Here is a 131,058-nt window from a genome sequence, read left to right as displayed (position 1 = left end):
TGGTCTGAGCATTTCCAGTGAAGCAAAGCGCAATGTCCCTTGAGTGAAACTACTCCCAGGAACAAGGAAGAAATATTAAGTTATATCTTTGTCCCTCTAACATGTTTTTAAATTACCGACAGTGGACAGAATGTAGACAGAAAATGTTTTTTGGTGAAACTGCAACAAATCATAAACAGTTATTTCTGACCACTGCTTTCTAATAAAGAGTAGTACCCTTGAGATACCCCTTCCCCGGTATTTTTCAGAAAACCACATAAAAACAAAAATCTGTATTTGGAAAATTCAAATAAATATAGTTTCTGTTCTGGGGCTTGAGGGGTAGGGATTGCATCAATGGGAATTATTAAAGCGTTGTGGGAGTCATGGAAAAATCATGGGGAAAACCCTAACAAAAATAAATTGGCTTATGTTTCAGACAAAATATGTCTTTTTGGAATTTGCCAAAGTAATCGATGAGCAGTGGAGGATTTAAAATAAGTCCAAACATGGTTTTGTTTATGGTTGAAGTCATTTTCTGTTGAAAGTCCCTCAAGAGAATTCAAGGTGCTTGACCTGTAAAACTGACGTTAGTAAGAGTGTTTTCAGTACTGCTTTCTCCCATAACTGGTGCTGACAGCCTTTAGGTGGAGCAACTGAGAATTTTCTCTGAATTATCAGATCCAAGTCCAAGCACTTTAAGGGAAACCACTCTTGCACATACATTTGCCAAGTTTATATTCTCTAAAGCTGTCTTAGCTCAAATTGCTCTGGTCAGGGGAAATGGAGATTCTAAACAAAGGCTGATAATAGAGCCTAGGAAAACTAGCAGTTCTTGAGGCATCAGCTGATGAGAATTTTTCTTACTAATAAATAATGTCTAGTAGCTGGGTTTATTACTCTACTGCTGTATTAGACTATTATTCTATTATTTTATTAGTAAATTCTAGCTAAAATGTGATGAAAAAAATTATTGTTTGTGCCTTGTACCCTAGCCAAATATGACCTACCTTGTATACAGACATACATAAAGTAGAACAGGATCTTCCATCTGTTTTATTCATTGTGATTTACAATCTCTCTTTGCAATATATGATGCATTCAAACATGCATCAAAAAATTAGAAAGGACTCAATGTCTGGAAGTGCAGTGTGATTCCTAGCAGCGAGGTTTATTGTCTTAACAACCCTCCTCCCTTATGTTTCTCTAGTGCAGACAACAATGATCAAAGTTTTGCATGTGGTCGACTAGTTACTTCACTTCCTCTTGGCTCGTCTCCATTGTCTCCAGTTGGGTAACAGCTCCCGTTTATTTCAGGGTTTGCTTCAGTTCCTGTTACTGAGTGGCTCAAAGTCAGATAGTGAGGACAATGCAGTGCGATGAAGGATAGTGTCTTCTGCAACTGACAAGTGCGATTTTTATCTATTTGTCCTCCCACAGCTGGATACATGAGGGCTGTAAATGTGTAATAAGAGTGTTTCCTTTAAACTCTAGCAATACGATAAAAGAAATGTATCCTTTTTTTGTCCTATATCTTATGGTTATGATCGGCTTCATGTGTAATGGTAAGTAAACCTTTTTTAATCATAAATTTCTTACTTAGTCAAAGGATAGTGTTCATTTGCAGAGGTGCTCAGATCAGTTCTGGTAAATGCTTGTTTTGTTTTGGTTTCATAATCTTAGTTCCACTGTCGTTATAGCCATGTGGTAATACACACGGACCATTGATATACATTTCTTGAATTACAGGACCTAATCCAATTTGACAATTTTGACAACTCTTTAATGCTCTTCTTAATTTAAATTATTGTTAGCTTATTAATTATATGTGTGCATTGGTCCACCACTAAAACCCAACTGAAGTTTTTAGTTTTGTGAAAACTGTTTAAAATTAAAGTATTAAAACCTTTTTAAGACCTTTAGTTGGCTTATAGGGTTTAGTAAAACATTTGAGCTTTACGAGTTGGTTTTAAGGAATCAACTGCTTACGAACCACAAACATAAAAGCTCACAGACGTTTTGATTTGACTTTTGCTTTTGCATGAGGTATTGTTCTCAATTTTTGTTAGACATTTTAAAAGTCTAACAACTGCCTATTTTTCACTGCCTACTGTAAGTTCATGATGCATCAGTAGAGTTTTAGGAACTTCAATTTCCAACTAACTGGTCCGGTCCTGCCAAAGAGACAGACATTCCTTTAATATTTGAGGTTTTTGTGTAAGAAATATTAAGTTATCTCTTTGTCCCTCAAACATGTTTTTAAATTACATTCTTTAGGTGGAGCATTGTTATAGTTTCTTCTAAGGGCATTAGGAGCAACACGGCAGGCTTATTGTCTGTGGTTCTGCAGGGGAAAAGCAAGAAAGCACCATTTGAAAATGCTCATTATATTCAGCTTTCAGATATGGAATGTAATGAGCCCTCTTTATCTGTATCACCAGTCTGTGGCCCTCTTCTATTATAAAGTTTAAGTCACCGGGGTAAGGATTCTAAAAAACTAACACCCACAAATACTCAGAAAAGAGTAAACAACACCCACAACTAATATTTCCAGAAAATGAGAAAATTAACAGAAAGATAACACTTGTGTTACAGAATGTTTCATAAGAGCATAGAGTGCATAACTTTTTTGGAGATGAAATGCAAAGACGGTGACACAGGAGAAATGACTCAGAGACGTCAAGTCAATGGCACCACAGCTTTTGGGTTGAGGTCTTTGGTCTGGTATTTAAATAAAAATAAATCAGTTCACATGAGGATTAAGGTTGGTTTCTCTGGATGACAGGTTATTCTAAGGGAGTTTTGTTGATGGACTTTATACACGTGGTTGCTTGCAGACATCAAGAGTCTGGCGTTTTGGTTCGGTTCCTGATGTGTTTCCCAAGTATCAATGACAATATATTAACTTTATAATGGTGGCTTAGCTCTGTGGCTGAGATTAAAATGAAACGCTACACGCTGTACTGTGGATCTCCTGTGAGGACAGTGGCTGTTTGCAGCCTATATTCCCGCTCTGATGGAAGCCTTCAAGTTCTCTAATGGGCTCTATTTGACTCTCTAATTTAGTCTCTTGTGGTGCTAATGTATAGTTAACAAAACTGTAGACTTCCTGCAGCTGGTCTAATGGAAAGCTTTCAGTTGTTGAGCCACTGAAGTAGCAATGTTGTTTATTTGGGCTCTTTTTATTTATTTATTTATTTATTTTGCTACTTTTCAATTAGTTTCAGGGAGTTATTTCATTTATCTGGCAACACACGGAAAAAAAATCATAAAATATGCACCATGCTCTGTGGATGCCTTTCTTTTACTGACCCACAGACGCTGCAGCTGACAGACCTCTGTCATGTCTACACAGTAAATATCAGGCTACATTCAGTAGTGCTGTGGCATGGCTTTACATAACAGCTGTAAACAGGACTGGAAAATGGCACATTCTGTAGTTAAATCTGCACAAAAGCCAAAGTGTAAAAATGTCAAATGTAATGCAACTTTTAAGCCATTGTCCTTAGGAGTCGCTTGACGGCACGTGTTGGCAAGAAAGTGAAAAAACAAATGTTAAATTATCCCTTCAATATAATGGTCGGTGACATCATCAGGAGAAACTGTTGACGAAACATTTGATTTTTAAAAACTGTTAAATAACATAATTATTTCCTACAGGCCAGCACGAAGTCCCCTGCGACGTTTTCCCTAAAGATCAATACATTGAAGTGGGATCCAGTGCAGAGGTAGTGTGCCAGACCACATGTATCCGTGGCAAAGTCTCCTGGACGCTGAACAACCTCCCGGTCAATGAAAGCCTGTCACAAACAATCAACTCCTCACACACAGTCCTGACACTGAGGAACTTCATTCACCCAAGTGCTACGCTGCAGTGCCACAGTGCAGCTACTCACCAAATCCTTGGAGGCACCACCATCAGAACATACTGTAGGAAGTACCTCTGACAGTTATTATGACTATTGATGTCTGCAAGATAAGATGACATTACTAATGTGCTTTTTTTTTAAACAGCAAAGCCCGGCAAAATATCATGTATAATGCAAGAAAATCCGTATGGAGGTGGTGTACCAGATCTGGTAACATGCAGCTGGGAGCATCAGATGATCTCTCCACTGAAGATAAACTACACTTTAGTATAGTGGGTTTCTCTTTTTTTTCACATTGTAAAAAATTAAAAAGAGTTAAAAAAAAAAATATATATATATATATACTTGCAATTTTGTTGTATTTCAATGTTTATTTTATGTACCTAATAGAAAACATTATGTTTCATCCAGTGAATATTCACCCACAGTCGCTAAGGCTGAACTCTGTGTCTCACAAGAAACACACTGCACAGCCAAAAACACAGTGATGCAATGGACAAATGCCATTTTTACCGTGAGAGCTAAAACCACTGCTTGGGAAGCTACATCTGACCGCTATGAAGTTGATCCATATAGATTATGTAAGTATCACAAATTAACCTGTTAAAATGTGGTAACATATATAAATATATGTATATGTATATATATATATATATATATATATATATATATATATATATATATATATATATATATATATATATATATATATATATATATATATATATATATATACATATACATATACATATACATATATATATATATATATATATATATATATATATATATATATATATATATATATATATATATTTAACAGTGTACTTACATGTGTGCAATAAAATTATGTTCCTTTAGTGAAACTGAACCAGCCAACAGTAAAAGTAACTGCCTTCCCTGATTATCTGTTTGTGGAGTGGAGTAAGGAAAGTTACAATCAAAGATGTCACTGTGAAGTCAAGTACAGCAAGGTACAGTGTGTCCACATTTCATCACCTGAAAAAAGCATTTGCCTTTGAGATATTTTACAGGAAGAAATTCTAAAACGGTGAAAACAACAGACGAACATTTCACAAGCAATAAATACAATTGTCTAAACAACAGTTAGCCACAAAGTTATTGTACCAATTGAAATTTTCATTTAGAAGAATAAAATAACTTTCAGGTTGTACTGACTTGTGAATAGTTCAGAAGTCAGGATTTGGATTGGATAGTGTCCAAAACACACTATGACTAACTGTAATATCCAGTAATATAACTTCACAAATATTCACAGTTATGAGTTTAAGGCTCTTTTGCTTTTCATTCCAGATGTTAATAGTGGTTCTGTTCTTTCCTTTTTGTGTTTAGATTTAATTAAAAAAACAAACAACAAAACAAAACAATTCACATTACTGGTAACGTTATCACATATAATACACCATCACAGCTCTGCTAGCTCGATGTCTATGTGTTGAATGTTTCTGCGTTGTCACGTTTCAATGCAAACACCGCTCATTTTTGGTTGTGTTTCTAGGTTGTCAGTGATGGAGCTCCAGAGGTAAGAGATGAATAAGGGATGTGTTTTCCCCTGCTAGTTGTGAAGAAATACACATTTGTTTGGTATTTATATTAATCCAAGCATTATAAAACCATTGACTTGACATGATAAATCACACATTGACCTCAAATAGCCAGTGTCACTGGAATAACTGTTTCTAACAGATCCATTTCCTTTTTCTAGGTGGTGCTCAGAAAGACTCTAGATAATAATAACTGTCCAGGAAACGCACCCATTGAAAATGTGGAATCCTGCACTAACTACAAAGTTGTAGTCCGCTGTGCACTAGACAAGGCCCCGTGGAGCGACTGGAGCCAGGAGGAGATAGTTCTTACCAAATTAAATAGTAAGAACATTTGCTCAAAACTGCTTGCATTCCTCCTGTGTATTAATAAATATTTAAAAGCATTCAAAATCATAAAGTGAAGTTAATCATAACATCATAAAAAGTAGAATGTGTTAGACCTCCATCAGATCTATGTTTCCTTGAGGCTAGTTAAATGCAAATTGCAGGATTGTGTTAAGACTTCTCTACAGCTCTTTTAATCTCTGACGTCACAAGATTAAAAAAGTGCACATTTAGAACAGATTATTCACTTTGAAGCTCTTTGATTCATTAAAGCACCATGATTGTCTGTAGGCCTTAGGGCTAATCAGCCACAAAGTTTCAGTGTGATTCACTGATATCTTTAAATGTCTCTCATAAAGCCCTTGAGTAAAGCTGGAGTCACGCAATCTACCTCTTGGGTTTTGGGATCCGCTTGTACATCAGTTCTGAGCTAGCTGGGAAACGTCGCGTGATTCCTACTGCCAGTGCAATAAACCAATCTGAACAAGACTTAGTTAAAAATAGCAAGGTAGCTGTAGCATGAGATTTGAAATTCATTTACTCAGAGCCAGCAAACGCTGCTGCTGTGTCAAAGTTTGTGGCATCTCATAGATAGACGCAAGGTACCTTTTCAGCTCAGCACTTGACAAACAAGGTTTTACCTTCTCTGAAAAGCTTCACTCAAATACCTTTTAGAAGGAAATATCTAAGCACTGATGCCAGTTATCTGTGAGTTTATTTCGCAGGAGGCTTCCACCACTTTTCTTCAGGTGTTTAACTTTAAAAAAAAAAAGTATACATATTTTGCACACTGTAACTTTAAGTGAAGTTATGGAGCCTGCATATTAACAAAAAGGACATGTGCTGCAAATTAACTTTTGCAGTATGTCCTACATACACGGCATTGGTTGCATAATTGTAAATATGTTTAGTTGTATTGTACCTGTGCAAAATAAATAAAACAAAAAACAAAAAAAAAACATTGACTTTACATAAATAAATCAAACATCGCCGAACAAATAATTGTGTGATATATTGCTGACTCTGAGCTTGACTATGAGCTTTAGTTTGGACTAAAAACTGTTTGGTTAACTCTTACCCTTCGCTATGTGATTGTTCTGAACATGTTTTTGCAGATAGGCATGTCAAACTGCGCCTGTGGAGAAAAATAGCTGAACCAGAGGAAAGTGAAATGAGAAAAGTGCACGCCATGTGGAATGTAAGATTACTCATTGCTACCTCAAACTCACTGACACCTTACACACAGACATTCTTCTAAACTTTCGCATTACATGTTGATTATAAATCCTTCAAAATGTCTACCCAGGAGGTTCCTTCAACGTGTCAAGACACATTGATCTACACTATTAAAAAGAATCTCTACAAGGGTGATGTGACTGGAGTTAATTATACAGATATCTTATATGGTAATTCAACTTGTGATCTTGCTGTGAGTCACGATTCTCACAGAATAAATCTCCAAGCCTTTAAAAATGGAACCCTGCTCGCAGAAGACTCTGTTTATGTTCCAGCAACTGGAGAGAGTGAGTTCTTTGTAATGATTTTGCATTTCTAATGAGCAAACACAATTTATGAGTCATATTGCTCCAGTTTAATGGAACGCTGCTCTGACTTGATGCACGTTAGTGGTTTGGTATCAAGCACTTTGCGCCTTTTTAACTTGATTTTACTTGGCAGGCCTCCCGGAAGTTACTGACATACAGGCCTCGACTCTTGAAGGTGTTATTGTGGTCAGCTGGAAGGCTCCAGTTCAGCCTGTCAGCGGTTACATGATTGACTGGACACACAATGGATATAAGTATTACTGGAAGGAGAGCGCATACACCAACATAACACTGTCTGGTAAGTTGGACATCATCATCAAACCCATCGCTGACACATAGGCGATGACTTTGTTGATCAATTTGTGTCTTGTACTTCTTTATCTGGGTGGGGCAAATAATGGATCCACTGGAAATTGATTATTAAAAGATGCTTTCTAACGGATTAGCTAGAAAGATTTCATTAATTAAATATTTGGATTTTTTTGAGAAAGACGCAACCCTCCCCGCTGGGAACGGGGATAGGGGTGGGCAGTTTGGGGTTCAGTTACCTGGCCAGGGACACTTCGACATGTGGTTGGGGAGAGCGGTACACGAACCTCCAACCCTATGGTCGGTGGGCAGCCACCGTACTAATGGAGCCACTGCTGCCCCTGTTTACGGAGTTTACTTACAGCCGAAAATATTGGCCCTTCCTGGAGGGAAGGGGTTTGAATGAACATAATGCATTTTGCTTCTCTTGTTTGGTTGACTTTGGTGATGTATATCCCCACTTCAGAGGGTTTAAACTGCTGAGGCATAGTGGTTACAGTTACACACGTATGTCATAAGTCTCTGTCTGTTGTTGCACAGACAGCCAAAAGAAAGCTATCGAATTAGTTAATGGATGAGTCAAAAGGGGATTTGTTTCACCACAGCCTAAAGGCTTCATGTTCTGGATCTATGACTTGAATGTGTTCAAACCACTTTGCTGTTTTTCTTATAGGCCTCCTGGATAAGAAGGAATACAATATCACAGTAACCCCCCTCTTTAAAGACAAGACCGGTCATGGCACACAAGCCCTTCATATCTGTTCCAGAGTCGGAGGTACATCATATCTTTCTTATGATTTTCAGTTTTTTTTTTTATGTTTAATCAGGCTAATTTTCAACTCTTGTCTTTAAACTCTTGTCTCTACAGATCCAGGTAATGTCACTATCATCACTGTTAATCCTAACGACAAGAGCGCATTTGTGAGCTGGAATACAAAGTCTCAGGAGGAATGCAGTGGTGTAGTCATCAACTACACAGTCTTCTATGGTACACAGACAGAAACAATGCTCAGTAAGTTTCCGGATACATTTTCGTATAATATAACACAGTTATTTCTTTTAATAATTCATTTATTTTAGTTCTGTGATGGCTTTCTTCTAGATGTTACTGTAGATGGCACAAGGCAGGACACCAATTTGAAAGATCTGAATCCAGACACTCAGTACAGCGTCTACATCGAAGCCACATCTCCTACTGGGACAAGCAAGAGCAGCGAGAGACTCTTTAAAACCAAAAGATTTGGTAAGTATTTTGTAAGTGCTACTCGTGTACACAAGACAGTTTTCATTTTGAAATTTGTGGTTTTGAAATATCACAATACATATTACACATAGAACACAAATAACAGAAGTGCACACAAATATGGTTGTATATTTTCGAAGACCACGGCCAGGTTTTCATCCAAATACCTATTAATATGTTTCAATCCTAGACTGTTATGTGAATATTAGAAACTGCTCCTATGAGATAAACAGCTTCTGATGATAAGAGAGCACAACAAGATGATGTGTTCAAAATAGTGGCAGGTAAACCTTAATGTAGAAAACCTAATGGAAAACATAGCATCTTGCTTTGTTTTGTATATGGCGCACGCTGTCCCCTCTGCACAGATCTGATGACTTTGCTTGCTGCTATTGTTGTCTCTTTATGAGAAACACAAAGTGTAGGCTTAAGTCAGTGTTTGAGCTGCAGTGGAAGTGCTACACTCTGTGGGGCCCAGGCAAAAAAGCACACCGAGTTCCCTTAAACCAACCTCGTGTTCCTGACAGTACGCCCTGGTTGCATGCTTCAGACACGTCATAGCATTTTGCTTTTAATGATACACACACTGTTCTGCATTGTAAAAGTGCATTGTAGTCCTTGTATACATATACTGCATATGCAACAAATAAAACTGATTGTGTCTTTGAATCATGTATGGTGGGGAAAATGCACCAAGTAAATATGACCAGGAAATGTGCTAATGTGGTCAACTTATGTAGTGGATTATTGTGGTAACTCAGTGAGACTAAGAGCAATTTAAAGCCTTATGTTTGTCTTGGCTTTCCTGATACTTCTTTATTCGCTTGACATCAGCAGTATAAACTTTTCCACAACCCTGTCAGATGGTGAATTCCGATAACACAGACTGGTGTCTTGTTTTGCATGCATGCTTGGACATGTCAACTAGACAGGCTCACAGCAACTTGCCATCCTCTAAAGTTAGACTATGCTATTAGACAAAATGGCTCATTCTCCTTATTACAAGGAACCATTCATCATCCATTCCTGCTATGAATAGTTTGGAGGGAAGGCGAAAAAACAATTGTTGCTGTTTCCTTTCCCTAGGAGACCAAACAAACAAAATCCTATCGATAGGAGGTCTGGGAACAATAAAAGACACAATTACCAGCAGAGGAACATTGGTTTTTTGATGTAAACAAATAATAATATACAAATGTTCCAAAGAATAATGTGTGTGAGAGGAAATATGACAAGATTCCTGTTTCTGTAGAAATGATCCCCTAAACACTAATCTAACCACATTAATATTTATGCCAATAACTACTCAATATCTTAGGTAACCCACATAAAAAGTGTTGTGATCTAAAGTGTTATTAAGTTATATAGGTAAAAAAAAAACATACGTTAATTTGTGCATGCAAGAACAAACCAGTGCATCATAATTTATTCTTTCTTTGATAGATCCGAGGCTCCTCTTAGCGCTCATTCTCTGCGGAAGCATCATTATAATTCTTGTCTTATCTCTTGGATTATTCTGTGCTATTCAGTAAGTTTCAATGGTTTACTTTCAATTATGATCTCATATACTGTAGCTAGATTTGTCGGTTAACAGTGAAAACGCATCAAGACATTTCCTTGTCAGCAGTAATAAAGGGCACAGTGTATTTGATGTTGTCGCAGTATGAATTGTTACTACAATTGTGAACACAAAAAGATGTTTCCTAATGATGCTAATAATCTGCTTTTAAGGTGGAGAAAGTTCAGAGAGAAACCGGTACCGAACCCAGGCCTCAGCTCTGTGGCACTGTGGTCATCACCAAGTCATCAAAAGGTGAACTCAGGAAAGAGGAAATTAAGAGGAATAAAATACATCCAAATTAAGCTGGCAGAAAAAATGAAATCTTTCAATTCTGTGCCTTAGTCAAGGAAAGAGATTATTTATTACAATAATTAATTGTATTTACAAGCATGAAAAAAAAACAGTTTTAAATAATAATAATAATAATAATAATAATAATAATAATAATAATAATATTTTTTTTAATAGCACTTTTGAATATACTCAGAAAACCAGTTTAAAATATAACACAATAAAATACAATAAAGGCAGGTAATACTTTAAAAGTAACGCATTTAAATCCCCCCCCAAAAAGGACTAAAATATACTCATGCTCATTATTCTACCATGTTATTACCAATCAGTTTGTTACGTAAATCTGATCAAACATATTTTAGTATTGTTTTAGTACAAGCATGAATTCAGTTAAACTCATGCGCCTTCGCTATATTCATATATAGCTTTGCCTCTGTACCTGAAAAACTCCAAATGATTTAATTTGGGGGGAACATTTTCTGGGGGGACCAAGTCCACAACCTCTGTAATATGAGCACCCTGTATGAACATCATCTGAAAAGAAACATTCCCCCTGATGACATCATTGGGAGACGTAATCAACTACATACTTAGAGTTATTTTAACAAAGGTCCATTCATATACTGCACATGTACTCTCCAAACGAGAACCATCAGCAGCCAGCTGAAAAGGAAGTGAAGTTTCCCTTTAAAAAATTAACACTTTGCTTTCTTCTTTCCTTTTGTGTGCCTGTGCATGGATGTGTGAATATGTCCACAGGGGGAGACCTCCATCAAGCCACTCAATAATCCATCCGAGAGCCTCTTTGACCGGATTTACACAGAGGAAACTCAGAAAACAACCACCTCTCCAATAGCTACAAGCTGTACTGTTCACACAGCCAAAGTGCAAACAGAGGAATACACCGATCCAGCCACAGTTCTTTTACCAGAGGAGCAGAATGAAAAGTCGGTTAAACAGCACTTGAATTCTCCTGGAGAATCCAAACCACTACTGTCCTCAGAGAACAGCAATTTCAGCCCATATCGAAGTCAGAGTTCTGTGGAATCCCCTACCTTGATGGCCAATAAGCTATGTAAGCGTGTTCCAGTAAATCAGCTAGAAAACACAGCACCTGTGACCATTTATGTCACGTTAGACATGTTGGAACAAGGTCAGAACAGGTGAGAGAAACACAACATTCTAGGAAACAAGACTAAACAACCAGCTCTGAGTGAAGTAGGCGTGTGTTTGTTTTTCCAAAGATGTCCATGGTAGGATGTTACATTGCTTCCAATACGAAATCAAAGTGCTGAAGAATATTGTAATCTCACAGTACATCAGGTTGCATCATGGAGAGATAAAAACACTTTGTAAATACAAGTACACTTTGCTACTATAGAGCTATTTGTAGCATTTCCCAGTGTGTAGTTACCAGCTTACCAAGTCAATTTAGGCATGTAAACACTTCACTCTTTAAGATACTTTCAGTTTTCCGTTTGTAAGCAGTTCACTGTGCCAACATGGTGCAGCAGATGCTGGAGGAATGTAGCAAATATGTACATATGCAGTCTGTTTTATGGTATTTTATGTTGTAAACCCAATTTGTGTCATCATAGCAGGGCACTGTAAAGAGACATCTGATATGTTTTGCTCTGGTAATACTAGCTATGTATTATAATAAGAGTTTGTATTGTTTTGTTTTGAGCTCTCTTAATACAACGTGTTAAAACTATAATAAACTTTATCTTGAAACTACAAAGCTCATTGCAGTTTTTTTTTCTTTTAACAAATACAGCTGTGCCTTTGTGGCTGTTAACAAATATCCACCCCCTTACAAATGTTTAACATCTGACATGAATTAAAAATAAATATTTGAAACACGAGAGCACAATGAACAAGTATTTGTAAAGTAGAACGTAATGTAATCTGTTTTAAAGAAAACTATGATATGGCTGGTTAAACCAGTATGCTCAGATTAGTAATATGGTGCTCATTTACTTACACAGAAAACAGTTTCACGCTTGAAACAGTAAGCACAAGGAAAATATGAGTCAGTCCAATAACTGATAAATAAACAGCTTATTAAATCCCGTGGCTTTGGGGACCCACCCAAAATAAATAAATCATCACTGGCCAGCTCACACACACAATAGCAACATACACAAATGCTCTTTTTAATGTTTTTCCCAAAAGTGAGTTTAAAGCTCTAGCTTTTTAACAAACTAAAATACAAAAACTGCCAGTTATTGCCTCAAATTCAGTCTAGGTGGATCAGTGGTAAAGCATCGAGTTGGGATGAAGAAGGCAGTGGGTTCGATTCCTGCGACTCTGGTGCCAGTCCTGAAAGGGACAAGACGAAAGCAGTTGATCTATTCTTATTCAATTTTTATATGAATAGGACACAAAAATCCTAAAATACTACCTACTACTATGGGCAATACACATAGTTTATGTCTTTTCGCATGTATACCCACATGTGGCATCTGGATGCGAGAAATCTAATAGCCAAAAATTTAGGCGGGTTCATAACAGTCAAAATGTGGACACAGGAACACAATTTAGCACTCATTAACAATTATTATCCAGGTAAGAGGCTTCCGATACAATGAAAACTGTTGGTGGACAGATGCAAGAAATAGTGGTAACGTTTTGATGTTGGGACTTCAATGCATATAATACACTTTGGGGGAGCAATCATACGAGTATAGGAATTTATAGGTGAGAAAATGACAAAATGTTAGTAAGCACTGATGATGAGTGGAGGGGGAACGAGGGTGTTATTATACTGGCCAAGCAAATACCTAAAAAACAAACAGTTGAGATGCATTTGAGTTTGGCGAGAAGAATGGTACGTGAAGGTGGACATGTTTATCAGATCCAAATGTATGTTGGTAATTGAATACGGTTGGGGAGGAACTAGCAGGAACTAAAAGTTATTACCTGCTTGTCAAACATCCAACTGGAGAGAGTATACATTGCTATAAGCAAGAATCTTTTTTAATAAACATTATTGACATATAGTTTTGGCATGTATACAGTCACATCACAAGAGACAGGCTGACTGTGGTGCAGGAGATAGAGCGGTCATCCACCAATCCACAGTTGTTAGTTCAATCTCTCAGCTCCACTGAACCCCAACTTAGTTGCTCTTTTTGTGAGTGTTCATCTGCTGCATAGCAGCTCCCCCATCAGTTTGTGATCGTCGGTGCAAATGGTTGATTGAGAAGCAGTGTAACGTGCTTAGAGTATAGGTAAAAAAAATCGCTATATAAGTGCAGACCATTTATCATTTCAGAAAAATAAAAGCGTTTTTTCTTTTCCTCTGCTAATCGCTTGTTACACACGCCAATCCAGAAGGTGGCGGTAATAAGCCTTTAAGCTGGTCTGTCAACCGCCAACAAACCTTAAAGAAAAAGAAGAAGAGGAGGAAGAAGAAGAAGAAGAAGCACAACCGGGGATCATTGAGCTGTGAGAGAGGGAACATAAACCAACAGGCTAACTAGCTATTAATACGAGGGGTTCTTACCAGCGATTCACTGCACCAAAAGATCTCCCGAATATGTCACAAACCGGGCCTCCTCCGCGATGGCGGAATTGCCCCAGGAGAGGACAACCTGTGGCAGGTGAGCTAAGAATCAGTGCCCCAGCGTCACATTAACCAGCTTAAATGTACCTAGTGCTATTGCTAACTGGTATTTACGTGCTGTATTGCAGTTTATGTGTTTGTCGCACAGTAACGTTACCTCACGTGGGTAAAACACGGCAAGGTTTTCTGTCCCCCTGTTTAACTGGCCAGATGTCTTAATATAGTAGGTAGCACGTAGCTATTCTAGCTAATTCTTCGTCCTAATACAAACACTGCTGAGTTAGCATAACAGCATGGCAATATAAGACAACAACAACCTGATTTCAATTATTATTGTATTTAAAAGAAGCAACGTTTGGTGTAAGTCGGTTTGCAGACTTTACTGAATGACACCCACGAAGTTAACAGCTATCTGGTTCCGATAATTCTAAGCAGCATGTGTGTTTATCATGAGGCCAAACTTTAATTTGCCGTATTTTCAAATGGAGTTTGGCACGACACTGTACTCAGGGTCGTGCACTTTGTAGCGTTGGCTAACGTACTCGACTCTTAGGCAACCGCGTGGAATTTAGTTAGCTAGCCGATAGTTTATTGAATCTTGAACAAAGTATGATCTTCGAGCTAGTTCAAGCCATTTATTTGCTGTTACGACTGAGTTTGCTAGCTTAATGCTAGCTGACCGTCGAAGGATCACGTGTCAAAACAAACCGGTGATGGTGGAGAAGCCATGTAGCTGTGACATGTTTACACAGATGCCAGACCCACTTTACGTTTGCGTTTTAACACCTACACCAGCGTAGACATTTATTACACTGTATGGACCATGATAAAGTTAATGGGATCACAGCTTGTAGGTGTTTGATCCTCTTTGATTTGGACTTGAGTATACTCAAGGCTGGATTACCAGCCCAGCAGCCACAGACCCTCGGGCTCCACAGAGGACTTTATTAATAGCAATTTGTTGACGAGAGGGATGTTGCAAATCTGTGACCTTAGTCTTAAAGAGGGACTGTCTTTGAAATTATAATTATAGGACCTAAATTGTTTACACCGCATCTTCTGCGAGAAGAAATGTGTGTTATAAAATTGCATCATTTTCTTCTTGTGTGGTTAGTGTTGTTCAATGTAGTGTTCTTACTTTACAGGAGACCTGTGAGGCTGCAACCATCAGTTATTTATATACAATTCTGTAGTTGTTTTGTTTATAAGCTGCAAACTTTGGAAATGATAAAAAGGACAATATTTATTCCCCAAACTACAAGTTAGCACCAGGTATTCTAATGCCTTATTTTGGTTGACCTGGTGCTGTCTCTGGTCTTTGCTGACTTGCTCTATTGACAATAAAATTAACTATACAAAACACCATTATGTAAAGGAAACTTGAACTGTGGCAACTGACAAATTGCTTGTGCTCTCCTTGACAGGTAAATTCCTGCCAATGAAAACTATGCTGGGTCCCAGGTACGATGACCAAGTTGCCGAGGAGAACAGATTTCACCCGAGCATGCTGTCCAACTACCTAAAAAGTCTCAAAGTAAGTATCTAAATGATCACTCAGGTTTGGACTAACAGTTCAAACCTATAACACGTTGTACTTTTTTGTCTCTTTAGGTTAAAATGGGTTTGCTTGTGGATTTGACAAACACTACTCGTTTTTATGATCGCAATGATATTGAAAAAGAAGGCATAAACTATGTGAAGCTACAATGTAAAGGGTAAGAGCAAATTCACTTTCACAATTTAGAGCAATTGGCCTCACAGTCTATGTTGCTTCTCTGTTGTAACAATGTCTTTCTCTTTGCTTTAGCCACGGAGAATGTCCTTCAAAAGAGACGACTTCGATGTTCATCAGGCTGTGTGAAAACTTCATCGAGAAGAATCCCACAGAGTTAATAGGTAAGAAAATGGTTAGAGCAAATGAATTACATTTTATTGGAACAGTTTCTTTTGATATCAAATCTAGGGGCTATTTCATGCTCGCAAAGAAGCAGCAAAGATAGTAGTAGCATAGTGTTACTATATTTACTGTGTTTTATGTACAATCATTTATAATTTTTTAAAATTTTGATTGCAGTTTTTTCGGACGGTTTATAAAAGATAACTTTTAATCTGACTTCAGAAACATTTTTTAGTTTTTACAAAGAGTTCTCCAGTGTCAATAAAGCCTACAACATACACTCACTGGCCACTTTATCATCTACACCCGTACAATCTAATTCCATCCAATTCAGCAGCTCTGCTGCTCAGTAATTATAATTTTACACAAGTTACATTGTGCTCCCTGAGAAGAGGTTTTTGTCCAACAGGGGGCATTATTACTCTAAAAATAAAGATGTACAATTTGACTCGTGGCCACAAAGATGTTGACACTCTTAAACATCAGATAGCTTTCCAATACAGCCAGTACTCTGCTGATGCCTGATGCAGTTGGAGGTCAGGGGCTTAATGATTTACATAATTTTCATTGTTGCAGATGGAGCTTATGTCCATGTTTCCAAATGTACATGGCTCTCAAACCAATATCCTAACAGTCATGTGCAGTTCACTGAGTTTTTGGTTTTCTAAGAATGTAGGAGTTTGATACGAGAAGCAGCAGTCTCCCACTGACTGTGTAGGTGATTTCTAGGTGAAAGGGCATGATTTGGCACCTAGGCTAAAACCTGGCTCCATAAGTTTGTTTTTTAAAGTGGAAATATGTGTAGATGTTCAAATGTGGGCAGGTTTTTGCACAGTTGCTTCCAGTGTATATTCAAATACAAAGAAATACTGTAGTTATATGTGCACTTGAGTTATTTAAGAGTTTGTAATTCAGAATCTATAAATCTGACCTAAGTAGCTTATAAAGTATGCTATGCTGTTTCACCTATAATACATCTGAAAATGGTAAAAATGACATGCTTTGCTTTGACTGTCCAATTGTCCAAAACCAAATCACCTCAGTTTATCATCTTGTACGACAAATAAAAGCCTCATATTTACACATTTGCGGTACTCTGCTAGTTGTTAGTGTATATGCTATTGTAAAAATAATGGATTTACTGCACAGACATGGAGCAAGGTGTGAAGTAATTTAGAAACAGTGCCACCTCTTTGTAATCTTTTTCACAATTTTTTATTTTTTTTTTACACAATAAAATGTTTTGTTTAGAATCTGTCTACTATGGGTCACAATACAGTTACAGCATATGGACCAAGGTTTTTTCTTAAGCTGTGTGTTGTGAGCTGCTACATTATATCTCTGTTGGATTCTATTAAATCTAAATCGGAGTCAAGTATACGTGGGTATTGAAGTTGCACTTTCACACTGCTGACAGCAGGGTGCTCTCTTATACCTCACCCTGGCATTTTAACGCCCTGTCCAGCTCTGTCTTAGCTACTGCTATAACTGCTGCCTGCTCCAACATCAGAGCAGAATGTGTGAATGTCATCATAGCGATGTCCTCTCTTTAGCCAGCTGGTGATTAGGCTTTGTCGTCTCCGTGGTTAACATGTCCACATTAGACAGCTGGGCTGGTAAATGTGATCCCCATTCTCTAAAGTTGGTTCATTTCATCTTCATGAGCGTTGGTTTTACCAGGCAAACTTCCTCAGCGTGTGTGTGTGTGTGTGTGGCCTCGATGTGTACCTGTTGAAGAATGTTTGTTTCTGCACAGCACTTTGTTGACAATTGAAGGTTATTTTGTCTTTTTGACCAGGCTCCCAGATTCTGCTTTACAGTTTTTTATGTCCCCTTTTCATTCACTCTTTACCTTCCTGAATGTTTCATCAGTCTGTCTGTGTGCACAACAGCTAGTGTCAGATTGATATTTGTTTTATTTTTTGATGTCGATATAATGTCAAGACCACCTTCATGGGGGATGGGGAGGGAGATCTGCCTGTGAGTTTTCGAAACGGGTGACCTTATGCCCTTGCTCAAAACATGCATTCAGCCTTAGTATATCTCAGAGGACTGATGAAATTGCTGTGAATGACAAACACAATGAATATGATTTAAACAAACTATTGAATAATGATGCCTCGCTCTCTTCCTGCTACATGAAATTGGTCACATGAAGGTGTTGAAAACGGATGCAGGAAAAGATGAAGTAAATTTAAGAGGATTTCATTATTTTTGACCTATGTACTGCTTCTTTTCTCTCTCCTGAAGGTGTTCACTGTACACATGGCTTCAACCGCACTGGTTTTCTGATATGTGCATTCTTGGTCGAGAAGATGGACTGGAGGTAAGGGTTGAGGCTCACAGTCTTAACAATCTTTATGGTCACCTTCCGTTTTAACATGAATCATCCAACATGGAGCAGCAGTACATTGCATCATTACTCTGCTTTTGATTGCTGAATCCCTGTACCTTCTGTTTTGTGCGTTCATGTGGAGAGGTAGGAGTGTCCCAGTTGACTTTTGGATGGAGAGCTAGAGTAAATTGGTGAATGTGGGTTTTCAAAGGCAAACACGAAATCAAGGAAAAGACACAACTTTTTTATTTTATTTTGCCATTAAACTTATTTCAACCATCAAACATCATTTTAAACTTGTTTTTTGATCTACTAAAAAATAGAGGAAAGTGATTGGGCCTAAATCTCCCAGCCGTTTTTTTTTTATTAATCTAATTCCCTTTTATCCTTTTCCCTATGATTTTTTCGTGTTGTCCCACATATAAAAACTACGTGTACACTACACATAGTTTCTCAGTCCATGACAGACATGTTAAATAATTTACAACAGTTAGTTGGAGGTGAGTCTGTGTTTTTTGCCAGAGGTGGAGCAGCAGTCTGAAAAAACCGAAACCCCTGAAAGCTGTTGGCTTTGACATGTAGACTGGATAAAATGCTCCCACCACCCACAGCTTCCTGTGTAATGAACTTTCTGAGAGCATTTACAGTCCACTGTTATGTGCAAAATAATTAAAATGAATATAAAGGTAGATTTGTTGTTTTTAGTTTTTAACAATAAAAGTGTGTGTGTGTGTGTGTGTGTGTGTGTGTGTATATATATATATATATATATATATATATATATATATATATATATATATATATATATATATATATATATATATATATATATATATATATATATATATATATATATATATATATATATATATATATATATATATATATATATATATATATATATATATATATATATATATATATATGATTTATCAGAAGTGTATTCTGAGTGTTTTGGGGGATTTCCATACAGAAAAGTGGAAAACCACCATCATTTGCTAGAGAATTTATTTACTTTTTAGTTTATTTTTTTTAGTGTGATCATTGTTGCTGGTCCTGACCCAGTGAATAATAAACATTATTGAAATGCTTTTTCTTAATTAATTAAGATTTTTATTTGTTTATTTTTTTTGTCCTTTCGGCTTGTCCCGTGAGGTCAGGGTAGCCACAGCGGCTCATTTGTCAGTATGTTGATTTGGCACAGTTCTTACACCGGATGCCCATCCTGAAGCAACCCTTCCCGGCTCTGCGCGGCTGGGGATGGGGATGGGCTGTTAGGCCTTCAGTGTCTTGCCCAGGGACACTTCGGCATGTGGTGGGGAAGAGCGTTGGCCACTCTACCCACTGTACCACTGCTGCCCTTTCTTAATGAATCAAGATGATTTACATAAATATGAAAACTTAGTGGACTAAACATTTATTCCTGAGGACCTCCAATTGAAAGGTCTTCTTAGACAAAGATACCACTTTTCCAAATAGTTTTAAATTTGGTATAAAACTCTCTCTGCTGTCTTAAGTTTCTTAAATGTTTGAAATTCCTGCCTCAGGAGTGAGCGGTTTTGAAACTGTTTCCATTGCATCACACTCAGCAGTCAAATAAATATGAGGATGAGCATTACGTAAGTGCTCAGTGCTCAGTGCTTTAAGCACTATCTACACTTTTTTTGGAAAAGGGTTTAAAATGCGCACAGCTAAAAACTACCCCCAGCGTACCTTGTTGAGAAACGTAGACATGATCCTACCGAATTCTTGTCTGAAATTGTGCACCAGCAGGTTCTTCACTTTCCAGCCTCAGGCTTTGGTTTATGGTTATATAACTACTGTGTTATTCAGTATACATCTCCATTTGCACCTTAACCTGAGGTAGAGGTATCAGCAACGTAAGAGAATTTGCAGTATTTCTTTAAGTTGTATTCTGATTGGCTCAGAGTGATTGTGGGGATTTCACCTCCAGCCAATGGAATTGGATGCTTATGAATAATTCAACTTTTATGTAAATGGTCAGCTTAAGCACAGAGGGGGATCTGCACTTTAAGGAAAGAGAGATTTAGAGAATTGTGAGGTACATTTGGTGAACAACATGTCACAGGGATGTTAAAATACACTCACTTTGTTTAAAATTGAGTCAAAAAAGACCCTAATGCCGGTGATTTTAATCATTTTTAATCTATTTTATTTTAATGTCTGTGATGTTTCTTAGTCATCGAGGTTTGGTTATTCGAAGATTGAATCATGTCAATTAGACTTCTTTCTTCTTGGTCACGCTCTCCCCAATCTCTAACAAAGAGAAAGAAAGTACAGTCTTTCCTTAAATTCTATTAAATTCATAAAATTGTTAGTGGCTGCCCTAAAAATATTTGGCCCCTTTTTATGTAGTTCATAAATTATTCTGAAAGTATTGTCACCAATAAAATGAAATAAATCTTAGTTTTAAAGCTGTCTTTTTTTCATGACTCCTATCAGTGTTGAGGCAACTGTGGCTGCTTTTGCCCAGGCCCGGGCCCCAGGGATCTACAAGGGAGACTACCTCAAAGAGCTTTTCCGTCGCTATGGTGATGAGGATGACACACCCCCCGCCCCCGCACTGCCTGAGTGGTGCTTCGACGACGATGATGGGGATGTGGACGATGACGGTAATGCTGTCGGTCAGGAGTCGGGCCCGAGTTCTTCCGGGTCAGCACCTGGCAAGCGAAAGAAAGAAAAACTAAAACTGGTAAGACTTCTGGAGGCTCCAGACACTTTGCCCCCCCGCACAATATGGATGCCAGGCAGGGTGAAGGTCTGTGGAGGGGCTTCACTTCTAATTGATGAGACACTTATCTTTAACTGTGGATAATAATCCAATGAAGTGCATCTTCAGATGCAGAGGAAATTATGCTTTACATCTCCTCATCTGCTGGCAAAGGTATAATTTTGATGAGATAAAAGCTGTCTCCCTTTCTTTATGTTAACCTTTCATCAGTGCATTTGGTGAAATTAGGAGTACTTAATCATCTTCACTAGGCTATAATTAAGCTTACTTCTGTTTGAATTCAGTTGATGTTCTCATCGGAGTTATTTTGAGTGGTTTACAAGATGCTTACACTTCTACAGCAGTCAGAGTAGAAGCATTGGCAACAGCTGCGGTGTTTAAAAAGTAGGAATTTGTACGAATTGAAATGGCATTCAAATAGAATAAGTGGAGTATTTATTTGGCTTTAAAGAAAACCCGAATCAAGGTCTCGAGGGAGGAAGCCAGAGGACACAGAGCAGCAGCAGTACCTTACCGTGTTTTTGTTGAGGGACTATTGTCATTTTGCTGCTACGAGGAGAAAAGTCATGAAATTTATTTGAATGAAACCCTTTTGACTTTTGATCTGGAAATAAAAAACATTACTTTGTACATTTTTGACAGTATTATCTCAGTTTAACAAATTATTAATAAAGAGGTGGATTTTGTGATAGGACTGGTTCCTCATGCTGCTGGGTTTCAGAAATAGGATCTGGATTGACAGTCAAAGGTATCACATTTTTGTTCTCATATGTTTGAACTATTTATAAAGATGAATATGTAGCTCAATGCAAATCGCACAATACCTTCACTTTACAGCTTTCAGGGATTTATCTATTTAATAATTTCATTTTTTTGTCTTCCCTCACTTTTCTGTTGTTGAAAATAGGGTTGCACCTAATCATTATTTTCATTATTGATTAGTGTGCTAATGATGTTGTTGCCAAAATCAATGATCAGCGGCTTTCGGCTTCCTCCAGGGGTCGCCACAGCCTAATGTGTTCTGCACGTTGATTTTAAAACAAAATTTATTATTATTTTTTTAATTATTCTTTATTTCACCACCGAAAGAAATGTATTCAAAGTAGGAAAATGTTAGCAGCTGCAAAAATAAAGTAATTAGGAAACTATATGTTCATCGTAAATTTTGATGACTCGTGATATTTTAGTAGTATCTGCTGTAGCTATTAATACATATATATATTATGGGAAACATTGTTAAGATTTTTTTTTCTTTTTCCTGTTTCTGTCAGCACCATCAGGCAAAAATGAAAAACTAGCTCACCCCTTTTTATTGGTTAATCTGTCAATTCAAATGCTTATCGGGGTGCAAGATACATAGAAAGTGATTAAATTAAACAAGAAAAATGAAAGGCATATTGTCACTATTTGTTTACCATTAGGCTTTAATTAATTGTTATTTCCTGCAGTATTAGATTACTTAAATTAAACCTAGTGAAACCATTGGGAACCCTGTATCCAAGTTAAAACTGCCCTGTGTGCCTGATCGGGCAAAGAAGGCAACCTGGTGTGACTATGCTTTGAGTAAGGGTGTATGAATGTCATTAAGCAGGAGCACCATTGTTTAAAGCACAGAATTCTCTCTAGATCAAAAGGTGGGCAATGAGATTTTTGTGATCATGAATGGTGCTTGGTGTGACATATACTGTGTCTGTCTCTGTCCTAATTGGCATATTATTATATTACACCGGTTAGCAAGGTTCATTTGGGCAGATTGAGGAGGAAAAAGGTCACGTCAAAAGGGAAAAAAGTGAGATTAGGAAATGAGGTGAATAAGTACCACAGATGTCGCTATGTCGCTAATGCTTCTATCAAAGTAGGTGAGTGGATTTCTGTATAAATGGGATCATGGTGTAAAAAAGCATGGAGAGAGGAGACAGTAGAGTCCAATTTCTTGGGAGTTGAAGGGCATGAGCAGATTATAGGAAATGGAAGCATAAAATCATTTGAGCATTGTATTAATATTGAAAAGGTCAAAAGGAAAGATTGATGTATAATATTTCAACCTGTTAGCTGCATACAGGAATTCATAAAGCAAAGAAGCAGCTGGTTGGAAAATAATAGTGATGTTCAAAATGTCTTTTTTTTTTTTTTTTAAGTGTGTAGGAGGACATGAGTGTTTATTTAAATGCAATACAAGTTCTGTTTTTCTCTTCTTTTTTTTTTTCTTTCCTCCCCAGGGTGCAGTATTCCTTGAAGGCATCACGGTGAAGGGCGTCACACAGGTCACTACACAACCTAAGCTTGGGGAGATCCAAAGGATGTGTCAGGCGATGGCTGAGTGGGACAAGTAAGAGCATACCTTTGTCCTGCTGGTGCCCCTCAGGGGAATTCTGTGTGTCTGTGTGTACACGTGGGTGAACTGTACGGTGTTGTGAATGACTCATTTGTCTTAAGTCACCTATTGTTTTTTTTTTGGTTTGTTTTTTTTTTTGCTAAGATCTTTACATTTTCAGACAGGCAGCAGAGTCAGGAATAGAAATATGCAGAAACATGCTGCTGCAGCTTTTTAAATGAAATTGCAGAGTCAGAAAAGTCACCACAGTCCATGTTGTTTTTCTTCGCTACTTTTTCCATCTACTTTTGCCCTGTGTGTGTCTCTGCCTACGGTGTTCTGATAATTAGTTGTGAATGTGGGTATTATCGGATTAAAAATTACCATTTAGTGTCTAAAATCAAAATGTGCTGTTTTAGCTTTTGCACAGTGTTAAAGCTCAAGCCACCCGAATTCTCCCACACTTGTCTTCTTCCCACCTTATAACAAACATATTGTTGAAGAGGTGTGTTAAAGAGGCCCACTTCTGCAGAGGCAAGGTTTTGTTTTTTTTGGTCCAAAATGTATTAAACTCTTTTAAAATAATGGTCAGGCAAACATCTTTGTAGGGCTCCACAGTACTTGGAGCCAAACGGTGTTGGTGCTGAATCTAAAAGCAGGATTCAGACAAATATGACTTATTGATAGGAGTCTTGTCAGTTTAATTCCAAAGTATTGACTCCTAATTGGTACTTTTACGCATACAGATGCAAAAAGCTGGTGTAGTGACAATTGGTATGTGAACAAGATGTGACTTTCCAGCCCTGCACCCCCCTGAGCTTGACAGATTGTAAAAGCACAGAGCCACACTAAGGGAGAATGTGGAGAAAGCCTCAACTTTATACTAAGATTATCTGATGCAGTGTGGGTGACAGCCAAGGGAGAGCCAGTCGCAATCATTTTGACTCCAGCAGAAACTGAAGAACAACGTTGTTTACTACAGCACTGTGTGAAGGATGTTTTAAATGTATTTTATCTTTCTTTCTAGTGAAGCTAAGGACGATCATCATGGTCTCTGGCTTTCAAGTTTTCTACAGCTTTAATGAGTTATGGGGTATAAAAAGGATGATGCGTCGAACTGAATTGCTGACTTATTGTGTTTGGTAATGGCAGGTAAATCAGAAAAACAACGATCCAGTTGGAACAGTGTAGGCGCAATAGGTATAATCAGATTACTCATAATTCTGTTTAATGATAATTCATATTGGTCTCGTAAATGATTAACCCAAAATTGCAATGTGAGTAATGCTGCTGCTCCTAGGTTTTGTATTCTCAAAATTGTGATGCTCTTTGGATCAGAATTGTACTTCATATCACTCTAATGTCAGCCGTTTTCACTAATTGTAAACTCAGTTTTATTTCAGGGTTATGAATTACTTGATTGCGATTGTTTTTTTTTTTTCATTGTTGTTGCAGGTCTGGTTTTCCTGGGGCTCAGCCTGTGTCCATGGATAGACAAAACATTCGTTACCTGGAACAGAAACCTTACAAAGTGAGCTGGAAAGCTGATGGCACACGGTGGGTCTGTTTTTCTTAAGATCTCTATACTGTAAATGACTCCTTGTCCACACTTATCAAAAAAAGTATCACATTTGTGTCACTGACTGGACCAATTGGTAGGAATACTGAGAGTTTGTGTCCGGAGGAATTGCATCTGGAGTAGTGGAGTTTAGTATTCCAGTATTTGGGAGAGATCACAGTGTGCTGCAGCCAATTTCAGATTTTTACATATCAGGGATTTTTCAGTTGGTAAGGCAGTGGTTCACAGACCACAGGGTCAGTGGTTCGATCCCCGGTCACGGCTATATGTCGAAGTGTCTCTGGGCATGACACTGAACCCCTAACAGCCCATTCCCATCCGCAGCTGTGCAGTGCTGGTCCCCAAGCCCAGTAGAAATTGGGGAGGGTTGTGTCATCTGGTGTAAACACGGTGCCAAATCAACATGCGGACAATGATCCACTGTGGCGACTCTGAACTCCTAGGATAAGCCGAAAGGACAAAAAAATAAAGTGCTTTCATATCCTGTATGAGAAAAACTAGCAGATTTTGGCCACGACCAATATTCTGCTAATGTGTGTAATCAACTGCTATCACCTGCAAATTCTTCACAATTTTGCTCTCAATTTTAAGTAGAGAATACTACTCCTGTCTTTTGCTGCCTCCAGCTCCTGCTCTTATTTACTCAAGTCCTAAAGAGCAGTGATACCTACATTTTCAGTCATGAAAAGCAGAGACACAGAGAAGCACCAAAAAATAAATTAAAAAAATCCAATGCTTCCCTCTGAATTCGGAGGAGGCAAAAGCAACCTAAAATACCAAACTGTACAAATGTTCTACCACTGATTTACAGTTACTTAGAGATTGACTAACCTACAATTACCTTGACTGTCTGCTGACTTCAATTAATTTACCTCACCAGCATGGTTCCATGCTGCTAATAATGTTACACATATTACTACTTTTAAAGAGCAAAAATAAAAACTTTTATATCTAAGGCTCAACAAACAGAATCTCTCCAGAGAGAGAAATGGGCACATCCTGAACACATCCACTTGGTTTCACTCTACAAACAGGATTTTTGTGCAACAGTTCAGCTGTTTGCCATGCAGAAATGTATTTCGCTTCATAGGGCTAGAGTAAAATTACAATGTCTCAAAACAAATGTATGAAGTACTGCTGCTGTGCATAAAAAGTGCACTCTCCTGTCAGTGTGGAGACATGCATTACTTTAATACGTTTGCAGTTTGACAGTCACAGCAACTTAATGAAGTCAAAGAAACTGAGATCCAGTCCACAATTGTTCGATCAGAGTGAGACAGTGTCTGAAAGGCACAATGTTCAAATCAAGTGTAACTGAGACAAAGTGAAATTCTCGCTGGGTGGCAATTGGTGTAGATCAGCTCTGCTTTAAAGTTATTTTATTTTCTAAATTGTTTTATTTATAGTTATCTTGAGATAACTTTAGCTAAACTAGGACTATCATAATTATCAACCCTATTGTCTGGCGTTGTTCTGCTCTGAATTTCTTTCTGCTGAGATGCTGAAAGCTTTTACGTTGTAATCCTGTGTTTGGGTAATTGGGCTTTACGTTTAAAAGATGCAAAAGTAACACATACACACACACACATTCTAAGACAAACACAGAAACTTAAGATTGTGTTTTAGGGAAATTATAGCAAACAGTTTTGTCAGTTTCCAGGACAAAACACTTAATCAGACAGATCTACCGTGAATGGAAAATGACAAATCCCTTAATTTTTTTCTTGAAGATTTAAGTGAACAATCAATATAAAATGATGATGCACCATAATGAAAGAACTGAACACTGTAAATTGTTATGAGATTTGTAAAGATCTTGTCATAAATTAAGAAACACTTGCGTTTTTACTTTGATTAAATGATCATAGTTTTTATCCAAAATCTATTTCAGTGAAGAATCTAATTTGTGATGCAGTTTATCATTTCCTCCTTATTTTAATTATATTTGTAACTAAGCATTCACGCACATAATGTGATTGTTTTTTTGCATGTTAAATGGACACACATTTGGAGAAAAAAGGGAGGAGGTGACAGTATGTGGTTGTGCCTTCATCCTGCACTTACGTTGTGTTTTTTGGATCACATTGGTTTTACACATGACCTGGAGTTAGTGAATGATAATGGCCTCTGTCTATAGAGCTAATATGAATCTCAGTCCAACCCACCAGCATAATTCAGAGATAAGTGTCACCAGAACATATTGTGCTCGAGTCTAATTGAGCAAGACTAATCTATTTATACTTAGTGTAATTTGATCAATGGTAATTTGTGTTTTATTAGAGAAGCGAGTGATGTTTCTACCTGATACACTCAGGTTTTTTGTACAGCCTCCTTTTTTACACTTGAGTTTCTTACTAAGTAAAAGCTTTACACACTGTTTCTAACTATCATACATAGCGCTAGTGCTGCCCAAATAAATGCAGCGTCTTCTGCCAGTCACTATTTTCAACACTCAAACTACTTTCCAAACAAGCAAAGCACCGTGTAATTAACAGGAAATTTAGAGATGTGCTGTTGCTAAACCTTAACTAATCATGTTCGCAGCAAGGGAAGTAAAACGGTATAAAAGGTGTTTTCACTTTTTTCCACATTTAATTCATGCACATTAATGTGCTTTTCTTGAACACTTTGTCTCTGTTTTATAGCAAAAATTTGAAAGTTGAAGCTGCTATTCCTTTGCAGGTGTGTATAAATAACTAGAAAAATCACAATCTCAGCCTATTTACATGGCAAAAGGTTTGATTTTTTTTTTTTAGTTTTAGACAGTAAACTTTGATGACACAGGGTATCGAATAAGTCTCACAAAGACTATAGGAATTTCCACAGCGTATACCGTAGAGGAAGAATTCTCTATACTGTAACCGTTCAGGTAATAAGCTTGTGTTGTCATTGGGAAAAACTTACATTTATAGATGCACAGAAAGTAAAGTCTTTTTTTTTTCCCTCCTCCTCTGACACTTCTGCTCTGATATTACTTTGTTCTATTGAGCTAAGAAATGGATCACAGCTTTTTAAAAGCATGCTACTTTTATTGGTGGCTCACCTGAAACACTTGCTTTTGATTTTGTCCAGGCACATCGTTCCTTTTTATGTGAAATTTAGGGGGCACAAAGAAGCGATGATGAGAAATGGCTTAGTGAAAAGAATATCTGTGATTTGAAATTCCTTAGATGTGGCCAGTCTTTATTGAATCTACACAGTGTTTATTAAATCTTCCAGTGCTGGACAACAAGAATTATTGTTAAATTCAAGACAGAAGGACATGAACTCCTTGGCAATTAGTGGATATAATCATACTTTATTTGTAGTTTGATTCATCTTGTAATCGCATGGATTGTATTAATCCTAAAAGGTGTCCATTCATAAAGTCCTAATCTGCTTTAATATGTGGAGCACTTGCAATGCATAAACAGGATTAATGAGTTTTGAGAGTGTTTTTTTTTTTTTTATATGCATTATTTACATGGACTGTGCAGAGCATTCGTTATTAAACATCCTGTTTGCCAGCCATCGGCATTTTTAAGACCCAAAATGGGTTTTTAATAGGACATTTCTGTTCTTCAAGGTGGTCCGGAAAGATTTTTCTTTTTGCATATTGCCAGAGGTCCTTACTTAAGTCTTACATATTCTAAATCCCACCAGTTTCCCTTTTGTTACTTTGGTGAAAATAGGAAAGTTTCCCATTTAAATGCAAATCATTTTTACTTTTAAAGGCAATAATTTTCTTTATTTCCTACAAAGCATAATGTTTGCCGGAAAAGGTTAACTGAACAAAAACGTTCACTTTTAACAACTGCTGCAGTCTCTTCTTCTGGCCACTGGGCTATATACATCAACAATCCTGACAGTTAAACTGCTTTGCTCAGTAACACAACACCAGGCAGGATGGTGACGAAGTACTAAACCCCGATGCGCAGAGCAGTCATGCAGTGTAGAAACTGTCAGTTGTCTGCCAAGAAGGTGGCTTCTAATGGGCTTTGGAAAGGACAACAAAATCAGTGGATTTGCCAAGAGGGAAAACAGGCTGAGTTAGGTTTTTAATCATCTTGTTGTAGAGCCTTCTGTCAGGGCTAGATTGGTTTGCGCCCCAGAGAGGTAAAGGAGGAGGAGGTAGAGGGGCCAATTAATTATTTTAAACAAACAATGCTGCTCAGCTTGGACTTTATAAGAGAAAGTGGACTTGGTGTGAAAGTCTTTGGCTGTTTTAATTTACTTCAGTAATGAAACAGTAACGTGGCGTTGACTTTGAGGAGCCATATTAGATCTTTTGGATGGTCAAGATTTTGATGTAGCTTTGTTTATTGGGTGTTGTTGTTTTTTCTTCCTTATTAATTGTTTTTTACTGTCTCCGTTAGTTACTTGCGTGATATATGAGTTGGGGGTGCTCAGTTGGTCGAACAGTTGTCCACAAGCCTCAAAGTCTTGTGGTCAGTGTCAGAGTAGCCCTGTTTGGTTTCCATTGCTTTCCTCTGAAACATATAGCCAAGCAGCTGTGTGCATGTTCCTCCTTTTGGCCATTTTGTTTTTTTGCTTATTGGCTACGTGGAACAGTAAAGTTTGATTTCTACAGTCCAATTGCCACCAGATATCTGTGTTTTTCTAATTTCCGCACACACCCCCACTTGATTGGCCTGCTGTGCAAGTGAGAGGATTGCTGTACTGTACTGCTCTACTCCTGCTCTGATTTTTGCATTTGTTACAATTTTTTGTGGTGCCTGTAATGTGAACATGTGCAACACTTTGACTGTTATCCAGAGGAGACATTCATAGTTTTGACAGGTGCTGATCTGGCTAACCTTCTCACCTCAAGGTTTTTTTTTTTTTTGTGAAGCTTTATAGTGTGACTCATCATTGGGAAATAGGTGTGTTCCCCTAAGTGGGAATAAGTTGGAGCTGCTTTGAGCAAATTTGCAGATCATCAGATTTGCAATTTTCCCTACTGCAGTTACTTTATTCTCTCCAAGTCAGGACTTGTTTCCATAAAAAGAATAATTTTGCTTGTGCAGCTTTCACAGTATGAAATAAGAGTTTGACAATTGTTTACAGTGCTGTATGGCTAAAAACAGAGTTTAGTGAATCATAGTTTACGTACATGCATCCATCTTTTTTTTTTCTACAAAGATGCCAGAACAACAGCAAATCAGAGTAAGATGTGGAGTTTGAACTCAACAACATTAGAATATAGATATTATATGGATATTTTAGATTCTGTATGTTTAAAATGAAAAATTAACCTTACTTATTTTGGTGTATAAAAGCAGTCCTGCCCATTGATGCACCACTAATGATGTGCAAAGCTGCTGGGTCTGATCTAATGCCTCCCCCGGAGCTCAGCCGCTGTCATTCATGCTGCAGGACTAGGCTGGCAAAGCCGACACAATGGCCGTCTGTGCCTCATTAGGGCTAAAGTGCCCGGGGGACAGGGATAAGGATAAGATCTGAGGCTCACAGCACCCATCAGATGGCAGGAGCAGGCTGGGAAGGACTTGTGTGAATAAAGGAAAACATGACATTGGATGTTTTCTGATTGCTTGTATGAAGACAAAATAGTGTCTGCTGTTACCATAACCTTCTGAGAAAGGGGGTCAAATGAAGAAGGTGATGCTGCGATGAAGAAGAGGACCACTGGGAGTTACACAACACTAATGATCTCCCTCAGTCTTCTTCTGAACACAGTGGACAGTGTTAGCCATGGCTAACTGGCCAATTAGACAGGAGGGGAACCACTTCTGTTCAGCTCAGACCTGTTGTGTCTTTACTGGTTGACAGATCGTCTATGTTGCAGCGTCTGTTGGATCTTTTCAGTTAGTGGTCCTCTGACATTAAAGATATCATCCCTTTGCACAAGAACATGTTCCTGTCTATGGGAATCATCATTTGCCTAGACTGAAGTGTTTGTCTTTATAATACTTTCATTGCATGTTCGCTGGACCCTGAAAATGTAGGTGCAGCTATATTTGGCCCCGTCACTTTTCTTTCCTTCCTCTCTCACATCTTTCTGCCTGCAGTTTCCACAAGACCTTTGAGTAACCCTCATTTACATTCTAAGACTAGCATTTGTTGCTCTTTTCTCTCTTCTGTCAACTGGAGGTGGAAGGTGGGGATTGAAAGGGTCAAACTATCTGCTCTTGAGTTTTCAACTGAACTATAGAACCTTGTGAGGATTATGATTACCACTTTCCTTTGCCAGCTTGCTTGAGAAGCATTTGACTTTAATGGAAATAACTAGGTAATATGTCTAGCCCCCCCTCCCCCGAATAAAATAAAATAAAATAAAATAAAAATAAAACCCCTTGTGCAAGCCCTTGCTGTACTGGGAGTGTCATTAAACTATGCATTTATTCTTAAGGGAACAAAATTCAATTTTGGAGACGGAAGCTTTTTGTCATAGTGATGGTTTTCATATTCTTTTCCCGACCCAACTGCACCTGGTATTACATCTATACATACATATTTACTGCTGTTTTTGAATAATATTGCTTTAAAGTTAAAAAATTCAAATGGTGCTCCCCTTAGAAGTAGAAGTAATTTTACACTGTAGTGTGTCTTCAAATTGATAAAGATGAAGAAAAGAACAGCCCCTTGTCCTATTGAGACTTCAAAGCACAGAGGTGGGAGTTTTTCTTTCTTCAAAAACTTAAAAATAAAACTATAAAAGAGACTTTTATTTATCATTTCATATATTTCTTATTTCTTGAAGTTTGCTTTCATTCATGTGGTTGTATACCAGCACGGCATTTAAAACCATTTCAAATAAATGTCTACGAAAGTCAGTTTGCTGCTTAATATTAAAACTGTACTTTTTATTGATTTGTAAACTTTTATTATGGTCCACAACTCACCCTTTTGTATGTTAATAACTTCTAATGTGAAAAGTTTTGGTTTTTGGAGTCATGTTTGGGCAACTGTTCGGGATCAACTGTTTGGGTTTTTTGGATATTGTATAGGCATATTATAGCGCATATATGCCTTAAAGATAACGAGAAGAGTCATATGTAAATTGCCGTCCATGGAAAAACTTTACAGGTTTGATTTGAGCTCATCAAGGCAATATTTCTTCTCTCATTGCAGACTTTTTGTCAGCTGGTAATGTATTCTGCACACACACTCATTCTTGGCAGTTCATCAAGTTTCCCACTTTGAACCAGCTGGTATTAATGGCACATTTATTACATCTAATCCCTTTGTGATAATAATGTGTAGACAGCAGGTATGTGAAATTCGTAGGTTTGTCAGTCCGTAGTCATTAATCTCAAATCCATCTCTCGTCATAAGACTTTGCTTTCCCGAAAGCTGTGTATCCTTTTTAGCCTGCATTTATGCACTATTTCCGTGGCACGAATTCCCTAATATGTTATAGTTACAAGATAATTAGCCTTCGTTGTCAGTCACATTGATTAGGATACTTAACCTTTCGAAACATAGCAGGGCTGCAGTTGCTCATTAGGATGTTAGTTCATCTTGCTTTATTCACCACTTGGTATTTTGTATTAAAGAGCAGCAGGCAGCCCTTAAAAGTGTAATTGGGTTCATAAGAGGTGTGTAATGAAGCCAATAGCTTGCTAAAGAGGAACGTTTTTTTTTTTCTTCTTCAGTCAAGTCAGGTACACTATAGTCCAGCTCATCCTTATGACATGTCCCAAAGGACTCACACACAAGCCCGCTCCAGTCTAAGTAATTAACCCGAAAACGAAATGATGCAATATGCAGTACAGTACCTACTCCTGATGAATCCATTCAGCACATACTTCAAGGAATTTCTCAAGGAAATGTATTTATTAACAGATAATCTTTTCTGTTTTGAACAGTTTTCTAGCTAATATGCTAGTGTTATTCCAAGTTGCAGTGGCTCATTAATGTTTTGTTATACTGACTGGGAAAGCCAAAGGCAGCAATGATCAACGTTTCCTTTCATGAGTTTAACGTGCTTTTTAAGTGATTGAAAAGCTGTGCATTCAAATAGGAATCAGAAACAGATTCACCAGAAGGTCACACGACAGTACACTATTCTGACTTCTGTTTGGAACTATAGCCTGCTTCAGAGTGTTTTGGAGGTTAGTTTCAGGTAGCCCTCTATTGCACCTATAACACTGCAGTCTGTGTTTGTGATTGATAGGCTACAGCCTAAAGCTGTAATAATTTGGCCAGCATTTCTAAAGTTATGTAGATGATGCTGATAAAACATATTCAGATACTGACAATCATTGTGTCAACTACATTTTTATGAGACAAAGATTGACTTGAAATCCATGTAATTTTCAGAGTAACAGAAATTTGTTCAACCCAGTAAATTATAGTGTTCACAAAGCAATTGCATAAAAATATTTTATCAGTGAGCGCTTACTGCTGTTTGAAGCTTTTTGTGGAGGATGACACCAAGACAACAATGGTGCCCGTGTAAATGGGTGTGGCCCATCATTCAGCTTGTCTTTTTGGAGCAAACAGATGAAGGATTTTGTCTGTTTACTGTCCCTCTTTTCTAATTGCCTGTAACGTCTGCCAGCCCGACTCAGTTGATCAAACCGTAAACATTTGGTATGAACACTCTGCTTACATTCATGCATCTCTGGATATTTTTTATGACTGTTTTATTTTCTCAGTGGCTTTCATAGAATGAAGGCTTAATTTTTATCCCTAATTAAAATGTTTTTGGCACTTGTATATAGTAACAACTTTTAAATGTAAGAATTAACAATTAAACTAACGCCATGCAAACAGCTGATTTAGATTAGTTTATTTGGCCCTGATAAGATGAAAACATCCCAGTACATGCCACATTAGGCTAGTCTGTCATCAGTCAGGGATGTTTGATCGCTCAAAATTGTAAATGGATTTTAAATGAACTATTATCCAGATCGGGTTTTAATATTATAGCAATAACAGGAAAGATATAGTTAAAAAATCAGCTCATATGGAAAGACAGATTTGGCATTAAAAAAAGTCTGCTTCACACCTGAAGTCTGAACATTTGTTATTTAAAGATTTCCCTTTTCCACTGTTGTACCTTTCAAACCACAAACATAGAATTAAGGCTCATAAAAGTCGAAAGCGTAGTCTCTGGATCTTGATCTGTGTGTTTCGTGCTCCTTCAGGCTGGCTCACCTGTGATGTAGAGGATAAGTGGAGTCAAATTAATATCAGCACATGCTGATATCATGACCTATTCTGTTAAGCTGACAGCTGTTCAACCAGTCTAACAGTTGAACCAAGTGCCCTTGTGGATGAAAAAGTAATTTTCCATTTATTTGCCCATTTGAGATTTACTTTTGGCTCTATGTAATTCTGCTTTCACTTACATCACATTAGAGCATTGACTAAAGCCCTAGTTCCTGCTGAAGAATAACAGCCCAAAGGCATAATTCTGCCATATTTCTAAGCTTCACTGTGGGTATGGTGTTGCACTTTTTTGCGATGCGTAGTGTTGTTTTTACCCCAGACATAGTTTTTAGAATTACAGCCAAAAAGTTACATCTTGAGCCTGTCGGGGGAAATTAGCCGAAGTCGTGTTTTACACATATACATTAACACTCACAGGAGAAGCTCCGCTAGATTTCAGTGCAGGATCAGCGCACACATGAGGCACAACATGATAGAAAACTTACAGTGTTTTGTTCACAGCTTGATTCAGGACAAAGCAGCATGATGCATGCGCATTCTGATGCACATAATATGGACACTGTCCCGTGGGCTCGAAGGATAAATTCAACTCACTCAGACTTTTGCGTTCTCACATACACCCATCTGGACACGCTCAGGAGAATGTCAGGGTTCCAGTGCTTCTGTAAAAGGTCTCATCAGACCATAACACATTTTCCCACATGCTTTTGTGAGACTGGATGTAGGTCTTTGCATAATGTAGTATGGCTTGGATGTTTTTCTTTGTAATAAAAGTCTTCCTTTTTGACACCCTTCCCCACAGACTAAGCATATGAGGGAGATTGCTTTGGAAGAAATTCCTTTAATGTAGCTGTAGACCTTTTGACAGCTTCCTGGACCAGTTTTCTTTTTGTGATTTTTATCAATTTTGTTGGGACATTCACTTGCTATTAAAGTCACTTTTGTACCTTTATATTTTACACTTCTTGATATCCATCTTCACCTTTTTCCATGGTATAAGTAGTGCCTTTTCTTTCTTTAGTTTTTTTGGTAGTCTGACTGACACTTTCCAACAGTGAGATCCCTTTGATGCCTTTTTTGCTGGAGGCAGCTGAGAAAATGTCAGAAAAATCCTACTAGGATTTATATGAACAACTTTATATGGGCTTTATCAGAGTCTCTTAAATTAATTTGCATGTGTGTAGCGACTAGTACTTAACATATGTTTCAATGTGATTGGTTGATTTTGAACGCAGCCACATCACATTAATTGTGTGTGTGTGTGTGTGTGTGTGTGTGTGTGTGTGTGTTTGTACACGTATGCAGCCACATTTTTGTAGTTTTCTAAAATAAGTGTTCTAACAGATTTTTCTGCAGCTTTTATAGAAAATTGCAGTGCAAATTGAGATGTTTATAGGGATAGTGTGCCTATCTATCGTTTATAGAAAGATAGATGGGCACACTATCTATCTTTCTATCTATGACTTTGTGATTTATATATTACAGGAACCATACTTAGCAGTAACTCTGGATTAAAGTGTTATTGGTTAGTTGTTTCAGTTATTCTCCAGGTGTGTTTGCAGTAGAACAATTGTCAGTCTGTGACTTTCATTTCATGCAGAATTAACAGGGCTTCTTTGAATTTGAATTAATTGTTACAGTCACGAAATGTTAAGCAGACAGATTATGAATGTTTTGTTAAAGTGATTTCAAAATGTTACAAAGTTGTATCCTTTCAGAAGTTAAAATTGTGTCAGAATGATGAGGTGGTGGGTGTGTGTGTGTTTTTATCTCACCTAAAAAGGCTGGCCATGGATTTATGGAGCTTCATGCTCATGCAAACAAATAATCAACAACTGGAGATGTATGCAGGTATAAGAGAGCAATCTCCTAAAAGTAATGGATATTCCTGGGCTAATGTGAGGCAATAAGGGACTTTAGTAATAGAAAAAGGAATTTGTTAGTGCTTTGGAATGACAAAAAATTTACTCACATGTCCATAAGTAGTTCAGTTAGTAATTGTGAACCTAACTATCTTTTGCATTTGCACAGATCAAAAATACTTTGTTTGCAATGATGGTTCCATTAAAGCACAGCTAGATGAAAGGAAAAGAGGTTGTTTTGGTAATGTGTCATAATTAGCTGGTATTTGATTTGGTTATCTCTTGTATTCTCAGACTTGATAAAAGCTCTTATGCCTCCACCTTTTGTTTTATATGAATTTAGCACAACCAATTTGCACATTAGAGATATTCGGTCTTTGTTGTTTCGTAGCGGAGCATAAATCTCAAGTGGTGTTTCTTTTGGCTCACAGCGATCCGGCTTAAAAGTATGATTAACATATTAAATCTTCCAAACAAACTGATTACATAAAATTATAGGCAGCACTGTTTATGTGGTGGAGTGAAATTAAACAAAGCAGTAGTGTCATAAGGGTCATGATAGGTAATGATGACCATACTGTGACTGTAATCAATAAATTCAACAGGTTGAGTTAGTTAAGATGTGATGGAGTTTTTCTATTTTTTATTTTATTTATTTATTGTATTTCTATTATTCAGTCATGTTGCCATATTGTGTAAACCTATATAACACTGCTGTTTTAAAAGTGCAGTTCCATGTAGAAATGGGGGAAAACACTGTTGGATTAAGCTTGTCAATCAAATGTTCAGCTTTTCTTTTCCCATTTTCTTTTTGCAGAATGTGTTTTTTTTTATAATCACTGTAAACATTTACAAATATATAATTAATAAATTAAGAAACAGGATAATGAAAATACTAATCTCCGTATAAAATCCAAAATATGAAATTGTCCATATTTAAAGAAGAAATTGTGTTTGGGTTTTTTTTTTGGTTCTTTTCTCCCAATTTTCTTCACCAGTTAGAAATTGGCAACATTTGACTCCGTATGAGTTAACAGTCAGGGCTTTGTTTGGACAGACCAAATAACACCAAACCTTCACAGTCCTGATGGAGCAGATTGACTATTCCTTATTAAACATTCAAGCTATGTTTTACGTCATTGTTGTTTATTCAGACACAACTTTAAAATCCTTTAAAAGACACAGTACCGGCCAGTCCTCTGTAAGTGCCCTAACAGATTAGCTCGCTTTTAGCGGCCTATCGGCCAGCACAAATGCGACTTCTTACTTAGGATTACCACTACTTAACCGTATGTCGTCTTCTCCCACAGGTACATGATGTTGATCAACAGAAAAAATGAAGTGTTTATGATTGACAGAGACAACACTGTCTTCCATATAGCAAACCTCGAGTTTCCTTTCCGGAAGGATCCACGTGCTCACTTGGGAAATACTCTGTTGGATGGGGTGAGTCAATGTTCCAATACTTTCGTTTAAATAGCTGTGCATAAAACTTTCTGAAAATCCTGACTTATTTTTCTCTTCACTGAAGCTTCATGTGCCCCTCCAATCTCCACCCTTGTAACATTCCCATCCTGCCCCTGCTGCACGCTCTTGCACATAATTGACATCCGTTGCCAAACTTTTGATGAAAGAAAGCATGTCTCAGGCCAAAGGTAGATCACGGGCAAAGTCTCTGACTTAAAATTATCATTCACGTCTTAGAGAAGTAGTTTGTCAAATGTCTTACAGCTTTCTGTCACTGCTACATTACTTGTGCATCTCTGTTTCACACTGTGCTGAGTTGTAACACACAGCAATGTGCTTCCAATGGTGGCAGCGGGGGTCGATGACTTATCTTCACCCTTTAATACCTGGCGCAGGCTTTTTATCGGCACGTTTGTGCTGCTTTAGTCACACAGGTACCAGCTCTCCCCAGCAGGAGGTGCACATGCATGAATCATCATAGCACCAGCAGAAAACATAGCCAAGAAGATTGCTGCAGTCAGAGGAGATTTGATTATAAATGTCTGGCATTGTTTGTGTTTGGTATTCCAGTGCTGGAGATAACAGATCATTTTCTTGTCATTGCTCTTTATTTGGCTCCAGGCCTTGTTTTGTTGAAGTTTAGCAACTTTACCTAAAATAGGTGTGTGCTTCCTCTTGGTTTAGAAGATGCAGAATTTTAGTTTCCTCGCTCAGGCAGGGCCTCTTATCGCACTGAAATAAGGGCTCTTATGAAGGAACAGTGCAGATGTTAGTTTTGATTGCTACATGATTTGTTTTGACCCATGTTTACTCATCTGTTGATGTTTCTGGCTCACAGTTGAGAGATGGAGAGAGGCTGCGTTGAGCTGTGTACAGTGAGCCCTGTAGAAGCTCAGCTGCACTGTCTGATATGTTTCATCTTTAGCCCAAAGCACTGGTCTTTGTCTTTACATGATGTTTTTCCATTACAACTTTTAATGAAGTTTACATCAAATGGACTTCAACACGGAATGAATGCACACTGTAGATTGAATTCCTGGTGGTTTCTGTTGGTCACATTACTGCTGTTGTCTGTTTGTGCAGTGCTTCAGTGCACCAGATGCATAGTGATGGCAGCCGCCTGGAATGACATTTCTTTGCTCCAGCCTCTCCTACAGTGCTCCACATGCCCTCTATTCACTCGCCTTTTTCCACTCTGCCAGTCTTGGCTTTGGCATTTCACTATTGATGTTTGGTACTTTTGTCCCTTGAGATGTGAGGTAAACTCATATCAGCCAGCCAGCACATGTAAAGTAATTCTTTTGACTGATGATCGTTAATTGTGCCACACTATGAATAGTGTTTGAGCAGAATATCAAAGACTCAGGCAGACAATCAGCTCAAACCCCTACCATTGAAGCCTTTTGCTGCTAGATGTTGTGGCCCCAATCTGCCACAATATTTAGTGATATTTCAAAAGCTCTAATGTCTGTGGTGTAAAATAAACGAAAGACTTTTTTTTCCGCCACAGGATGTCACTTATAATTCAATAAGGTCACCTCTTCATATCTGCTGTGATACACAAGCTAGTGTATCTTATTTGTCTTATTTGTGTTTGCAAAGTTTTGTAAACGTCTACGTGCTTTTGTATTTCTATTATCTTTTTTAGTTTTATTCAATCAAATGGTTGTAAATGGATCACAAAATACACACAAATTAAAAACAATTAATTTTAAGCTTATTTGAGAAATTCCCATAAGTGTGAATTTCCCTTTGGGATGAATAAAGTATCTATCTAGAACAGAATAATTGTAAAATCGTATTTGTATGTTTCAGAAATCAGGGCTTTCTACTGATACGTTTTTGCTGATGTTCAGATTTCCTCCGTGGCCTGCAGCACTTCCCACAGGTCAGCTGTGTTGGTTGGGTAGTGTCCCTGATTTCTTTGGTCCAGCTTCTCCCCTACCAGCTCATTGGGGGTTAGATCTTTTGAATGAGCTGGCCAAGACATTGTCTTGCTGCAAAATGAAGTTATCCTCAATTAGGAGTTACCCAGAGGGAATGGAGTGGTATCCATGCCAATTGAGGAAGCCTTGCACATGAAACAGAGCTCTCACTCTTTTATGCCAAAGCATCCTCAGATCACCATGTTTTCATATTCATGCTGTCATCTTTTTATGAGCTCTGCATTTAACAACAGCACATTCCCCTCCCCAGCATTGCAGTGCCGGACCAAGCCCGGTAGAAATTGGGGAGGGTCGCGTCAGGAAGGGCATCCGGCGTAAAAACTGCCAAATCAACATGCGGACAATGATCCGCTGTGACGACCCTGAACTCACGGGATAAACCAAAAGGACAAAAAAAAAAAGCATTGATGGAACATCAGTAGTGTAAATATGAAGTCTACATAGATCTAATAGAGAAAATATGTAGTTTGAGTGAAATTAAATAAAAAATGGTGCATTATTCACTTGTGCCAGGAATTCTGGCAACCGCCATACATTATTTATGATAAGCTCTTGTGGTTTGAGCGCCCTAGAGGAATGGAAGTTTTTTGCATAATTGTTACGTCCTCAGTTGCATCTCACCTGCTACTTTTTCACCCATCAGTTATATCAGCTGAGTGATGTTAGTCTCTTAAATGTTTAAAGAATGCAAAGTCGATAAGTATAGTTCTCTAAATGTAGTGCTTCACTTTAAAATTTATAGCAGGTAGAGATTCAGCATCCCAACCTTACTGTCACTACACCGCATAGTTGTGTAACAGTTCTTTGCAAACTATAAATCCTGTCCTGCACCACCACTGCACCTGACTCAACTTGAGGGTCTTGCATAATGGATATGCAGTGCTATTTCTGCTTCATGTCCTTTTTGACCAGACTCCACCACACACAGCCCCCCCACCTCCCCAACTCCTTTCTATCTGTCCCATCTCCCTCTCTGAACATACATCCCTTGAGAGTCTTCAGCCCCCTGGTATCCTATTGTATTCTAACTATTTTCAAACAGGCAACATTTTTTCAACTTGCTATAACTTTAAGACATCCCAGATACTTGTTCTGCATTTTTTTTTGTCTGTTTGTCCTGATCTAACTTTTGTGTTTTTCTCTGCAGGAGATGATCATTGACAAGGTGGATGGTGAGCTAGTCCCTCGCTATTTGATATACGACATCATCAAATTCAATGTGAGTAGCCCTGGCCATTTGAGAATGTGTGTTTTTTTTTTTGTTTTTTTTTGACCTATGACTCATGACAGTCTGCCAGATCAAGATGTCAGACAGAATAAACAACCAGCATACTGGGAAAACTGTGGTCTATCAGCAGCTCCTTCTGCCCTCTCCTTTTTATGAGTTGTCTAGCGGGGTTCAGGAAAGGAAATTGAAATTATGTGGATGTAGCAGTCGGTAGCATATATAATCGGGTCAAAGTGTTGGCTGTAGATGCGGCATTGCTCCTGGAAAAAATCAAATACCTTGTTGAGCTCTTTCTAGGCTATAACAGGTAGCAGAGCAATGTTCCTCCAGGCTCTGAAGTATTTGCTCAGGGAGGAGGGAGCTTTGTTAGTCTCCATGCTGGAGGGAAGAGAATGACTCTGCTGACCCCACACCCCATCATTCCAACCTTTGGGAGGGTGTACAGAATATTTATAATCAAAGTTTTTGCGCTTGTACTACTGAAAGTGCTTTTACTGGGATATATTTATTTAGTCAATGTGTTGAGTTGAATTGTACCTTTTTAATTAGTCTGTTACCATGCATTTATTTCTCTGGTGCAATTATGTGTATAAAAGTTTTGTAATATTATGTTTCTCCGGGTATGTTATTTTGACTTGGCCATTTTTCTTGAGAACAGCCTGAGGACAACATTACAAGGCTGTTAATTGGTAACACTCTTCTAAACTGTGAATTAATTCATCCCTTCAACCGATCTGCTAATGGCAAACCGCAGGCACCGAGACAAATGAACCTGTAGTTTGCTCTTAGCAAGCCTCTGCTGTCTTCCTTATAAAAACTTGATGAATACCTTGAGATGAAGGAGGAGGGGAGGAGCTGCTTTGGCCATTACGTTTGTCTTTCGCCGCCTATTCTCCATTGATCAGAAGATCACGTAAGCAAGCGGCTCAATAAAGGCTCCTGTGGGGAGGGGATCATCTTTGTAAGGTGGTGCAGAGGTTAGCAACTCCACATGACTCCCCCAGGCCATCAGTAAAGCGCTGCAGTATTGATCCTTACTGGCCATTATTAGCCTTCTCCATTATGTGTGGTGGGCTGCTCCTTGGCAGAGGCTCCATTCTGAGACTGAGGATGGAATTGCAGCAGCTGGGAAAACACACCACCTGCCAGGCCCATAGCCTATCGTGACACCTAACTCGTTTGGAAAGTCAGGCAAAGCACAATACTGGGATGCTTTTGGATTAGAGCATAATGAGTAGTGTGTGTCCTCTCTCCATCATCGGTAATTTAGCTGTGTGTATGGTCAGAGTTTATTTAGTTTCGTGGGTTTTCAAGAAAATACACAAGTTATATCAGCACATACTGTACTGTTCATGTCAGACTCATTGACTTTTTTTTTTTATTAAGTCAACCTTTAACACTAGCGTGATATTGCATTGAGATAGCTGATGTTTATAGTACCTCTCCAGCCACGCAGCTGATTTACCCTTACGATCACCCGAAGTCATAAAGAGAGTTTTCTTCTTGTACTCTTCTTGCTGTGAAGTATTAAATAATGACATTTTTGTGTTCCTGGAAAGTGCTTGCTGCTTGTCAGTCACTGTCAGCTCCCCCACTATGGGGGACATGACAAGATGTGATAAAAACACAATTACATATATGTTTTTTATTTCCAACTTTCTGCAGAAAGCTATTATTTAAAAATGATAACAATGTGGAGGATTGACATTGCAGTGCGTGTCCATCTTTTATCTTGCCAAATTCCTCTCACTTTAGGTGCAGAATTAAGACAAGATAATAGGCTCAGTCAGATTAACAGCTACAGCCTTCACCACAGAACCCGTATCTGTTGAGGTATAGACCGTTTTACTGACATTAACTCAATTTACTTCTGGTTGAGAAGTTTATCTGCAGGTACATTCTGTGTAGTTCTGCAGGGCTTTCCACATTAAAATTAGTTCCTTTCTGTGATCTGCTGTAGCTACTCTGCAGACACGTCTCACTAGCAGTTTGCTAGTCATGTAGGGTACCCCGTGACATTTATGTTCCTGCAGAATATTAACATAGTTCACGATTATAATAATGGATTTCAATAATAGCACATAGGAAGAGGTACTGCACAAGCTGATAGATAAACACTAGTCCCAAATCTGAGGGTTTATGGGTCTAGTGGCTAACACTGACTTTAGGGTCCCATAGTTGCTTTAATTTACTCATCAATCTCAATGTGTCCAATGCACTCCACTGAGAGTTTGATCTTCATTTTGCCTGTATTTAGGGCTCAAGTCTTCCCTTCATTTTCATGTTGAGCATCTGGTTGAACATGTGGACACTGATTAAGGAAATAAGGTGGTTAATGTGGGAATAATTCCAAAAAAATGTAGCAGGGGAGGGAGAATTGGTACTTAACGGAAGAAACAAATTCTGCACAAAGCAGCATGTTGTGCTGTGGATTTACTCTGGAATACTAATGTAGTGGGTTATCGGTCTGAACCTGCTACCACTTCCACTGTCTTCGGTTAGCATGATCCACCTAAAGAATGTTGTGCCCTTTTTGTGTTGTTTTATTGGATTAATTATAAGAAGATAATGAAAAAAATTTAAGTTAAAATAGTCATGAATTTTAATCTGTTTTTTTTTCTTTTCTGTTTCCATAAATTGTTTTAAAAACAATTTAAGACAACTCTTTGCTTTGTGGAAGAGACATTTCTAGGCTGTATTTTATTATATTTTAGGAAAAGTCCCAGATTATTAAGGGAAAAGGAACATTAGGCTTCAGGGTATGAGTAGATAGAGTATTGTCATAAATTGAAGCTTACTAACAACCTGTTGTCTACATTTTAGACACAAATAAACTGCCATCCAGAGCCAGAGAGAGAAATGCCAACACGTAGGCACTGGTGAAGTAAAGTTGCAGGTCTGGTTCAAATCTGTTCACAGTAGTTTGGATATAAAGCATAAACTTTTATTAAACGTCTTTGGAACAGCCAAAATTTATGTTGTGCAATGTCTGGGTTTTGAAGAACTTATTGATCTGGCTGCTCAATACAACAGGGAACACATACAGGGATTATTAAATTGAAGACATTTCTCATCCCGACTTTAATATACTGCAAGCAGCGTCTTAACAGTATCCAGTGTCAAACCCTCATGGAGTCAATCACATTTTTATCAGCTTCAGTATTGCTTCAAAACATTACTTGTGGCAGAATGTGTATTTAAGGCCAATGCAATGTAAAATCCTCTGTGATTTTGTTTAGAAATATCCTAAAGGAATCTCTTGACTGTCCCCTGCACTGATTTTGTATAATGCCATTAATCCCAGACTATCTGAGAAGGTCACAAACAGTGGCACTGTTCTGGCTTCTCAGATCTTCTGAGTTCATGTTCTGAGTCCATCCTAGAGCCTTTCCATCCTCAAACTGAAGATGGCACTATTTCGGATTCTGCAGCTCTTATGTTTAACATTTAATGTGAATTTATATATAGATTCTTGCTCACTGTTTGGTTCCGTCTAAATGGGTGTTGTGGAGGACATTGAACTGTACTTAGTTGGACTTGGTTTTAATTTTCAGACTGATTTTTGTGCCTTTTACATTACACTATGTTTGACTTGATATTATTTAAATCCTCTTTTTAAAACTAGATATAAAACAAACATTGAAGAGACGGGCGTTAGTTGCTCACTGCAAGTTTCTTTAAACCACAAAGGCCTAATTCTGGATTTATGTTTTTATTAACGGAATTGAAGACGTTTCCCTCTTAAACTTACCAAAATGTAACTTTGGGGCTGCAAATATTGATTTTTATTATTGATTAATCTGCCAATTGTAATTTAATCAAATGTTTCAATTCGATATATTATCAAATGCAAACAAAACCAAACCAAAATATTTGCTTATGTTGTTTAAATTATTTTTTCCCCACCAGTAATCCAAACCCCACATCTATTTAGTTTACTATTGTAGTTACCTAGAGGAAAAAAACAGTAACTTTTTACATGTGACATGAAGCAAAAAAGAAGTAAGGACACTGTGATTTCACTGATATTATGGTTGTTTGATTACCAGTAATATTGGATTGACAAGATTCCTTTGCTGTGTTTTCATGTTGAACAGGCGTGGACAGCACATGCCTTGAATCATCCACACTTACATCTTGTTCTGTCCTGGTGACACGGCTGACAGATGGTCCAGAATGTGTGGGACATGATACCAGCTGTTGCTCCAGGAGAATGTAATTTGGTTACTGCAGTTCCCCTAAAAGGGAGGGAAAAAAAGAAAAAGAAAAAACAACAAAAAAGCAAACCAAAATCAAGTCTTCAAAGTTGTACCTAAATGAGACAAGAAATGTTATTTTGCCTATGGTCTTACTCATTACTCAAATTGCCTTTATAAAGTTGTAAAGTTTGCAGTAAATGAGTGACACTAAAACCAAGTCAATGAACCCAGTTGCAGCATACTGATCAATTGCTTGCATATACGGTACATCCAACTTTTTAAGGAGATTTAATGTCCGATCAGCTAAACTCTCAACCTCCATCTCTAAAACTCACCATATATGTTATATATGCTAATATAACATGCCTATAGAAGCAATTAAGCATATAAGCAATTTCCCCTTTATGATTAATAAAGTATTTCTGATTATGATATACAATAGTTATCATTATGTAAATAGCATAGTACTGTGTATTTTTATCCCATTTTTTTGTTATTCCTGAAGGCTACATTCACATAATTAATGAAAAACGGAGGCAAATCTTATCAAGAAAACCAGATGTTTTATGACTAAACTTTCAATTGTAATTAATTCTCTTTCTCTAGGTATCAGTATACACAGCACACATAGCCATTTATTCTATGGCTAAATATGAAAATTAACTAATTGAAAAAGAGTTTACATTTTTTGTACCAGCTTATGTAAGGAATACTCTTTTATTTTTGCTTAATATCAATATGACTCACAAGTCAGTACAGTCTAGTAATTGCATCTAATCTTAACTAATTATTGGTCATCCACCTCCACATTCACTGTGCACAAAATTTTTTCCTCCTCACTTTTACTCTAATAATTATACAGAAAGCTCCTGAGAAGAGACATGGCCTTTACCAAATACTAACGGCAGCATTAAATGCTCCCCAGTCGATATGCGTGAGGAAATATTGATATTCATAACCCTGAGGTGTAGGAACAATAAATGTAGAGATAATTTTTAACCACAGATGTTTGATTGCTGTTTCATTTCAACATTTCAGAAAGTGGTAAAAAACCCAAAACAAACATGGCTGCAACAGCTTGTTGAGTAATCAGTTTTACAATTAATTTCTGTAACCCAAATGCTAAATATTGGCTTGATCTAGTTTCTCTAATTTGAGAATTGGATTTTATTTACAAAATGTCTAATCAAGAAAATGATTGTAGTAACATAACATATAGCAATAAATGAAGACAAATAGCCCAATATGGTGATGCAATAGTTGCCAGTCATTACTTGCCAAAATAAATTATAGAATTTTTTTAATTTGTTTTTTTATTAGATACATTTGGAACCTAAAAGATCTTAATATTGATAGCTATAGATTTTTAAAAGAAAAGCTAGACATAGTTAATAATAATTTTTTTCAAATTGTTTTAAAGCTTCCGTAATGAAATAATGAAGTTAACAGGTGAAACTTGTTGGGCTCGACCCAAACTGTTGGAATATGAATTCTTTGGGTTCTCAATCCTGGTCCTCAAGGACCCCTGCTCTGCTTCTTCTCTAACTAATCCTGCACTACGCTGTTGATCAGGAGCTGAACGCTCCTGATCCAGGTAATCCAATTCTACGTTATCTTCGAGCTTCCCATTGACTGACCAAACCTGATCCAGGCGTCAGCAGTGTGTATCGCAGGGTTAATGGAGAAATTGAGATTTGCTATGGGGGTAGGGTATCATTCAGAGCAAACTGCAAAATACACTTTCCCTGCATGTTCCCTGCATGTTATAAACACTTTCACTAGTGAAATGTACAAATATATTGACGAGTTTTACAAGTTTTATAACTTAACTGATAGTGTGGAAAAACTGCCAGGGCTGTAAAATTGTACAATATTCAGACAAACATCCAATGCTGTTGACATCGATGACTAATCATGTATAGTCCACATGCACTGCGGTCAGCTACGTATTGTGCTTTGACGACCATGATGATTGGAATATATTTTGGCTGTTTTGAATGAGGAGTAAAGCTTTTTGCCTGTTTTTACCTGATTTAGAAAAAGTGGAGTTTTATGAATAGAGTGGAGATATGGGTAAGTATTAAGAGATGTATGGAAGACATTTTTGAATATTTTTTTTGAGATGGAAGATGTTTGCACCTCATTGTTATTTGTTTTTTCTTTCTCTTGGCAAAAAGGAAATTTGGGCTTGGTAGGGGAATTTGAACTCCTTTTTTTTGTTCTCTGATAACTTTTGAGGAATTTTAAATGTCAAATCGTTATGCATTTACTCTCTGTCTGGCAGCTTTTATTTTTTTGTGATTTTCTTTTGCTTATAAAAGTGACTTCAGTGAGTCATTATTTTTTATATCTTTGCTAATTGAGCAACATAGATATGTGATGGTTTGAGTGTCCTTTGCCAGTCACAACTCCTCTGTCTTCATTTACAGACCACTTAAAGGCCGTTATGCTTTTTAATCTTCAGCTATGCCACAGTGCTTGATTTTCTTCCAAAAATGAGGGGCAGGAGATCAAGCAGTGTTTTACTGACTATACTTTTCTTTGCCACAGTCACTGTTCTCCACCAGATGGGTTTGGTTGCAGCTTTGCTCTGCCTTAGTGACAACTCTGGCTGCTGTGCTTATTGGATCTGTGTAGAACGACCACTGATGTTGGAGGACACTGTTGTCATTGTAAAAACAATGCCAATGTCTTGTCCTCCAAGGCTTATTGCTACAGAATCCATGAAGGGGTTCTTGAGTATGCCATGGTTTTAATCTGCTACTTAATGCTGCAGCTTCCATATCTGGAAGTTTTTAGCTCGACTAAACGGTGACAAGAAATCCCCCTATAGAAGTTGATATTCACAAACTTTTTTAAAACCCTTACTATGTACTAATAGAGTAGAAGACAAACAAAACCAGCAAATATATACATTTTATGGTTGTACATGTGCAATATCTATCATGTTCTTACAGGCAAAATGATAAGTCTAGCTATTTCACTGACTCATTAAAGATAACAGCACCTGCATGACCTTCACTGACATGCAACTATATTAACTGTGGTTTCAACTCATTGGTGTATTGTTTTCTTGCAAAAGAGAGATGTGTCTATGCTATTAATAGAATATTGGAGAAGTTGCAGATTTGAGCCTAAATTGTAAATTTTTTTTTTACTAGGGATTGTTATTTTAGGTTTATTGGTTGTATAGTTATTTATAACAATATGTTTTTTCCATATTGATGCAGCATAATTAATTCATGTCTAAATAAGTAGATTAAGAAATGCCTGACTTTGTTCTTTGTTTGTTTGTGTTTCAGGGACAGCCTGTTGGCCAGTGTGATTTCAATACCCGACTGTTATGCATAGAAAAGGAGATCATATATCCTCGGTCGGAAAAGATAAAGACTGGAGAGATCGACAAAACCAAGGAGCCCTTCAGAGTCCGGAATAAGTCCTTTTTTGATATTCAAGCGGCACGGAAGGTACAACCCATGTTTCTTATCACATATGTGACCTAGTCCATAACAGCTTTTGTGTACTTACATTTATAAGTCAGTTAAGTTTATTTATAAAGCACCTTTCCAAATGTATTTATAAGCAAGTCCTTTACAATAAAAGATAAACGACAAAAACAATGCAACACACATGACATAGAATAGGGATGGACACTGTCATGGCTCAAACATAAAGCTCAACAAATGAGACCTGAGCTGCATTTTAAAGTGTTCACAGAAACTGTATTCAAATATATTAAGTCCTTTAGGAGGAATTTCCAGAGTTTATGTGCTTTAATTTTAAGTTAAAGCAAAGTCTTGAGTCTAGAGAATATAAACCCTCATCAGAAGTCCTTTTGAGACCTACTGGAAATGAAAAGTCGCCATTAGATCTCAAAATTGCACCTTGTAGGGCTCTGGAAGTAAATACAAAAATCTTCTGGGGAGCCAGTGTAAATAGATCGGAGATTTTGCTTAGCAACTGCATTCTTGGCCAACTGCAAAGGACGCAGAAATGTTTGGTAAGACACATGAAGAGCTAATTACAGTAGTCTAGATGAGATGAAATAAATGTATACAAAATTACCTCCACCTCAACCTTAGACATACTTCTGAGAGATATTCCTTGAAGCAGGAACAGTTCAAACAAACACAGTGTCACCCAGATTAGGGAAAGGAGCCCATTCGTGGAGTTATACTTGATCAGTGCCTGGGAGCTTCCCCTGTACCCACTGAGACTGACAAAGGCAGGGATCTTAATAACCACAACCTTTTCTATTAAAACCGAATTCCTATACTTCAGGGTATCCGCTTTATACCAAAGTTGTGGAGGCTGAGTGCTGCCGTTTGGTAAACCCCACATTCAGGAGCGGAATCCATCTTAGTTGTGGGAGATTGACTTTATTGGTTCTCTTGCAAAGACGCTGGCGGGGGCCTTTGGGGGTTTTCCCCCCATTTGTTCTTCATAAAGATTCTGAATTTCTGTCTCATGACTATGCCTGTCCAGATGCCTCTTGGTGATGTATCACAGAAGTGAGAACTGTGTCTGAATTGTACACAACAATTTCAAGTATATTCTTGGTGGATTTTGGGTCTTCGTAGTCTACCTGGGTTTTTAACCTAGTCCCCAATGAGCCCTGACACTTCTCCAGGAAATTCTTTTTTGACAGAGGAAGGTGGAACCAGGGTCTAAATGTCAGCCAAGATCCCCAAGAAGGTTTTTGTAGGTACTACTTCTGGTAATCCAGAAAGTATCTTTGATGATACATATACAGTACATAGAATTGCTAGAATCTACAAAATTCTCTGCCACAGGCTTCCATGTGTATTAGGCTTCTCCTGTTCTTTTTTGTCGGTGTGAATACACAGAGATATACTGTAAGTAGGTTTATGTGTTGTTGTTCTTTTTAAATGGCAGCAAACAAGCATTACTACACAATTCTAATGTGAGTCACTATTATGTGAGGTGATATGTAAAGCAGAGACCATGTTTTTTTAGTATTTGTCATATGCAGTTCCAGGCAGCAGGAAAATGCATTTTTAATTTTAATTCGGTGACTTTTCTTTACTATTTTGTTTCAGATTATTTTGCATTTCCTTTGGACTTGTCATATAATAAGTTAACTCTCACAGCTCACTATGCTCTATGCTCTATACTATGCTCAGGCAGGGAACAGCAGAGCTTTTATCCTCTGAAAAGCTGTTAAGCATTCCTCAAAGTCCTCCACTTGTGCCCTGATATCAGGTTTGTGGGAGGCCAGAGTACAATTAATTTGATGTTTGACTCAGGCTGCAATCAGCCAGAAATCTCGATGCCGCACATTCACAGATCAAAGTGGGTAGAAAGGGTAAAGTTTTTGGACTTTTCCTGTCTTTTGTCACATTTTTGACTGCTCACATCATTTTCTTGTTCATGTTTTGCACTGTGCATATTTTGTTAGTATGAATGGTGAATGTCTCCTTTACCTCTGGGAACTCTAACCCTGTTCTATCCACTCTTCTTAAGAACCTTTGAGAGACCACCCCCTCCTCCCATTCTTTGGGGTTCATGTTGATGAAGATACTTCAGAAATGAAGTCACTGTAACTGCATTTGGGTTCTGACTGCTCTTTTGTGTTGTAAAGTGGCCATCTGCTCCCCATACAGTCATATCTCTGTTGCATGGCACATTAAAAGGAGGAAACTGGAGTCTTTCTCATTAATTCATAGCAGCAAAACCCACAATTTCATGGCATATCGAGCAGAAATTCCTGTTTGGGATATTTCAGTCACAGGCTGGAGTTGTATAGTGGCTTTTGTCTGTTTCTATGCTTCTGTTTTTTCTCTCAGACACTTATACATTCATGCCAAAATTTTCCCACCAACTGGGATCATTTATTCTTTGTACTTCCTCCACTCTTCCAATTACTGTTACAAAGCTCCTTTTTGCCTAACAGAATTTGTACATCAGGGTAACCAGATAATATATTTTAGGAATTTCCCTCTTGTGTGGGTTGAATGGACATGGCTGAGAAAATAAGAGTACAAATTACATGACATGACATTACTCAGTTGGTGGTATTGTAATACTTCTACCAGAAATTAAACATAGCATGTTGAAACTTAGGTGTCAACAGTACTAGCTTTATTATACAGAGATTCTAATTTAGCTTAATTTGTAGATGTGTGTCTATTGCGTCTATGTGAACTAGATCTCTCGAAAAAGTCTTGTTCATAGTGACATATTTCATGATACATTTGCGTCAAATTACAACAAAGACAACAAACTAAAGAGGCGTATTATGTCTTGTCTTTCAGCAGAGGATTACCAGTACTACATACAAATTGGCTGTATTGTCTAATAGAAAACTGTATCCAGTCACAACTTGACCCTTTGACATCAAAAGAAACATTACATTTGTGTCTGATGGTGACTGTCAGCAATTTTAAGGGGGCTATATTATTGCCTTTTTAACAGTCTTTTGTATCCAAAAGTTACAGCAAATTCCACACTTTGGAAATGCTGATTAGTGGAAAGCGTACCTCAAATATCTTTTTTTTTTCTTTTTTTTTTTTAATCTTACAGCTAGCTTTTATTTATTAACACTTTTATTTATTCAGATCAAATTGTATAGACAAATACCACAAATCATAAATTTGCCTCAAAGGGATGTTCCTACACTCTCTTCCCGTTGTTGATTTTAGAAATTTCACACATTCTTCCTTACAGATCACTTCAAATTTGGACATATCTGTAAACACAGCCATACTCTAACACATTTATATTCTTACTACAGATGTTCAGTGATGATCAAACAGGGAATAGTGAGGGCCTTTTTTGGTTCTGCAAATATATTTCAAAGCATGAGAAGGTTTTTGAGAGTGTACCATCATCATCTTACTGTTTTTTTGCCAACAATGAAATTAGTTTGTTTTCTCAATGTAGTGCTTCATATAAAAAGTGGAATGTGATTTTGGGCTTGCTGATGTAGCACAATATAAAGCAAAAGGGTTCCTAATACATAGAGAATAAAGTTCTATCTATTGCTAATGGACATTGGTAAGTTAGCCAGAGAGTGTAATTTTGTTGAGAGAAGTAATTAGAAATCAAGTCAGGATTGAGAGTGCTGATCATTTTCTTCCTGACTCTGGGCATCATTATTGGCAATTTCCATAGAGAATCCTTTTATGAAGTTAGAAATTCAAATTCCTCTAGGGATTATAAGAATGAGTAAGAGCTCTGGAGTTACTGAGAGCTGAAAATGATTTTTGCAATTTATACAGAAAGTGTGGATTCAGAATTGGCGTTCTCATCTTTATTTTTTCTGTCTGCTTTGTGATGTGTTTGATGGGTTTGTCTTAATCTTTTAATGCTTCACATCGGTAATTTAGAGGCCAAATAAAATAAAGTGATAACTTAAAGAAAAATAATTAAGATTACTTATAAATAACTGCTAATTGCAGCACTGTTTGGATGTTCCTAGTCCCCCTGACAATGCTGCTGTAGGTGGTGTGTATTTCAGCATTTCACTTAGACGCCTGTGATCAATCTCTGTTAGTAGTTGTCAAATTGTCTTCACTTACACAATATTATCTACACTTCATATGGATTTTCTCCTACATCTGTCCCCTGATCACATAACCACAAAGTATTTTTATTTTATTTTTTTTGCATTTGCCCAAATAAAATCATCTCGCTCCAAAAGAAGAAAATTTTTTAAAAGGAGAAATTATTTTTTTTCACTTCTTGAAAATAAGTATTTTAAAGTAAACACCCCATTTCAATAAGCCTAGCATTTGCAGAGCATACAGTAATTAAATGTGACTTGTGGTGTACCCAGTTTGGGTACTTTCAAATTTAATCAGATGGTTTAAATTTTCTTTGGTCATGGCAGAGTATCTAATACCTTTTTGTTTATTTATCATATCTGTAAAGAAATTAGGACTAATCAGAATAAAGTTCCCCCTCATGAGATAGTGGAGTAGAGTATGTGTTTCCAGTTGACCACAGGTCATCAACCTGCTGCCAGGAGTCTATATAGAAAAGAAATGACTTCAGGTGACAGAATGAGTTTTGCATCATCTTGCAGTATCTTTTAAAGCTGAGATTAAATTTGGACTGAGGGCTGAAATGTTGGGTACCGAAGATAACTTGTAGGCTTGCATTGTTTTCATGGAGCTTATAGCTAATTGTAGCAGGTAAGATTAAGGTTCATCCTATGCACTGAATGCAGAACAGCCAAGAAAACTGAATTCCGTAACAATGTAAACAGTAAGGTAAAATGGATTTTCACTGTGAAATAATGCCAACTGATGTGCATTAAAGCACACTTTGGGTACGCTGTTTATCTTGCACTCAGGAGAACTACTTTGCTGTTGCATTTTCTTCACCGGAATATCACCTTAAGTTGGACCCTAAGTAGTAAATGGAAAAGTGCCCATGGACTTTATACAAAATGTATGGTTTCTGTCAGTGTGGCCAACGCCATGTTTTGTGATGTTGTTTGTAACAGAATACCTGATATTTTCAGGAACAAGATAAACATGTTATGAGCTGCTTTTATTATTGATTTGGCTTTTGAACTAGAAGGAGAGTCTAAAAAGTGTTTCCAGTAAACCGTTTGACACTGGGATTTTCCAAAACAATTAGTGTGCGTGTGCTTTGCACGGTAGAGTTAAAGCATCCATTGTGCATGCAGCAAGAAATTGAAAATGTTTTCACTGACAATCTTTTGCAGAGGTATTCCTGAGCCCGTGCAATGATTTCCACTTTATAATCATGTCTGTTATTATCAGCACTGCTCAAGGGGTCAAGGAGGCAATCCACTATTAGTGTTTGGTCTTGTCCCTTGCATACAGAGATTTTTGTGGTTTTGTTTCAATTATATTATGTGCCGTAGATGATGGAAGCCCCTAATTCTTGCAATTTTAGATTGAGAAGCAATTTTCTCAAGGCATTAAACATGCATGTGTTTAGAGTAATGAACCTCATCTCATCCTTATTTCTGAAAGTCTCAACTTGTAAGGGTGTCTTGTTTTGAAGCAGGCTCCAATAAGGTTCACAATTATTACTTTTGTCATACAAATGCTCATATGTACAGTAGATCAGACAGTCAATGTGTTGATTTATCTGCAGCAAAGGGGATGACGAGACTTTTTATTTTCTCCCATCTCACCTTTCTCCCCTTTGGTTCAGTTGCCATTAACAGTCTTTGATTCTATACAAATGTCTTCTCATGAACCTCCAACCTTTGAATCCAGACCCATGTTGAGTCAGCTTGCAGCCATTTGTAGTAGCCAGGCTAGAGGGACGTAACTCCTCCTTAAGAGCATGTCTCATTAGCTGAGTGCTTCAGGTTCTCATATCTCAACATCATATTTGCTACAACTCAGGATATAGGTGGTGCTTATGTGAGATCACTATTTTTGTCTTCCTGTTATCAGATTGTTCACATATCTTGCTATGTACTCACTCACTGAGTGAAGAAAAATCTGCCGTGATGAAATGTGATCAAATCGTTTTCTTGATGACAAGAATTTGGTATAATTTGACAAAGGATCAACATTATATCCCATTCAGATTTTTAAATAAAATCCAATAAAGCATCCATCAGTCTGCACCTCTGGCCGTGGTCAAACGCCCATTCTCCATGGTTAGGGTCAAGCATAAGCTCATCACCTGCATCCTCTCGCTATCTGTGCTGCTACACCCACTCACAGAGGGAAACATGTTGACTGTTGTATAAGGACTTATGTTGCTTGGAAGAACACATGAAATGGACTCGATGAGTAATGTTTGTTTACCTCAGTTGCTTCGAGATTTTTATTTTTTTTTTTCAAAGCCTCCAAGACATTATGCAACATCTGATGATGCACACCACATCCATACAGTAAAGGTCAGACTCATTGGAGAGAGCGGCTGAATATTTTGGCAAAAGTGAGCATAGTGGGGTTTTTTTTTTTTTTTATTTGTTCTGCTAACCTGTTCTCCTTGTGCCTCCCTGGCTCAGTGAATGTACTCAAGGAGCGGAACATGCATCTTCTGGGTTAGGTCAGCGTGTCTTTCTTCAGATGTTCTTTGGACCTTTGTGGTTCTATATTTTACCACCTCCTCTGCTTTTTAGTTCGACCCTTGTTGATGTCATGACATCCTTGTCCTCCGTCCTTCTAGACAAAAAAATCATTTTGAAATAGTCAACATAGCTGCTGTAATAACAATAAAAAAACCTTTTCTTAAAGACGCTATTTTATTTATTTTATTTCATACAAGCTCATAAAGAGCCATGATACACACTAATAACTTCAATTTAAGATTTTATGTGAGCGTGTAGTAGCCTAGAGCTGTTATCATTAACATTTATGTGTTGTGTATTGTGCCAAAGTACTTTTGCTGGATGTCTTAGTAAGCAGTCTAGATTCATGGCTTCATAAAAACAATCTCTAAACATTATTTTAACACATAGAGTAAACAATTTTTCTTTTTTTTATGTTGACAAAGAAACCATAGTGTCTGGCTCTGTGTGTATGGTTTATTGTCTGTCATATTAAATTTATTAGAAATATTTTCTGACCGTGTATTAAATCGGGGGGTTTTGTGTCTGCTCTGCCACACGTGAACAGGGTAAACTGCTCACCATTGAGAAGTGGGGCAGTGATATTCTTTGAAAATGGAGATAATTGCACAATATCACACTGCATTTCAAAGAAAATGTTCCTCCATTCGCTTGTACATTTAAAAAGTGCTGTGTTAACAAACAAATGCAAAAACAGAGAACTATAAAGACAATTACAGTACCGGTTTCTCCCTTACACAGCTAATGACGGCATGAATTTAATTTAAATACTGGATAAAAGCTTCCAGAAAGTTACAGAAATGGTGAAACACAGACACCTGATTTTGGAAAATTGTCTTTCCGAAGTGACCCAATTGTCTGATGCCATTTTTTTTTTTTTTTGTACAACATTGAAATGATGAAAATATTTCTAAATAATTGGCAGTAAGAACAATCATTAGTTGTGGCCCCAACCTTAAATAGCTATTTCTGTTTTACAGCTTTTGATGCAGTACTTTGATACCGTTTCTCCCATCTTTTGTTTTTCTATCAACAAAATTATGCCTCAACCACAGTTAAATATTGATTTGTTCGCTCCACCTCTGTACTGCAATTAAGGAAAACTGCAAACAAAAAATTAAAACTTATTTTCTCTCTGATAAAATCAACATCTGAACATATCCAGCTCAAAACAGCCATGTCCATACTGTAATATATAGACTGCACAGATACACCAGTATGCTGTTGGAGCCCAGTGAAGAGCTGCCTTCTGGTTGTTGCCTCTTCACACCGACTGTGTCTGCTGGCTGTATGAATGTGACTGAATGTGTCTGAGTGTGTGGGCTGTGCTCGGCACTGCTGTATGTTTGTGGTAGTCAGTGTATCTTATCTCTGCTGAAGACAGGCTGGTGATGCGTCTTTCTAGCAGTGGTACTACTTCAAAACAGATTGCCACTGGCCGAAGTCCCACCCCTCCAACATTATCACCACTTAAAAAAAAAAAAAAAAAACATTTTCCCATTTTTTGGCATTGCACATATTATTGTGTATGCCACAATTTTGTCCCTTTAACACTTGCACACTTGGCTATGCTGGTAAGCAGGGGGCAATTCTGTTGGCCCTTTACCACCACCACCACCACAAGCCACTCATTTACCACTACAAAGTGATCTTGCAAAAGTTGAGCCTTACCACAGCAATTTCACTGTACATAAATTCACTTTGTTTTACTTTACAATAATAATTACATCTTTCAAATAACATCTCTCCCCAACAGTACAACTTGTCACATCACATTTTAAACTTCTTGTAAATTCTGATAAGGAGCCTGGTTCTGTCTGCCTTCCTGTCACTGCACTTTCTGCTCCACAGACACACACAGAGGCAGACAGGTTATCGTCTCTGTTTGGACAAGTCTCCCCTCGTTGTCTTGAACAGAAGGTGACCTACCTGTGGATGTACTTCTTCAGCTGTTTTAATGTCAAAGTCTGACCCTTTGTGGTGCCTGTGTTTGGTCTTCTACATGTTTGGCGTTTAGTGATATATCTGCTTGCCCTCCTCTTAGCTCACTTGGAGGCATAATGCTAATATAAGCTCTAACTTACTTGCTACAATTTGTTGTCCAATGACTAAATCGAATGACTTGCACCTGTGCTTTAGCAAAGTTTAGGGATTTTCAAATTTACTCTAACTCATCTCATCTCATGCCTCCTGTATTGTTGTTGTTGTATCTGCATTTTTTTTCCCTCAAGGGTTACCCAGCGTAGCACATAACATGAGTGAGCAGGCTATTAGAAGATTGCTGAAGTGTCAAAATGTGACGGGAAACTAGAGTTTCAAATGAAGGACATGACATTTTATATCATTGAGGTGTTTTGTATAAAAACCTGTAAAATAATGAAATTTCCCGAAGTCTTTAGAAGCGCGCTTTGTCATAATGGACAATATAGTTGCCAATTTACAGTACAAGGTACACTTGTAAAATCAAAACCAATTCAATACAGCTCAACTATAAGTAGCAGTTTTTACAGAGGCATCAGTTTTACTGTGGTTATTATTGAGGTTACAGTTTGCAGTGGGGCAGTGAAATGCACAGCATGGTGTACTCAGCCCTTCAGTGTTAACACCCATTCAGCACCACTTTACTGTTTAAACATAGCTAAAATACCACTTTTCTGACCATGCCACTGAACATTCTAATTATGTATTTTATAGTTGTACCCAATAAAATGGCAAGGGGGTGTACATGTATATTGATTAACTTGAAACCTAAATTCAAATGCAACATCTAACTAGAGCATTTTCATACCAAAGCTCCCTGTGTCTCTAGGCATTGGCTCAGCTTATACATTTTAGTGAAGTCAATGATTTTTTTTGAAATTGTATTTTATATTATACTTTAGTCTGTGCCGTATCGCAATTACTTGCTATTACCCTTTCCTAATTTCACAGAAGGGCAACTTAGTAAATGATACTCAATCATTGAGACACCTGACCACTTTTCCACAGGTTCTTTTTATACCGCATTTCAATTTCACGCTGTGCCTTACTATTTCACATCATCCTGGTCTGTTCTAGTCTTATGCCATCCCTCATTGGTTTAATCCTCCAAGTATTAATATCTGTCTCTTTTCCCTGTCATCACAAATGAATGTCTAAAAGTTTGATTTTGATTTACTGCTCCTTAAACAACCATGATCCACTAAATAACAGATTTGCTAAGACCTTTAATTCTCCAGAGTATGTAACCATTTTTTGACTCTGGGCCAGCCAGTGGTTTAGCAGCCCTGCCTGCACACTCCGATGTGGGCTTTTTGTTTAATGGGGAACTCAGCACTGGCTTCATGGGGCCATTCACATTAGGCTTGAAAGGAGCCTCCAGCAACAGCCCTATGGCCTGACTGGAATATCAATCCACCCTCTCTGCCTTTGATTCAGCCCCCGCACCTAAACCTCCACAGAGCAATGAGGATGAGCCGACAGCAGGAAAATACAAAGGTTTCAGAATTGGAAAGTGCATAGTATCAGTCCAGGTGTGCTGGGGAAAAGCTTGTGATATTTCACAAGATAGGGCTCCCAGAATTGCTTCGTTAATGAGAACATGCTGCATTGTACTGCTTCCCTACAGTATGCATAGTATAGTAGTAGACCATGAGATGAAAAATATCTTTAATGGATGATGTGAATTATTGATTCAATTTAAAAATAAATAAAAAAATAAATAAAATAGGAAATATATATATATATATATATATATATATATATATATATATATATATATATATATATATATATATATATATATATATATATATATATATATATATATATATATATATAAATATATAAATATATAAATAAATAATATCAAATAAACAACAAATAACAGGTTTCTTTTCCATGCCTGACTGTCATTGGTTCCATTTAGCAGCTTTTCTGGAGCTTTTGATTGAGTCACATGATCTTTCACTTGAAATGTAATTTGCTCCGTTGTCATGGAAAAGTTATTTTATTTTTTTCTAAGCAATTTAAGTCCTTGAAAACACATTGACTTTCCATTCCACATTCAGAGTTTATGTTAACCCTGAATATGGTGGTTTATTCTGTATATTATCATTACAGCTTTCATTTAGTGGCTGTTTTGGAGCTTTTACCCAATGTATTTTGAAAAATCAGTCTGAGCAGATATCAATAAATGGATTAATCAAAGTATTTTTGTACATTGCTGTATTTTCAATATTAACACTCCTTGCCGTGGTTACATTCTTTTATTTAGTGTGCAAATTCTTCATAGTCAAATGAAATATCAGTCTTCTAGCTTGTCACCATTGGTGTTAGCTCTGTGTATGGCATCTTAGGTATACAGTGTATCCAGAAATTATTAACAGCACTTAACTTTTTTCACATTTTACATTACAGCCTTATTCCAAAATTAATTAAATTCATTATTTTCCTGACAATTCTACAAACAATACCTTATAATGTTAACGTGAAAGATGTTTGTTTGCAATCTTTTCAAATTTAATAAAAATGTAAAAAATGATCAGAAAGATTTTCAGATTTCAGAGATCTGAAAATGGCTGTGTACCAATGCTCCCATCCAACCTGATGGAGCTTGAGAGGTACTGCAAAAAAGCTCCCCAAAATAGTTGTGACAAGGCAGGAAATACTTATGTACATGTGATTTTATTTTATTATTTTACTTATTCATTTGTAATAAATTTGCAAAGATTTCAAACAATCTTCTTTTATGTTGTCAGAATTTTTGAGGAAAATAATGAGTTTAGTCCATTTTGAAATAACTTTTTCCACATTTTGTTATGTTAAGGGCTGTGAATACTTTCTGGATGCAGAAAGTACCACATCAGAATGTTTTCATTTAATGTATATGTCAAGTTCAAAGCTATTATTTCCCCACATGCGGTGCTTTTTTTGCAGGTAAATACAAAAATATAATACTGTATGAAGACAAAATTACAGTAGTCAAACTATAAAAGATGAATAAAAATTAAATCAGTTCAAATTTATATGCATAGCCCACTTCCACAAATCTCAAATTGGCCTCAAGGGTCATTACAGGATGTGGATTATACACCTCAAAGTCCTGAGAGTATGAGAGACAGAAGGTAAATGGTAAACTTCATTTCATTTCAATGCTATCAGCCTGCTACCCAGCTCAATATCATTCATCCCTGTATCCTTTTGTGAAATGAGCCCAAACATGAAACCCTGAGAGGAAAATTGTCTGACTTCAATCACTCTGACATTAATTCTGCTCAGGGGAAAGACATTGCTTTGCATGTTAGTGGTTGATTTGTCTCCCTAAGCAGTTCCGTTGTCCCTTCTCTGCTCTAGAGTCTACAATATAAGCTTGATCTCTTAATGTGGCTTTGCTATTCGCCTCCGCCCACTCAGCTCTACTGTACTAGCCAAAGCTATGTGTTTCCTTCTTAAAGAGGTTCACCATGAAAGCAGGGTTGCTGCTCCCTCTATGCAATATTGCTCCAAGGAACTTCCTTACTGTACATAGGATGTGTGAGTGGAAGTCTTCTTTCTGCTCATCTCTCTATCCAAGGTTCTCTTTGCTTGTGCGTGGGTGTGCTAAGATGGCAAGAGAACTGAAATGGAACTCCCAGATCTTACCGCCTACATGCTATTCCCTCGTAAAGGCAACAGTTCTTTTTAGTCTGGCTATCTGCCTTCTCAATGTCAGCATGATTGTCAAGCTTTGTGTGATCTACTGTGACTCATTCATCATTCTGGAGAGCACTGATGTTGCTCTGCTTTCTCCGCAGATGCAGGAGAGGGTGAACAGTTTTCTGTTGCTTTAGATAAATGTATGCAGCAATCTTCTAAAGCCTGTTGGCTTGCTTTTTTGGAAAATATAATCTGAGAAATAGTGATGTTTAGCACCACAGTCTTTTGTGGAAATGTGAAATCATCCAGTAGTGAAACATGGACACATGATATTTTAGGGCAGACACGAGCAAATGCTTCAGATAGCAGACATTGAAGCCAAAATCAGCATCTGAAGTGATTTTTTTTGATGGATGTCATGATTATAGAAAAACTAAGTCACAATTGTATGAATACATGAGCTGTACTTTTGGCTTGGTATCTATTGTATTATTGTGGACCACTACTAGCACTGTGGAGAAATAATGAATTGCACGGAACTCCTTTTTGTTTGTTATTCATAATCATTTCTGCTGCCAGTTAGGTGTTACTTCGTTGGTTGCCAGTTGGATTATAGACTAATATATAGGGATTAAATGTAAACATGTAAACATTAAATGTAAAGTTCATTGAGATGACTTTGTTGTAAAATTGGAGCTATATAAATTAGGATGAATTGAATTTAATTTAATTGAATTATATCAGTTAAATGTTTTAAAGAATTGGCTTTGAAAGGAAAATCTGTTAGAACTCATGCCCCACGAAGATGTTATCGTTTTTTTTAAAGGCAGACGGATGAAAGAAGAATGAGATATTGAAGGATTTAAACTAGTTGAAGTGTCTAGAGTCTGTTTATTAGGATGTCAGTACACAACTTTAAAAAAATTCTTTTGATTTCACCAATTAAGGACAGAGGTGTTCATGCCAGTTATATTATATCAGCATTTATTAAAAAACATGATTTTCTGTATTGCCAAAAAATATGATCTGCACATTTCAAAGAGAATTTCAAAAAAGACTAAATGTGTTATCCTACAATAAACTGTTATTCATTGGGCAGCTGAAGTAGACACAATTGTTACTGTGTAATGTTTGACAAAATACATGGTTCAGGTTTAGTTATCTGGTAACAAGGTTTGTCACCTTTACACTGGGTACAAATGTAGTTAGAGTACGTTACATTACACGCTTGGATTAAAGGCCAGGACATACAAAGACAGCCATCCCCCATGGTGGGTCAGTTGTAGAGCATCTGTCACCTTGGCTTTTCTGAGGTGTCCCACACCTTTGGTGCTTGTCAGTGTCTATTCGTCAGTGACTGAGATAACTCTGATTGGCTGATGAGTTCATGACCACAGCACAGTTTTAACAGCACCAATACAACTTGTACTGTTGTTATAACTTATAAGACATATCCTTGATTAGAAGTAATTCTAAATAATCTGTGGTGAGCCAAAGTAGTGTTGGTAATCGAGCTCTGCTTTGTTTATAGTTTGTATATCTGCAGTTCTCTTGGTTTTTCTTCCTCTCAGGGAAGCACAGAACATGCAGAGCTACTGGTTAATTGGTTTTCATCTTTGTGGTGTTTTCTAGCACCACTTGTTGGCCCAGATGAAGCCAACATGCCCCATGCAGCAGTTGGACTTTAATGGGGCTAGTTCTTTGATGTCAGCTTGGTGTGTCACGACCCTATAAATATTATTTGTTTTGTCTCCAGTAGCTTTAGGAAATATGATGATCATCTGTTGTGTAGTGAATGTGTCCTGGCTCTATTGATCGTCGACTGTCTTCATATTGCTTGAAAGCTTTGCTATTTTCTTGTCAACAGGCAGTTATGATGTCCATGCCTGCTGATTGAAATAACAGAGTTGGACAATGAGTGATGAGATGCAGGCGTTGTTAATTAAAATGCAATCATTAAATTATTAAATAATAATAGATGTGATAATAGATGGTAATTAAAGTAAACAGGATGTACCTCACCACAATAGGGAGTGTCAGGGGCCTGAATGCTTATTGGTACTCTAAGCGCTTTACACTGTTTCTTTTTCACACATTTACACTCACAATCACACATACATTCACACATCAATGGGGGAGCTGGCCCACACTCCCCCGGCAGCAACTAAGTTGGGGTTCAGTGTCTTGCTCAAGGACACTTTGACATGTGACCCCTGAATACTTACTGATATACATTTCAGTTTCTTAAGTTTAATTTGACTTAAATTACATTTGCAAAAAACAATCAAAAAGTATATTTTCACTTTAATTGTTGCTATTGAGAATTAAAAATTTAATTCAAAAATTAAAGCTCTTCAAGCCATTGTTCAATATGGTACAAAGTAAGAAAAACAAGCTAAGTGTAATGTTTCACTTTTCAGTACCTTATTGCATGGCTAAAATGTATTGCTTTCTGCTTTAGTTTATCTTGATGGCTTGAATATGATACCTGATATCCACTGTAGTGCACTAATGCATTTGCTTTCTGTTTTATTGACCAAGGCCATTTCCTGTTTGCCTAAGTATATTTACCCCCTGCATGAACATGCAGAATAGAAAATATCTGTAAAGGTTTAATTAGGTAAAGAATGTGACTGCACACGATAATGAAACTTATTGCTTGAAATTACTGTAGAGCTTTTACAGTTATCATTTTATAGTTTTGACCTACCTTTATTTATTTGGCAGTGAAACAGCCATGACTTGAAGTTGGGGGCCATAAAACCAAAATAATGTGCTGAAAGACACTAAAATATTAATCAGAACTAAAAGAAGTAAAAATATGCTTCCTTAAAAGGTACATATTTTCCATTACATTATATGTACCTAAAGATGGGTTTAATCCATATTTTTGCAATACTGTACATACTATATTGATGATCATTGTTGATCATTACCTTGGCTATTGATGATCAACAGCCATTCTGCAGCCTGTTACTGTACTGTAACAGATTCTGCTTTGTATACTTATATGCAGTCGTATATTAGATTTAGTATTTGGTATTACATTACAGTCAAACATTTTTCAAGGCATACGAAACATTTGTAGATTGATTTCCTTCAGTACATTTCAAGGAGCTGCTGCAGTTTTCTCAATCTACCAGTGCAGTGTGAATTTAAACTCACTTCAGGTTTGTAATCTATCAGCACAAACACAACATCACTTTAAATTATATACAGTTTGCAGTTTTATTTTGGTGAAAAGTAATATGTGTGAAATATGTACCACGCTGTTACGGTTTCATCTTGTATCTTGGGTTAAAACATTGATTATAAACTTTCCCATCTTTTGTATTTGCAATATCTCTGAAGATGGAGCAGCCAGCTAACCTTGGCTGGCATCTTCACTGTGTCTCTTTTCTGTGTAGGCACACAAAAGCCTCAGTCTTCTTTTCATACTTGGCTGCACAGAACTCTTGACATTGTAAAATGTACATCCTTTGACTTCTCACACTGTTTTTGGAATTAAACCCCAACCATGGTCTTTCTAACATTGAGCCTTACTTCCTTTTACATATAGTCATTTCATAAAGTGACCCCTTCAATTTTAAAAGTTTACTACAATATAATACAAGTTCATGTTAGTGGCATTGTCATCGAAAAACTCTGCACATGGGATGCGCATTGGCTCCCCAGATAATATAATAACCTATAGAAAGGAGGAAACATCACAATAGACTCTATACAATAATGTATAATAACTCTGTCAAGACAGTCTTAGGATAAGGTAGACATTTTAGTTTAATAGGTTGCTGCAGGGATGAATACAAGTATAGTGTGAGCAGTGCATAACAGATCATTACATATTTTTACTGTATCCATTAATCTGGTTGAGTTTAAATGTGTGTGTAATATAATCCAACTATATTTTTTTCAACTTAATAATTAAGTTGAAAAAATATAGTTGGAGGTTAAGGTAATTACTTTGGAGCAGTTTAACACAAACAAAAACACACATACATTTCAATAACCACTCAAGCAAACAACAAGAGAGCAATATGAACTATATACAACTTAAAAACTTAATGTGAAATAAAAATATGAATAAAATGACACATTTTCCCTAGTTCTACACACAAAAATGTGCAATGACAGATCGTTTTAGAAGGCAAAACATTTTTAATAAATGCATTTGGTATATTAATTAAATGTAAATAAATATACCTAAGTAAAAAATGTAAATATCTCATCTTCTCATTATCTCCTCTTATAAAACAGTTAGGATCTTTAAATCTGCTCTTACATGTTGAAGCACCTTTGGCGGCAATAACACCATTGAGACTTCTTGAGTAAGCCTCTTCAAGCTTCTCACACCTGGATTTGTGAAGTTTATCCCATTCTTTCTGGCAGATCCTCTCAAGCTCCATCAGATGGGATGGCATCTGTGAACAGCCATATTCAGGTCTCTCCACAGATATTTTCCAAAGCCACTCCAGTGTTCTCTTGAATGTATGCTTCAGGTCATTGCTGTGCTGAACGGTGCACTGTCGCCCAGCCTCAGCTCGTGTACACTCTTCTGAAGGCTTTCTTCAAGGCTTGCATTCATCTTGCCACAACTCGGACCAGCTTTCTGTGTCGGCCCCAGAAGCAACCCCATAGCATGATGCTACAATCACCGTGCTTCAGTGTAGTGATTAATAGCCAGATATTTACATCTCTAGCCAAAGAATTTAAATATGATAAAGCTAAATTGTACTTTTCCAGTGGTTGCCCTTCAGTTTACATTTTAAGAAGGGTGCAAAAGCCCTCTTAACTTGAGGCCTTATCATCTTTAATGTACAGTTATTTCAGCTCTTCTTTAGTTCCTCTAATATCCTGGCTGCAGTTACTGTGGCTATTGAGGTTTCATTATGTAGAAAATACGCTTTTATTGTAGTGTAGTTCTGTCACGTTCCCTAGACATCCCTCGCCTAATACAGTGCCGTAGGTTTCTCTGGATAAACCGGGGTGCTTGGCGGTTGGTGTTAATGGAAGAAACAAAATCCACTATTTCCACTCATCAGGTGCTTAATGGTTTGTTTGTATTCATCAGCGTGGTCTGTCAAGTTACACATATTGATCTATCAGTCATGAGTTATCAATCAAAATGATTAGTACTTAATTTCAGGGTAAATAGATGAAAACAGGATATCAGGCCTGTGGTTACAACAGGATTTCTCAAGGCTAAGCCTGCAATTTATGCTGAATGTCAATTGTATGCATTTCAAGCTAAAGCTGCTGCCTGTAAAGCTACCCATCTTGTAAAGTGTTGCCTGAATTTCTTTCGTCTTTTTTTTTCTTTTTCCCCTTCCCCCCCTAAGCTCCTGGAAGGCAGCTTCACATCCCAGGTCAGCCACGAAGTTGATGGGCTAATCTTCCAGCCATGTGGGGTAAGACTCCATCTATGTATGATTCAGTTATGTCTGTCATTTTTCAGTCTTAACTTGTTGTCACAGGTTGATTGTCAGCCACTGCTGTTTCTTCTACCAATCTCCTACGCGAGAAGAAGACAGCATGTCAATACCACCTGCCATTTTTCACTCTATATATATCAGCCTTGTCCCTTGTTGTTTTAAAGAAAACCTCCTCCCTACACAAATTTACATCACAGGCCTCTCTCTAGGACACAATGCGCTGTAAATCAAGCACATGCTAGTTTTTGTTATGACATAAACTGCTCTGATTAGAATAGATATTTTTTAATTTGACCTTAGAACAGCAGGAAATCACTTTTATCTATGACATTATTGCTATTCCACTTCTCCTGTGACTCATCAGCACAAGTTCCCCTGTGTAGTATAAAGTATGAAATGTTTTATTCCACATAACAATGAAGGAATAAGACACATATGTTGTTGCGAGCCCAAGTAATATTGCACACATTTTAAGATGTGCATTAAAGCTGCAGTACACTATTGTGGCTTCCTGAATGCTTGAACTCTGCTACTCAGGATTGCATTGTCCTGAGCAAGGGTTTTGCATATTATCTTCAGCTTTATGTTGCAGTTGCTGTATAGGTTTCTCCACCTGCGTGAAGCTATATGAATCAGTCTGACTTCTGTACTTCTATTTTTTTTCGCAGTCTTACTCACTTCATTATGTGTTGACTTGCTTGGATCTTGACATTGCAAGCGGCAAACGCAGTACCATGTTTTGGGATGACATGTAACTGGACAGCCTCCACACACATTGATCATTGATGCTAATGCTAAATGATGCTGATGCTAATCCTAAAACACAAGAATTTACCACCAATAATGTTTTGTGATTTATGGTTTTATTTCTGTACCAGCACATAGTCAGATGGGCCAAAGGATTCAGCTTAAGCAAGATACAGAACTGTGCCCATAAGAACTGTATATCCTACTAGCATAGAATTAAATGTATTTTGATAAAGGCCTATACGAAAAAACTTTTGGCACTTTTATTATATTAGAAATGTATATTAGTATTCGTGTCAACAAAGCTTCTCTTGCATTAATATATAGTGTTAATCTAACAGTATTTAAAGAGCTGGTACTATGGCTGTTGATGCATTTTTTTTTTTCAAATATTGTGTGTATTTTAAACACATCCTTCACAGTTTATCATCCATACTTGTTTAGATTTATCTAAATCTATCTCCACAAACAACCTAGATGCCTCTCTGTCATCCAACACCTGTTTTGGATGCTATTAAAATAAAATTTGTGTTATTCATGAGTCCCTACTCAGATTGGTGTGCAGTCATGTTCACACCTAGCCAATGGGAACACAATCTAATGAATAATGCATATTTTCTTACACACTGTGGCTGTACTGTAGCTACTCAACCATGGCCTTTGGTAACATAAACAGCCACACAGGAGTTACACAGCAGTGTGTAAACTGGAGTGTAAACCTGAAAGGGGAAGAACCAGACTTCAGCTGCATGATTTAGAGCAGTAGGATAGTGTCTATGTGTCCTAACAAAGACTGATTGATTGATTGATTGATTGATTGATTCATTCATTCATTCATTCATTCATTCATTCATTCATTCATTCATTCATTCATTCAAATATACCTGGAAGCAGCTTAGCTTTACCACAGATAACTTGTGTTTGACTTAAAAGTTCGCAGGGTTACACATCCAGTACACATTCCAACATCCTGGCTTGCTCCCCATCTGGCTGAAATGCATAAACCTTTTACAAAAGTTACATAACAAGTAGGGGTTGTCTCATCCTTGTCCATCTGATTTCACAGTTTGGTGTAATCTCATAATGGCGCAGGTTGTTGTTGTTGTTGTTGTTGTTGTTTTTTTTTTTTTTTTTTGCTTTTTGTGCTTTGTTTTTGTTTGTCAATCTGCAGACCCTTACTCATTAGGTTTTCAGGAATGAGATTTTACTCATTCCTGTATTTAGTTATTCTCTGTAAAGTAATTATCATACTGTGTATAACTGTAGCTACAGCCTTTAGCTAGCTATAGTTGTCAAGAGAACAGGTAATGAAATTTGGCAGATGCAATATTACACAGCTGCACTTTGTCTTCTCTCCAACATTAACAAAATTTCTAAGCAGACATCTTTTTGAGGATGGTTAATGGATGCGTCACTGCCTTGATGAAAACTGCAATGTAAATATCTAACTTTTGTTGGTGCTTAGTTTTCCTGACACTCACTCAACCTCTTTTTTTCATGTTTTTGGGTTTTAAAATTGGATTTTGGTAGTTTTATGTGAAAGTCTTTATTGCATTTCTATCCCCAAGAAAGAAAGGTGCAAATTAGTTTCTTATTTCTACAGTTGATTTATAATTTATACAGTAGTAGGAAAAATTATCCTGTTTAGCATGTTTGGGGAAGGAGAAAATAATTATGTAAAAAATTGGGTGCGATTACTGGTTTCCTTTTTGAGCAGCACATTATGAGAGATGTTTTTGAAAGTATTTTTAGGCAGCTGTATTGAATTTCCACATTATACACAGTTCTGACCTGAAAATGGATTTTGGGTTTGGAGTAAAAGGGTTCCTGCTTCTGATGCAGCCAGACATTGATTTAAGCTCATATTGTCCACCGTTGTGAGTTTGAATGGCCTTGTAAACTTGGCCTAGAAAAATGGAAAGCTTTGAGGCTCTCTGGATATTAGGATGCATGTGTCATTTATCGAACCTGCTGAGGAAACTGCAGCAGCACCCAGTAATGGATTAGGAATTAGCTTTGGACAAGGATTTGTGATTTGTTTTGAAAGATGCCTTTAACGGTTTCAAAATGATCACCACTCAGCAAACAAGAATAGAATAAGCCACAACAAATGTGCAAATGTTTTGTCAAGAAAAGTGATTGCATGGACTAAATGTTGTCCATTTTTGTTGACAGGAGTGTTTTGTTTGTTTGTTTGTTTTATGGTTTTGTTTTTTCGTTCCCCTTTTAGAATTCTCGCCTTTTAATTGGATGGAGGGCTGTGCACAATACACAGTTAATTTCAGAACTTGCCACTATAGACAGAATCTTTCAACATGTCCAATTTAGGCTGTATGCGTACAGTGTGATTTGTGATCAGATCAACTCTTGTTTAGATGTTCAGCAGTTTCATAAATCTAACAGAAGGAAGAAGGAAAACTCTTGAATGTCAGCAGCTGGTTCCTGTCTGCACAGCCGCTCAAACAAATGGTGCACGTATGAAGAACTGGCAAGTCTAATGTGGTTAAATGATGATGCAAATAGTCGGCCATCTGATGTGAAATTACAAGACAAAATATTATGTAACAATGTCTTGTTTTACTTTTTAATGCAGTATCTGCGTTAAACAATAAAACAGACTTTTGCTCTATAAATATGCCATAGATTAATGTTTCTAAAAAATTAATTGACTTTTGTGATAAACCAAAATATTCCCATGAATCTCACCCCACTTGGCTAATGAAAACAGCTGTGTGACAGAGGCCTGGGTAACATCACAACAGGTTCTACTTGCACTTTCATTACCAGTGAGAGGCCTGCTGATGGAAGGGTGACACACAACATTTCACAAAAAATGCAAACACTAGTGACATCCATTTGCTGTCTGTTGAGCTCTTCACTCTTTGTATATGTTGCAGTGTCTAGGTCTTGCTTTTAGCATTCTACCATTGCAAACACAATTCCTTTTAATAAAATCACCTAAAGTGGAAGGACGTAATGTGATAAATTTAATTTGTTATAATAACCAAATACCAGTGCAGTTAATGCACCACAGTAATAAGTGACACTCAAATATTACAAGTACTTTCCAAGAAGGTATCAAGAATTGACAGGGATGAATTAAAGATGGAGCCAGATATAGGGGACAAGCTTACTTTGTGCTTTATTTAAGTTTAAATTGAATGTTAGGAAAAACTGCATAAATACATAGAGTAGAAAATACAGTAAATATAGTTTTGTGATTGTGCGGTATACTGCTTTTCACCTAATCTGTTTTATCTAGTGGATACACTGAAAGCCAATCACCAATAATGAGCTGTCCATTTTCACATCACCCACATCATTCTGGTGACCCGGTATATAAAGGAATACATTTGTCACAGTGTAATTTACTGAATAAATTGAGAATGCATATCCTTCTCTGACCTTTAGGTTGAATTAATGATTGACATTGTGGCTCCTGTCTGGGATCTCCTTAATTTGCCAGCCTATGTAAATACAGTAAGCCGACATTTGGGAAGGATGCTGAGCAATGAAAGCTAACGTGTTGTAGAGAATCTGTTTGTCCCGATCCAGCCAAGGCTTTCTATTTCTTACTTAGAAGCATATTTTCATGTCAGGCTTTGTGTATTGTTTGCTTTAAATACACATTCTTATACTTTACATCTCAATACAGAACAAGGGCTGTGGATGTTGGCCCTTATAACCATCTTTTACACTGTTTTAGGAAGTGATCTCTCTGTGGCCAGTATGAACAGAAAGAATTACTACAGCAACTGAGCCATATCTTAGTGATCGTACAGTATTCGTACCTGGCTAATGTTTTAGGACAGAATTGAAAAAGTGTGCCCAGAATGGCAAGGTTGAGAGAAATTGGTTTTGAAATAGGCCAGTTTTTAGAGCCTATATTTTTTAATGAACACACTGACAGCTGTCTCTGAATTATTGTGATTGTTAAGAAAACCTCAAAATGTGAAACAGGACATTTATAGGGTTATGAGAGATTTATTTTTTCTATTATATCTAAGTAAGATTGGTTGATTGTCAATTGACCTCAGAAATGCATCACATCTGTATTGATCTTGTGGTAAAAAATGGGGGTTTTCAGATGCCACCTTTAGTTGCCTTCATGAGCTGTGTGTCACTACTCCTCCTCCTGCTATTGGTGTTGACAAGAAGGCAAACTGCAATAAGTAACTTCCTTAGAACAACTACATGTACCTTTCACCTGACCATGTCTTTGCCTTTGTTTGTCCCTTTTTTTTTTTACTGCTTATTATTGAATGTTGTCACACTAACACAGTAAACCAAGATTGTGAACATTACCATTCCCACTAAACATCAGCATATCAACATTTTCATTGTTAGCATTTAGCTTTTATTGTTGAAGTATAATGTAAGTAGAGGAGCAATATTCATTTAAGAGAAAATAAGGACTTTATATACATCTATTGAGCATAAATGCATTTTGAGGCTCTGTTTAACTTTCCATATCACACACAGTACCCTGTATTTGAGAGAGGAAAAATATTCTTGATGTAGTGTGAAATTACCCCAAAGCCATATAGCACAGAACACCGGTTTTTGCTTCAACACAAGGTTTTATTTTACAAACTCATTATTCATTTATTAAAGGCCTATTCACAGCAGTTTACACCAAATGCAACAACACGTACAGGCTTCCATTAATTTGTGTAGAGGGTTAGTAAGATGGCCTCACATTGAGATTCTTTTCTAAAGTCGTTAATTTTTTTTCGACACCAAGCAGTGCATTGTTAATCTCCTCTTGTGTGAATGGGATTAAGGTGGTCCCAGGGTTAATCTTGGCAGGGTCTTACTGCTGTGAATGTTCATTTATATTAGTACAAAGGTTGCCACTGCAGCCGCTCAAAGTAACTGGGTGTGTTATCTTGTTCAACACATGGTGCCCTTGAATATGTTTTCTTTGTTTAGGTAACAGCAAAAAGATTTTGAATTTAAAACGGAATCATTGCCGCAGATGGCGGAATTGCTTATGGGCAAGCACTCCAGATGGTGATATCTGTACAAACAATACAAAGAACAAATGTTGTTCTCTCTTCACTTGAAACATTTCGGCTCTACTGAAAAACTAAAGTCAGCACAGAAGATGTGATTCATATCAATTGTGGACCCAGTGAAGTTGAATCATATTGTGATTATCTGAGACAGATATGTGACTTTGTGAGGCCACATCATTGGTTATTGCACATTTTATATGGTTCATAAATCAGTATAATCATTTTATGTGGGCTATTGCTCAGATTATGTATGTGTCACATCTGCAGACCATTTAGCTCAAGATTTGCTCCTTAACTTCCCCCGCCCCTGTAGCCCTCAACCCTGTTTATTCTGAGACAAATCTTTTATACCATGGCAACGTTTAACTCATTCACACCACAAACCTTTAGACAAAACACAATCACACAATGTGATTCTCAAAGAAATGAACCAGTCTGTCTGAACTGCACCAGAGGGAGGGAGTTTTTCTGTGGGGAACCGGGTTATTGGACTTGTCCAGCCTTTTGTCTGTAATCCGCAGTTCACTTAAACAATAAGTCTGCCTCAAAGCAAAAAGCTGTTATTGAAATGAAACTTTGGAAAACTGTGTAATCAGAGGGCTTATCTTCATACTTACCCTGCAGGAAGCTTTCTTTCCTTTTAGAGAATTAGATATTCAAACATTTTATGCTGTTGTTTATTATGTATATGTTCTTATCATTTTTCATTAATTGTATCTGTTATTACATTTTCATGCATGCAAATATAGTCCTTCAGACGTTTACTGTATTTTTTTTGAGTAATTGTACTTCAAATATTTTGTTTTACCTAAGTTACTTGTCACAACAGTTGGAAGGTTCAATATTTATTTCGATGTGAAGCTAGTTTTTGAATGAATGAAGGGACTGAAACATTAGAACCACCTTTTATATTGCACTGGTGTGTATTTAGATATATGCTGTGATTCCCAGTTTTGGTGCTGTTTATCGCATCCTTGGAACTATTCAGCAGCTCTTCAGTCAATTCAGCGTGTCTAATTAGTGTTGCTCTCCACTGGTGAGAGAGACCACTCTGATTGGCAAATCAGTTCATGACGAGAAAAACCAAGCAGCAAAAGCAGGCAAACAAATTAAAAGGGCACAATCTTTTCTTTTAATTTTAAATCTTAAACCGTCTGTGGTGAGTGAGAGTTTGTGTTAAAATTGTAAGCAAATGCTCCTTTCTCTGTAGATTTCATTTGCACTACTGGGTCTTACGCTTTTGCTTTTGTCATTGATGACTACTGGCTGTATTATTTAGAGTGTGTTCTGGCACCACCTGTTGGCCCAGATAAAAGTGTTGTGAGTCCACCTTCGTTGGCCTAAGCTCTCTGTTGGCTTGGGGTGTCTCTGCCCTGCGTCAAGTTTTTAACATCCCTGTAGACCCTTAGTCTTTTTAAACTCCAATGTATTATGTATGGCTAGGGTCAGGACCAAGAGGCAAGTATTGTATTTAAAACAAAATTATTATTATTTCAATATTAATCCTTAAACAGTGTGTGTGTTTAAAAAGAACTAACACAACTTTAATTTTGTACAGACTCTAGAAAGAAGCAAGTCTGGATTTTAGTCGTATTTTTAAGTTATTTTCTGTGTTGTTTTTCCTCCACATACTTTGAGGCACAGTGACAATGACAGGGACCCATTTGTTTTCCTGTGGAAATATGGATTGTACTAGATCAAAAACACCCTGGTTGTTTCTGGACTTTGAAAGGGTAACACATCTCTGATCTGCAGCCATTCAATAACTTGTCACGTTGTCTGTTCGCTGTTCTTTCCCTAAATTCTCATGTGGTTTCCCTCCTGCTAGGTTATTTATTTCTCTCTATTGACATTAGGTAAGAACTACCATTTGGTCTTACAGCCTAACTCATGTCAATCGTAGCTTAATCAGAATAGCATCCCTGATGGTGCTTGTCTGATAACCTGTCAGACACTGTAAAGAATATTTCACGGTTGTTTTTGCCTGTCTTATTATTCAAAATCTCTGGGTTTCTAAAGGAGCTTAAAAGTGCCATTTTTGCTTATGATAATATTGTAGGCGTATCTTGTGTGTTGCATTTTGTGTCCTGCTTTTTTGGGCTTTTTTATGCAGTTTTTTAAGGAAGTTATAAAGTTTTAGGTGGCAGTTTTGTGGACTACATTCAATTTTTACCTTAGTCCCCAAAAAGATTTAGTTTTAGCAGGAAAGGAAAACTGCATTGTCAGCCACCCAATGCTTGCTGACTGCTAATGCTGCCTGAAGTCATGTAATGCTGGGATTGAAAGCCGGCACACGTCTCACTTTTTTTTACGGAATTATGAGTATAACAATCCAGTAATCCAAAAAGGAAGGTAGGCAGAGCAAATGGAATAAACTACTTTAAAAAATATTTTTCTTTAAAAACTGTAAATAATGAACAAAATTGAGACCGACCATGAGTAAAACATGTAGCCTACTGTAAGTAGTTATTTTTAATAATTGCATGCCACAACACCTAATGTTATTTCACATGTGTTTTGTTTTGTTAAAAGTACCAGTCACTCACCTAACGGTTTTCACTTGAACAACCCATTTTTATGAAACTTCAGTTGTTGAGTATTGAGATGGGAAATATCTGCCAGCTTGCTTTTAATGTCTGTTTGCTGAAAGGGTTGTATTTACACTTTTCACGTAACTTATTTGCTGTCCTTGAATTACAATCATTTTTATTTTATTTTTTTCGAGGAAGCCATACAGCCACTCTTTTAAAGTGTATACCTCCCTCAGTTTTTCTCTACTCAGCTTGACAGCCACAGCATTTCTGACTTGAAACAGCAGGCAGTTAATATGCAATAGAAACATCATTGCATGAAAATGAATTTGATAGATGAGAGATGTGTTCCTGAATGCAAGGTCAGGTTTGAAGGTGTGTTTTCTGCATCAAAAATAAAGCTCTTGTTTTGTATGTGCAGCCACTTATTGACAAGACTAACAATAGTAATGAAAGTGTGAGTGCTAGGAATGAATTTGAAGGCCGCTTCTTCATTTAATCTGTAGTCTGATTGGGTTTTTATGTGGAGGTTGCTATGGTTCTGCTTGCTTTGATTCATTTAAAGCAAATTTCAACTTTTAGCCTGCATGGTTATAAACAAGCTTCAACAAATCCTGATTTATTTCTTTTTTGTATTTTTAAAGGCCTGGTTGTTAGGTTTGTATGTATCTAGTCATTTCATCACAATAAAGCTAGATCACACAACATTTCTGCCTGTCACAGCACAGATCAGCTCTTTAGAAGTTTCTATTTCTCCTTTATTCAGCTCATGTTTTAAGTAATTTCATCAGGAGTTGTAGAGGGCTTTACAATAAATGCCTCACACTAGAGCTAGAAAACTGGAATCACTCATATCACAAGAGGTTATTTGGATGTCTGTGCAGTATAGCATAACTAACTGCATTGGAGACCTTTTGTACACCCCCACATTCAGAAGAAAAGATGTACTTAGATTCTTCAAATGAGACATAAGCCTTCTTTTGCTGCTCAAAGAACAGTCTTTGTAGAGTGCACTTGTTTCAAAGGCACATGAAGGCCACATCCCACACACAGAGCTCCACCATGGACAATTGAGGACACCCCACACTTCACTTTACACCTGAAAGGACAAAGTCAACACACCCTTGACTCGATCAATTCATAGTTTAAATTGATTGGCAATTTATATTTTCTGTTACGTAGACTTTCTTTTACTTTTATTGTTCAAAGCAAAAGTTTATCAAATGAAGGAGTGTCAGGTGATATTTTGCAAAGATCAGCTCAGGGTTTCACAAACTCACTGCAGCATTACGTTCTCTGTGGTTATGTTATGGGAACATAATGTACATAACTTTGGGACAGTCCAGCTAGCAGCCATATTGATTTACAGCGTGTTGGTTCCACTCTGTAGACTGGTTGTTTTCTGTTTAGATGCTGATGCATTTCAGTTGTGATATTGTAGTAGATTAGTTCACTTTTAGTATGTATGTTACAGAGATTTTTTAAGATTTGGGCTGTCTCTTCCTTTTGGCCCTTACTATTTTCTCCCTCCATTTTCTAATCTGCACAGTCAATCATCCGTGCAAAATACAGTGAATGTTATATAGTTATATTGATTAAATGAAGCCTTGATGCAGAGAATTTTCTATTGATGTGTTTTAGTCTTGGAGTTTTATGCTATTACATTATTACTAACTCCCCAAAGCTACATTACTGTTGCAGCCCACATTATCAGCTGCTTGTGTGTGTGTGTGTGTGTGTGTGTGTGTGTGTGTGTGTGTGTGTGTGTGTGTGTGTGTGTGTGTGTGTGTGTGTGTGTGTGTGTGTGTGTGTGTGTGTGTGTGTGTGTGTGTGTGTGTGTGTGTGTGTGTGTGTGTGTGTGTGTGTGTGTGTGTGTGTGTGTGTGTGTGTGTGTGTGTTTCTCTAGATGCTGCAAGGTTTGAACCCCACACAAATCTGTCAAAGTTCTTGACTGCTGCCTGAAAATGTCGAAGTGTTAAATTTCCTAAAATAAAAATAAAAACATGTCATACGCACATAAGATACAAATGTAATTTACTGGGATATCATTCAAACATGATTTTGTAGCCTGGCCACAAGTGTAATTGTAGTTCATCCAAATTCATATTATTAGCCCTCATTGTTAATACATTAGGATTTTTACTTTCTTTTCTTAATAATCTTTAAGAGAGCAGAGGTCTTCTTGCTTGAAACCAAGCAGGATTTAAATTGAGAATATCTCAAATATGTAATCTACATAACATGTGAAAAACTAAGATACCAAAAAATGTTTGAAAATCTTTGGTTAATTTGCATACCTAAGAAGGATTAATATTCTTACTCTGTTAACCGTACTGACTGTATCAAATCAAATCACTGCCAGCACGTTACATCCCCTGTTAAATACTACAGACACAACAAGGTCCCAGTCATTGTAAAGTGAAGAATCCAAAAAGTTAATGATTCGCATCAAAAACAAAGGCATGAATGGTATTTACTCTCTCATAATAATAATACTAAATTGTTCTTATTGGCTTCTCCATTTAGCATAAGAAACACCAGCCTGAACAAGCTACTGAGGCGTAAACCTGAATATTTTTTGGGTTCAGTAGTCTTTGCAAGCCATTGTCTGTATCCTGCTATAAAATGTTAATGAGAGAATAGACTTCACTCTGTAACAGCACTGTACAAACATGAGTGGACTGAGTAGTAGTTCACTGTAGTATCAACACTGATGCATCATCTTTCTAGCTAATCAGTTCATGTCAGTTCAAGACTTCACTCTTCCCAGTTACATTGGAAATATATTTACATTAATAATTTATGCTGTATCAACATAAAATTTATAAACCAGAACGTTTTGTATTCAGATTAAAGTTATAATATGCAACTTACAGTTGCATACTGCTACCATTGCTATTTTGTGAGTATCACGGAAGTTGTTGACACTTTTTCACAATAACATCTTTAGGATATATTCCTACTAAAAATAAAGGCAAAAAAACATACCTACTGTGGCTTTAGTAGCTCATGAAAAGAGTAAAATCAGCTTTAGAGGGTCAAAGGTGTCATTTCAGTGTGTCAAATACATATTTAATCAATAACGTCTAAAAAGTTTCCCCTTCTTCCTTCCTTCTTATAGCAATAACACTGAACCATAACATTGGACAGAATATGTGTTCTACAGAGTCATATATATAGTGCAAGTATAATTTCTAGGAGTACTTGACTTGAACTTGGATTGATCAATAATCATAAGGGAAGCTGTGTCAGGCTGCAAGATTTTCATGCTATTCAGTGGGCTCATTAGCTTGCCAAAGTCAGAAAATAAGCCTTGTGACTATGGAGGTGTAGGCTAGATTTTCTGACAAGTAGTGGTACTGTCTTATTTCTTTCTCTGCCCATGATGATTTAAAGTTTTTTTTAAGTCTTACCATAGGGCTACACGTAGGTGGAGCCAGGAACTGCGACAGCGCAGGTCCTCCTGAGGAATCCTGTCTGTTTTCCACACATTTCCTTGGATTAGACGCCTGTTACCGGGCAACCTGACAGTGACTGAATCTGGTCATCTGTTCCCACCTCCATCCATCATGACTTTACATTCCTCATGTTTCAGGACACTTGCTGTGATGCGTGAACATTTTAATCATGTTGAAAAATATTTTCTCAGCCTTTATTGTGTATATACATGTATATTCTTATGCTCCTCCGATGCAATTTTCCACTTAGGCATTTCATTTCAAATGTGGAGAACTTTATTAAAATTCTTTAATTAGCTCTCTGTTTTTGCAAGAACCTTGTTTGCATTTTATGATGCTGTTGATCCCCAGAGACTAATTTTTAACCCAAGGTCTATTCATTTCCACATCTTGCTGCTCTACATACCAACAGTGTATCATAATAGAGCCTAATTTGTATGAGGGGTTTCAGCTCATTAAATGTGACAGCTGCTTAAAAATTATGCTCAGCTCACAAATTACTCGAGCATTAAGTCTGCAGTGTTTAAGAGTTGACGAAAATGAATAACTACTCAAAGAAACACAGTGTCATCCCTTTTCCCCTGAAAGCAGTGTTCATATGAATTTACCCCAGCACAATTTCCATATTGTAATTTTTTGGGGGGGTAATTGGGTGTCCCTACAGAAATACAAAGCCGGGAGATGTGATGACATCCTCAAGTGGAAGCCCCCCAATCTCAACTCCGTGGACTTTCGCCTTAAGATCACCAAAGTTGGAGGAGAAGGGTAAGTCACTGTTGCCAGGGAAATGCTCTGCCTGATGAATCTAATAGCACCTATCATTTTGTGACATACTGGAGTACACTGAGACATCCACTTTCACACACACCTAGTGTCAGTATGAAAAGCCTGCCTTTCAAAGAAATTCACTGAATTTCTTTGGCACCGTCTTTTCTGTTTTATGACTTTTTTTATTCTTGCGTTTCCTCTTTGCCTTAGGGTTCAATTTTCTATACAATAACACTGCTACATTGTGAATAGGTTTATTCCTTTCTCCATCATCACCCACATTCATTTTTTGTCTGCAGTTTGTATAAAATTATTATTTGCTTTATGCACCTATATGGATAAGAATACCAATACTGGCCTTCCCTTCTTCTCTCATTTTATGTTTATTATCCTCTGCAACATAAATTATTCAGATGCGGCAGTGCTGATCCTGGCCCTTAGCCTAGTAAACATGACTACTCTGCAGCTCACAGTTATATAGTGAAATAGACAATTGATTACCTGTAGAAAAGGCTTTGGATGTCTATCTCTTATGTATACAATATCTAAACAAGCAGTGAAATTTCTAAAAAGCCCAATGCATTACATTTTAAAGTTCAAGCTACAGTATGTAACTATATTTTTAGTTAGAAATATGTTAAAAAAACATATCTTAATGTCAAGAGGTCCTGTTATATTTTCTGTTACCCAGTCTTGATGCAGATATATTAACTTCTAAACATTTTTGAATAAGGTTTGCCCTTCTAACTAAGCAGAGAAGGTCAATTGTTTCTCTTCCACTGTTTTGTATTCATCTTATTTATTGTCATTTGAAATGAGTAATACCTAGAGGACTGATTGGAGTGTAGCGGAGCAGAGAGAGTGAAGGCTCTGAAGTTTTGGAATTTTTTTAAACTATGACATTAAAAGTTACATCAAATGTAAGAATTATTATTTTGTTTTTAACTTTGCCTGGCTTTATATAGGACAAAGCCGGTTTGGTAGTAAGTTGGTAACTTTAGAGCTGACTAAGACATTTTAACAACATATTCGTTTTCTCTAAGGGGTTGAAGCTACTTACGTTGGTGTCTCCCTGAATTATCCTTTCACCACTTAAAGGTTCCTTACTTTAATAAAATGTCTCGATAACTACTAGATTGGTTGACATTTATAATGTATGTTCATCGTCCTATTCATACAGGTTTTATCCTAACCTTACATGTTGTAGAAACATGTATGCTTCCCAGAGGAGGACTTATTATCATTTTGTTGAAACCCTGACTTTTTCTCTCAAGCCACATTGAGATTGACAACTATAATGTCATTATTTAATGTCATTAGGTACAAATGTTTAGTTTATTAGGTGCAATTTGTGATGATTACCAATAGATAAAGATATCATTGTAACATGAAATTAAAAGATGGATATATTTGTTTTAATTATCCCATTTAAACATCAGCGTATGAATTTAACCATTATATAAAGTGACTGAATAAGAAGAAATTGTTTAGCCTGATTAAAGTAGAAAAGTGCTGGATAAGTGCAGCCTCTTTAACATGGTTGCATTGTTAGGATTTAGCTAAAAGCACCGCTGTGCCTGAGTACAGTCTTACAAAGCTGTTAACATGGCTCTAGCCAAACAGTCTTATTTTCTGTCAGCACAATGAACATCTCTTTGGTCTGCATGCTTTTCTGCAGCTCCATCTGTGAGTATTGTCTGAGTACGAGCAAACAGACCCATAGCTGTCAGTGTTCTGGTCACGCTGCCTTTGGCTCTGAGAGCCAGGTGACCTTAGTGACTGTCCCAGCTTTGTAGCCATGAGCCTGCCATCATTCACCAACAACAGACTGAGAGGATCACAGCAGGGCACAGTCACTCATCCTACTCCAAAGCCAGCCAGCAGGCCAGCTAGTCAGCTTGTGACTCCTCCCTGTGTGTGGGAGAACACAGACGATTATTGTTGCCATTTGTGAACGTTCTGATATTTCCCCAAAAGATGTATTTTGCTGGCAGAGGAGAGCACATCAGACCTCGCTCGGCCTTGATGTAGGTTTTCAAATCTCTCCTTAGTTACTGTCTTAGAGGAAGAGGGTGAGAGAGAGAGAGAGAGATGGACAGACAGACAGACATGTAAGAAGGTAACAACTGTTTATTCATCAGCCCACACAATCAATCCTTGAGCACGTCTGTGTACCGCTGAGAGATACAGCCTTGCAAGTTTTATTACGTTCTCTGAAAGCCAAGCACAGAGGCAGACCATGATTATTGTGATGCAGGAAGGGTGGAGAGGGGGACAAAGTAAAATTGAAAGATGAAGCAATTCCAGAAAGCATGACAGTGCCCCTCCCAAGCGAGATTGAACAGTCTTGACTATTGTATGGATTGTTTGAATTATAGATAATTTGAGCCAGAATTCTGTGTGAAGAGGCGATGACTAATAGTTACATCATCATTCATCAGGTGCATAGTGATTTTTAGAGACTCAGAGAGGCAGAGTGATTTTGTCTGCCTGGCTTAGATTAGCTCTCTGGAGGCCAGCATCCAGGCTTCTTATTACGGGTCTGTCTGCTATGTGGACTCCAGTGTCATTACACCATCCCAATCCATATTTTGCCCAAATGATCCACAGTCAGACTTCCCAGTCAGGCAATTGGCCTTTTAACTGCAGATGTAAAAGTTTAGAGTAAATTCATTCATATTTTTTTTTATTATCTACATTGTCCTATTGATTTGATCCGTTTGCACCTCTGTGCTATTTTGAGTCTTCTGAGGTGGCAATTTTTCTTTCTGTTGTGCTTCTAAAACATTTGAATTATGTTTTTTTTTCCATCAGGATGCATTAATCAGCACTTGTCAGCTATTGTTCCTTTGTCATTGGTGCTACGTTTGTGTATATATCTCACCCTAAATTATTCCTGATCTTAAAATAAAAGACCATAAAGCAAACCTAACTTCAGTAAACATAAAATACAGTTTTAAATGCATTGAAACATATATGTTAACAAACACCCACATGACCCATGTGAAAAAGTCATTTTTAATAGCTTTAGCAGGAACAGCTGCAACCAAACGCTTGAGGGAACTGGATAACAGTCTTTTACATTGTTTTTGGTAGAATTTGGGCTCACTATACCTTAGAAAACATTTCTTTCAGCCATTTTGGAGTTTTTATTAGCAGGAACCCCTTGTTTAAGTTTCTGCCACAGCATCTCAGTATGATTCATGTCAGAACTTTGTCTACGCCACTTTAAAACCTTTTTTTTCCTATTAAATAATTCATAAGTGGACTTGCTCCCAAAAGGTTTGAGGGCCATCAGCATTAGCAGTGGTTTGCATCTTACCACTCTCTCATGGATTCCATTTTTGACCAGTGTCTTTCTAATAGCAGATGCTAGGATCCTGACCCCTATATCCTTAACTCTTTTCCTTGGGTGGTGTAACTTCCTGGATGAATAAGTGCTGTCCTCCTGGAGGACAGGAATTTTGGAAGATTTGGCCTCTCTTAAGAAGGTTCACTATGCTTCCGTTTTCAGTTTTCGAAATAAGGTTTCTTACAGTATTCCGATAACCTTCTTCCTCATCTCTTTTCAGGAACTGATAATGGACTGCATAGCCAGCTTCACATTAATAAAAAAGTAATATTTAAGAGAGGAGTAGATTAAGCAGGGCCGGTAGTAACAGCCTGGGTGTGTTGAGTATAGCTGAATGAAAAAAGTAATTAGATAAGAAAACAGTTTTGCCACTCGGTGTTTTCAGTGTTTCTCAGTGATCCCATCTTTGAAACATTGAAAACAATAATGTGTTTAGTGTGTTGAGTGTGCATTGAATATTTTGTTGATAAAAGGAAGTTTAGTTTTACCCATTTTGCCATTTTTTTCTGAGATGCAAACATTTGCACCCAACCGTACCATGCTTATATGTTTGGCATCGCTCACAGATTATAGCTTTATAATGGCAATAGACACCAGCTCCTGACTTTTTTTGTGCCCTGACCTGCACTACATGAATTGTTCTAATTTAAAAAAAAAAAAAAAAAAAAAGCAATTGACATAAACTTATTTAGACTTCTGCAGCAAATTTCCGTTAGTTAGAATTTTAGTTGTGCTTCAGGTGATTTAAAAACACTTAGGCATCACTCCATTCTCTCTTTCTATCTTTGTATCTGTTCTATTCATCTTTCATTGCACTGTGTTGGGGGCGAGGATGAGATTGTGTTATTTGTTTCTGTGATTAAATCAAAATTTACGTGTTGTGTTGGCACGTGTACTTATTTTGGGCTTTCAAAATAGTCACATGAAAAACTTAAGACCAATTTACTGGTCTTCTGCATAATTCGGTCATGAAATGTGATCTGCTCTTCATCAAAGTCACAAATATCAACAAACGCAATGTTTCTATGCTGATTTAAAAAAAACAGTCATGATCTTTCATGCCTCTCTTGAACACACACCCATTAAACTTGTAAAGTGATGAGCACAGAAGGATTTGTGTGAGAAAGATACTCACTGCACTTGTGGTGTCATTTACGGCAACTGAATGTCAAAAGAGCCTCTGCTTGCAGCGTTTCAGCCTTGAGCAAAAACATGACAGATTCTGCAGAACAAACATGGAGCTTGTCTTTGGGCTTTAAACCCCTGTGAATGGATTTCTCTCTGTGGACACAAAGATTCCTGGAGTTAGCACCCCGATGACCCAATATGTCAGAAATAATATTTTCACTCTTACACAGCATTGTTATAGTTTATGTTTTTGTTTGTATGGGAACTGATGGCATAGCATTAAAGCATAGCACATACCACAGCAAGTTCCTTGAGTTAGAAGTCACACATATTTTTCCCTGAATAAAGATATGATTTTATAAAAGGGACTCACTGAGCTAGACGTCCCTAGATGTATCAGCATGCTGTAATTCTTAACAACTACCCTACCTGATCTGTGACACTCCATCCTGTTTATTCTGTATAAAGGCAAACCAAAAAACATACTTTAGGACATAACTGAATGTAGAAATAAAGTAGCAAGGCTCAGACGACAATAGTAAATGTGTTGGACTATTTTCGGCAGGTGATTAATACACATTTGTTACACTGCTGAGTGTTAACGTCACTAACAGCGCATGTATGTGGGATTAGCTCAAAATAAACAACAGTTATTATTTATGTTTGTCATAATGAGGGGCCGTGTCACCCATGCAACCATTGGGCTCACTGATGATGATGATGTGTTTTTTTTTAATAGTTTTTGGACAACAGTGGCACAAAGGAAGAAGCTATATTACGGTTTGGATACACTCCGCGGACTTTATCACTTCACATACAGCAGTTTGCCCTTTTTTTCATTTAATATCTCAATCCTTGTTTTTAATATAGCTTTTTCAATGTTTATTGCTTCTCTAAATTCATAAAAGTCAGCTGTTACAAGTCCGATTGTATGCTGTCCCGAGATTACAGTGGCATTTAACAGCCTTTTGATTGTTTTAACAAAAAACGCCCGTCTTGTTTTATCCTGCGCTGTGCTGTTAACATCCAACATCATTTACCTCCCTCCACCTTTGCTAAAAATTGATGTTGCACTGTAATTTGAGACGGTGAGATTATCTGAGTTACACGTGAACCTCTAGCATTCAAATAGTGAGTGGAGCATCAACTTAACGTGTAACAGCTTGTGAACAGCAACAAAAATCTGTTCTTCTGTTCCATATTGATATATATTCTCATCTGTTTCCTTATCTGTTCTATCGCTTCTGTTTTTAGCATCATTATCACTAGAGTTTACTTATTTCCAGTTCCCCAGGTTTAGGAAATTACTATATGTCACGCAATACGTCAGACATATTAATAGAACCAATAACAAGAATGGACATGGTCTTGGCACTGGACAGTGTCCATTACTTAGTGGTTGTTTGGCTCTCCTAATGTCTACTGCTGCTTCCTTCCTGCTTGTGCTAGCTATCATTACACAGGAGGGGGTTGGGGTGGAAAGATGGTCTCCAATTTCATCTCCAATTGAAATCTCAGAATGAGGTGCATAGGAATATTCACCCGCACTGTAGTTTGGCGTTGCCTTTTGCTCGACAACCCCCAGTATTTATTTATTTTTACCTAAAAACAGTAAAATAATTTAAAATTGTGCTTAGACACTATGTCTAGGGCACAGATAATGGCAGACAAAGTGTCTAGAAATAACAGTGAGAGCATTGGGAGTGTTTCGGAAGAGGGAGGAAAAAGGAGAAGTGTGTGATTAAGACATCTGATGGGTGTCAAGTCTGAGATAAGACACATGTTGAGGGTGCTGAGAGTGAAGCACACAATACTGCCGTACAAATAAACCCCAGTAGTTTGAATTAACTGTGCTGAAAGCTTAGAGTCAGATGACATTTGGAGATGCACCATCATTCCCCGCTCTTTTTTTTTATCTCTGTGCACGCTGTACTCGCACACGATTTTTATTGTCGTGGACTGAACATGTCCATACTGTAGTTTCCTCTCCAAGTCAAAACAACAAGCTGTGCATAGAGCCAGAAGGGCTCAGAGAGGTGTAATCTCACATCAGTGCTGTTCTGTTACTAGCTGGAAAATGATTCTTTGTATCATTACCACTCAAGTACTCTTGTGTTGGGCTCCTGTGCTCAGGGTGTTGCGGGTGTTAACTGTGATCTTTTTTGTCTTTTTTAGACTGCTCACACAAACTGTCGGCTTGCTGTATGTCGGCAACTACGAGAGGCCCTTTGCAAACATGAAGGTGAGAAAATAAATGTGTTAATCTTGAGGGGTTCATCTTCGTGCTAACAAGCCAAGGCCCCCCTGTGCTTCTCTAGCTTCCTTATAGCACGGCACAAGATTTTGGCTCTTGTCGAGGCATGTAGTCAAGTTTGTGAACTGTTTCTATGCATCATAAAAATATAGTATACATTCATTTTGTTGCTTTTCAACTTATTCGTGTTCCATAGATTCTTAAACTGGGGCCAGGCTGTCTGTTTCCCCCAAATGTCTTTGTTATATAAGGTATATGTCAGAGACATATTTTTATTTCTACATTTCCCTGTTTCCATTTGTATTATCATGCTTTAATAAGAACCCTGTAATCCCATTTTATTACACTCTAGATGTTGTTTCCTTTAATAAAAACCCAACGCTTGCTTTATGTTTACTTGCTTTTTCGGTACATTCATGATAATACAAAACAAATTCCGTTAGTTCAACAAAATGCATGAAAGGTACTCTGTTTTACTCAGTTTGGGTTTTTAACATATATATACTGCTTTCATTCATTCTTTGCTAGATTATAAGATTGCCATTAGTGAAACTCAACACTATCTGCTCAGATGGATAGGAATGTATTCTCAAAGCAGTCACTTTGATGAGCAACACAATAGTAATGTTGCATTTGTTCCATAATTGCTATTTAGTTTAAAATTATTGCGTAATTACTGTATTTGGAAATGTGCCACCTCTGTAGGCATGTGTAGGCTTTCCAAAAAGTCATGGATTAGCTGCACAGTAGTGTTTGTGTTCCTGCTGCTATTGGCACTATTGTGCCAGATTCCCATGTATTAGCCCTGGGCTTTGTTATTGAACAAGGTAGTGTTTCTGTTTGCTGCTCACTCTCAAAGCTCGACTCAAAAAAGCTGGAGCCCTGAGGTCATCTTCTGTTGGCTTTCATGTTGCTATTTTTGTGGAAAATCTGTTTAACAGTCAGTCCAAGTGCGAATATGCTAAAAAAAAATAAGGCAATTACATCCCAGCTCAGGACATGGCAACTTGTCTCTTTGGCTGAGTGAAAAATGTTCGTGATAAATCCTACATGTACAGCATCGTGCCACTTCTAAACAATCTTCATGTGCTTATGGCCTGCAGTGCACTACCATTTAGTTACTGTAATGTTCAATGTAAATGTGTCAATTAGATATAATTTGAGAAACATACATGGTCTCATTCTAAAGAATCTGGCTACCGGGGGAAAAATATGTGTTTTCTTCTTCTTTTTTTTGTATAAAATGCCATAATCTTTATGAAAACCTTTTTATTGGCTCAATTCCTCCAATTAAGCTCCTTATTGTGGTAATTCCCAACTGTTTGCACCGGCAGGAAGTCTCCAAAATGAATTTTGGCCCGAGCTTTTACGATGATTTATCAGCTCAGCCTTTTAAAAAAGTGTGAAGAGTGTGAAAGAACATAGTGACTAAAAACCTTAAATCCCGATACGACATTTAAGGCGTTTACTGAAGATAGTTCTAGTTATGAACTCATGTATTCGTTCTATTTGTTGTTGTTGTTGTGTGGGACCTTTTTTTTTTTTTTCTTTTGTTTCACATCTATTCCAATATCCAAACTTAGGGTCTGAATGTTGGTTTAATTGTAAAGCTTTTTGTAAGCTAACGTCATACTAATACTCCCAATTGGGTTTTTTATTTGTCTTTAACAACGGACACAAAACGTTTAACTAGTGATTGTGCACTTTTATTTCTTCCTTTATTTTTTTCATGTAGAAGGCAAAAGAGTCAGTGGTTTGGCAGACAGTTAACCGGAGTAAGAGCCAAAAAATAGTGACCCCCTCCTTTTTTCTTTTTTTTTTTTGTTCTAGAAACGAGAGTAATTTGGAATTGAGATTTTTTTTCAGTCCTCATTGTGCTCTGCATGATCTCAGTTCTGAGTTGAAGAGAAGGTTAAATATGCCAGTTGCTGTTGTTTTCCCATTTCGGTTTGGGTTCACCACTTCATGGAGTCCGCTGCCTGTGCAGAGCTATATGTGGCGTCTGAGTACAGCTCATTATTAGGAAATAATCTGTATGGTACTTTACATGTAGATCAAAAATGCCAGCTTTAATGAAGCTGTGTGGGTCTGTCGGCACCCACTTCACCTGCTCACTGCTGAAATGCATTTGGACTATACAACAGTAGCAATTAAATGCTTGAAAGGGTTTCATCTTGTGGTATTTATAAGACTTTCGTTGCCCACACCTTATGTTTATTATTTGGCATGCAGGGTTAAGAAAACAGCCATGCTGCACAACAAACTAATTAATTAAAAGTTTGTAAAATAGAAACACGACTCCGTAGGCTGTCCAGTGCATCTCCTGCATCGCTTTACTCAGACCTGGCAGGGTACCTCCTTATTTGCCTCAATGCCTTTTTTTGCGAGGCAGACTCAGTTCTGATGCGACAGTCAGGCCGAATGCAGGGGATAAACGACATTTTAAATATCCACTAGAGAGATCCGTGCTGGTGTCATTTAATGTGTTCACAAGTAGTTGTTGGACTCTGTGTGTTTTCGGGACAGCGCTATTTAAGACCAAATGTAGTCGTAATGGACCAGAATAATTGCATTGTAGACAATACAGCATGTGAACGGAATATTTTATAACTATAAAATCAACACAGTTGACAGAATCGCTAATATTATTGGACAGAATGCATGTGATGTTTTCTGTTTGAATCATAAAAAGACTCGACATCAGTTTTGATGATGTCCATCAGCCGTGTTGCTCCCTGCGAGGCACTCTTTGTTCGTCTTTGTTCCTGTTCACACTTTCGCATCTTATACCCTCTGCTTATGTGCTCCTTTCATCTTGTTTTTCATTATTAAAATGGATCTGTGTGATGCTGTGTCGCAGGCCTCCCGGCCAGTTCTGATTGGAACAACACTGGGGTCAGTCAAGAGAACTGTATTAGAAAAAACAAAACCAGCTTTCCAAGGAAATTGCAAACTTTGAATATTTAGGCATCCATATCTCTAAAAAAAAAACCTCCTGCAATAAACTGCAGCACAGGGTCGTTTTGCAACAGCTCTTACAGATTCTGTATACTGACTGTATTGTAACCAGGGTGGTAAAATATAAATATCATATGTCTTAAACTCTGCGTGTTACGGCAGTAGCTGCCGTTGTTACTATAGTAGACGTAATGTTCTTTTTAGCTTTTTTTTTTTTCATTTGTTTGAGATTTAGGTTTGAGTGCCAGGTAGAGGGGTTTTTTTTAGAGATTCTTGTTCCAAAAGACTCTGCCATTCTTATAATAAACGCCTGTAGGTACCCAGGATTTATTATACAATCTGTTATTGTTATTCTAAACCATACACATGGGTGTGTGGATAGAAGAATGATATTATATCTACTCTAGGGCATTTTTTATTTTTTTTTTTGGCAAGAACCTGGCAATAGGATAACATATCGCAATACAGTGGTTATGATTTGATATAATGCCATATTTTAACCAAGGGGATATATTGAGATTTTATTTTCTAATCTTAGATCACTGATATGCACACGGTGGTGTGTTTGTAACATTTGAGTAAAAATGTTGAGTTTCTATGTGTTCAGAGCAACTAAAAGTCAAGTGCATCGCGAGAGTTTCACACTCCTAATCTATCCCATCTTCTAAGACAATATAAAATGAATGTACTGAATAAAACCTCCCAAAGAACCACAATAAATGACATGTCAGTAAAGAACAAACGGGCAGATTGTAGGTGAAAAGGAACAGTTATTATTTTGCAGCTGCTGTGGCATTCAGCAGTAGGTGTTTTGCACAATTACGTCTGTTTAGTCTGTGTGTGTGGAAGGAAGTAGTTTAAGTCTGAGTGACGGTAACAGTATTTATTCATGTGTACTTTCTGATTCTTATCACTGATGCATCGACATACTTGTCTTGCGATTTTGCTGATTGAAATTTTACAGCTTGATAATGTTTCAATTTTAATTTATTACAATGAATCATGTCTTTAAGTATTAAGACATGTCTAATCATAATCTGAAACATAACCAATAATTTGAGCTGTCCAATAAAAATAAAGGAGTAACAAGGTGCCATATATCGTTCTGAAATGCATGTGAGTACAGTATAGGTGTAAATTAGAACAATGCAAATACTATGTACGAGTACATTAAATGTATAATAAATAATACTTGATTCAAAATACCTCATGTTTAACTGGATCAGCTTTTTAGCTTCCACTTACTTCAGAAAACATATCAAATTAGGCCTTTTTCACAGAAAACATTTTGACACCAAGCAAAGAATAGGTGTTAATCATATGATTAATAATAGCTGAATTCCAATTACCTACTTCAGTTTCAGGGTCCTGGTTTTATGAGTACTGCCACACTGTCATGCCTTACCGGGATGCATGGACAGAAATGAGACATTGTTAATGTTACTAGTAACTCGCCAAGTCAAAATGTGTGCTGTGAAAAGGCCTGTGACAGATTTCTCTTTTTTCCCGCTGTCACAGTGAAGCACACACAGCGTAAAGTACATTTGTCATTAGGGGTTTTTAATGACACAAAACAGACAGGTTTCTTTGAAACCTGGGTAGGTAGTAGTGGCTTCCTCATTAGGAAAATTCATTTACTTGTCTTAGTTTTTCAAAATCGGAAAGGCATGAGGTTAGAAAAGAGGGCAGAAAGCTATTTTCCACTGCATTAGTGAAACACTGGCTAATAAAGACTTCCACAGCCAAACCCTCTGATAACTGGAGGCACATGTGTGCTGCCATAATGAGAGAGATTTGGATGGATTAAGCACCAAGTGGTACAAAAAAATAAAAGCAGCCAACATGTCACTAATAACCAGCAGGACAAGATCACAGCCTTTAGCAGTGCATCACACCTGTCTGTGCTGCCCTTGAGTTTTGTTTTTTTGGCAGAGCCTGCTGTGTCGAGCTTAGAGAATCTGTCTCTGCTGTAGGTTGTCTGTTGTTCTTCGTCAACAACAACAAATGTTTGATTTCGTCTTATTAATCCTCAGTATGTCTTCAAACTGAGATCAAACTAAAATTGCTAATGGCGCGCTAATGAGTTCGGAATTGTTGAGCTCGTCACATGAAATCCAACAACTAGCATCTCTGTCTTTGGCCGGCATTCTTTCTCTCATTCTGTCTTCCTTCCTCTCACACTTTCTTTGCTTCCCGTGTGATTTCGGCCCCCACTGTGAGCCCAGATGCCCCACGCTCCAGGATCAGACAGGCTCCTACTTCATATTTCTGCATCCTGCCAAACACCCGTGAATCCCTGGCAGCAGTTACCATTCTCTGACCTGAGCCTCAGAGTGTGTGGTCACACTGAACCCCCTGAGGTCAAGGTCTTTTGTCTCAAAAGTCTCTGTACAACCCTTCACTATAATAAATGTCTCAAGAGCCTCTTTTTGTGAAGGTGAAAAGTGACAGAGGAGCACTTCAGAATAACACCTATATTGTTTTCTTTAAAAGCCAACCATTACAGTGGCCTATTTCAGCTACACTTTTTCTTTCTTAGTATCTCCAGGATTTGCATATTCCAAATTTTGAGAATCCTCTCAGTGAGAAACAGTCCCTCGACAAATAAACAACAGATGCTCAAATGTCTTCTTTGACTCATGCTTGATCTTCAGTATTGTGTGCCATTTTCATATACTTCAACAGTGTTACAGTGTGTGTAGAGTTGATTTTGTTTTCAAAGCAAAGTGTGATGTAATAAGTCAGTGATCCTGTGTAGCTTTGTAGGAGGAGTAAGAACTATACTGTTGCACTGCTTTGTTGAGTGCTGCATCATAGAAATACAGACACACTCACTGGGTGAGTATCTGTCTGGGTTTATGTTGGAGTACACTAGGTTTAGCCCAAATTCTTACACTGCTTTGCCACAGAAGAAAGTCCAATTTCAATTTGTATAGTACTGTTCTTCTCTGAAGAATAGTAAATCGCTTCAAATTTTAAATCTTCAAATGTTTTTTTTTCACATTTAAGAATTAAACAATAATCCAACACTCAATTTAGAGAATGTTTTTATGTTTTGTTTTTTTTTATATTTATGTTTCAAGTTTTTTTTCCTCAATTACAATAACAATTTAAATTAGTCATTTAGCACCGAGTGGTGCTTTCTCTCAAACCAGGCTCCAAAATGTGTTGATTTCTGTTGTTTTGTATTTAAAGCATTTAAAATTCAGTCTTGTCGTTGTTATTGGTTTGACTAAACAAACTTAACTTTAGTTTTTTCATGGTTAATTTATTCCTACTACAACTACTACGTAAAATGAATCACTGTTAAAAAAACAAACATCGTCACTTGATGATTTTTCTTTTCTATGCTAAACGTGAAAATGTGCTTCTTTCAGTTTGTAAAGTGCAAGAATTTGGAACATATCTGTTTTTATATCTTTGTGAATTGAAAATGTGTTTAACATTTTATACACTAAACAGATGATGGAATGAGATTGCAGTTAATGGCAAGATTATTTAGTAAATTAATATTATTAGTGTTGTCTCTTAACTCATTCAAAAGTGTCAGTACATAGTAACAGCAACAGGGAAGGTGATAATTTGAAACCTTCATATATCATGTTTGAAGAGATGCAGTTTTATTTTTATTTTTTTTTTTGATGATGTTGGTTCATGAGGCAGTATGTCTCTGAGGACTGTCAAAGTGATGGATGTGCATGAATCCCTGAGATGACACAAACCTGCATTGGATCAAACCATCATAGTTTCTGAATGTTACAAAATAGCTTCCTACATTTCTAAAATTACCATGGCATTTCCTTCACACCGTGTTGTAAAACTACATACCATCTGTGCCCTTTCATCTTTGTCCACACAGGTGACCAAAGAGCTGAAACAGTATGACAACAAGATCATCGAGTGCACTTTTGCCAGCAACAGCTGGGTGTTCATGAGGCAAAGGGTGGACAAGAGCTTCCCTAACTCCTATGATACAGCCATGGGTGAGATTTTGCCCTTGTCTGTCCAATAGCTATTCATTAATATTTCACTGTTTCCATATCTGTGTCTGCATCTGAGCAAATAACAACCAGTCAGCCTGCGATTAATGGCTCATTTTATCTGTATGTCAGCCTCCTGTCTTAGTTTGATTTCTGTGTTGTGAGACTGTGTGTGTGTGTGTGTGCGTGCATGGGACAAATATTGTTAATATTTACTGTGAATAGAGAAAGTGACACTTGCTGCAAACGTTTACCTAAAATTAAAGAACTGCAGGATTATTATAGAGGTTTTCTTATTTAAAGCTGTATTAATCAATGTTTTTCAGTGAGTCAAATTAAGTTTGTAATGTGAAATGGTCTCTTGTAGTGCTGAACTAACAGATAATTATCATTCAAATGTGCAGTTTCCCACAGTTCTTTAGAACATTTTGGTCTTTTTCAGCTCATTATTTAGTTTTCTTGTTTTCATTCAATCTCCCTGCTCTTATCAGTTTGGCTGGCAGCTGTCTTCAGCTAATAAACCAATATTCCACAACCTCCTCAGAACCAAACACACAACCAAATTAGCAAATAAACATGTCTTAAGTAAAAAGATAAATGAATATTGACCTTTAATTTGTCATTTGTAATATCATCTTTAGTCTTAACAAATCTTTTAAAGTTCAAGTTATGTTTTAAATTGTATATTTTCTTAAAGCATCAAAGCAAGTTTAGTTTCATAAGTGAGTAAAAAAGTGTTAAATTGTTTTGAATTTTAGACAAGCAGTTCTCTCTGTGTGTTCCTAGGGACATCACACTGCTGTGACAGCTTCTGGAAACAAATGATAAACAGAGAAGAAATGGAGAAAGAATGCAAAACTAATAGGGTACCACAGTAATAAACCTTGTTTGTGCTGCACTTATCTGCTGACGCTATAGTGCTGTGCAAGGAGGCACATGAAGGTACAAATAGAAGCAATAAAACCAGAAAGTGCAAGCAAGAAATAATCCATTTAAACAATGAATTAAGGTGATGGAATATAGAGAAGGTATTTCTGAATTATTAAGCTTTAGATTCTCAAGCAGGCTGGCTCCAAGGTGGCAGGGACACCTTTTATTTAAAATCTATACCAATAACACTGCATTTCACCCCAAGCTGATAGCAACTCTGTGATTCATCCAGAAACTAGCACGTAAGCATCTTTAAGTTGTTTATATCGCGGCATGTTCATGTGCCAATATGTTAAATATGAAGAGATATTTTAGGACCTAGTCTCACTAGTAGAAGTCCTCTTCCTTTTGTTTTCTCCATATACAGCGAGAGGTGTTTGACAGTTTTCAGCTTGGATTAGCATGAAATTCTTTCACCAGTCTGTTTCTGCCGGGAAATGTCTGATTCTTTGATAAGTTGAAGATACAACCCTGCATATATAAAAACAAAGTTCCAAGTTGACTAAGATTCCCAAGGTGCATTTGAGTAAGGAGCATCCAATTAATTAGCTCAATTAAACTGTTACTTACTCTGCTAACGGTGGGTGGAAGCTGAGGATGACTTTGTGACTTTGTTTACCATCGGGAGTTTACTTCACAGGTAAACTGAGGTAATGTTTACCTCAGTTTACCTTCCAAAGCAAATGTTACTGAACTGCTGAGCAGACACAAAGCACTGTGCATCTGCACTGAAAACACCCCCGGTGTTAGAAACTACTTTACACTTTGTCGGACATCACAAAACATACCATACCAACCACATAGTTTACAAACCTGAGGGTAGGAGCTGGACTCCATTGTGTGAGTTGAACATTTTCAGCTGATCTTTAAATATGCATATGCTGTATGACAACTTACACAGGTCAGTGTGATGTGCTAAGAATAAATGTTGCTGAGCTGATTGGGGACCTGCTGGTTAAAGGTTAACACTTTTGCCTGCGACAAACTGACTGAAACATAAACTCACAAACCTTCTGCGTAGTAATTTTTCACCTGTTGCGTGTGTTTCTCTCTCCCCAGCTGTGTGTAAAAGCATTAAGGAGCCCGTCACTAAGGAAATACTTTTGGAGTACCTGGACCGCTGTGCTCAGGGCGCCCATGTCCACACCCGGAAACACAAATCAGACCCAGATTCTGAGCTTATGCCCCCTCCCCCTCCAAAGAGGGCCAACCAGGCCATTCCGTAGGCCGCGGCTGGGCCTACAGGACTCTATGGTCACAGTGTACATCCACGTCACCAGCCACAAACAGACATTACAAGGCTTTCTTACCCTCAGCACATTGGCTTTATCAACCTGTACATGTAAGGATATCAGAAACCTTAAATTGACTGTTTCAGCATCGTTTATTTACATTGTAGACTAATTAGTAGTTTTAATTTGTGGTGTTCTTATTAAAAAGAGAAAAAATGTTCTTTTCTTTTTTTTTTCTTTTTTTTTTCTTTTTTTTTTGCGGCTGCCTATTTATCTGTTTTAAAGTCTGAGCTAATTAATATTTATCATCCCTGATATTGTTATGGCTACAGATAAAACCTGACAATGTGGACCCAGTTTATGTTTTGACAACTAATTCCTTAAAATGTATTGAAGGAGGAGAAAATACAAGCAAAGCTCATTCTCCTCTCAATGTATTAAAATCAGTTAACAACATTTCAGTAATATTTTCCTGCATCAGAGATTTGTTGATTAACACAAAGTTGGGTTTTGCTTTGGGGTTCAGTTAATTTAATGTTGCTGCTAAAAGGCTCTGTCAAGAGGGTCCCAAGCTTTTTAATGTTGAAAGTTGAGATCAAACTAATCAAGTCTGAATCTCTTTTATTTCTTTGTTTTGTAAGAGTTTGTCAAAAGGAAGCCCGTCTGTGTGGATTGTTGTTTTAAAGGCCACATGTGTGGGAGAAGAGCTGACACCATCATTACACAGTCTCCACAGACTATCTAGAAATGAGTTTAAAAAAGTGAAGTCAAGAAATTAAAGGACAAGCTGCATCTAAAAAAAATGTTCAGGTCTATTGCTTCACATACTCTGCTGGAGGGTTGAATATCATTTAACTAAAAGATTTTTGCATGTGGTTATTTAAGGATGATGATGAGCACTATCCAGATGTGGTGAGTGTGATGCACATAGCATATATTTCTTACTATTCTGAAACCCATCAAGCTATTATGTGACCCCTCATACCCTTTAGATAGGGGCACCAGTGTTTTTATACATACCACTGATAATGATTTGCCAGACATGCTTTCATTTTTGCAGATTTCTGGTTGGGAGCTTACATTTTTTATTTTTGTACACAGAATTGCTTTGTTCATTTCTAGGTTTTCTTTTAATAATTTTGTGCACAATGAAATACATTCATGAGCGTCTCGGTTTACAATTGTGTTCACACTATTCCACAACAGGTGGTGGTAAGAAGCAGCAATGTGCCAACAATCGCAGTTATTAAGGACACTTTAAGCTGCTGAATAGGGATATAAACAATTAAAAAAAAAGGAAAGAAATATTAAAGAAAGAGAGACTACACATGCATATTTTAATGAATGACACTTAATTTCGACACAACTTTTGTTTCTTTTCTTTACAAGAAAAAAAAACGTGGACACCTTTAAAACGAGTACAGCTTTTCTTTGCTACTTTTTTTACATGGTTCTGTAAATATGTAGCTAGCTGTGTAGGTACCCTACTGAAAAAGTACGACCAGTTTTCCACAGTCAAATTGTTTTTTAGCTGAAAAACTCCTCCAGGTGATGTCATCTGGAGTAGTATTTCAGCTCAGATGGTATCAGCTCAGAAGTTTTTTCTTTTTTGTCAGATTTCATCATGTGGGTGCTTAGACTACAGAGGGTGTAGTTTTGGACGCCCCCGCGCCCCCCCAGAGAGAAATAATATGGATTTTGGGGAGGTAATATTAGGAGTCTTTCAGCTCAAAATATGTCATCTGTTTGCTCATACAGTAGAGGTCCCAGTCTTGGTCAACTGCTTCTCCAGATGACATTTAAACTGAATCAAAGAAAGAGCATTCAGCCTGCAATAAATAATTCTCTAAAACTCAACAATCCTTTTTATAAAGCTCGAGATGAGAACAAAACGCCGTCCTTTTATCAGCCGTCTCAATACATAAAAGACTTTTTCTCTGTAAAATTTCCTTTAACTGCGAAGATCCAACAGCCTCCACACAAGCATTTTATCTACAGACACTAATGTGCGGAGGAAACACTCTCTCGGTCCATCATTTAAAAATATGTAATAAAATGTGTCCCCTTTGTCACCGACTGGAGATGGAGGAACACATACCTACTTCCCATTAAGCACGTGCTCTGCCACCTCTTAAACATGCTGCCCTATTTTTGACCTCTGACCTCTGTGTGAAGGACAGCAAAATGCAGGTAATATCTCATTGTTAAACGTGTTTATTGCTTTTTTATCTAATTGCCACTGGAAAGTCTTGTTGCTAAATGACATTTGTGTTTGTTTTTTTTCCTTTATCCTGTTGCCTACGTTGTGGCCTGTTGCCCATCTGCAATAAGTATCTGCAACAGACATGGCTCAACATTTAGTGAATTCTTTTTTCTGTCTTGACTAAAATCGTGAATTTCACAGCAATTGTTTGAAATCTGTTTCTACACTCTTGTGCACAGGAAAGTCTTATTTTTATGCCCGAGAGTCAGATATTGTGCTTATTTTAAGACGAGGGTGACGGCAGCAGTTAGTCATGCAGCATGGAGAATTTAGATCTGGAGTTAGGGAATGAATATAAGTCAGTGGAGTATAGCACAGGAGGGTGTAACGAATCGAGTGTGTGTGTGTGTCTGTATGTGTTTATGTGAGAGAATTTCTGTCTGTTGGAGCCTGAGGCGACTGTTCTCCTTACAGCAGAGATAGATGAGTGGTACTCTCAGGGCTCCTTTCCCCTCTGGCTGCACATGAAAGCTGCCTGATTCTCATCAAAGCCTTCGCTCACCTTTTTGTCATGAGGTTGCTGCCGCTGGGACTTCACCTCTCCCATGCAGCAGGTGGGGATCCACAACGGCAGACACATTTTTACCTAGTTTTCCCTCCTTAATTCCATTCACTTAAAATCAACTTCCATCTAATATTAACTGAAACTGAAACTTTCATTTCATCCCCACTTTGGCAAAATGTCCTCTTTTTGCAGGGGTTTGTGCATCATGGTCTGCCTGAAAACATGGAGGGAAGCTCAAGAAAGTACGCACAAACATGAAAAGGCAGATCCAGGCACATCAATAAAGTTTGCGCCCCTGAGTGAAAATGTCCTGCCACCAAATACATAGATTTGGAAATGCAAACACACTGTGCCTCTGCATTATGAGTTTTTTTTGTTGTTTTTTTTCTCTCAGCTCGAGGCTTGAATTTACTGATATATGCAACTATATTAAATTACGTGTAGGCCATTCTCATCTCAGTATGATCTGCATCTTCAATAAAGCACGCATGTGGTTCCCTTGGTGTCAGGGGTAGGGGTGGCGTGGATGGGCTTTTTGTGGAGCTTTGGCACTTTCGGGTCAACAAAATCCTTATATGTGTACCATCATACTGTTCCTGCAGATAAACAACACTGCCTACAGTTCAATCCACATTCAATCATTTGTGACATAATAATGCAGCACCTGTCCTGTATGTGTTTTTAATGAAACAATACCTTTCATCTTTTTCAATAAGGTCTAAGTAATTTGCATCACAGTTTGTATTTCCTCTCGAATTTCAGCCCAACTGTGTTGTGTACTACAAATCTCTGGGAAGTTTCTAACATGAGCCTAATTTAAAATGTGTTAGTCCTTTAGGTCTCAAAATGAGATGTAGATGTTGAACTTGTTTGGAGGCGTATTATTTCTACAAAGAAAGTAACTGCAGCTCATAATTTCCACTTGCCTGATCTCAAAATAGAGGAACATTGGCTTCAGTGAACCCTAAAGTCATGACTGTGAATCAGGGCTTCATCGCATTGGTTTTAATAACAACCTCTTGATAATGAAGTCAGACAGTTCCGACTGAAATTAGAAATTTAATTGCATACATTTTTCAGTTGCTGGAATCGAGGAGGCATAGCGCCACAAATCTATTATTGCAGATTCTCCCTCTCATAGCGCCTCTCAGGCGTGATGCCACGTGGCAACAAATGGCTCCCATTTGAGCCAAATGGCAATGAAGCTGCTGCACTGGTCCCCTCTCTCCATCAGTAGTAGCAATCAGGAGGTGGTTGGTTGTGACGGCAGGAAAATCGGCTGGCACTATTTCTAACAGCAGCTCAGAGAGGTTGGCATCGTCATGTTAATGTGCACTGATCAGGTTTTCAATAAGCGTCACCGAGCTACAGTCCAAAGAGGACAAAGTGGCTGCTGTTGCTTTTCGTAAGCATAAAAATATGGTTCTATCAAAACTACAAGTAATTTTAAATTAACCACTGCACAATGGCTGAATACACCCTGTAACATTTAAGAAAGAGCTACCAAAAACACAAGACACTTTTTTTTTACTTGATGTAAGATTTGAAGTGTTTTTACTGACTGTGTAGCACTAGCTGAGGTGTTCTTTGAGTTTTCCTTTACACTTATTTTAATTAAGAACACATGTAATTTAGCAAATATTCAGTGCTAAGTTTAGCAACAAAAACTGGCAAGACATTTATCAACAACCTATTTTAAGGACTGAAACAAAATTTATCCTTAATGAGATTCTTTAGGAATCTCTCATTCTTTCTTTTTTAGTGGGGTAGTGGGGTAGAGTGGGGGAGTGGGGTAGTGGGGTGGGGGGGGCATGATTAGTAAGTTTTGCAGCATTTTCATTGATTGCAGTTTGTTGTTGGCTGATATATGCAGATGTGCAGATGGATTTTGAGTTGCATTGTTGCACTTTAAGTTGCTAAAAAATGTTTGAGCCTACACATTTAGGTTTGCAACTAAACTTTGTACACATCTACATCTACTACTGCTTTTAGGATTAAATTTGCAGGTTTGCACATCACCTTTCAGGCCTTCTAGCTGAGTAAAGCAGCATCCACCAACAACACTACTGTTCACTTGTTTTTTTGTTTTCTGCAGACGTAAATCAATCCTGAGATTTGATTCCCAAAGTGGGTTATTAAACTATGTGTGGCCAAAAAAGATTTAACAAAATGTGTAGCATTAGCTGTGACCACTACATTGATCTTGAGGTGCAAAGTCTGTTTAGTTTGATTTACTCAGTGTCTGCTCCATTAAAGCCCCAGTGACTACATGCAGAGCGGCGCAGTAATAAGCTGCAACGATTCCCTGCATTTATCCTGAAAAGGTCAGGCCATTTATTATTGATTTTTTTTTTCTTTATGTTCAAATCTGTAACTCTTTTAGCACGGCAACATTTACTTTAATCAACATGAAATCACTTTACCAATAAGTTCTATGCAGTTCCACCAGTCCTGCATAAAGTCAGTGCTATTTTTTTTTTTATCTCCCCTCTGGCTACTGAGGAGTAAAAACATAGAAAATTAAAGAATGAAATGTGATTCATGCTTTTTCTTTACCCCATTAACTCTGGTGCATGTGAGAATGTCAGCGCTGGCAGAGAGGAGGTGGAGACACACATTCAGCCCGTAGGTGTAATTTTCCTTTTGTTTGGGGACTGGCATTTTCAAAAGTCATTAAGAGTTCCTGCAGAAGCTTTGAAGCTGATGCTTTAAACATAAAGCAGGCTTTATTTTAGCTGCAGTTGATGATACCGGTCATAATTACACAATATATTTGTCTGATAATGCCACAGCATGACCTGTGGCCTACTTAGTCTTGAACCAAAGCTGGTTTAAAACCATTTCCACACTTGGCTCTGGTTATTACAAGCATTTACAGTTTTTTGATTTTGTGAAAAGCTAGCTGACACATGAACAGTTTGAACTATGCCAAATACGTTTTGTAACATGTAAAAGTCCAACCGACCATCCTAGACAAGCTGGAGCATATTAAAATTTAAATAGTTTTCTGAAAGACTTGGCTCAGCTGAACACATGAACACAGACAGAAATAGTTGTTTCACAAATTTAAAAAGAGAACTGGAGTGTGTTGGAGCCGGAGTGGAGAAAGTTGGATTCTCCGTTTCTGAAAGTTGCAGAAAAAGTTGGACACAGTCAGCCCCCCACCTGCCATTTCAGTTCAGTGTTGGAAAGGTGCAGGGAGAGGAGATTACCAAAGCTATGCGACCATCCGAAAAGCATTTCTGACGAAGCATGCTGGCAGCTTTAGTGTGATCGAAGCGAGCCCCCTCCGCTCTTTGTACTAATCCCCTCAGTGCACAGGAGAAGTGAGTGTGGCCACGTAGAAAGTACAGGTGAACCCCAAAGCCCCACCGAAAGTTTGGGTAAAAATGGGATGTTTGCTACCATGAATGTATATGTATTAGCACTGGCTTTATTTACAACCAGTTTGATCGTGCGACTGATCGGATTGTTGCCAGTAAAAAGTTTGAAATTGTTCCCAGAAAAGTGGATGGTACTATTAGGGATGTGCAGTGATGTGGTATATTTAAATAGAACATTCTCCATATTACAGCATGGGTTAGTGTTTTTTTTGCATCAAGCATTACAGTAAAGTCACTTGGCTAACCAAGGACAAACATTCTCTATATTATATATACAGGTTATTTGATTGATTGAGTTTATTATATTCAGATATAGATAGATTGAGCTCAGATACAGGTTTAAGTGAACTCCTTAGGGAAGATTGCATCGAGCTGAATCAAGTCAGTCTACTTGAAGAAAGTACTCAGTGATAGACATATGAAATGGATGTTATAACTGTGGAATCAGGCACAAGACTGTATTTCCGTAAGAACATGTAAAGTGTGTACCGGTGTTCATGGAGTTAGCAACAGAGGAGCATTGGTATGTGATATTATCCCCATTTGTGCAATTTGTTTACTTGAGGACAACAAAGACTCTCATGAGCCACAGAGGACGTGGAGAGAGATCAGAGGGCATCTCGATGCAGCCAGAATGAGGCCAACTGGGAACAGGTATCTGGCCTTAAGACTAGTTTGTTTCACTGTTATGAAAGTTCTATCTCATATTTCTTCCAGCAGTTTTTAAACTTTGCCTACCAGGGACTAAAAAGTCATGATATCTTCACTTTTTTTTTCTTGGTGCATAAACTACATGGACATGCAGCACTAAATTGCTTGAGTGCTCCCCTAACATCACAATTTGTCATGTTCCCAGAAACTGAAACACGGTCATTTGGTGTTTTGGTTCACACTTCACACAGCATTACCTTTATTCCAGATACATGAGATGAGTCCATCACTGCTGAGATTACATAACAGTAACAAGTTGGATATGCTTTACCACAGTGTGTAAAGACTATGGTCAATCTACAACAAAAGCAGCAAAAAAAGTGCAGTGTACCTTCCATTATGTTCTCACATTCTCAATAGAAGGTGACTAGTTGAAACGGAAACTCTGATCAAATAAATAATTCAGGCCCCTGCAGAGAACAACAGCACTGACTGGCGATGCTGCACTGTCTGTTTATGATCAATAGCAGATTTCAGGCTGGGGTCTGCAGCTGTATGGCGGAGTGCCCCAACTCTCTCTCTCTCTCTCTCTCGCTCGCTCTCTCTCTCTCTCTCTCTCTCTCTCTCTCTCACTCCTTCCTTCCTTGCTTCAGTTGCCCGTGGTAACCAGCAGTCGATGATGTTGCAGACAGCAGGGTCGACATCAGTGGCCTGTGGTAAACGTTTCCCCTTGATGTGTTTGTTTTAATTTGTTGTATGTCTTCATTTGTTATTCCGCTCCCTCACTCTCCTCACTGACAAGACTGCTTTTGTTTGTTCTCTTAAATTGAGTTTTTGGAGGCTGACACCATCTGTAAGTTTAAGACCAGCCGTCAAACTACCTTTTTTGATAAATCCTACAGTTCAAACTGGCTCAGGTGACTCTCAGTTTACCTGCTATAGATTGCGACAGCTGGAGGACCCCCTCCCCCTGATGCACTGAGCTCCTCTCCTCTCCATGCATTTATGTCACCACTGCATGTCATCAACCTTGCGTCTTGTTTCTCTCACGGTTGTCCTTCTCCCTCTCCATCCTCGGCTTCACAGCTGTCTGTTGTTGCATCTTGTTGCTCTTCTTCTCTCTTTTTTTCCTCTGCACCGTCACCTTAGTGCCTGCTCAAGGGGGATTTATTAGGTTTTCACCTTAAATCTGTATAGTCTTTACTTAATTATGCAAAGTGCCTTGAGATGATTTGGCACTATATAAATAAAGTTGAATTGAATTGAATTTATTTCAATTGAATTTGGTTTTTCATTTAGCTTTCCTGTGTTCTCACTGACACTTTTCAGATTATAGGCCTTGTGAAGGCTTTGAAATGAACTTAATTTGATGATTGTTTCAATGCAGGATAAAACAGGGTGAAAAATTACTGTTCACAGCAGAAATCTTTTGCACATCCATCCAGCGTCCTTGGTTCTGCCATCTTTCCCACCATTGTCCCCTTATACTTCAAATCTTTCTGGCCCGAATGTTTGTATCATTTTTTATTTTCATCATCCTCAAGCTGGCAACATAACATATATTAGAAAAAACAAGCTTGCTTTTTAAAATTTGTGGATTTGGCAGGTGCAGCGGGGTGTTTGTGTCAGGACAGCATGAAGGAGGGAATATTTGCCAATAAAACTGCAAACTTGAAGTATGCCAAAGAGCACGGTGACACTCCCCAATACTTAAGAACATGTTTTGTGGACAGACAGCACTATATATGACATAAAACCACATACCAACATGAAAACATTAGCCCGAAAGTGATTTGCATCTTCACTGTCTCACGGAATGGACTGATTTCTATTAAAGAAGGGAAAATGAATTCCTGACTTTATCCTAAGTATCCTACAGGGCTGTGACAGGGTGACGTTGATGATGCTGCGGTACAAGTCTAAAGTCTTTTCTCAAGCACTTGTTTGAGATTTGAATCACCAAAGCCATGGATGCATTATAAGAGCTGGATATTGGACTAAAGCATTTGACAACAGTTTTACAGGCATCTCTTTTTTAAGTTAGTCAATGGGAAAATGTCTTTTGGGCTATAGTGGAATTTTGGGGGCCACCGGCCAAAAACTAGCTAACGAGCCAAACATCAAAACCTTATCCAGCTGTTTTAACAAACCAGGTTAGTTGGATGGTTGAACCTGTTTTAAATCCAAAGGTCCCCTGTTTTTCTCAACCAGCACTGTGAATCTGTAAACTTGTTTACAGACTGCTGATAATCTGCTGAGGGTGAAATAAAACAATTGTAGATTTTAGTTCAATGAATTCACTACTATTCACAACAATCAGACATTGAACATGGACAACTTTATTGACCATTTTCTCCTATTAAGAGGCCATTTGTCTTGCTTTACAGATAATGAGCTGATATTTTCCTCTGGAAAAATTCTTCATGCTCTCCTTCAGATCTTCTCTTTCTCAAGGTTTCTATTCTTTTTTTGTGCAATTTCCTGATGCAATCACTCCAACTTGACAGCATCATTACACTATTTTCTGATCACCAGAATCTCTCCTCAGCTCTATCAGACTGAATAGGGAGCAAAGAGGTTTGGTGATGAGTTAAATAAACTTTGCAGGCGTGTGGCGTGTGGATTGGCAGCTTTTAGTTGTTCCTGTGTCCTGCTTGCAGCTGCTGTATGAAAATAATGGAGGGGAAAGTACAAGTCCTTACTCAGTCTGCATAGCAATAAACTTTGCTTTTTCCTTGAAAAGTTTTTATTGTAAAAATGCCAGAAGGTACAATCTCATCCTGCTGTGCGTCATTATGTTCAGGAAAACAGTCACAGTGAGGTGTGGGAAGTGTCTGTGTGTGTCCACCGTGGAACCCTAAAGCAAAGAGACTTGACGAAAGCTCCTTGAACAAGGCCGCAGTAGTAATGATGAATTTGTCTCAGGTGAAATGCTTTGTTATCTTTGAAGATCCTCTTTGGACTGAAGTGCTGCCTGAAGAGTAGCTTGCATTGCTAACCTGAGACAAAACACTAACAAAGTATCTTTACATTATGGACATGTCACTTCGCTTTCCCTCTGTCTTATCCGCCCCTTCCATTGTTGCCTGTGTAGCTCCCTTTATGATACCTTTTTATGAACAACCAATGGTGAACACGGCCCCATCTAAAGCTACAGTCCATTCAGCCGGCTGATGTAGATCAGCCTTGAACATCACACCAATGCTCAATAAAAAAGCAGAGGAGTCATAATAAATCACATTACCCATCTTGCCCTGCAAGACCAATTGTTTTTCTTTAGTTATTGTAGTTGTTTTTCATAAGTGCTTAAGCAGTAAACAACAACAAACACAGTTTACCAGAAAGACCAATAACGAATCAGTATTTCAATAAAAGTGCCATTTGTGGTGATACTAAATGGATGGATTATTCCAGTTCAACATGTACAGTCACTGTAATCAGTCCACTGATGCTTTTCAATTTTTAATATACAATGTTTCTTCATACAAAACTTGAACCAGTGTCTGTTACAAAACATTAAGGTGAAAAAATTTGGTAGGTTTTTTACTATCCCTGTTTCCCAGTTAATACAACATCCAAACACTTTTGTTTTGCATTACAAGCCTCCAAACAATTAACAGTTCATATTGTGCTCAGTTGCCTTCACTGTAGCAGGAAAGAGGAAACACGGAATCCAAACAGCTTTTCTGTTATAATACAAACTCTGAGCAGCAGGATGGATATTATAGCATGACATCTTACTGTTGGGAATCAGTGCAGCATGAAGTGTAGTAGGAGGAAGGTACAGTCTTTACCTTATGTTAATAATATATGATAAAACATGTATTATGTGGGTCTGTGGGTGTAGGACTTGAGAGTTTGCAAAATGGCAAAGGACTGTGAGAGCGTGATGAAAAAGATTTCATTATCATCTCTACACTAAGGCTTGGTGGGGGCAGCATCTTGTTTTTCGGTTCATGGCAGCAGAGACGGGAGACCACTCAAGCTTGAAGGAACAATGAATGGAACCAAATTCAGAGACGTTCTCCGGGAAAACTTGCTCCAGAGTGAATCGAGACGGGGATTCACCTTTCATCGGAACTGTGACCCGAAAATGTATAGCTGAAACAATGATAGAGTGAGTTCAGGACGAGTCTCCGACTGTTCCTGCATGGCCCAGACAAAGTCCAGACTATAACTTTGTAGAACATCTGTGGAGAGGTGAGAACATGGCAGTTCAATCAGGGAAGCCACAGTTTAGTACTAATGCACAAATTTAATTTATTGGAGATTTAGGCATTGACTCTGCCAGTTAGGAAGAATAGAGGTGGAGTGAATGTCGGGACCTTGACACTGGTGGTGGAAATGTTGAAACCGCAATGATGCATAGAAAACAATGAGTGTAAACAACCAATATAGGTAAGATGGTTTAAATGTTCCCTGGTTAGGACAATGATTGGGTGACAGGCATTTTTGCCCACAGCATCTGTTGAAAGTATTGGATAATAGTGTGGAAATGAAACCTTACTGTGATGGTGAGAAGAGGTGCTCTTCCTGCTTGAATTTGCACTAAACATTTCAGTTCACAGATGCTTTCCATCCAGTCTAATGGCTCTTGCTAGGTTCTGACAGGAAAACCGGGATAAACTGCCCAAATCCAGATGTGGGAATCATCTGAATATTTTGGAAAGTACAGATTTCAGATCAGGATTTCAAAAGTGTGTTTACACTTTGTCAGTATGTGTAAATGAATGTATATCAGAGGCAAAATGCTTATTTTCCTTGATTTGAGCACATTACAATTTTAACCTTTATGACCTTTATAACCTCCTGTGTTTATTCTAATTAACTATCTAGCTTGCCTGTAATTAGAAAACATGACTTTATTTCTGGCCACAATTACAGGCCCGTAAAACGCAAAGCAAAGGGCAGCTCTGGCCAGATCTGTTGCACTTCCTCTCAGCTGCTTTAATAGAAAACCCTCTAAGCGGAGCAGCAGAAGTGGTGCAGATGGTGCGGCTCTGCTCAGCCTCTACAGCTGTCACCACAGGGGTTCCATTTGATTTCTGTGAACTGTGCCTCAGCTCTGCTTCCAGCTACAGTAATGGCACGACTTGGTGACACTGGCGAGGTATGTGATACCCGAAGATGGGAGTGGGGAACTCCAAGCTTCATTTAGCCAACTGTGTGTTCGCCGCAGTAGCTGGTGTGGGTTTCACCGCCCAGCTTATAGACTCTCGATCTTTTCACAAGTGATTGACATGAATGAAAATATGCAAACATTTTTTTTTTTTCTGTAATTTCCCCAAATACAGAAAAAACTAATAAGGAGTCTTTTTTTCAGGCTTTTGAATACTCTAAACTGTGATTCACTCCGAAACAAAACACACACAATAGTAGTAATACATTACAAATTGCTTTTTAAAAATTCTATGCATCAAAAGACGTTTCACTGCTTCAAATCAGCCAATTTGGCCGTGAGGCTGGTAAGAAAATAGATGTTGGTAATTGCACCCCAGCTGCTATTTGTAATTATGTATTTTTGAAATCCAGGAGCAGAAAATCGAGTCAGGATTTTAGTGTGAGGGGGTGTTTGTAATTGATATAATGGAGCTAGGGAAAATGCTTTGAAATGAGAGCTTTAGTGAGGAGAGCGGAGAAAAGCCTTTGTGCATCTGCTGCACAGGCTCTTTGTCTTTCTTTGCAGAGGCAACACAAAGCAACGCTCCTATGAGTTACAGCGTTAGTTTGTAAGGATTTAAGAGGCTGGAATCCTTGAAAATATTGGGCCCCCGCTACATCAAAGAATGCAAATCGTCAAACTCATAATAAACAGGCTGTGTGTTGTTCTGCATGCACAGGGGTTTAATAGTTGGCAGTGTTGATGAATGCCTCCTTGTATCAGAACATCCTGTGATCACCACCCAAAAACTAAATCCTTCAGATTTGAAACGCTGTGTCATACTTTCACATAGCAGCAACCTCTTTGATGATAGGCCGGAGAAAAAAAGGCTAAAAGTGCAGGAGTTGTAGTTTCCAACGTTTGCATCTGCACCTCTTAGATGAGTGTGAGGGGCCAGAAATCTGATTTTATTTTCATTTATTTTCCTCTGAAGATTATTTTCTACAACCCTATTACCACTGATTATTCTGCAAACTGCAGGCTATGTCCAAAGTCAACCTTTTTGTGCATGATTATTACAGTATGGGCACTTGTAGAAAGCCTCCCTTAGAGGGATTTAAGGGCAGTGGTGGTGCACTGTATATTGCTTTTAGGTTTAAATTAGTTCATAGTTGTCATTTGCAAATCTTAACCCTTACGCCCCTCTGAGTGGCCATCAGGGGAGCTGATGTTCCTCTCCTGATGCTGCACATTTACCTAAAGTTTGTGAAAAAAAAAATCACAAAATGTTGCATTGGATTTCATCCTGACTCTGAAACAGGCCTGAGAAAGATTCCCCTGAAATCATGTTTTTTCTGAGCATCCTATGAGGCTGACCGAATCATATCACATACCCACTTTTAGCACATAAAAAACAAGTTGAGATAAGGCAACTAAAACGCTTTGTTTAGTGAAGATAAATTTTGCCGTGATGGCTAATAAGAAAGCAAACATCATCTGCATGGAGTCGGGCGTGCTACCCATCCATCGGCCAACCTTCGCAAAGTTCAACTGGATTTATGGTTGACGTATGGGTCTATTGGCAGTTCTGCTGTAGCTCAGCCTTCAGATTTCTGTATCAAGACTGTTTCAAGCTTTAATTATCATCTCCATCTGATTGTACAATGTTAGATTTACTTTCTGATACGTGCACCAATAGGATGGGTTCCTGTGTACGTATTTTATAGGGACTAGTTTCAGTTGCGGATGTGTATCAATGTACAGTATCAATGGGGCTGAAGTGCAACAGTGTGGCCCAATGAATGATCATCAGACTTCTCCTTAATGATTGTTGATGTCTGATTATATTTAGCAAACTAAGGGAGAGAACATACACTAATAAATGTTTTGAGTTGTGCTTTTCTTACTGGGGTTGAAGGAATCAAAACAGGTCTGGATAGAGATGGAATTAACGGTCGATTGGGGATGAAGGCCAGATGAAAGTCAAGTCCAGGAACCTGGGGAGTTTGAGGCCCAGCGTGCATGCAGCGTTTTGTTGATGAGGCACGGCTTGACTGCATCGATTCCCCCCTGGGGATCTGTACTGAGGGGGGATGAGAAGGTTAAAGCAAAGTGGGTAAAGAAGGAAGGATGTGAGCAGACAGGTAATAAATGTGAGGTGTGGTTTCTGATACTGAAGTGACTTGGACAGAAGGTATGTGGTAAAATACAGACTACAGTGATTATTGTATTTGGCAACATGAAAAAGTCAAAAATGACCAATGTGGCCGCTGAGTAAAAACAGGACCAAAGGTTTACCATAAGCAACAGATATTCACATTTCTGTTCTTGATTTAGAATAATTCACTTCTTTTAATTATTTCTCTCATGAAGATCTCTTCAGGTTCTGAGATATTGTCCTGTTACTCATAGTGGTAGAGATCTGGCCACATTTGTACTGGTGTGAATGCGTTGATATTTCCTTGAATCCATTCTTCCCTCTGTCAGGGTAACGTTTTCTCTGACATACAACTCCAAAGAATAACATTTGCACCGCTGTGCTTGGCAGGCGAATAGGTCGTCCCATCAAATGCTGCTCTCTTTATCTCCAAACACTCCTTTGGTGATTCTGGCCCCAGCTCAAATTGAAAGAACAGGTTCACAATCGTTTCAAGTTCAGGTGCCTGTATGAACACTGAACGAGGTCTTACTTGATGTATTCACTCCTACTGGCCTTTAAGAGGTTTGTCTTTAATAAATGATGGGGGTCAAACTGTGGAGTGAAAAACAGTATTACACGATTAACCTGAAGACAATAAAATGCTTCAGCCTTCCAAACTACACACAATAAGTGGATATCTTCCGAATCTGGATCCTTTATAACAACTTTGTCTTATCCACGTGTTGCTTTGTAAAGTTGAGACACTAACTTTTGTGATGAGATTGTAGGCATTTCCTTCTGATGACTCTTTTGCTTTAATATCTCTTATCAGCTTCATTCATTTTTTTAGATCTGTCAGAACCTTAGAGCTCATGGTTTGAACAGTCCGAGAATTTCTTTTCAGCTGGTGAGTACAAAGGCATTTCTTTGTTTTATGGTAATAAGTCCTAATTTAGCATTGAAGCCTAATAAAGTGTTGAGTGTAAATCTTACACCCGAGATGCTACAGTTGTTACAGGCCTCCATCCCTCTAATCCCTGATCGATGGAGTCGATAAAATTAGAAAGAAGTTTGCATTAATGTTACTTTGCTGTTTGAACTGTGACTGGTTTTAACAGCTGAGACGGAGCAAACCACAAAAATCAGTCTCTAAGCATAATGAGCTATTGACAGCGGCGTGCTTGGTCTCCTCAGTTCAACTGCGTTGGATAAACACCTCCGAGCAGTAGACAGGGCTGTGTAACTGAAGTATGGTGCCACCTGTTAGGACAACGCCTCCTCACTCATAAACATCTTAGTTTCAGCTTCAATTTGTTCATTTAAAGCTCAAATGAATCACTCAAACTTTTCAAACAACAGCTGCTCAGAGTCGTGTTCTCCTCAGCACGAACATCTGCAGATGTTAGTGTATTATTGTCTTTAAAACATGGATTTCTATGAGTTCTTACACAATTCAAATTTTTTTTATCAAACTCTTGAACTAAACCTGACAATTTAAATCTCAAACACACCATGATTGCTGCTCACTTTAATAAGAAGAAGAACTTACGGTGCATTAAAATGTAAAACTTAAAATACATGCTTTAATAATCCGTCTAATGTTTCCCTCCTCCTAATTTTCTTTTCTGAGTCCTGACAAATGAGCACCCTTCAACTTTTTCACTCCTTGTCAGCTCCACCACAGCTCTGCAACTTGTGTCAAACCTCCTCCTCTTCTGTTTTGAAAAGTATGAATAAAGTGTTTGTGCCGTGACAACATGATGCGCAGATTCTGTAAAGATGTAAATAGCACAAGGGGGAGATGACAGTCCTTTCTCCCCTCCTCCAGCTTGTCCATCAGTCACATCTTCAGCCTTCTTCCCACGCCAGCCTCCACCAGCAGCCTGGCTGCATCACTCATCCTAAACTCCATCTTAGACAACACCTCCCACCCTCTGCATAATGTTTCCTGCTGCACCACCTGCACACACAAACACACACAATCATAGTTCAGTTTGATGGTTCATCTGTAACCCGAAAGAGTGACAAGTTTTTGATCCTAACTTAAAATGTGGATTCACTTGAAGTAATTGTGCTGTAATGGCAACATGGGGTCAATCATTTTAAATTTCTTTGTTGCTGAGATGTTTTTATACTTGACCTTTACACTTAATTACACATAATGACACATTATTTCAAATATGATTTTTCCTTAGAGTAGATTCAATTCCAGTACAATGCCAGCGTTTTGTACATACAATGTTCACTGTAGTGAAAGTTCTGCAGCAAAACCACAGAGTAGAATCAAGTAAAAATACTACAGTGTGAACATCACAATATGCTGGACTGAAAAAACGACTTCACCGCTTTTCAACCTGCTTCCGTGGGTTCTAATTTGGGAAGTACAAGTAAATAATTGGTATTAAACTGCTCTCTGCCTGCATCAAAATACCTAAAAACCAGAATATCATCTGAAGGAGCAGGTCGCCCAAAACTACAGCCCCCATTGCATGAGCCAGCAGGTGATGAAATCTGGCTATACAACTCCTCCATGTGTCATCATCGGAGCTGAAAATCTCCTCCAACTGGAGAAGTGTTTGACGTAGACAAGTATTGAGATATTTTAATGGAGGTGAAAGAAAGGTTTCATATCATCTGTATGCTTCTAGCCCACAAAGTAGAAATGGAGCCAGAAAGTTGAAATGTAGCATCAAAACACAAAATGAACTAACTCTGAAACATTAATGAATTATAATATGATAAAGAAACAATTTATGTCTTTTGCAAAATGAAATCTTTCAGTAAAGTTAAAGTAATATCTGCAGCCTTTTTGTGTGGAGTTTGCAGGTTCCTCTGGTTCCATGTTAGGTTAATTGTTGACTCTAAATTCCCTGTGGGTGTGAACGATTGTCTGTCTGTGTAGGTCTCTCTGAGACAGACTGGTGATCTGTCCAGCATGTACCCCGTCTCTCACTCTGACAGGTGGGATAGGCCCCAGCCCCCCGTGAACCTACACAGGATAAGTGGTTAAAGATGAGGGACGGATGGATGTTTTTCTCTGTTTTGTGACTCTGTGGTGGCATTGACAAATCATGCGTAGGAGACTTGTAAAGTATGTTTTTTTTTATATAGAACAGACATATTGTGCTGTTCACATTGTACAGCATTTCACACTGGTGTTAATGATGGACAGAAAAAGGTCTAAATCTGGAAATCTAAATATATTTCCAAAGGTGTCTGCTAATATATAAGGTACATCCACACACACACACACACACACACACACACACACACACACACAGACACCTCTGATGATATGTGATATATTTTAATCCCAGGGTTGATGCACATTTTCCACATATTTTCCCATGTTGAGTACAAACTTAAATTAGTAACACATTGTCTCATGAAAAGAAAACTGTTTAATCTTTTGTGAAGAATCACTTACAGTAGGTGGTTTTCTAATATAGGAACTTTTGTCCATATCTGAGAAATGTTTCACCACTGCAGCCGTGTTATCAACTGTATTTACTGTTTTGTTGTTCATGTTGCTGGGGGATCGTGCATGATACAGCAAATGCCATAAATTAAAAAAATGTACCTTTTGGCTCCTCACTCACACTCACTCTGTTGCTTAAAATGCTGCTTTGCATGATTGTTTCTTTTACCTAGTGTTCAGAAGTTCTGGTGTTTTGGTCTAATGTTCAAAAACCCATTTGGTGAACACTGATTTAGATTTATTGTGTTGTGTCTTATTACTGTGATCGTTGCTTCTACAGCATTCAAGCCCACCCCCAAAAAGAGTAATTACAATGTATTTCCTATGTTATCTTCATCTGCATTTCAGCAGAGATTTCAATGTGGCTCTAATGTACATGTGGATGGAAAAAGCAATATGCTACATAAATTTTCAGGACCGTGTCAAGATGCAAAGTGAATACTAATGACAGCTGTGAGGAGGAGAGTTTGTGCCACTAAGCTTTAGATGTTTACTGTGAAGTTTTTATCAGCAACATCGCAGCAAGTTTTTCTGCAGTCTGAAATGTCAGTAAAAAAAATAAATGTGCCTCCAAGCACCTTTAAAGCTCAAACGAACACCTTATTTTGACTGTTAAACCTGTCAGATTTTGCCACTGCCTCTGCAAACCAATAATTTTCTTTCAGTCAAACAATCTTTCTCTGTTGTTTGGCTCTTTCAGTGCAACGTCATTCCCCTCTGGTTTTCATCACATTCATCCAAATGTCCCTCTACTGAGGGGCAAACTCAAAAGTCCGACTCCACATTGTGTTGCCACCTCACATCCATCCAGCACCACCAATGTCTAGACTGCACTGGGAGGACTCTGCTGTGTAGTTAGTGTAGTACTATTTTAAACGGCAGCAACGTCACTAAATGATCAAAAAATTGTATATTTAAGCATCTCCCCGAGTTAGATTACACAGTGAAATATTTACCTCCCAGGGACAATGCCGTCTTAGAGGTTATTATAAAGGGAGCAATGAAGAAAGTCATGTGACGCTGTCAGGGAAGGCTACTGTCTGCACAAAGGGGAAGTCTGGATGCAAGGATGGATAGTTGGGGTTCCTAACCTGTTATGCGTCCACACTGGCAAGAGCCATGTCTAAAACAAGTGTTTTAAGGATATCTGTCCCTCTGTCCTATTCTAATGGACGAGCATCCACTTGTGCGTTTTGGACTCTTTTCTCTTTTGGCATGAGGCTCCTGTCAGGGTCTGTTTCATATTGAAATAGAATAGGAAATGAGAAAGAAAAAATGAGAGACCACATATTATATGCAAACATACTGTATATGTACCAGCCAGTCAGAAACATTTACATGGTTGACAAAGCCCTAGATGTCTGGTAAATACTGTGCAAGATCCGTTTAAAAAACATAAAATGCAATGGGCTATAATACAAATTAAAAATCATGATTTGAACCAAAGCATTAAATATAAAATATAAAAGTGTAAAATGAAAACGATCTAATGCCTCATATCAATACTAATTAAGTGAATAATCCTTATTCATGTCCCCTGGAAATAAGCTTGCAAGATAAATTTTATTTATTTATTTAGGTTTTTGTCCTTTCGGCTTATCCCATGAGTTCAGTGTCGCCACAGCGGATCATTGTCCGCATGTTGATTTGGCACAGGTTTTAAGTCGGACGCCCTTCCTGACGCAACCTTCCTCAATTTCTACAGGGCGTGGACCAGCACTGCAAGATACAAATAAATAAATCCAAAACGCCTCTCTCTTTTTCCTAAAACAATTAATATTACCCACTCCTACTCTGAGTTTGAACCCCTCCGTGCCTGTGAAGAATAATGATGAAATGTGGTGTTTAAACTCATATAAATGTCTTGTGCCTGGGAAGTGCTCTAATTGCTCTCCTGTGTTCTGTGATACATTCTTTAGGAGAAGATGATGTATGTATGTATATTTTTTAAATGGGCATGTTTTATAGGACACGAACAAATTATGTATTTTGTCCTTTCAGTTGAAGGATTTGGTTGTAGCTTCAAAGAACAAGTGCATGACAGCTCAGCCAATTGCAAAGCAAACTCATAAAATAGCAAACTATTGCATTGAATGAAAAATACATTTTAACAAAAAAAAAAAATCACAGCCTTAACCAAAAAGTGAGGCTGCGACAGCAAAAAGCATCTCATCCCAAATTGCTGACACAATAAACATTCACTCTGTTTGTTCAAATGCAATTCTGGAGCAGAACAGCTGGGAAACTGAAGCTTAAGAGAGAAACACAGACTATGTCCAACAGCAGTGACAGAGAGCTCTGTCCACAGAAACCTAGTAAACATCGGCTGGGTTAGAGCATTTTTGGGCGCTGAACTCTGTAAATTACCCTCTCAGCACCATTTGGAGCTGCCAAAGTGCTAAAAATTACCATGTTCAGATCTGCAGCAAAAATGCGTGGTGGGTTTGTTTGGCAAAGTTTAGAGTCAGAGGTTTGATTATGGCCTTGTCCACCTGTGTGTTAAAACTGAAACTTTTGTTCATGTGAGTGAGGAAGAGGAGAGGGAAAGGTCAGAAAAAGCCTTGAAACTCACCATACAACTTCTGAATACTGAGGCTTAATAGTGAATGACAGAAAAACAAATGGTGGCAGGTGTTCAGTTTAATATTTTAACTTTGTGAACTACATCATCAAAAATGACATTTAGACTTTTCAAATTAAAGCACTTGAGCACCAAAAGCCATTAACACTATAAGGTTAAAATCTCTGTGAGATCACAAGCTATATTTTTGAAAATCTGTCAGGTTTGAACAAATTCAACTTACAAGAACAGAAAAAACAACAAACACAACCCATGAACTAAAGACCTAAGAATGACAGAATGGGAGAAGTAATAGATGTTAACTGGGGCTAGTGAAAATAAAGATCTTAACATGAACCAGGGCTAGTTAAACTCAGAGTCAGGGTTTGAGAGAGAGAGAGAGAGAGAGAGATAGTTAAACTATGAGTCAGGGTTTGAGAGAGAGAGAGAGAGAGATAGTACAAGAACTAGGGAAAGGAATTGACAAAGCTGGAAAAATGAAGGATGGGAGTGTTAGTGTAAAGCAGATGAAAAAAAGGAGCACATGACATGGTGAATTAAAAGAGAGGAGCAAAAACCAACTAGACCCTCAGATAAATAAGATATACGGAAACACAAGTCAGGAGAAAGCGAAACACACAAAAGGACTAAATTAACCAAAGCAGCCAAACTAGAATCCAGGCTGAGATAACTAAAGGACAAGCATACAAAAGTGGAAGCTGAGCACAAACAAAGAACAGATGGGAAACCGGTAAAACAGACCCTACAGGTGGGCACTAAGTGAGCAGGTCACAGGGCAGACGAGAAACAGGTGAAAACTGAAACGTGCACTGTCACAAAGCAGGTCGGGAACAGATGTGAGAAATCACCAGGTGTGTGGAAATCCAGAACAGATAAAGAACCGCTAATAACAAACCAAACGGAACACTAAGGAACGCAGGTCAGGCGAACCAGAAGGCAGGGGGTCCCATCCGGGAGTAAAGACGAGGATCTGGCAGGACACTGTGGGGAGAGCTGGCTCTAAATGGGCAGAGGAACAGCTGTAAACAGGTGGCGAGTGGGGAAGCTGGTGGAATCAACTGGGAACAGGAAGTGGGGAGAGGACTACAAAATAAAAGTCCAGAACATACAGTGAATTTGAAGGGCCAGGACATGACATGCAGCTTCAGAATATGTGAATCCTTTCTGATGTTCTTAGTCTTCTATGATTGTTCATGGTTGCAGCCTGAAGTGGTTGTGTTGGGGGATTTGTGTCCTTGTTTTTTTTTATAATGCTTGAAACACAGATTTCCTTTCTCACTTTTTACCTTTGAAAAATACAGAAGTTGCTACACTGGACATATATTTAGTATACATATGTTCCTGTTCAAGAACATCTTAGCATCACGTGAATGTTTATATTTTCTGCAATTTTCTGCAAAGCCCATATTTTGTCAATTTGTTTCACATTGAGGCATTGACTGGATATTCTAACACAGTTCGTTTGTTTTCTTTATTTAAGCCATTTTGCTTTGACATTTCAGCCTCCTCCATATGTTCTGACATGAAGAAGAAGTCACATAACTATCAACTAATTTTGTAGTTTACAGATGAGTGGTGAGATCGCTTCAAAATGTCAACAAATGTATGTTTGCTAACAGTGTAGAATGAAGACTGTGACATGACCGACACTGATGTTGAGCTGTACACGCTGCAGCTCCTTTTATTGGCTGTAGACCTGTGTATGTGTCCTGCAGCCCTGAGCAGTGGTGTTAAGCTATCAGGAGATGGAGGGTGGACTCAATGACTGCAGCCCCTTGGTGCTCACACTCCAGATGGGACCAGCTGTCCATGACTGCGTCTGTCCAGAGGCCTGCTATTCAGCTGCATGATGCAGCAACAACAACATCTCATTCAAAGGGTCTCGGTTGCCATGACTCCCAAGTTTAGCCTCGGTTCAGATGGCAGATGTTTACCATTTTCCCCTCATTTTTCTCTTGTGCCTTGTTTCCTCACCTTTCCTCAACGAGCTTTGATGCACCATTTGCACAAAGCTCAGTAACACTTGTCGGATCACGATGTGCTGAACGGGAACATACACCCACCTAAACCGTGATGCATTCATGCTCCTACTGGATGTCCCTGGGATAATTGGCACTGAACATCTTGTTATTGGTCCCTTTGTTGGTGCATTACTGTCTGTTGTAATGTCTTTCCCTGTGGAAAACAAATGATTGTGTTCTCTTGCTTTGTCTGCACTCAACCTTGGCTGTGTCATGTGACTACTCATTTCAATCCTCACTCGTTGTCATGCCAACAGTATATCTAAGGCGGTCGTGCCAGTTGAGTGGAGAGACGTGATGTTCACACTTCACAGACATGCAGGTGGGTGCACACTGGGTCAGAGTGGAACCTTGGGTTTTAGCTACTGCATCTTCTTTTCGGTTTTAATAGAAAATATTTTAATTTCATTTACACACCTACTGTCCTCATGTAGAGGGAATACTTAACTCTTCATCTTCTCTTCTTAATAAACACCCTGTTTCCATTTCATTTTTTTTGATGAGTAGATAAGACAGTTCAGTACATGTTTTTAAGACACTTTATTACTGCACATAATTCTGTTTATTTTTACTGCTTTCTTTCATATTTTTTTGCCTTGTAAATGTCTAAAAGCATGGTCTATGAAATCCGTTATTTATTATGCAATAAGAAATAAAATTCATGATCTAATAAGAAATTATCTCTTTATGTTCAGGGGATAAACATCTCCTGTTATTAAGAATTTTCCATCCAAACACTCATCAGTCCCAAATCCAATTTTCATTTATAATCATTTTGCAGACATTAAACATAACATGATTTCTGTTGACTTTGCTAACTCCACTGGAATTTAAAATTACATTAAAACAGAGGCTGGAAAAAGATGTTAAAATAAAACAATGTGAGAATAAAACAACTCTCTCGCACACATGCAATGTGTGATGAGGAAACATGAGTATTTGATTAGTTCTTTTTATTGCCACTTTGAAGTGAAGCGTTTTGAGGAAAAAATGTTGGTGCAAATTCATGTTAATTACATTAAACAGTTTATTAAGAGTTTATTCTGGAACAAACTTGCAACAAAAGTCTCACGGTGGCCACATTATTTCATGTTACCAAAGATTACTGAATTTCATATTTTTTATATTTTTATATGTTTGCTTTTATTTCATTCTGATGTTTTTGTTTTGTTTTGTTTTGTTTTGTTTGCCATTACAAGTCTGTTATGACTCAAGTTGGATCTCAAGGGTAATTTAACGTCACCTGCAAATCCAACACTCAGACATTACCCAGAGTAAGTTTGTGAAAGCAATTGGTGTCTATTAGATCCAGATATTGCGAATATTATTATGATAAAACAACAACAATCCCAATGTGTCTCACTTTGTTTTGAAGATGAATTCCTAATAGGCTCCTCCTGGCACGAAACGTGTGTATCACTGATTACTAATTAATTCTGTCTAGTATTCATAAGATAACATCAGTAATTAAATGAACTATTTTTAAAGACATTCACATGCAGACATAACTGTGAGTGGTAGCATTTAATGAGTTGATGCCTGAGGCATTCCCGGTCCAGATGGGATTTTCAGTCCTCTAGTGGATCCTGAGTTGGCCTTGAGGTCTCCTCCTTTGTCGGTGCAGAGCCGGTAGCACCTCCAAACTGGAGGCATCCAACGGGCTTTCTCACCAGCTGCTCTGTTCAGCTCTGTTCCACATAACAGTCTGACACAAAGGTTGCATGACAGGCAGCCAGTTTCCATTTGGTACTTAAATGCTGAATGCATTACACTGCGTCATCACTGCACGGTAACTGCTGCCCCCTCACCTGGACCCCTTACAGGTCTCCTCGTTCTGGGAGAATAACGACCTTAGATTAAGAGGACAAAAAAATCTGCAAACAGCAACAACATATACGTCATTAGACATTTATAAGGAATGAACTTTTTATTTTTGGAAAATCAGGAATGTCTCATCGAACAAATGAATGAACAACACAGGAACATAAAACACACAGTCTACAGAAAATTATGAATCAGATGCAAAACACAACACAAGCATAAGTTAGAACAACAGGTTGTGCTCAGTCAAATGTCCAAATCCAAAACAAGGTCTATTATTACCAGTCATTTGTGGTGAAAATAAAACCGTTGTCACAGTGGGAGCTTTCAGTGTGCAGACTCCAGTGTTGTGATAAATCAAGATGTTAAAGTACAAATGTAAAAGTTTACTCCAAAACACAGAGTTGACTAGAAAGTGAATAAATATGTTGCCAAAGCTAGAAAAGGCAATTGTTATCCTTTAGTTGTAAACAAACGAGAAACGACATGTTAATCATTGAGGTAGAAATGTGCTGTTAGACAGATTTAGTAGGTAACCAAATCTGTCTAACAGCACATGTGCAGAGGCTGGTTGCCTATTTTCCAGTTTGAGATATCTAACATAGCTTTGTTGAACAGTTCCTTTAAGACTGTAGAAAGTCTGTCATTGGAAATAAAAGCCTAAAGCTGCAACCTCCCACCTATTAAAACAGTAAATTAATGTGTTTCTTTACAGCCCTGTTTACTTTTCATGAGCTGCCTCTTTCATTAGGATTACAGGACGTGCAGTCGATGGAAGCATCACTCTGAGCAAGGTAAAATGAGTCTTTTTGGTGATTTGGATTTTCAACTCAGAGTGCACCGTGCTCACTCAAATTACTCCTTTTGATTCATGAGTCATAAAATGTGTATGAGAATGCTGCTTACAGAGGCAGGATGCAGTCCGCATGCAGCAGCAGAGAGCTGCAGTGTTCATCCATGTGAGACGTCCCGACTTTATTGCATTTCATATACAGTAAGTTCAGCAGGAACAGGGAGATAGACAAACGCTGATTTGCGTTTTTTCCTGCTTGCACTGTATTATGTTTAATATTTGAACACCAAAATGTTTCTCTAACATCCACTTTGACCAAATACTTTATGCAAATGTGACACCATACAGGGTATTTGCAGACATTTTGTACACTGATAAAATGAACATACTGAACACGTACATACAGAAACATATTGTAGTGTTTGCAGATCTGTATGGTCAACAATATGGTTTTGCTTTTACACATTTGATATTTTGCACTCTGTGAGACTTTTCATGTACAAATCAAACACAGTTTTTTTAAATGTCGTTGATTCGTTGTTTTTATTCCAATCCAAGTGTTGTACGAGAGGAGAGTCTTCGTCAATGCAACTGAAGTTAAGTTACTGTGCACTTTAAACATACAACAAGATAATAACAGCTTATTAATGAGAGGAAATGTGCATAAGGAGAAGACACAGTAGATTTTACAGATGTGATAATGAAGAAATATATTATTATTTTTTCAAGTACGGTGGACGATTTGTAAATTAAAAACTGCTTTCAAACTAAAATATCAAATCAATAAAAGTGTAAACAAACTCACTATGTGTCTGACAGCATTTCAATATGGGGTGTCCTTCTGAAATTACAGAGGCTTTCAAAAGGGAATGGCAAACAATGGAAACACTCATGTACCAATAATTTGATACAGAACGTGGTGAGGCCTCTTCCGCAGCCACAATAGATAGAGGTGAGATTCATTGACGGATGACCTCTAACTGTTTGGAAAGAAATGAATGAATGACAATTGCTGATATTCATTGTTTGATATGATTAAGCAAAAGTTCACTATGGCTGTGGTAGAACTTGAGTAAAGTGTAATTTGTCATGAACTGATGGTGCAGCTGCAGCTCTGTAACATTAATACACAGACTTTATAGCTGCTTTGCTTCTATTTATGGAGGAACTAGACAACAGCTCATTTGTCTCTATAGTTTTCTCAGTATTTCACACAGACTTATGAGCAAGTGCCACACGTGAAAAATGAGCTCTAGGTTTGTTGAACTGCTTACAGGAAAAAAATATCTGCTTACAATACATGTGGACTATTTTGAGATGTGGTTGACTCATGTGTAGACCATGTGATAACCTTAATCACTGGTTTAACCTATTTACTAAAAGCATGAACTCTTGTGTTGCTCAAGGAGGGAGATTTTAAATGAAGCTTGGCTGAATGCAGGAATCCAAGACTGATTTTATTTATTTAACCTTAGCTGGCCCCTCTGTACTGAAGAGGTTTTTAGTGATGCATTAGTGTGATATCTGGACTATTTGGATTGGAGTTTGTCAGCCTGAGCTCCTTCCTGAGTGTGGAACAACCTGCAGGAGGGAGACAGGATATTAGGCTGTTGCACAATGCATTAGCTGCTATCTGTCTCCGATCTTGCATCACTGTAATGTAAAGAAGCACTTACGTGGGTTCAACTCGTGGCACTCGTGGACTAACTGGCATCTTGTCCCTTTCTTATCAACAAAACTGTCTGTTAAGGGTGTTATATTAATATATTGTTGTTCAGATGTGTTCATACATGTTTCTTTTTGTCGCGACTTCTTCACGCTCATCTTAAGCCTGAACCTTACATATAGGAAAAAAAACATATATTTTTTAATGCCACCTTGAGAAAATCCCTCCACACCAGCTGTTCCTTCCAGGTGTGAAGATGTGTAACAATGTAAATAGGATCTTTCCTCTAAAGGAGAAGCTGCTACTGAACTACTGAGTCAATAAAAGTGTAATAAAAAAAGGCAAATCAAGTATACAAAACAGACCTTAACTGAGGAGCTCGACATTTAGCAGTAAATAGCAAACAATTAGTCAGTTTCAGACTGGTACTGAGTGCATTTTTCCTTCCTCTACTGCAGTTTATTTTCCCCTGAGCTCCTTTCTCTGATCCATGGACTCAAAGTGAATCACTGGAGGACAAAATGTTATGTACCACAACTGAAACGCAGATGGCCATGAGCTTTGCTTGAGCCATCACTCACTGCTCACTCACAGGTTAGCATGCCAACCAAGTCAGAGAAAACTGTCACAGACCAGTCAGTTTGGCAAACCACCCCGCTGCCTAAAATTTAACTACTCCAAGTCGTGGATTTGACAAAGTCTCAGTTACTGGGATCAGAATAATAAGCAGATGAAATTCAAATGTCATACATGTTTGCTGGAAGTATTTGCTATATTAAGTGTTTTTATGTTTAGAGTAAGACTGATGCCTCCTACGCCACACAAACAGCTACATGTATGTTCTATGCATAAGTGCTGCATGTCTCAGCAGACATAGGGGAAATTTAATTAGTTTGCACATATGGGATCTGGAGGATTCCAGAGATCCAGGCTGCAGTGAAACATTTAACCGCTGCCAGTTGTCAGTCAAATGGTTGTGAATACTAATTGTGCATTGTGCAGAAATTACATGTAGACGTGAGAAGACCCTCCATGTTTCAGCATGCTGTCGAGAATATAAATCAAGCTTAAGAAGACAGTGCTCATTAAACGTTAAGGACGTTAATATAGCTTCCATTACTAGGTCTTGTTTAGTTTAATTTGATCCAGATCAAGTTATTAGATGGACTGTCATGAAATGTTTTACATATCCGAATGGACGATTTTAAAAACATTGAATCCCCTGACTTCATCAGCAGGTTAAAAAAAAAATCCATATTCCAGCAAAATGTCAATACCTCAGACAAGATAAGATTTCATTGATCGCCAAGGAGGAAATTCACATGTTGCAGGAGCACAATGACTGTTTCAGGCAAAAAAGAGAAAAAAAACTATAAGGCAACAAAATATAGAACATATATAGTGCATTGCAATGTGTTTATAGCTTTTGAGTTTGCTCAATTTGTATTATCTGTGCAAAAAATGTCTGTGATATTTCATTTTTTTTTTATTTCTGATAAATTTAAAGGCATTTCTAAAATTCTGCTTTCATTTTGTCATAGTGTAATGTAGATTTATGACAGAACAAGTGAATATAAACATATATGTGTGTGTTAATGTTACTTATTTGTTTTAAACAAAATCAGATACATGTAAATGAGCTTATAAATTAAAACAATTAGTAAATGACAGGTATCATATCATATCCGATGTATCCCTACATGTGACAGGTGAGTTATAAAGGTGATCCGATCCCCTTACCTTTAATCTAGTATCATCACCACATCCGTTTTTCAGTTCGTCCAACTATGCGATTTTATAACATAACGCAAAACAGCCTCAGCTGTCCTATTTTTGTTTTTTGCTAATCCGGAAATGGTAGCATGGAAATACTCTAAAATATGACGGTGAACACAGGGAACACAAATGACACGTACAGCATGGAGAAGGCAGCAAAAAAATACAGTTAGGAATCACAGATACACACGTCTCACCTGCAGACATTCCGATGAGGGTAGCAAGCAAAACCCAAAAGTTTTCACAAAATGTGAAACGCTTGAAACAAAAAGCAAAAACCAAAAAACATGAAGTGCTGCATGTGATCAAATCACGACTCTTAGAATACACGGAAACATCACAAATTGGTGCTCTCTAACAGTAAAAGTGCATCTGAGGGTAACGTATTTCTTCCAGCATTTAAGAGACAAGCTGGAGACTGGAAGGTCATTACTTCGAGTTTCTGTGCAATCTGAGAAACCCTGAGCAGAGGAAGTGAGCCAGTGTTTCTCTCCTTGCACTCCTTTGATGTTTCCCAGAACAATGCATTTATCTGCCAGTTAGTCTGCTAGATCTAATCAGTTATCAACAGCCGAGGAAGAGGGCTTTTATTTTGGGCGGCTCTCAGGTCTGGATCAATGTGTGGAGCTCAGCTTTTATCTGAATCTAGTCCAGCAGATCATGACTGTAAATAATGTGTTCTTTCTCAGTTTGCCTAAGGATTAATGAGAATCAAGTTGGAGAAGATTTACAAGTAACTCAGCTGCTCACACTGACAAGCTGCCAACAGTCAACTTTGCCAAAAACAGAGAATAAATTCACAGAAAATGACCTTGACACTCTCTCTCTATACGTTTGTCAGACATTTCTCCCTTCTCATGACCATGAATATCTCATGACTCATTTTGTGAAGCAGAACATTTTGTTCAGTTACACAGCGATGGCAGCCTTAGCTGATGCTGATGCCGCTGCTGCTGCTGCTGCTGCTGCTGCTGCTGCTGCTGCTGATGATGATGATGATAGAGCCTTTGCCTTATTTGAGTCTCAATGGTTTTCATGGACTGTCAGCTGAAGCAATGTGCAGCCACATAATATCCCATTAATGTATCTGTTCTCAACCCTGTCTCATGCCTTCTTGGCCTGCACCACTAATTTCCTCATTGTGTAAGATATCAAAAAACTAAATGGTTGCATGAACAAATTAATAAATGGTTAAAGTGGATAATTCATAATCACTGAATTAAATCAGTTTTATTAAAACCAGAGAAAGGCCATATCTTTGTTACTGTGATTCATAGCAGTGTCTGACTTGTTAATTTGCTGGTGTGCGCTCTGATTGCATGTGCTGATAACTAGCTGGTTTCTCCCAAGAGGAGGGGACATCTGGGTGAATGTGAAGTGTGCAAAAACATAAAAAAAAATGTAGATGAAACAACTTGTAATGTCTCATCTCAATTTGTAGAGTGATGTAGTTGGCTTCTAAAATGCACCTTTTGATTCTGTTTTTAGTATTAGTCGTTAAAATCAAAACAATATTTCACATTCAAGTAGTCAAAATAAATGGTTGGGATGCAAATATCAGGAGACAGAGTGATTGGTACAAAGGGAAGAAACCGTTATTAGGAGGGTAAAAAGACATTTTAGTGACTGGGTTCCACCGTTACCGCTGCAGCCCATACGTCAAAAATGATCTTGTTCTTTGAAAATTTCAGTTTTGGTTAATTATTCACACAATAAGAAGACGTGCACTGGCTGCTGATCATGTCTGCAACCTGTATTCGCCTCCCAATGCGAACACAAAATCTAGTCGCTGCCGTAAAAAAAAAAAAAGTTCCATTAATTCCAGAGATTTTATGAGGAAGTAAATGCAGCTTTTTATTCCAGCAAAATGTAGAAATTGTGTCTCCAATTGGTTTTAGGGATTAGGAAGATTAATGGTTACTCTGAGGTGTTTTCTTTGTGCTTTGTGCTGCGCTGGTGCTGCGTCTTTGTCCAAACACATCGTCTGCTAAGAGGAGCTTTGGGAATTCAAATCAGATCCTTTTTATAAGCCTCCGCCACCACTGCCGTCTGCCTTGTTCCTATGCAGCCGCACTTGACAGCTTCATGGGTTGGGCAGATAAAGCCTCATCGTGAGCACGTGACTGGGCTTGGAGGAGCGACGCTTCATAAGTGTGAAGACGCAGAGAACAAGGCTGGAGAGACGCAGGAGCCAGCAGCAGAAACCTGCATCCAAAAAGCAGGAGCGCACTCCAAGAGCGACGAGACACTTCTGCAGACATTTGACAAACTTATGTTACATACAGAATCTGAACGAGAAACCAATGAATATGATAATAATGCTGGTTTTATTCTAACGCAGGCGCGCTTTGACCTTTTATGTTTTTGGATGTGGCGCTTCTGACCTGGATTAACGCGCGGTGATAAAGGGCGATTCTGTGCACTTGGAAAAATTATGTAAGGTAAAAAGAATAAGCTAGTTCCTTTTCTAAAACCTTTCACTGACTCTTTACTGTTAATTTCCCGCTTCTGTTAGCACTTTAATTGCTTTGTGTCGTTTATCTTTGCTTCAAAGTGTTTGCCTATGTTTTGAATGTGCTGATTCCTAAACGAATTTGTGCTAATATACACTCCTGCAGACTTTTAAAATAGTCTGTCGTTAAAACACTTTGCTAAAATCTTTATATATAAAATTATGCAGCAATGCAAAAAAAGTAATTATACTGCATGAGACCAGGAAGAAGTGAATTCTAAGCTTATGGGTACATAACTTGAGCATACTAGTTCTATAAGGAACATTAGCCTTTGTATTTGTTTTGCTCTATTATCTACGTACAGGTGTAGAGGAACTGCAGGGTTTTGGTTTGCATTGCCAAAACAAGAAAAAAAAGATGTTTTCAGGCTTTTTTTTTTTTATGTGATGAAGAAATATATATCTTATTAAGAAGTTAATTATTTTATAAGAAGTTGATAAGTAAAGGCTGCAAATACCATATTTATTAGTGTACAGATGAGGTTTATGCCCATGAGAGGCAGTTAAATTGTAGAGAAAAAAATAAGCATGCATTGTAAGTGTTTATGTTTGCAATAAATGTGTCGCATTTTGGGACAGAGGAATAGGCTCAAATATTATGGTCGTATGCATTTTCAGATTTAAAGGAATGTAAATTGTTTTTCATTCATTTGTAGGTTGTCGAGGTGTCTTACACTGCAGTATTTCCCTCAGACACAGCCATGAAATCTGTGCTGGATGGTGTGGCGGACACCACCTTCCGGACTATTACATCTGGTTTACAATATCTAGGCTCCAACGATGCTAACTATGATGACCCCATCAATGACGTAGACTTCAAGGGCAGCTTCTCCGTGCAGAAGCCCTTATCTGCTTTCCGCAGCAACTCTTATCCAAATAAAGTACCTGCAGATGAAGAGCTCATCTTCAAGGGCATCCCCTTCTACCCCACCAATGCCACAGACTTATTTGGCAACAGGAGCACGTTCAGAGATGAGACTAACAATCTACAATGTGGGGAGAACTTTATGGACATGGAGTGCTTCATGATCCTGACTCCCAGCCAGCAGTTAGCTGTGGCTGTGTTGTCTCTGACTCTAGGTTCCTTCACCGTGCTGGAGAACCTCGTGGTCCTCTGCGTCATACTGCAGTCCCGCACCCTCCGCTGCCGGCCGTCCTACCACTTCATTGGCAGCCTGGCCGTGGCTGACCTGCTGGGCAGCGTCATCTTTGTCTACAGCTTTCTGGACTTTCATGTTTTTCACAGGAAGGACAGTCCCAATATTTTCCTCTTCAAGCTGGGTGGAGTCACAGCGTCATTCACGGCATCTGTAGGAAGCCTTTTCCTCACTGCTATAGACCGTTACATCTCCATACACCGGCCTCTTGCCTACAGGCGCATAGTGACACGGACCAAGGCTGTCATAGCCTTTTGTGTGATGTGGACCATCTCCATCATCATTGCAGTGCTACCTCTACTTGGCTGGAACTGTAAACGCCTCAAGTCTGTTTGCTCAGATATATTCCCCTTGATTGACGAGAACTACCTGATGTTCTGGATCGGTGTGACCACTGTCCTGGTTCTGTTCATTATCTACGCCTACATATACATCCTGTGGAAAGCACACCACCATGCTGTGCGCATGCTGAGCCGGGCCTCTCAGAAGAGCCTTGTTGTATACTCAGCAGATGGGACTAAAGTGCAGACCACACGCCCTGATCAGGCACGCATGGATATCCGCCTGGCCAAAACCCTAGTGCTCATTCTGGTGGTGCTGGTCATTTGCTGGGGCCCACTGCTCACTATCATGGTCTATGACCTCTTCTGGAAGATGGACAATGACATCAAGACAGTGTTTGCATTCTGCAGCATGCTCTGCCTCCTCAACTCCACTGTCAACCCAATCATCTACGCCTTGAGGAGCAAGGACCTGCGGCATGCCTTCCTCAGCTCCTGCCACGCCTGCAGGGGCAGTGCCCAGCAGTTGGACAATAGCCTTGAGTCAGACTGCCAGAACAGAAATGCCAACATTTCGGCCAACAGGGCTGCAGAGAGCTGTGTGAAGACCACTGTGAAAATAGCCAAAGTAACAATGTCTGTGTCAACTGAAACTTCTGCAGAAGCGGTCTAAGAGGCCACGTCGCGGGGAAACTGTTAAATACCATCTTCCCCAAACAATGCCATTCAACACATCACAGCAGAGGTTAGAAGAAAGAAAACATTTCACCTGAAAGCATTGATATACATCCACACATAGATGCTTTAGTGGTTTCGTTATTTTAAGTTTGTGTGTGAGCACGTAGTGCCAAAGTGCCAAATGGTATTGCAAGGTCAAAGAAAGGACTAGCGATTTGAAAGGATTATCAAAGACTATCATAAGTCTGCTGTTTACCATAGACTTCATGATATTTAATTAGTGAAGGGATATTATATTTTTGTACTGTGAATTCAGGTTTTGAAAACATATCTTCATTTAGGGGATAAGGGGCTACTAACGTTTTTAATTAGAGATGTTTTACTGTGTCATTTAGACTTTACCATGTGTCTCGCAGCTTAAATATAACAAACCCTCGCGCCTTGACTTCCCACAGGCTACATGTACACTGATTATAGACATTTCTATGAGCAAATAATGAAATAATGTTCAAATGGCTTATTGTCTGTTTATGAAAATGCCATTTAACATGTCACTTTTTTACTTCTTATGACAACACTCAGTGAGTGGCATATGTGTGCAGAGATTTTGAGAAATGAGAAGTGATTCATGCTGAATATATACATACATATACTTATCATCCTTTCAAAATAAAATGAGGTAGAGGTAAGTGAATTCATTGCTTATGGGTACATGAAATCGGAAATCTTCTGTGGCAGAGTGACAGTCGTTCCTGTTGTCCATTTCTTCGCTCACTAGCTGTTAAACCTTTAGAGTAATGTGTCTTCGTTCAAATGTGTATCTAACAACTGTACAGTCTTTTCTTGCAAAATAAAGTGTTCAAACCGACTTGTTCAGCTATACAGCCGACACAATAGCAAGCTTTCAAACCAAAGCTTGAACGCATTGATAAAAACTGAATTTAGACAGTGTGCTGGTCACTACTGTAAAAAACTGAACTGGTTTCTGACTTTAGCTGCTTCGATCCAATGTATGATTTTACTGGATTCAGCCTTGTATGTGTGTGGTATTTTGTGACTTAGTGATATATTTTCAAACCCCAAGCCTTTTGATCATTGCAGTGAGTTGTTTTAGTGCTACTGTTGCAGTGGGGCATTATTTCGGAAAACAAAAGCAACCCACGCACAGACCTAGTGAAGTACCTTTGGCGTATCTCTAAATAAAATATGTCTGCTGTTAATTTTACTTTTTAAAACAAAGAAAAAGGGTCGTTTTATTAGCCGGTAATCTGAATGCAAGTTTGTATGTATGCCTTGTGTGGAGAATCAATAACTGACCTTACAAAACAATCTGAGAAGATGTGATTTTTCTAATAGGTGATGTAGTACTTTTAATCTTGAAATCTCACAGCACAATTGTTCTATAGACATTTATCTTGGTGTAAAGTTATCCAGACAGCTGTTTATCAGTATGCTTTGCTGCCTCTTGTGTTATTGAATATTGAAGATCAAAATGTCAATTGTTAAGTGGCTTCTGTACAGTGATGGCATAATGAGGAATCTATGACTTAAAAATCACAATCAGTAAAGTGTTTTTAGTATTGCTGTTTTCAGACTTTTGAATAAAGTTGCAGCTGGTTGTCATCTTGACTGCAGTTATTTGACTGACTATTTGATGATGGGAAACAGACGGTCACAGCACAATTTCCTTAATTCTTCCAACAGTCACCGAATCAAGGAGAATGGACAGCGAGGGAGGAGGGCAAGCCCTGGGATGATGGTAACCTGAAGACCATCAGTGGTGCTCTAGTGCCCCCCTGTGGAAGATCTGAAAATTAAAAGTGGCAGCGTCCTTTAGGAGGGAGAGAGAGAGAAAGCACTTGAACACATGGACTTTAGCTTTGCCTCTGCAATCTGGCAACGACTCTTTTCTTTTCACCTCTTGGCTTGTAGGGATAAGAAAATTGCAACATGTGTTCCCACAGATGTCAACAAGATTAGGCTCGTGTATCTACCAAAAACTTTCCTCCTCAAAAAAGCAAGGGGTGGGTTCACTCCACTGTGTGTTAATCAAGACAAATAGAGCTGTAAACAACACCTAAATAATAATTAATAATTATATCACTTTCAGACTGAAAGTGATATAATTAGTTCATTCATTCATTCAAAGTTACTCCAAGTTCTCAATTGTGAGAGTTTGCTGCTTTTCTATATGGTCACAGTTAACTGAAAGTATTTGGGTTTTGGACTCATGGTAAAACCAAACATGTAATTTTAAGACATCAGCCTGAGCTTTTTAGTTTTCTAACACTGCACGCACCTATGAAAACTCCCAACAATAAAGTGCTATAATATCATAGATATACAATGTTTTGCTTTGCTTGCTCAAGAACAGCTGTTAAAGCAGTAGTGGCTCACACATCCTCCTACATTTTGTGCAATTCGAAATATGAGTGCACAAGGGTGGTGGAGGAAGTGGTAGTGATGGAAGGGAAATGTCAAGCTTTTAAGTTTGACATGGGCGAGCAGTTGTTTCAAATAAAAAAAAAATACAAGTCAATTCACCATATTAAGTTTAATACAAAGACAGTTAGCCAGGTTATTGATTTTACAAACTACAGTTCTACAGTTTAGGGTCTAATTACGAATAGTTTTATGCTTTAAAGTAATAATTATTGTATTCTTTTCTGAATCAGAAACATTAATTTAATTGAAAACCACTGACTAGTTACTGTTAAGTTGAGCCTGTAGCCTACTGAAATAATTCTCCATTGTATGTGCAATGTAATTAATCTGGCCTTGGTGTCAAATTCACTGTAATGCATAGGTCATTATCAGTCAATCTTAATTATCAAACGTAAATCTTAATTATTGCATAAATAGTTTTTTTTTACTTAAAAGCAAACTTCACGTAAACTATGAGCCTATTATACAAAGACAAAACAAAAGCCTTTTCTGTTTTATGTGACTTTTAATTGAAAGTGAAACTTCGCCGTTGTTTGTGGGGATTTGTTAGCAAACAAAACAAATTTGAAAAATAAACGTTTTCTGGGCTTTCGGGAAATGTAGTATTCTTACGCATAAAAAGGCTTAAGCAAGAAGGGGCAAAAACTACAAGTACCAGCATGCAAGAGCTTTCTCGCGCATGCGCATAACCCGGAAAAATAGAACAGAATTAAAGATATTCGGGGCTTGCAACGGCTTCGGTGAAATCTATGTTCATCTGGTTTCATACTATATTTAACTTGACTTGTTTTATACCTTCTATTTGAAGATATATCCAGTAACCTAGACGTTGTGCAATTTATCAGGACAAGGTAACGAGTGTCTAGGGACGTTCGCACATATCTGTAGCACGGAATCGCGGCTAACGTTAGCTAGGATTAGCATCACAGACCGGGGCCCAGGTCAGCGGGTTTCCCAAATAATAGGGATTTTTTTTTAGATAAACTCGACGCGATGGCTTGTGGAGCTACTCTGAAAAGGACTTTGGATTTTGATCCGCTTATGAACCCGGCTTCCCCTAAACGGAGGAGGTGCACCCCGATCATGTCTCCTGTCTCCTCGCCACAGAAGTATCTGCGTATGGAGCCCTCACCGTTCGGGGAAGTGTCCTCCAGACTCACCACAGGTAGCTTTTTAATAACACAGCGTATATGTGTACGCGACCACAAGTGTTGTGTGTTAAAACTGTCGAAATGTGTTAGCACTTATCCCGGTTTGCGCCGGTGACCGTCAAAACAGATTGTGACTTGAATGAGCGTTGTTGTGAATGCAGCTTGTCGCTAAAGGTGTGTTGTTGCAACGTGATGTGAATCTTTTATCGCCCAATTCTGAACTCTGCATACATGTGTACTGGAGTGTTTCATATTTAGTAAATAAA

The 131,058-nt window shown here is 38.0% G+C and overlaps 4 protein-coding genes across 6 annotated transcripts in view; all 4 read left to right on the top strand.

The window, feature by feature from the left end:
* The first annotated feature begins 1,298 nt into the window (after positions 1–1,298).
* LOC137102290 (interleukin-6 receptor subunit beta-like) lies at positions 1,299–12,432 on the top strand. 2 transcript variants are annotated; one of them, XM_067481635.1, is made up of 16 exons: positions 1,299–1,544; positions 3,640–3,909; positions 3,994–4,120; positions 4,260–4,429; positions 4,710–4,822; positions 5,368–5,391; positions 5,575–5,737; positions 6,856–6,938; positions 7,047–7,263; positions 7,418–7,582; positions 8,267–8,368; positions 8,462–8,605; positions 8,696–8,836; positions 10,280–10,364; positions 10,568–10,649; positions 11,451–12,432. In XM_067481635.1, exons 1-16 carry the CDS (start codon positions 1,490–1,492, stop codon positions 11,856–11,858), a joined length of 2,349 nt encoding a protein of 782 aa, XP_067337736.1. In that variant the 5' UTR covers positions 1,299–1,489; the 3' UTR covers positions 11,859–12,432. The 2 variants fall into 2 exon arrangements, with proteins under 2 accessions (XP_067337736.1, XP_067337737.1); XM_067481636.1 differs by lacking the exon at positions 10,280–10,364 and having other exon boundaries at positions 11,451–11,616.
* A 1,661-nt stretch (positions 12,433–14,093) lies between these two features.
* rngtt (RNA guanylyltransferase and 5'-phosphatase) lies at positions 14,094–94,609 on the top strand. The gene is made up of 16 exons (XM_067482230.1): positions 14,094–14,296; positions 15,684–15,793; positions 15,871–15,974; positions 16,067–16,155; positions 18,407–18,482; positions 20,955–21,204; positions 23,463–23,572; positions 25,013–25,114; positions 37,426–37,561; positions 40,676–40,747; positions 48,258–48,422; positions 65,941–66,009; positions 78,452–78,552; positions 85,211–85,277; positions 92,107–92,230; positions 94,217–94,609. The coding sequence occupies exons 1-16, from the start codon at positions 14,233–14,235 to the stop codon at positions 94,381–94,383; spliced, it is 1,806 nt and encodes a 601-aa protein (XP_067338331.1). The 5' UTR covers positions 14,094–14,232; the 3' UTR covers positions 94,384–94,609.
* A 29,917-nt stretch (positions 94,610–124,526) lies between these two features.
* Positions 124,527–128,825, top strand: cnr1 (cannabinoid receptor 1). Of its 2 annotated transcripts, none has more exons than XM_067482232.1 (2): positions 124,527–125,004; positions 125,737–128,825. In XM_067482232.1, the coding sequence occupies exon 2, from the start codon at positions 125,782–125,784 to the stop codon at positions 127,189–127,191; it is 1,410 nt and encodes a 469-aa protein (XP_067338333.1). In that variant the 5' UTR covers positions 124,527–125,004; positions 125,737–125,781; the 3' UTR covers positions 127,192–128,825. The 2 variants fall into 2 exon arrangements, with proteins under 2 accessions (XP_067338333.1, XP_067338332.1); XM_067482231.1 differs by having other exon boundaries at positions 124,532–125,009.
* A 1,488-nt stretch (positions 128,826–130,313) lies between these two features.
* The window catches only part of akirin2 (akirin 2), a 3,749-nt gene continuing 3,004 nt past the window's right edge, over positions 130,314–131,058 (top strand). Inside the window, exon 1 of the mRNA XM_067482234.1 lies at positions 130,314–130,806. Coding sequence (XP_067338335.1) covers positions 130,635–130,806 — 172 coding nt within the window. The 5' untranslated portion in view covers positions 130,314–130,634. The remainder of the gene's footprint in view (positions 130,807–131,058) is intronic.

This window comes from Channa argus, chromosome 17 (genome assembly GCF_033026475.1).
Source record: "Channa argus isolate prfri chromosome 17, Channa argus male v1.0, whole genome shotgun sequence".
In the NCBI taxonomy this organism is placed as follows: Eukaryota; Metazoa; Chordata; class Actinopteri; order Anabantiformes; family Channidae; genus Channa; species Channa argus.
This window is presented reverse-complemented; position numbering and strand designations above follow the sequence as displayed.

What these genes read in the sequence shown, in the direction of transcription:
- LOC137102290 (XM_067481635.1), top strand. Translation starts at nt 1,490, where the DNA reads ATGTATCCTTTTTTTGTCCTATATCTTATGGTTATGATCGGCTTCATG. An exon ending in GTGAAGTCAAGTACAGCAAG is followed by an intron (nt 4,823 to 5,367) that starts GTACAGTGTGTC and finishes TTGTGTTTCTAG; the next exon opens with GTTGTCAGTGATGGAGCTCC. An exon ending in TCAGTGATGGAGCTCCAGAG is followed by an intron (nt 5,392 to 5,574) that starts GTAAGAGATGAA and finishes TCCTTTTTCTAG; the next exon opens with GTGGTGCTCAGAAAGACTCT.
- cnr1 (XM_067482232.1), top strand. Translation starts at nt 125,782, where the DNA reads ATGAAATCTGTGCTGGATGGTGTGGCGGACACCACCTTCCGGACTATT.
- rngtt (XM_067482230.1), top strand. Translation starts at nt 14,233, where the DNA reads ATGTCACAAACCGGGCCTCCTCCGCGATGGCGGAATTGCCCCAGGAGA. An exon ending in AGAAAGAAAAACTAAAACTG is followed by an intron (nt 21,205 to 23,462) that starts GTAAGACTTCTG and finishes TTTCCTCCCCAG; the next exon opens with GGTGCAGTATTCCTTGAAGG. An exon ending in CTCCTATGATACAGCCATGG is followed by an intron (nt 92,231 to 94,216) that starts GTGAGATTTTGC and finishes CTCTCTCCCCAG; the next exon opens with CTGTGTGTAAAAGCATTAAG.